Below are 121,896 nucleotides of genomic sequence, written 5' to 3'. Positions count from 1 at the left end.
TGCCCGTGTCCTTGGAGATGGCTGGGTGCAGGGAGGGGAAGGCCACATTTGTTGCAGTATTTTGTATGGAGTAATGCATTGTTTTGCATGAAGGACTCGAATACTCGTTTGCAACAGTGTCTGCAGCAGCTGTGTTTATTGCAAATTCAGTAATCTTTTATCCACACTTTTCATTTTGCAGGGTAGTTTGATGTTGAGCACGAAGTCTTCCTACAATGAGTTACTGGAGTCTGGACAAGAAAAGCTGCCTGCAGTACTGCCGGCACTTTTTAGCGGACAACGGCGTGTTTCACGGTAAGCTGCGCGTTGCCCCCCGCGGTGCCCGGCGTGCGGGGGTCGGCACCAGCCTCGCGGCTCTCGGGTCAGCCGGGGCGCCGGAGCGGGGCGCCAGGGGGCGCTGCGGCACCGCGCTCCGCGGCGGCGGTTGGGCGCGCGCGGGCGGCGGTTGGGCGGGAAGCGCCCCCCCCCCCCGCCCTCCCGCCCCGAGGTGGCCCCGGTCGTGAGGGGGACGAAGGCGGCCGTTGGGGCAAACAAGTATCACAGCGGACCCTGCCTGCCACGCCGCTCCCGCCCGCGCCGATGACACAGCTCAGGCCTTTGTGGTCGAAGGATTCTCCCCGCAGTGAAGCCGGGAGAACACACCAAAGGCATTTTGATGTAAAGTACTTTATTTTTCAGGACCTCTCTTTTATATTCTTAAACTCGCTGTATCTGTTGACAGGCGAGTGTACCTTACCCGCACGTGTTTCTCTTTGCAGGTGGCTTTAGGCCCCTCAGTGTTGGCGAAGGCTGCTGGGGTCAGGGAGTCTCAGGTCTAGCCTTGTGCCTGGCAGAGCGCCTGCAGGTGGTAATGTGCAGGAATAGCTGTCCTACTCCCAGAGTGGTTTTTCTAAGGCCCAGACCTATAAGGAGGAGTATAAACTCCTTATTCCCTTTAAAGTCAGTGATGAGAAACTCTCACATTAGGACAGAGTTGTGGTGCTATTACCAACAGCAGGATAGGATGCCTATAAACGAAAGATTGAAACACACATTTGTTTCAAAAGCAGTGCTTTTTAGGAAGCCAGAGAAGTCTGCAACTCACAGAACCATTGTAAACCAAGTGTATCCGTGTTTTAATCACTATGGTTATGTCATCACTGATGAAGCTAAAGGTTTAGTGAGAGGATAAATCATTTGTCAACTTGTGCATCTTCCTAACAAAACTCTATCCAGAGATGACCTGTTTCACATGTTGTGTTTTCTGTTGTGGCTTCCTCTTTCCCTAGAAAAGGGAAAGAAGAATACCAATAGCTTTCCAGTCTGCCTGACAACTGTGTCGTCATGTTCCTTCACCTGTATGTTACACCTGTGGCAGGCATTACTGGGAAGGTTTGCTCACTTTTTATGAAGGTATTTCCTGGAATAATCACAACAGAGCTAGGAATGTGTAACTTTGATGTGTGAGCCTGACTTTACCTTGATTAATGAATCAGCACTATGATGCAGTTGTGAAGAGCCCTAATAATAAAATAACTGGACTGTGGAGGCGTCAGACATACTTGTTTATGTTTTACCTTAATTTTTATGTGAAGAATCTAGTCAATTGTGTATCTCATGCTATTACTTATCTTAGATTTACTTACATTGTATTAAAATATCCATCAGTGGATTTCAGTTAGTGTATGTGATTGTTTTCTGAAGAGTACACTGTAGGTAGTAATACCAGATGCTGTGTTGAATAGTAAGGGTGAGTTTACTGCTGCAAAAATTTAGTGAAGGATGCAATCCCCACTGCATGAAGACTTGCAATTTAAGCAGCAAATATAACTGGAATATAGAAGGTAAAACTTAGCTCTGACTGAACACAGGAATTACAGGGTTTCAGTGAAAAAGTGGCTGAACTTGGATGAATTTTACAAATCTGTCTCCAAACAACTGTTCTGTTTCTCAAGTGAAATAGCAGCTAGTTCTTTCTCCCCAGCAATTGATGCAATACAGCTGGAGTGCTGTATGGGTGAAAGACTACTTCTCTTACAGAATTGGAGGAGTGGGAGAAGGGTGATATAAAGCAGTCCATCAGCAGTGGTTGCATCCACTCTGTTCCAGGTCAGTCGAGGCTGATTTCTTTGCTGCTGTTGAAATGCTCACCAGTACTATAGATAGAAAACCAAAAAACAGAGGTTTGCTGCCCTATGGCCAAGAAGAACTCCACCTATGAACAGAGGCAAACTGAGGAAAAATGTATTTACTACTATGATTTTTCAGGTCACTGATTTCAGTGAGATCACTTTCTTTCTGAATTACCTCTGACTTGTGGAAGGAGAGAGTTGTCTCCGAGGTGTTTTTATGCAGGTGAACTCACACTTCACTGAGTCTGAACACTTGCAGTGTTTTGATAAATGTCTGTCTATTGCAGTTCTATCCAGGCAATGATCAGCAGTTAGCTCCCTAACATGAGTGTTTAACTGGAGCAGTTATATTTTGGATGTTTATTTGCAGTCTTGCTGTTCTAGATCAAGGGAGAGAAAGGTCTGGTCCATCCTCTGTGCCTTGAAGGTGATATTTTGTAGTACAGCAGGAAAATATCTTTGTTTCTAATAGAGAGAACAATAGATCACAGTCCATTAGCATGAAGCCAGTAATGCATGAACTTAAAAGATTGGTCTGCAAAGTGATAATCCATTAAAGTACAAAACATAATTAGCAGGAATCCTAAACTTGAAAGATTTTGTGGCCTAATTTGTTTTTCATTCGTGACCAGAGAGGATTAATCTCTTTGTGCCTGTTCCCTCCCATCCTCCCCCCCCCCCCCCCCCCCGGCCAAATCCTCTGGTGTTCTGTCTCCTCAGCCTAAGCAAGACACTGCAGTTAGTTAATTCCTCTCTGTTTCTTTACAGAGAGGGAGCTAAAGTTCCTTTTGGGCAGTAACAAAGACAGGTGGCAGTTCCCATTGCCAGGATATGAAAAGATGTGTATGTTGCCAAGAGTTAGCATGCTGCTCCTGAAACTTCTGAAAGAAATTGTCTTACCATGGGACTGAGCTGATATGGATAAAAGGGAAGGCAGAGCTTTTTAGGGGTTGCCTTTTTGTTGGTATAGCTTTGGAACCTTTTTTTCCTATAGCTCCAGACAAGTGGCAGTGGTGATGCACAGGTGGGATAAATGGGAATGAGTGGTTTGGGCATTTGTTCCCTTTTGGCCTGTTCTCCCCTCCTCTGTTCAGAGACCACATGGGACTGAACTTTGGGCTTTACATGGCTAAATGAATACTGAACAACCGAACAGGGACCTACCTGAGGCCCTACTTGCCCTGGCAGGAGTAAGGAAACTCTACTTGTTTAAAATCCCCCCAAAATGCTTCTGATTCTCTTTATTAGACCTCTTGACTTGGCTTCTAGACAAGTAATCCTAACTATGCCACTGGGAAACTAGGAAAGAAAATCTAAAGTGAACTATTCTTGGGAAAGGGCTTGCTAGCAGGTAGGGTACTGTGATCTAACCCTATGTAATTTGCTGACGTTTCAGCATTTGGGTTGTATGTACCCAGCTCTACTATCTATTCTAGTTTAAACAGTGCTTTGGTGACTTTTTAAGTTATTACTGTTAATTTCATATGCTGACATTGAGAGCTTGGCTGTTCAGGGAGAAAGCTCAAAGAACTGCTGATCAGCTTATTTATGCGTATTTATGAATGCTAATATTCTGTTAACACTTAAAGAAAACAAAACGTATTTAACAAATAGCTGATTTTGTCTCGGCGGTTCTGAAAGTCTGTTTTCATGCTTATCATATTAGGATTGGTTACTTCCGAAAGAAGTCCAGAGAGGAACATAATTGGCATAAATATCAACCTTCACAGAATCAGTAAGGTTGGAAGGGACCTCTGGAGATCATCTAGTCCAATCTCCCAAAGATTTCCTGGTGCTGGTTCCACTGGGGCTTGAACCCAGGAGCTTCAGCACGTAAAGCAAATATGATAACCACTACAGTCTAGCTACATTTCCAAAATTGTTTAATTCTCTGTCAGTTTCCAATTTTACCTTTTGGCGTCTATTCCTCTAAAAAGAAAGGCTTCAGTGTCAAAAGTGCTATTGGTAGGATGTCACTCTAATTCAGTCTTGTTCATATTCTCTACACTTCATTCAGAGTGGTGGATTAACTCAGTTGTTTAGGGCATGTCTGGAATTTTCTCATTATAATACTATTTTTATTTCCTGTAATCTGGAAGAACTGTTGCACCTCAGATGCAAACTGGCCAGGTAAAAATATCCCACTGAATCCCACTATTTAAAAAGCATAGAATTATCTCTCTCCCTAGAGACATCAGGACTAGAAATTCAGGGCTGCAGAGACATAAAATACAGCATTTGCTGCTTACCTGTGTTCTTCTTTAAGCAATGCAAAAAGCCCTTCATATCTTTGTAAGACTTGCATTGCTTTAAGAACTTGAATATGTGGCATTTACTCACTTCTAGCTGAGATATTTAAACATAGGAAGCTTGTTCAGACTTTATAAATGAGGATGCTGAAACTGTTTATTGGGAGCAATTTAGACATCTAATTTTATTAGAAACCTGAAAAACATCCAAATGAGATGCCAGCACTGCATGTATGAACTGTCACAGTGTGTGGTGCCTGCATGTATATGAATGTCAAAGAACCTCATTTGGAAGACTGGCAGGGAAGACTTCTGCTCCAGTGTGGAGGCTATCAGCTGAAAGCAAGGAAAAGGTGAAAGACAAAGTACATAAGATGTGGTGACAGGAGGACAGTGCCTTGCTTGGATGATACAATAGTTGGAGGCAAATGCCATCTTTGAGTGTTGTGTAGTATGAGGAAGGTGTTTGTACTATTACGTAGAATCCAATCTGATGCAGTTCTGGTCAGCTGTATTCAAGGAAGGGGAACTCAGAAACATGCAGAGAAAGACTACAAAAGTGACAAGGAGGCTAGAGTATCGTGTAAGAGGAGACCAGATGACTCTTAAGAGGGATATGACTGCTGCTTAAAATGCCATTGTAAAGGGAGGGAAAAGGCTTATTGCAACTGATATGGAAGACTGGCACGAGAGTAAATAGATAGAATATGCGCAGAAGTACATAAATAGGCAGAAAAAAACTAACTGTTTTGAGGTGGAGGTCAGTAAGTTTTGAGACACTGTTGAAGTGTCCCATCTGTGCTCTTGCTCTAAAGTTGCAGATGTAATTAGTAGCAAGTAATACGCTGAGAAATGTGAACATGAGGCTAGAAGAAAACCTAGGCTGTCCCAACTCAATTCATATACAGTAAACAGCAAATACAAACAGCCGAATATTTCTGTTTCATTCTCCAAAATGCTGCTGAATTCATTCAGATCAGACTGCTTTCTGCCATATTTTACTGGTGCTTCGAGATGTATATGTTGCTGAGCAAGAACAAGTATTGGCACACAACTATTTGCCTTTCCACAGGGGTGTAGCAGGCTATGTTTAAATAATGACTGAACATTCATACATGTTATGCTCAAGTACTATGCACATCAAAATTGTCTAAGGATTTCTCATTATTTTCTAATTTTACTAGGAAAAGCTGCTAAGAGCTGCATTTGCAGGATATTAAAATTCTTATCTGCTTATGTCTGAAATTTCTCGTCACAGAAGTGGAGGTTGCTCCTGTGTTTTGTACTCTAGGGAGTCTTCTGCCTAGAAGCAAATATGTCAGTTTTCTTCAATAACAGCGAGATACAGTACTGTGTGCACACAGAGAAGAACAAATTGAAGACAGATCTGGGTTTAAGCTATTTTACAGTTTCTCTAGAGTAGATGAGCAATTATAATGTTCAGAATAGCCCTCGGGACTTGATGAACCTACTTTTTTTTTCTTCCTGCTACAGACAGTGCCAAAATACAAAGTACGTCATACCTCTAGGCTTGAAGGAAGATTTATTTACTTTTTTCAGGCTTTTCATATTATAAAAGTGAATTCTATTTTGTTTGTTTGCTGGCAGTAGCAATGTAGGAATGGCTATGTTATCAGACCAAACATCTGTCTACTTTGCAGACAGTGAGTTTAAAAAAAAATGAAAACATGGATAGAAACTGGCAGTATCTGGGGAAAACAAAGGATTTTTCTGAACTTGATGGTTGCAAGGGAGGTAGATAAGATGGATGATGTAGGCCATCTAATTGCCACCCCTAGTGATGTTATTGGGCAGGGCATGAAAGGAATTTAGGCAGAACCACTTGCTCTTATGCTGGAATGGGAACAGAGCTGTACCTGCAACTCATCTTTTATTTGCTAACTACCAATAAACTGCCAATTCATAGTGTAATCTGATTAAAGCAAACTCGTTCCATTGGAAATGGGTAATTACAGTGTATTGACATCTAGAATGAGAACTATAGAAGGGAAAATCATTTCGTAGGAACTTATCACATTCAAACTATAATAAATGGAAGAGGTTTGACTGCTTGATTACCTCACCTTTGAAAGAGTATGACTAGACGTACTGAACCAAAGGCCAAGTTTGTAAGTAGAAAGGTATTAAGACCATGTTATGCACATCAGTGGCTTTAAATGTCTGCCTTTTAGTGTCTTACTGAAGTAATGAATGGAGAATATTGTGTTGATAATGCTTTCTTCTTCCCCTGGGAAAATGAATGCAGCAAGGACAGGACCTTCATTCTGAAATTCAGCTTTGCCTCAGTGCTGCCCTAAATATAGATACTTCCGTTAGATCCAGGCCTTCGAATTGAATGCTCTTTGAGATAGGCCACTCAGTCATCCAGCTCATGCTAGAACTGAACAAAGAATAATTTTCAATTATTATTTTGCTATCTGATACTTTAGTGAGTTGTCTGTACCAGCCACAAGTAAACCTGCAGGGGAAACTGCTGAATGCTGGCCTGGATGATGTGTGGTTCTTGCCAGTGCTCTTAGTCTTTTGTCTCAGGAATATCCAGCTCATACTTCAAAAAGTTCTTCCAAATTATGTACTTAAATACATCAGGAGTTGAGGGAGGGGGAGAGATTTTTAGTCCAAAGCAATTGCTTATTTTGAGAAATAATCTCAAAGATTTTCCAAATGTAATGGATGCAGTTCTGTACCACACTTACCAATTGTGCACCTAGCACTTACTGCTGTTACACAACCAGTCTTCAACAGCTTCATGAGAAATTGCTTATGACATGTTTTATTAATGCTTTTTTTTCATTCTTTCCAGTTTGAGAAGCTGAGCTTTAGTGCAAGTTCTTGTAGGATTTTCTGCTTCAGTGGTCTTGAACTTGTGTTCAATGAATGGGACTAGAAAATGCATTACAGGCTGTATTTATAGAAATGCTCATTATGTTTCTTATCCAGTAAAATGGCCTGATTTAGTTATTAGAGTACAAGAGTTTGGGGGGAACAATATTAAGTCCTTACAGAATTGCACATATATGTTAGGTTTTGTTTGTTTAGTTCTTTTTTCCCCTGATGAGCAGTACTTTATAATTGGTCTGCAGAACATCCATACAAGCCCTGTGCTTAAGGCTAAGGTGCCAAAGTTGCTGGATATAGGCTACAGAATACAGTTGTCTCTCAATGCTCAACTGCAACTTTAGACACAAAGATGTGTGGCAGAGCAGGAAAAGTTAATCAAAATATAAAACAAAATACCAATTACTGCCTTATTATGTAGAGAGATACCTAGAGGTCATTCATTCTTTCTCTGAGATACCAAACGTAACTAAAAAGATATAAGGAAAAAAGGCATTAAGGAAATTATTTTAAATTACATAGATAATCAGTGTGACTAAAATGTATTAAAAAACTTTCTCTGTGCTTCATCAAATATGTAACTGCCTTTTAGAAGTCTTTATATCACTAACTGAATTTTCAGGTGGAAGAAGGAAACTTCATGCATGGGATATGTCTTAAGTAACTGTATCAGACTTTACTCAGTCTACTACTCTAATACTAGTCTAATACTGAGTATTTTTCCCCTTCCATCTTTTGAGTATTTGTTCACTGCCAGTAAACTTTTAATAAGGAGATTGTGTTACAGTTTAGATTAAAGAAAGTTACAGTCTAAGATTAAATTTAGATGATAGATATGAAGTTATTTTATTACCTTGTATTATTTTATTATGTGTTTACTGTCAGAGGTAAGAGTTCTCTAATCATTTTTTTCTCTCTCTCTCTCTGTTTTTTTTTTTTTTTTTCTCTTTAGGAGCACTAGTCTTTTCCAATTTTCAAGTACTTTGACAATGAAAAACTGTTCAGTCAGAAAATTAAAATTCTTCTGATGTTGTAGCTTCAAAACAGTAATAAGCCAGTTTTTTTGTTTGTAAATTAATATTTTGGTACAGAATTTGCACTGTCATTTTTTTTTTCACTAGGGCATCCTAAGGTACAATTTTTAGTGTTTACAAATTGGACTTCCATTTCTGATGTCTTGGCAAAGGCTAACACTTATGGCAATAAAAGTAAGTGTTCTTCTGTCATGAATATGAGTCTGGCAACTGCCCCAAAGTGTGGGCAGATTCAGATGCTGCAGAGCTGTGAGGTGGGAAGGAAATCTCCTGGAGGATTCAGAGCGTGGGCAGGGCTTCCTGGTTCTCTGGTGGAGACTGGCTACTCTGCCCTCTGGAATGAGCAACTGTTCAGCTGGTGGCTCTGGTAATATGTCTCTTTGTAAGCAGATGGGGATGGAATCACATTGCACATATAGCCCTCTCTGAGGTCTCTGCATCCTGACCAGTGTATAACAAGAAGTACGAGGCAGGATTTTTACCTTGGAATTACTACTTTGATTTATAAAGGCAGAACTTGCTACAGTGTGTATGATGGCATACGGGCATTTGCCTTTCTTTTCAAAGTAGTTTTCAGCTGTCTCTGTAGTCTAACAGACTTTAGCTGTCTAGAGCACTGGAGAAGCCTAAGTATAGTGATTCCTGTTGCTATCTTGTTCTGTTCTGTTAGTCATCCATTTTGCTGCAGTAATATCTGCTGGCTGTCTTTCTGTGGGCTTGACCCAGGTCCTTCTCCTTTGCAAGGATGAGCTGGGAGTGCTTACGTAGAACACCGCTTCCAGTGTTGAGTCCCTTCATTTCAGCTGTCTAGTGTAAAAGTTCTGAAGAGCAAGATGAACTTTAGTTATATTGAGACAAGCCATTCTGGCCCTATGGCATGATTTTCTGCACAGTACAGTCCGCAGCAGTTGCAATGTTACCTATATCTCAGCTAAAGACTCTGAGCTGAACTACAGCGTATTTTAAAGAGAAACATTGGTAACTGTCTGTAGAAGAGAAGCATCGAGAGTTTGCAGATATTACAAGAAAGCTTTAAATCCCATTCTTTTTAATGAAATGCCAGATACGTTACTCAGGCACTATCTGCTTTGTACTTTGATTTACTTACTGCCTTCTCTCTCAAAATAATTTTGGTGGTTTAATATTGGAAATCTTTTGAACAACAAAGGAAGAAAATTTCAGAATGACATTAGTCTAGGGAGATGGATTTTGAATGAATGATGCTTTTGTAGCTGGAATTGTCAAAAGCTATGAGTGAGATGAGACTTGGAGGAGGGTTAATATCATTTAGGAGATCAGCTGAAAAAAGTTGAAAGAGCAAACCTTTGGGCATGCAAGCCGTTGAAGGTCATGCAAGGAAGGGCTTATGTGGCAAAAAGTGTAGTTAGGAAAAAGAGGCATACCAGTGAGTTTAATAAGATGTTACCTTTCCTGCCAAGTCTTATCATGCATGACTGATGCATACAAAGCAGTGTTGGCTGTTGAGAATATGGACAGCTGTCTCAAAATGATCATTGATGTTTATCAAATATGTTCTGAAAATGTGCTTTTTGCCATCAGATTTATGCGATTTTGGTAGATCTTTACGTGCTCTGGCTCTGTGGAATATTCCTAGCAATAGTATTTGATTCTGTTAGAACAGTGGATGTGTACGTGGAAACAAAGCAGACTGGAAAGCCTGTACTTAAAATAAGATATAACTATGGTGTCAGATGGTATAAAGTGAGCTAGCTGCTTTTGACTTTTCCTTTTCCAGAAAGCTCTAATCAAGCTTTAATCTAATGAGTCTTCAAGGACACACCAGTTTCAGGTTTTATTGTGACTGATGGATGTAAAACCTGGCTTGTCAGGGAAGAACTGTCATGGTAACTTTTTTGAAGTTGAGTAAACCTACAAGTATTTTTCATACTGTTTGGCATATTTCTCCTGAATTATTTAGAAGTCTTCATTTATTTGCTATAATGTTCTGGCTAACACATACAGCATTTTCTAGTTTTTAAAGCAGTACAGCTTTTAAGTATTTTTGTTTTAAAAATTAGTGGGAACAATTTTAAAATTGTTTTGGTTTTTTTGACAAAGTATTGAGTAATGTATCAATTCATGATTGCACACGCATTCTTCCAGAGCATGTTAGAATATGCTTGTGTGTAGCTCCTATCATGAATAATGGAATGATAGGTAAGGAACACAGTTAGAATTTAATAACGTGTTAACCCAGTGCAGTCTGATATATCGAGGATAAACTATAGAATGCTGATAGTTTGTTTCATTTTTCTTTTACTTGCAAATATAACATACTCATTTGAATGTAAATATGTTCAAGTTACATTTGATAGCTTCAGAGTGATGTCTCCATCCAGTATAAGTAATCTTGTGAACTGAGGTATGATTTTGTTTGTTCGTGGTGTGCATCATAAAACTGCCCTGAAACTCTCCCAGAAAACTGCATGCTATGAGGCTTTTACTATTATTTTGAGGAGGAAAATAAATGGGCAATTCAATTTTTATTTTTTTTTCTTTGGTGTGTGTTCTTTGTTTTGTTTTTTATCAGAGAAGTTGAGTTTTAAAAGCAGGCTAGGACTTTTCCTCCATTCTTCTGGCTATCTGGTGAAAAATCTCCAGTATTTCCCCTGGCAGCTTCTGGAAGCTGTTGAACAATATCAAGTAATAGGTTTTTATATGTCCTCTTCCGAACTTTTGTGAGGCCACCATTTTAAGCTCAAGAAAGTATTATTTATGGAGGACTTGTAGTGTGGGTGCATATTTATTGTGCAAAAGGAGAATTGTCTCATGGTTACCACAGTGGACAGGGAGCCAAGAGCTCCAAATTGATACTGATGGTGAGATAGTCATGTAGCTATTCCCTTTCCCTCATTAAAACTGCAAATGAATGACACCTCTTTGTAGAGCATGACTTCTAAGGAATGCTGGCATCCTCAGCTGAAAGTGGTGTTAGAAGCCACTGAGAACAAAATCTGAGTTCACCTAGGAATGATCCTACAGTGGGTTTGTTCATTTTTATAGCTTGATTTTTGTGGTTGCTGGATATTGTCAGTGTATATCTTCCACTGTGCAGCAGTCTAGCATGACATGTTGACCGCAGAAAACCTTTCTATTTGTGTTAGCAATAGCTAAGAAATAATGATTCCTCAAAATGACTAAAATATATGTTAAATCCACTTGTATTTTGTCTCCCATCTAAGTTCTACAAGCATGTAAAACTGTGCTTTTTCTCCAGCCGCACTGTTTATCGTGTGGCTTTACATGCTAGCATGCACTGGGCAAGTTCTGCCCTTTGTTATGATGCTGTGACAGTGTTGCAGAGAGATGAGAATACAACTGGGAATTCCTCTGGTGCACTGATGTACAAGCTGTTGTATAAAAGCCAGTTGAGTAGTGAAACAATTTGAAAATGCAGTAAATCAAAGATGTGAAGCATTAGAGATGGAGGCTGCTTCATTCTTGCAGTGCTTGCCAGCACTGTGTCCCCTTGGGCTTCATCGTAAGTAGTGCAATTTATGTAAGTGAGTATTTCTGCCCATCGTGCCATGCTGACTGATTTCAGTAGCATTGAGTTGGCTTAAATAAGCACAGAATTTAGCCAGTAGCATAGTAGTTTTTTTATACCTACCAGGAGAGTCAGTGCTCAGTATCTCACAGGATACTGCTTGTTCTTGCAAAATTAAATGTTTGGTGATGCACAGACTAAACCCTTTGCATGTGTTGCGCTCTAACTAGCCTGATTCTGCAGAATGTGAAAACTTGGTTTTCCAGCTCAAGTTAGTGAAAGAGACAGGAGGAGATGATGGGACAGGCAAGTTTGACTCACAGAAATACTACAGCCTTTCAGTGATGCATTACTTTGAATGTATGAGAAGTGAATTCAACTTTTAAAATGTTCAGCTAAACACAAAACCAGAGGGAAAAAATGAGCGCAGTCCACAGAGGCGCTCTCCTTCCACTTCACAGAATCCTGTAGCTGCAGATGCTGGGAGTTATCCTGGAGTGAGGGTGTTTTCTTTGTCTCTTCTGCATTCAGCCTGCGTCACTCACCCTTTCTTTAACTGAAGTATGGTAATCAGTTTCTGACTAACCGCCCTAGGTGTGAGAGACATTTCCTTGTGCTTGCCTAAAGAGCTGTTCTTCACAGGCATTAGGCACACTTACTGCCTGGAGAGTTTTAATTGCTTCAGTATGCATGTATGTCTCATACCCAAAGTAGTCGCTGCTTCTGCATTCCTAGAACAGCAGCGGCACAGAGCAGATGCTTCCAGCTTTTCACTTTTGAAGAAAGTTGTCTAGTGTTATCTCTGGATTTGTATTTTCCTGTCTTGCATTTTATGGATAACAAAGATCTAATCCTTCCTCGTAAAGAACACCTTTGGCGATGTTCTCCTGCACTTTTAAGGATTGCTTTCCAAGTGTTTTATCTCTGGAGACATGAAGATTAAATTAAGACTTACCTGCATAGAGGATTTCCATTATTCTTGCTAATAATGCTTAATAGTCACGAATTTAATGGCAGACCTTGAAGTATATAAAAATTTAAGTCCAGAAAAAGGTAAGGATGTTTGGGTTTGGATTTACTATAGGAAGAGCTCATACATTTCTGGAAGTGTTTATATAAAAACATGTATGCTTCATATTTCATGATTGGCAAGCTACATATCATATTTGAGTATTATTAATATGAAAAATTATGTATACTAATGAAAGCTTCATAGGAAAACTTATTTTTGTACTGATGTAAAAGTACATTTCTCCATGGAAAACATGTGGGTTTGTAGGAGTTATTGCTACTATGACATGGGGAAACGGTACTTATGTCATTTTAAATTTATTACAAGTATTTGATTTTAAAAGTAGTCCTGATTTCTTCACTTGCACATCATTTTCCCATGCATACAGTTTTCCATGGAAAAGAGTTTCTGGTTTTCCAGTAGCACTTAAATAATGTAACATATATGCAAATTATGTGTAAAGTTTGGATCAAACAGCACTGAATGAGAAAGATAGTGTTATCAAATAGAAGGATACAAAGAAGGAAGACATCTTGAATAACTTTGTTTATAATATCTGATTTTGTTCAATTAGTCATTGATGGATGGAAAATAGTAATTAGTTTAAGCCTGTAAGTGGGCATAGAGTAAATACTACAGGGAGAGGGATGTTAAATTATTTCTGTATTATGCTTGTCATCAGTAATAATGCTAGCTTATGTGCTTTTAAAGAAAAACTTAAAAAGACAAGCCAGCTCTTTGCTAAATATCTAAATTGGATCATTCAGATGACATCTTCTAGCAATATTATTCTTACTATAATTTTCAGAAAGAAAAGTGAATTAACCTAATCTAAAATAAAGCCACCAAAAATCATAGGGATCATACTTTGAAGTATCTATTTGCCCTCTCTACTGTACTTGTATTTTGGAGGTTTCTGTTACATGCAACTTATATTACATTTTGATGCATATGGTTACGTAAAGGAGACTAGTTGTTACTCCATCTGTTTTCTGAGAAAGGGAAGGTAATAGATATGTTCCCATTTAATAATTTACAAGAGCTAGCTTTTTAGAAGGGATTTTTTCAGTAGTCCTAGCAGAAAAGCATCAAGTTTTAGTGGTTTACTCTTTTATAGCCCTTGTAACTGTATGTGTATGTATAGATATTTCATACTGAAGTATTCAGTAGATGGTGAATTTCTGTTTGAGATAGCTTTTTGGTTACTTTTCCATAGCCAAATACAATAGCAACTGGGCAACATGCATTTGTTTTAATTGTTTTTTTTGGTTTTTAATGCTCTCATTTCTCTGGGTGAAGGCAGTTAAAGGGTATAGAAGAAATGAATACAATGCAGTGTTCCTTGTATCAGATGTGCTGCATGGTGCTACTTTGTAGGGCACAGCCTCCACTGGGCTGCAGATTCATAGCTTCCCTTGCTCCAGTGACGTTGTAGTGGTGCTTGTAAGAACACTGCTGGGCTTCAGGAGTGTTGTTGTGCGCACACAAACATGGTGACAGCACTGTGTAGTCAGTCCTTCCAGAGACCCTCATGGAGGAGGTCAGTTAGGTTTTTAAATATACATGGTAGATGAGTTTGAAAAGAAAACAGCTTGCCTCTATTTAGCAGCTTAGTGTTCATCCAGAGTTGGTTCTGATTTGAGAGACAGAGGTATCTGGTTTGTATGGGATGAACAGTGGAAGTAGGAGGGAGCATTGGGCCTTTTTCCATCTTTGTCACCATAAGGGCTGAAAACATTTGTAGTTAATAAAAGAGGCTTCTCCCATACTTTCACCATGTTTATGGTGACACAAAGGGAGGCAATGAAGAATAGAGGTCACAGTTGTGTGGTACAAATGATTTATCATCATTGTTTTCCCTCTTGGATACTTTGAATGTCATGTTTTGTAAGGATTGGAGGTTTTATAGATGAGTATGTTCACAGGCTTGAATGGTGGAATAATGCTGAGAGCCTGATATTCCCCTTAACCATGCTGGTGATTACTTCAGCCTGCCAGTGTTAGTACTGATAATAACAGGATCATAGCCCTAGTACAGCTGATCCATATAAGAGTGCTTGTATACTAGCACTTGGGTAAAGTGGTAACTTTACAAGCAGGTGCTGTGCGTACATCATTAGCTTGTGGTCTGTTGCTGGTGCTTAGCAATGAGTGCTGGCAGGAAGAAGCTCACTGCCTCCCAGCAGTTTGGCTCTGAGTTCCTATGTGACTGCTGACCGCTGTGAATGGGAAGCATGTTTGTGTTTAAAGATAGCATGCCAACTTTTTCCTGCTATTGTATGGGAGAAGCTATATAGGTTTTCCCTTTGTAAATGGGTCTAGGTCTTTAGATGGCTGACCAGATGGTATTTCTTGCTGGTTATTTTCTTCTTCGCAGAACTCTAGAGTTACAATACAGTTAAGTAGAGAAAAAGCACTTAATTACATTATATTTCACTTACTGGGACCATCTCTGCCTTTAAGGCTGTAATTAGTACTTTTTGGGGGAGTCTGGAATCTTTAAATCGATCCAAACACTTATAAAATAAGAATTAAATATAAACTCTTGCATAGTAAACAGTAGATACTGGAATTAACTTCAGAAGATAAGGAACGTGCTGTACTAGGTGGATATTGAAAACATCTACCTCCCACAAAGAATGCAGGCTTCCAGAAGTTTGGTTGTAATAAATTCAAGCAAGTATTGCACCATTATGCGGGCTTGCAATAAGTTAGTATGTGCATACAGCAACTTTGAAACTTTAAAGACTCTGGATTTGTTTGATATGTTCCAAGAACCTTACTCTGAGGAAAAGAGAACTCTCAACCTGCTGGTCTAAAATGAGGGAATTGTGCCTTGTAGCTGCAGTGTAGCATTATGGAGTGATGAGTCCTTTTTCCATGATACCAGTGAGACTTCAAGGGATGTTAGAGCTAGATGTTAAACGCTGCTCATGTTCATGTTCTGCTTTTGTAGGGTAAAGGATTTGGTAAATCAGCTAGAAATTAACTTATGTTTTACTACTTAGTATTCAATTTTTAAACTTATTTAATATACTATTGTTTGAATAAATTTGTAGGACACTGTCGTAGTGTGCAATAGAAAACATGCTTGCAGTTCATTGCAAAGAACTACTTCTTTTTGAACTGATGTTGCCAAAGAAGTGTAGTGTTTTCTTACTAATCTCTGCTACTCTATTTTCTCAGTGAGTAGAACGTCCTACCAGGTGGACTATGCCCTGGTCTGTAGTTCCTAGGTAGAGAACAGAGCTTGGTAAAGTGAGCTTGTGGTGAGAAAAGTGTTGTGGTTTGGTGGTGATCATGGTGTTTGTTTGTTTTTCTCCCAGTGCTGATCTTACCTGCAAGGGGAAAATACGTGTTATTTTTCCATCTTACATTTTGAAGTAGTCATGTAAGAAGTTTGTGTCTTAGAGGACAGCCTCTTAGTATGTAGGCATTTGTTTGTACTGGTTAGTCTGCTTAGTTAACAGAACTTAAAATTTTGTGGAACTGTTTTTTAAATCTAAGTGACAGAAAACCCAGTCATAGACTCAACATTAGTTCAATGTTCAAGAAATAAACTGGCACTTCCCATTTAGGGACTTTGTTACATGTCACCAATAGAAATATCTACATTTGAGAAAACTCAAATGCATTTAAAAATGAGTATTTTATTTTCATTAATACAATTACTTTAGTGTTTTGAGATTGTTCGTTCATTGTTAGTCAACAAATGACTCACTGTCAGTGACTTGTACAATTTGGACAACTTGTGAACAGAGTAGATAAACGTGTTTCTTCAGCAAAGTGACTGTTCCTGAGGAGTGTGAATACACTGGTTCATATGAGGAATTAGTTGAACAATAGACTTCATTAATTACTTTTAAAGGTTAATTAACTCTGCCTTCAGTTCAGCTGTTTTTTCCTGTCCAATTATCTAATTGAGCCCCAGATGTGGATTTATTTGGCAGCCTACAGGGGAATCAGTGCCCTTCCACCTCAGCAGTTGCCATAACCCAGTATGACAAGTGCTTTCTAGGCCCTTTGAAGTAGATTACTCTTTCCCTCAGTTTATCTAGCAGCTACAGCTGCTCTTATGCCCTGTGGCTTATTCCTCTCACCAGTGTATGATGCTGTATAAGTGCCAAGATTGTCCTAATACATTGCCATTTTCTGAGGAATTTGTAGACAACAGAATTCCACTGTTTGTGTTGAAGCGAGATCACTTTCTTCATCTGCATGTGTCCAGTACTGGGATAGGCACAAACTCTATGAAGTGCATTCTGGTGTCATCTTCTGTTTTTGTTTTCTTTGAGAAGTTGATGGGTAAGGTTTGAGTGGCATATTTGAAAAGTTAGATAAGACCCAACACAGTATGTTGCTAGTAGAGTTGTACTTCAGTGAAATACAGAATTGTATATAAAGGATCAAGGAGACGAGATGATATTTAATGCTTTACTACAGGGAGAGAGGCTTAAACATGCTTGGTTCTCAGACTTGTGATCCTCCTTCGTGTATTTATTTTTAGAGGACAGACATGGGGTTTTGGAGGAGGAAGAATGCTTGTGGTCACCACCCTTCCTCCCCCACTGTGACATCTCTATCCAGAAACAGAACTCTTGGGATGTCTTCTAGTTTGTGAGGCTTCAAAGGAGGAGCTTCTGGCTTACCACTGCTGTGCACAGGTGACTAAACGGATCTCCTTAAAGTGTGATATTTCTGTTACTTGAGTAAAAGTGTGCCCAGCTAAGGAGAAAACCCAGAGTTTCCCTTGGAGACATGGCCAGAGACCCTCAGAGTGTTGCACTCCTTGCCTAACTTTAAGGCAGTATGAGGGTGCTGCCCAAAAAAACCAAATGCCTCTGCCCTTTTCTTGTCCTGAAACCACTGGCACTGTCACAATAGCATTTACAGAGCTGTTCATTCATCCTTGTTGGTAGGTGTAGTGGAAACTATTCTTCCTGTTCCGTTTGCTATAAGATATTGTAAACAATTGTTCTGCCCTCCCTGTAAAGGGATCCCGGGCAGTAATGAGGATTAGGATGTGGAAAGTTAAACAGTCCTTACTTAAATCTACATTTCCTTGCTCACTGTAATGGTGTGACCATCTGTTCTGACAATTGGTTGTCTATGTAGTTAAATGTTTGTGCCTTTCACTGTGGATAAAGGGCTAACTCTGTAGTCTTGATGGAAAATCTACTAGTCCTCAGTCATATCCTGGGCTGCAATGGCACCAGAGTTCTCAAAATAAGCAGTTATGATGCCATCTTCCTGAAGGAAGGAGAGAGACTAGCTATATTTCAGGGAGCAATAGCAATAATTTTTTCCAGCAAACTATTACACTGTCAGTCTCTTGTCTCTGTATTGGCAGGCAATGACTAGTTGAAAGTGTTTCTGGAAGAGACTTAAAGCTGGGGTCTAAAAGTCCTGTGACCATTCAGGACCTCAGGATGCTTCTGCAATGTAAGCTTCCAGAAGGACTGCTGAGAGGCTGAGCCTGCTGAAAGAGTTGTTTATCAGTTGTTCTGCAAAGAGCTGCTCAAATGAAAACCTGGGCTAATTTCTTGAAGATAAAAATTGTCTGAGCTAGGCTAGGCATCCTTGAGCAGAGATGGAAAACATACACTATTCATTGAATGTGGGGGCTGTGCTCTCACGTTTCAGTTGCTATACTGAAGTTAAGGTCTCAAAAGGGATCATAGCTCTGTAAATGAGGCACTGTCTTACTAAGTCATTTTCTACATTGTATAATGCTCTCTAGGAGGTAATCCCACTGTAATAATGAGACTTATGAATAAGGATCATTAATACTCTTCTAGAATTTAATTATGGTGCCAGATTTGTCCTATTTTGATCCTTCTGGTCTCTTTGCAAGGTGCCAAAATGGGGGAGCCTCAGGCTGGGGAAGGACTCTGGGTGCTACCACAGTAAGAACGATAAAGGTAACTACTAAGTACTGTCAAAGTCAATGTTAGAGAAAGTATATAGCAAAAACTTTCCACTTATGTCAAAAAAAAAAAAAAAAAAAACAAAAAACAAAAAACTTGATCTGTGTTCCTGTAGTGTAATGTCAGTGATCTCAGTATGGTAGACTGAAAGAACAGCTGCTATGAAATGTATTACACATAAACATAGCTTCTGGGGACAAGAACTAGAAGAAAGCCAATGTCACTCCAGTCTTCAAGAAGGGCAAGAAGCAGGACCCAGGGAACTATAGGCCGGTCAGCCTCACCTCCATCCCTGGAAAGGTGATGGAACAGCTCATTCTGGATGTCATCTCCAGACCTATGGAGGAAAAGAAGGTGATCAGGAGTAGCCAGCATGGATTCACCAAGGGGAACTCCTGCTTAATCAATCTGATAGCCTTCTATGATGGAATGACTGGCTGGGTAGAGGAGAGGAGAACAGTGGATGTTGTGTACCTTGACTTCAGCAAGGCTTTTGACACTGTCTCCCGTAACATCCTCCTAGAGAAGCTCTGGAAGTGTGGGTTAGACGGGTGGACAGTGAGGTGGATTGAGAACTGGCTGAAAGGCAGAGCTCAGAGGGTGGTCATCAGTGGCATGGAGTCTAGTTGGAGGCCTGTGGCTAGTGGTGTCCCCCAGGGCTCAGGACTGGGTCCCATCCTGTTCAACTTCTTCATCAATGACCTGGATGAGGGGATGGAGTGCCTCCTCAGCAAGTTTGCTGATGGTACCAAGCTGGGAGGAGTGGCTGAGACACCTGAGGGCTGTGCTGCCATTCAGAGAGACCTGGCCAGGCTGGAGGGCTGGGCAAAGAGGAACGTCCTGAGGTTCAACAAGGGCAAGTGCAGAGTCCTGCACCTAGGGAGGAATAACCCTAGGCACCAGTACAGTCTGGGGACTGACCTTCTGGAGAGCAGCTCTGCAGAGAAGAACCTGGGAGTGCTGGTGGATGACAAGTTGACCATGAGCCAGCAATGTGCCCTTGTGGCCAGGAAGGCCAATGGTATCTTGGGGTGCATTGGGAAGAGTGTTGCCAGCAGGTGGAGGGAGGTGATCCTGCCCCTCTCCTCAGCCCTGGGGAGGCCTCATCTCGAGTCCTCTATCCAGTTCTGGGCTCCCCAGTACCAGAGAGACATGGAGCTACTGGGGAGAGTCCGGTGTAGGGCTACGAGGATGATCAGAGGGCTGGAGCATCTGCCCTACGAGGAAAGGCTGTGAGAGCTGGGCCTCTTCAGTCTAGGGAAGACTGAGGGGGGATCTTATCAGTGTGTACAAGTACCTGAAGGGAGGGTGTCAAGGGGATGGGGACAAACTCTTTTCGGTTGTCCCATGTGACAAGACAAGAGGCAGTGGGCAGAAATTGAAGCACAGGAAGCTCCGCCTGACTGTGAGGGGGAATTTCTTCCCTGTGAGAGTGACAGAGCACTGGACCAGGTTGCCCAGGGAGGTTGTGGAGTCTCCTTCTCTGGAGATCTTCAAGGCCCGCCTGGATGCAACCCTGTCTAACATGCTCTAGGTGATCCTGCTGAGCTAGGGGGTTGGACTAAATGATCTCCAGAGGTCCCTTCCAACCTTATGATTCTAAGAAGTTACCACTCTCAAGCAACTTCTTTTTAGGAGGACCGCATCAGACAGTTCTTAACCTTGATAAGAATTAAAATTAGGCTGATAGGTATATATTTTTTTCCTGGCCTGAAAGCCAGATCAGATTCTCAAACTTTGTCTTTTTTTGTTGTTTGCATAGTATTTAGTGAATTCTCAAATTTACGTTATTTCTCAGATTTGATTATTTTCATTGACTGTAAGCTGTTTGCAACAACTGTTTTGAGCAGTCAGTCTGTGTTTTGTGATTTCTCTGCTTGTTTTATGACTTCTCTACTCTCCTGAGGGCTGAAATGAAATACTTGCACTGTTTTCAGGTGGCCTTTCCAAGGACTGGCAACACCAACATTTGGAATACTTGCTAATATGTCCAACTTTCTTGAAGGTTTATTGAGATTTGTGAAAGTGTAATAGATTGTCCATCTCGTTCACAGACTTTTTGCAGTGGATTTAATCAAAACAAAAGTCATCAAAACTTAAAGTAATTGTGTGAAAGGTTGAAAGAATTTCTGCAGAGCAAATACAAATCTGGCAGAATATATGAAATCTAGTTATTAGAAGCAGGCCTAATTCAGGACAGTTGATTCCCTCAGAACTCCCCCTGAGGTCTTTGTTATCCTGGGTTTGTTTGCTTGTTATGTAACAAAACAACAATCAACAATTTGATATTAGTGGTAAGCTGCATGGTATTATAGCTATTAATGCCATTTTATGGGATTTAGGTAAAACATGCTCACTGGTTGCAGGGAGAGGGAAGTAAATGGCTTTTAATGGCATTAGTGTAAAGGCAAAGTTGCAGCATATTCATGGTGAAGCAATGACTGCAAAATAGGACGATGAGAGTTCAGAAAATCTAGAGAACAGTTTTGTGGTTGCATCCAAAGCACCTTTGCTATTTAAAATACAGTAGTTTAACTGCATACTGTTCTGTAGTTTGGGGGAGGAAAAACCTTTTTTTCTTGTTTGTTTGAATATTTTTGATGATTTTTTTCTGATACAGATAGGCGTTCCCAGAAAACAGACTCCAACTTGAGATCCAGAGACCTGCTCCCAATGATGGGAGCATGTTAAGAGTTGTTCCCCTACAAAGCATCTGTGTTCCTTGGATAACAGGCTGATTTGGAGTTTGGTTTTTGGAAGATTAGAGTTTTCTAATCTGAAACTTAGTGTGGCCACTCTGACATTTAGTATTTGAAAAAAGTGAAATAAGTCACACTTACACTATTGAAAGAGCAGTTAACCCAAGGTGGTATGTAAGATGCTGTTCTGCTTGGGATACTGCAGCACAAAGTCTCATAGACGAAGTCTGTAAAAGTCCTAGCAATGCATGTGGGTGAAAAGAGCATGTGTGTGTGCAGGAGGAAGCTTTGCACACTACTCTTATCTATGGGTAATCTTCATGCTTAGATCTAATGATGAATCACCAATTCACAGAGAAGGGATTCCTGGAAACAAACACTCCTTTGAATTGTTTAATTATTACTAAATTCAAATGATTTTTCTCTTTCTCTTTTCCCTGCCTGTTAAGAGAGAAATAAACAATGTACCTGGAAAAATACACAGCCAAACCAAAATGCTCAATTCACTTGTGCAGCCAGGTAATATGAAAATATACAGGGGAGAAGAAATGATGTTAACTGTGTTAATTTCTGTGTGTTATGGTTTGTTATCTCCTAAAGCTTAATGTTGGCTTCATGCAGCTTGCTGCATATAATTCAGAAATACAGTTTACAGCCTCTCTCATAATTATACTTCTCATTGTTTGGTAGTGCTCTTTATATCTTTTGTTCTGTCAGAGAGTTGTAACGTTAAGTCCATAAAAGCATGACATGAGAATAGATTTTTCTCTTAATTGCAGTTTTAAATATTAATTAGCTAAAATATAATAGTATAATGGGGAAAATAAGGAAGAGCTAGTTTTGTGGGCAATAGATCTTTGATTTTAATACAGTGACAATCTGTTTTGCGACTTCAGTAGTGTAATCTTAATATCGTTTATAGGGGACTGTGTTCCTAAAGCTGTTAAATATATTTGCATCCTACTGTATATAATTTATTATGATTTTGCTGTCAACATTTGATCTGTTTATATATATTGCAGTTGCACAAATGGATCTTTGCAAACAAACTGGTTTTACAACTAGTCCTGAAATTGAATTCAGAACTTGGTATTTAAGGACATATGTACACTGTCTAATGGATTTCTTGAGCTATCTCACAGGACTGTAGAGGACAACTTAGGTGAAAGCAGATTCTGTTCAGTGTTTGTTGCAAAACTGGTGTAACTACAGGCCATCACTAGCAAATGTGGACGAGCATATAAGTTGAAATTTTACATATATGTACAACTATCTGCACAGGACTCACAGTGTAAAAGTATTAGGTACTTTGACTTTTTTCATTGAAATTAAGTAACACTGATAGGTATACTAATACGTATAGGTATATATGTATAGATAGCATATATGTGCACGTATGCTATGTGTATATGTATATATACCTGTATAGATGTATAGGGTAGGTATACCAATAGGTAACATGCTTCCATTTACCTGGAGTTACCTCCATATAAGTAATGAATCTTCGAAGGCAATGGAAAAAATATTTAAGTGAGATTTCCCTTTCTTAACCAATTTCAGTGGAATAAAACCCCTTTCATCTAGGACACGTGTTTCGTCAAGATTTTGCTGCAGGCTCTTGGCAATAGAGTTTTGCCACTAATGGTTAAGTAATAGCTATTATCTTGAATTTTTTTTAAAAAAGAAAATGCAGCAGTGAAAAATCCCAAAGCTGCTACTTCCCTTGCTTATTTCTAGGATTGCAGTGACTGAAATGGAATGTTGGGGAAGCTGTTCAGAAAAGGATTGCACTTGGAAAATGAAGACATAGCAAGAGTGAGCATTTAGGTGTTGGGGATAACCCTTAAAAGCCTAGATGGTGTGGTAGCTGTGGCACGCCAGAGGCGGGTATACCTATGAAACACAGCCAATGCTTGTGCTGACTAATGCAGCTGGCATTGGTCTGGTGCTGCTGAGGGAAGGTGCTTCTCTTGGCTCTGATTGTAAAGAGACCAGTGTGTTTTGTTTCGAATGAATGTGTTCTGTGGGAAGTGGAGGTTTCTCTTGTGGTTGTAATGTGCCCTGTACATCAAGGAGTGTTGCTATTTCACTTAAAATACGGATGAGCAGTGGAGGAGTTCAAATTCCATAAATATTTTTCCTCTACTATCAAGTACAGATTCTGCATGTCTTAAAGGCTTTTGTGGTAAAGCAGCCAGATGTGCGTGTTATGACTGTCACTGTTGAGAACTAAGCCAAATGAATTGCAGACTACTGAAAACCAGGGCTCTTATAGGAAATGGCTGTTGAACCTGTAAACAGAGCAGTAACTTTTTGCAGGAGACTTGCAGGGCACAGTACTAAGCTATTCCTTGGTTGTTAAAAACCTGATTGCACATGGGGATATATTAGAGCAGAGCTGGATGGAAGGTGGTGTTGGCTGATTTGTGGCGGATTAGAGTGCTTTTTGAATGTAAGGCTGTGCGTATGGTTAGTGGTCAGAGTTCCAGCTTATTGTTCCCAGGCGGCAGCTTGATTTATTCAGCTGTGAGAAGCAGTGCTTGTCAAGTAGAATAAACAGCATCTGCCAAATATGCAATATTTCAAGTAACATCTGGACTTACCTTGGGCTTGGATGGCTTTCCTTCTGGCATCAGAGATCTACCATGTAGTGGGGAGTGTGGCCACTTCCGAAAAACTGCAACCGGCACAAATGGGTTTGTATCTGGGTTAACATTTGATAAATAAGCAGTTTCTTCTGAAAAGGAGATGTGTATACTTCTAAGAATGATTATTGGAGCTTGAACTAAAAATGAAAAAATGCTATCTGAATTCAGATCTGTTCTGCTTTTAATGATTGAGGGGGAAGGAACAGACTTGTATCCTGGTAACATTAAGACACACTATAGTATGTCTGTTAAGGTGTATTCGTGCTGTCTAGGTAATAGACTGTCAAAAATAAATTAATGTAACTGAAAATATAAGTGATTTTGTAATTTCCAATGCTTCTAACTTGAAGTTAAAGCTTTAAATTTACAAACACGAACAAAAGTACTTTCTGAATTTCTAGATTAAATAACTCTTACTTTGCTCTTGTCTTGCTCTCTCTCAGCATGTTATAAGCTACATTAAGTTATAAACTAGAACCAATTTTCAGACATTGGAAAAAATGTACAGTTAGTCTTTACATTGGAAAATTATCCAATAATAGAAGCAGTGTCTTGATTTCTCAAATGCTAATATAGCTCTCAGCTGAAGAGATGCTTCACTTTCCCAATATATCTGGTTTATCTAGAGCATTAATTGCTTTTCTAGAACCAATCTTCGTATTCCAGGTTAATTTCTTTGCTAAAAGAAAGCATTCTTGAATTTCATGCTCTTCTGGAGCTTTATTCTGAATTGCCTCTGTTCAATGGCTTTATCATATTCAGATGCTAATGTGTTGTGTCCGTCTTTTGTGAATGTCTGGCTAGAGATTGAAATTAGCATGTTAGAAATAGATTTGAAAAAGATTGTTTCTTTGTGTCCTTATATTTTATGAATAATTTAAAGAAAAGGATCAAGCATTTTGTAAATGGTTGATAGAATTGAAAGCCGATGGGCCTTTGAATAGTGTCATTCCTGTAACAGTGGTCTGTTCTTTAACGTGGATTCTTTCTCTACTATTAGTAGTACAATAAGGATGATGCAATTAATTTTCTTACGCATATTCTTGTATTCTTATTTAAATAGTTGCATTCTGATGGTGTTTTCATAGACCTGGAAAAATACAGGCAGTAAAGACGGTGCTTATTTAAGTACTAGACTTATTGCAGATGGCATTTGATAAATGGAGAAAATTGAGCTACATGGCAGGAATTGAATTTCTTCTGCTTTGTTTGTGTGAAGTATTTTAATCTGTTGCATATAACTCTGCTTTGGAAGTCTGCCTGAAAAGTAAATGTGTCTCTACTAATTACAGAAGTCATATAGAAATGTTTAGGCAGTGGATACCTTGAAGAGGAACTATAAATCAAAACCAAAATGTCTTCTCTGCCCCAGCACATATTTTTGGTGCATTTAATATCTGAGTGTGGCCCATTTTCTGCTTTTCTTGCATTAAAAAAAATTGTCCTCTTCTCACTGCATTTTACTAGTGATCCTCAACAACATTTTAGTGATACAACAGTTCTTTCTCTCATGTCTGAGCTAATGAAAATTAAAGGACTTGAGTTATTTATTTTTGTAAGACTTTATTAATAACTGATATGGTTAGGCTCAGAAAAAATATATAGATTTTCTATTTCTGCAGTGAGTAGCTTGTTCCTAAACTTCTTCCTGAGCTAAATCCTGAGTGATTGCAATAAATCACTTTAATAGTGAAATAAAAACTTTAATACAGTTTGTACACCAGGTTAACTAAGCAGTTCAAATTTATGTATCCTGTTACATTCGTATAACCTTTTTCTATAGAGGGTTGTGCTGAAAAACTAGACAGTGTCTGGTTTATTAGGTGTGAACCCAAGGCATACTTGAGCTAAACTCAGTACCAAAGTGAAAGCCTTGGATCTTTTATTTGACATAAGTTTTAGGAGTTTATTTTTTTGCCTCACTTAATCTTTCTACTTTAAAGTTCTGACTTTTCCATGTTTTGCCTTGTAAAGGCTTGTCTTCCTGGTAGTTTGTGCAGTTCAATAGGATATAAGTTAAAACTGCTACAGTTAACAAGTGAATACTCTAAGTTATAATAGCATCTTTTTCTGTTACTTTTCTGGCTCAATGTAAAGCACTTCTAGATCCACCCATTCTTTTGGAATAAGTGATAAGTCAGGGGAAGGTCAGATAATTTTAAAGATGAAGTTATTGGGCTTGTGCATGTTGTGTATACATCTGTTGTGTGTTCAGAGGAGTATTATTTTTGTTTGGTCCTTTCCTTCCTCCAGATAAGAAAACAAATTGGCAAAAATGTGCTGTGTCTGATATAGCTTTTTGACGTGGCATTTGGCTTGCATACAAAAGTGGCTTTGTATGAGGGAGCTGCAGGGAAGTTGTCCAGTGATGATGGCTGCTCATCACCATGTTTGAGGAAAGCTTGGGAAGCTGCACTGGCTGAATCCAAGCAATTGCCCCTTTGGAAGGAGCAGCAGACATGTTCTTTATTTGGGATTGTGGTTGTGTTGGTCTATGCTGGAAGAAGTGCACTGGCTGTGTTTCTATCATGAAGATTCACTAAGCAGTGCCAGCACAATGCACGCTGGCATGCGGGAGCACTTGGAGTATCTTATGATGCTGTAACTGGCACTATCTGCTACTGCTTTTCCAGCCCTTCTTGAAGGGAAGGATGTGTCAGATGCTAGAGAAATGAAGCTCTCAGAGGGAAGAGTGGGAGAGTGCGTTGCTTTGTCGTTATTTTGAGAGGAGTACTGAAGAGAGGTGGTGGAAAGAAGAAAGGCAAAATAAGAAAAGACCCAGATAGTATTTGGGAGGCAGCCAGAGCGTACACAAATTATCTGGGAGGTGAATACGGAGTGATATGAAGTGAGGAGAAGCTCAGAAAGCATGATAATAATGGGAAGTAGTTTAGGAATGTAGATTATAGTCAAACTAAGAGGAAGCGTTATTGTGATCTTAGTGTTTGGGGAAAAAATGTAGGAGGGAAGATGTGAGATGAAATGGGAAAAAATGAATATATATTTTAATCAAAACAAAAAAAGTCATCTTGTCCCAGACTGGATGGATGGATGTGCTGAAAATTTGATAGTAGGATAGAGGGGATGCAAATATTTGGGGGAGGGAAGATTTGTGATTTCATTAACAGTTCTAGCAGTGTCAAAAATGCAAGATACAAACTAAAGAATTACTGAGCCCACAAGAATGGAATTCAAATCATAGTCTTCAAAATGTGAAAAGTGCTGAGTTTTAAAATTACAATAGCATGTATAATAATGCAAATATAAAAATATATTTAAGAAAGTAAGTGTGAAACAGCTGTAAACTAAAATATTTGCCTTCATTACTTTTTTGATATAAGTAGGATTTTTTTTCTCTAGGATTGTGAAGGGTTTTTCACAGATGAATTTTATTCTTTTGTGTGGAGAAGCTAGCTGAAAAGAAGAAATTCTGATTCCTCATTGCCTCTGAATGACCTTTCTTTCTTTTTCTCTCTCACCGTTATCACTTCTATCAGATGATTCTCATTGACAAGTCCAGGCACTCACATAGGTCATTAGAACTAAATAAACAACAAAAACAGCTTTCCCCTCCCCCCTTTAAGGAGAGCTGAAAAATTCAGGACTTGTAACAATGCTTTGAAAACTGGCAGGAGCACCGGACAACCTCTTCCTGTTCTTGAGAAAACTGTTCTTATTTTGCTAAATAATGAACTAAAATAAATTTTCATTTACAGGCTGCAGAAGGCTCAGTGCTTATTATGCTTCAGAGAATGGGTAAGGTTGGAAGGGACCTCTGGAGATCATCAAGTCCAACCCCCCTGCTCAAGCAGAGAAACTCTGTTAATTGAGTTTTTTCCCCCATAAACGGCGTTAGAAAGCTTTGCATTGTGTAGCTGATAGGTTGATCACTTTTAAGGGAAGAACTTGCATCTAACAGAATGGACTCTATTATAGTTTTAATGGACACTTTTCTGTACCTAAAAGTAAAAATTACAGATGTTCAGCAAAAATAGTTGGCAAGATAATTATTAATTTACATGCCACTGAATAGAAACCCTGAATGAATTCTTCCCTTACCAAAGTCTATGTACTACTTTATGTGAAGCTATTAAAAATTGATTAGATTAATCTGATGTAGTGCTGTATCCACCTCAACGCTGTATTACCCTTATTGCTGTTAGATTTGAGCACTAGCTGATGTAGATGGACCATTCTATGTAATTTATTTCTGTAAACTAGTTGACTAGCAACTCCCACTGTACAGACATGGAAAAGAGCTTAGGTGACTGGCTTAAATCTCACATCTTCAAAGGAGCTTTTCCTGACATGGAAGAGCATTTCAGAAAATAATTCCGTCCTGTTAATGTTTGTTTGTGGATGCAGAGGTAAAAAGAATGTGTCTGGAATTTACTGTCTTGCAACAGAAAGAACAATATTAGTGATTTGTTCAAGATTCTTTCAGATGATATTTTACACTAGCAACATTTAAAATTTCACTTGATGCCACTTGTGACTTCCTGTGTTACTATACTATGTATATATATAGAGAGAGAGAGAGAGAGAGAGAGTGTGTATATGTATATATTATATATATAAAGATTTGATGAATGAACATCTACAGCTCAATGAATGGCATTAGCAAGCAAACATAGTTTCTGCAGTGCCTGATAAACTAATTTGGGGTCACTATAATCTGTGGGTTCTGATGAACCAGTTGGTATCAGAGCTGTGAACGTTTTCAAAGGAAAACGTGGAAAGGATGATGAGAACATAGAAATGATCTGAGACCTAATTCTTGTTTCCTAGAATGGTGCGATTGCTACTCTAGTGAGGGTGTAAACTGAGGTGAGATCAAAACCAGGTCTTAGCAGAACGTTTGATACATCAAGTAATTGGAGTAATATCCCAGACTTCTGTAGCCAAATGCAAAATATTTGATTGAAAAATAGTGTAGGGGAAAATTAATTTTAGCATACTTGTATATTTGCACCTTTCTCTTTAAAATATTTTGGTTTGTAGTATGGTGCACATATAACCACAATGCAAACTGTTCCTCAGTTCTATGAAGTGTTAGAGCTTGCCTTTGGAGAAAAACTCAATATAGATTAATCCAGCCTTTCTGCTGTGATTTCTTCAAAAAAGAAAAAGGGAGAGAAAAATATCTGCTGTTGGAAGAAGACGTTATGAAGTACTTCAGTGCACTATCATTATCATATTGTTTTAAATCGTTATTTTTGTATATTTGCATCTCGTCTCTATGAAACTTATAAGTGAAAGCAAGAGGAAGTCTTTGTCACTCTTTGCTGAATTTGACAAGCTCTACTTTATTTTAGGATTTATTGTGATGGAAATAAGCTCCCAAGTGCTTAATGAAGCTGAACGTTATACTTGCAATGAATAGGAATGTCTTGTAAAGCCAAGTGTTATCCAAATACAGTAAAGATGTATACTTATGAAATGATAAGTTCAATTCTTTTGGTTTATTTTTTTTATTGGGTTTTACCAAATGTTCTAAAAATAACTTTATTTGCAACATCTCTTGCACAGTAATGACTAGATCCTGTCATTTAAGGTGCAAGTCGAAATTTTCATGTGGTAGGTACATGTTTAAAGGCTAGTAAATCATATTTTTTTAGCAGAATTAAAATAAATTTATTCTTTTCTGCTTTGCAGTTGAAAGATGCATGAGTGTTATGCAGTCTGGGACTCAGATGGTTAAACTGAAGAGTGGAACCAAAGGGCTAGTTCGTCTCTTCTACCTGGATGAACATAGGACCTGCATCCGATGGAGACCATCCAGAAAAAGTGAAAAGGCAAAAAGTAAATTTTTAATATTTCTTTGAATTCCTTGGGCAGTTCAGTTTAGAATGTGAGTTAGAGGGAAAATTGAACAATATTTTTGGATAAATTAAATCTTTTCAGTGCTTATTTAAAGTGTGATGTGACACTTAAAGCTTTTCATATGTGCAAGTAGAGTTTAACTACATAGTAGAAGTTTGGCATTGTGAAAGGAATGGAAATGTATTTCAGTCTGGTGTCAACATTTTGCCATGGGTTTATGTAAAGTATGAACAAACTCAAGGATGGCTTTATAACGAACTGTGCTGACCTCTTAAATGCACACAGAGTTTTAAATATAGAATCTAGAAAGGTTTTGATAAATTTCTTAAATTTAGTAAATGCAATAAATTTCTATAAATATTATTGTATGTTTAAGTTACTATATGGCATTATTTCTGTTTCTAACTGGAAATAATAGTTCTGTTCATTCAAATCAATGTTTTATTCAATAAAGCAAGGGCTAGAAATCATAGTATTGTCAGGTTAGTTAGTGACATTAGGTGTTTTTGGTCAAGTGAGTGGTAGCTAAAGGCTACTATGTTAAAAGAGCATAGCTCTTTGGAGTCACATTACCTTAACACAGCAAAAATATCCCTCTTTATACTGTGGAAAGGATGGCTGCTATGAGTGTGGTCCCTCTGGAACACTGTAATGTTACTGATAGAATGCAGTTGGCACCCAGCTACTCATGTTCCTCTTTGAATACTTTACAGTCTACTGGCTTAGCAGAGAGCGCACAGAGCTTTGCTGTAACCTTTTTGTCTCTGTAATAGTTCTGCCTTTGAGGGCAGGTTTACTGTGCACACAGTATGGCCAAAGCAAGGATAAACTTTCAAACCTCAAAGTCTCTTCTGATATGAAGATCTAATATTAAAAATACTTACTTTTTACTGTGAATAATTTGGAATCGTTCAAAAGTAGTAAGAAATTGAGTGCATATCCAAGCCATATCAGTTCTTAATTTCCCTTTTCCCTCCACAGTTGTCATTGATTCCATTTACAAAGTTGCTGAAGGACGCCAGTCTGAAATTTTCCACCGTCATGCTGAGGGGAACTTTGACCCAAGCTGTTGCTTTACTATTTATCATGGTAACCACATGGAGTCACTGGATCTGATTACCTCTAACCCAGAGGAGGCTCGCACCTGGATCACAGGACTGAAATATTTGATGGCTGGAATAAGTGATGAGGACTCCCTTGCTAAACGACAGAGAACTCACGATCAGTATCCTTTTATAAGCCTGAACTCCAGCTCCCATTTCAATATTTCTGGTTTGTGTTTTAGTAGCTTTGGTATAGGATGTCTTTTCACTTCTTGTTCAGAGACTGAAAATTTTGCTATTGATTGCGATGGAATTGTGTTACAGATTTGACATGACATTTATCTGTACAATAAAACATCAGCTGTGACTTAGACTGGATTAAACTCCTTAGAAGTCTGTGAGCATGGTCTTCTATTTTGTTAGTGAAATTTGTGTCAAAAGGTCAAAGCATTTATTTCTGGTAATCTAAATAAAAGCTAACCCCAGCATGCAGTTAGCAGGTGGTAGTTTGATCAGGCCCTACAGCACAGTGCAGTAATAGTGTCATTCTTACATAGTTGTTCCTTTCTGTGCTTTTCTTAAAAGGAAAGCCTTTGTGTGTGAGCCTGTGTGGTCTGGCTGGTTGTGTAGTTACCTTTCTATTAACAACCTGTGAAAGACTTCAGTGTCCTGACTTATTTAGGATTTTTGTCATCATCTATTTGTCCAATTGTACACTTACTCTGCTGTGAGTTGCAAAGTCCATTAGAAGACACTGTGATGTTACTGGTTGGAAATTCCAGCTTGTTAGTCTTTGTGCTGATGAAACCCTAAACTTTGAGTGTTTTTCAGTAAACTGACCAGTGATTCTTGGACATCTTCATTTCTCTTGGTCAGTATGTATCAGGTATCTATGTCTGCTTCTTAGCCTCCACTGATTTTTGAGGAGCACAAATCTTTAAAACTCAAAAGTATTGTAGTCTAGTAACAAAAGTAAACTTCTTGAAGACCATAGCTACTGAATGTTTTCCTGATATGCTTTCTTTCAATACAGTGCTATCTAGAATGTTAAACACAAAAAACTGTCTCCCTGCTAAACAAGAAAAGATTATCTTGATTATAATTGTAACCAGTCTGCTGCTACAAGGAAAGCTACAATGGTTGTTCGCAAATAATTCTCCTGGAGAATATATATACTTCAGACATTTTTAACTTCTATTTTCAGTGTTTAGTTCTGACACAAGACGGGCACAGATCTGTTTGAGGGGTATATTGCATGCTCTGTGAAAACATATGTAACTTTCTGTATTTATCTATGATTCTTCAGAGTTGCACATATCTGCTGTATGTTCCCTGCTGGTGAAGAGTCACTTCAAGTCTTGTTTGTTACCAAATGTGGCAGCTAGAAGACTGCAGACAAAATGACCTTATAACAGTTGCAGCTGGAGTCAGAATTTAGCAAAAGCCACAAAGGGATATATGTGTAAAAAGAAGGTAAAAGTTACCGGTTAGGAGATGGGGAGGTCCAAGCAGATGAAGGAGATGCAGGAAACGATATCAGAACAAACCTAGCAGTATTTAAAAACTTAGAATACATTCTAAGAGAAGAGAAGAAGCTAAAATCAGAAATGAGAGAACCAGGGGTTATTACTGTGAACCCAGGTGTAAATAATTGTCAGAAACTGGTGCCAGTTTCAAACATTTAAATGAAACTTCTGTGTTTAATGTTTCTTTCCTTTGCATTTGTTCAGTGTCACCTTGAACCCATGCAAACTTGTAGAATATCCTGTGATAGGTTGTTGTAGACATGAATGGTGTGCTATGTGAAGTTAAAAAAAAAAAAAAAAAAAAAAAAAGCAATTCTTAACAGTTGCTAGCTTGCTAGCTTTATTTGATGTCCTTTCATTCTTGTACAGGGAGAAAAAGTAAAATCCCTATCCATTTTCTCTGTGTAACTTATGATATTTATTGATGTGTTGCTGCCCTGCAGAAGGTATGGTGTAAAAGGTGAGGGCAGAGATATCGGAGAAAGTGGTGATCAGAGGAGAAGTTGTTGAGAAATAGAAGGCTTAAATACAAATGAAAATTGTAGCATAGTCCTTGAGAAATCAGAGAGATGAAAATGGTTGGGTGGTTTTTTTTGCTTGTTTGTTTGGTTTTTTGAGGCTGTTAATGGAAACCACGGGGTGGTAATGTACATGGACTGGTTTCATTGAGTCTCATTCATTCCATCCTCTTGCACTAGATTAATGACATCTCTTATACAGATGCCTGTTGAGCCTAAGTCCTGAGAGTCGTAAGTCCAGCAGCACTCAGACATAACTCCACTGAAATTGGTGGATTTAATTACACCTGATGATTCTACAGAAGAGATACACTAGCAAAAATGATTTAGTTCAGCACCAGCATGGAGAAACCATATAGATATCATCTGATCTCTGTCAACAATGAACTTATTTCACTGTATGCCCTAGTAGTTCCAGTGGAGGCGGAGAAGTCTTCATTCAAACATTTTGCCTGGGGGCACTGACTTGAAAAAGATATGTTAGTGAAGGTTATCTTGAATATTGCTCAGTTCTTCTCCAGAGCAGATGTTAAGGTGCTCTGCTAAGGAGTACATCACTACTGCCCAGCGGAGCTGGGCCCTGGATCTCCTCTTGAGTTCTAGTCTACCTTATCTGCCAAATGCTCTGCCTTCCTGCTCCCTGAAGAAATCACTCTGTTGTACCTTTCCTTTAACCTGTTTGCAGCTGGGTGAAACAGACTTTTGAGGAAGCTGACAAGAATGGAGATGGTCTGCTGAATATTGAAGAGATCCACCAGCTGATGCATAAACTAAATGTTAACTTGCCCCGCCGGAAGGTCCGACAAATGTTTCAGGTCAGTGGCCCCTAATATGTGAGATTATGGTTAGGTAGTGCCAGAGACGGTCTATTTCTGGGCAGAGCTAGAAGGAGGATCTGCGAATTGGGACTTCAAACTCTGTCCTTTCCAGCACCCCACAAGTTTTCTCCCAGTCAATGTTAAGATTACTTTTTCAGATACATTGTTTTCATGTTTGTGAATTGTGTTATCCTGTGCTGTGGTATATTAATGCACAACGAAGTTACTGTTAATTAAAATACATTTTTTTTTTACATTTACTTCATGGAAAAGTATTTAATAGACAGACTTTATTAAAGGAATTGGCTTTTTTAACCTCTTTTAGTTAGTTAAAATGAAATGTTTTATTTTTGTTGTCTGAAAATAGTTACCATTTTCAACTTGCCTTAATATTTATGGCATAGGAAGGGAAAGATAAACCAAAGACATAATCAGAAGCAAAATTACATTCTTTTAACTTTTCAAAAGTAGTGCTAGCCAAAATCTGATTTATTCCTTAAAAAAAAGAAAAAAAAAAAAGAAGAAGTAAAGAAAAAAGATGGGGGAAAGGGGCAGAGCTGGAGAACCTTGTAGGGTGAAAAGTTGTTTTGCCTGTCTGGCACAGAATCATCCTCAGAGGTATACCTCGTGGAGTATACATTACTCCCCAAGGTTCTGAAAAGTGTGGGGGCTTGCGCAGTTGTGATACAGGGGTGATTTCCTCATTTCCTCGAATTATAATTTTCACTTAGAATATGTGAAAATATATCATAAAATGATGAGATAAAATTCTGTTTGATACCAGATAGCTGGGAATTACTTTCTTCTCAGCTTACTTCCTGAGATCTGAGCTTATAGCTCGAATGACAGTAGCACTAACAAGATGTAATGAAATGCAGCTACTACAGATCCTCAGGTGTTGCTGATATTGCTGACGACGGCTGGAGAGGCAGAGAATTATGAAGCCATATACTGACAGATTTTTTTAAAAAAAACACTTCACTCTAGCTTTAAAGAAATGTCTAGGGATGAAGGAGGGAACTCAATAGCAGGCAACAGCCTTTGCATACCCAGAGGCAGCTCTTATTTTGATCTGGCAAAAAATATGTTGGTCCTGGGTTCTTTGTGTTTGGTTTACACTCAGTCTACTCACGTCATACTGCTTGGGTGACTTAGTGTCACAGCTTATCTGGGCATGCACAAATGCCCCAGGGCCTGGAGGAGCATATAATGCTCCATGTAGTAGCCAGGTTTATGAGACAGCCCAAGTCCATGTTTTGCTTCTGGAAATGGACTATGGGGCTGTTACTTCAGTTATTTGTACATACGTTTTGATGTAAAGAGCAGTTCTTGTCCTAAGACATGCTTCAAAGTTAAAGGGAATAGTTTGTGAATGAAAAGTAAAACTGGCTCCTTGGAAAGTGAAGCAGGACAGATTCATTCATTGTTTTCTATTTGATGAGCACCTCTGCTCTAGAGAAAGTGAGATTGGGCACATACTGGAGGAAGGAAGAAGTGAAAGTTAGATGAAGACTGTCCTTCTGGAGAGGAATTTTTATTTGGTGAACCAGTGAAGAGGCAAGCTAACAGACTCAAAGCCAAATCATTGCTTTTTAAAAAAAAAAAACAAAAAAACAAACAAAAAAAAAACCAAAAACCAAAACCTCCACATACAAAGCATTTTGATATGAATACAAGAATGCACCATTTTTATATTACTTTTTTCCATTGTCTGCTTAGCAAGAGTTACAGTTTTCCTGTAGTTTGGTTATGTGGAGACCTATGCAGTTTGAAAGCAGTTCTTCAGAATATATTCTCTATTTTGTAAATCTAAAGTAATCTTCTTAGGCAGATGTTCACAGTAAAAAGCCTGTATTAACATATGTTAAGTACTGTTTTCTTCTCTTCCTACCTATGACAATAAACAAAAATTGCAGTCAGAACTGGGGTTATTGGGAATACATTTGGTGTGGAACTTAACTGCTGCTGCTAAATTGTCTTCCCTACAGAGTGCTGCTGGTGGTTGGATGAGTGTTACGGTTTGACTTGACATAAATTTAAGACTATAATATTATTCTAAATATTTTTAAGTGTCTACTTCTGCTCTTGGAGGAATGTAAGAAGTAGAGTTATTGCTTCTTGCTATATTGTAATCCAGGATAACTGCAAGATATGCAAAAGTGACCGAGATTAGAATAAAGCCCAGGGCAAGCCTCTTTATGTTGGAAATAAATTCAAAGATAGATGGAGTTGAGATCTTCATGGGGAACTTGTATCTTTAGCACAGTAACGCTAAAAAATCCAGTAGATGTGATTATTCTCTTGCAGTTGTTTTAGACAGTGCCTACTAGGATTTCTGACACTGAACAGGATCTTGTAGATTATAATTTTTTAAATTTCTTTTTTTGTACGTAAGTCCTATTTTACTTTGTTCCTTGATTTCATGCATCTAGCACACTTACTTCAATGTCTTTATCTCTTAGGAAGCTGACACAGATGAGAATCAGGGAACCCTAAATTTTGAAGAGTTTTCAGTGTTTTACAAGATGATGTCCTTACGACGAGATCTCTACTTATTGCTCTTGAGCTACAGTGACAAGAAAGATCACCTTACTGTTGAAGAACTTGCACAATTCCTGAGGGTGGAACAAAAGGTATGGGAATACCACACAGTCACATATGTGTGCATGCATATAAATGAATGCTAGCAGAGGAGAAGAATTCTGTGGAAAATGTTTTGTTCCAGGGGAAAACAAGAGAATAGATGCTGGAACAAAAAAAAAAAAAAAAAAAAAAAAAAAGCCCAAAAACTTTAAATGCTTTTAAATGCTTCTAGAAAATGTTGGTGAATTTTTCGGAATCTTACTGTAGAAGAAAGGCAGAAAGGCAGCACAGGGCAGTATGGTTAATGTTTGGTAGTTTATAATGGCATTCAGGTAACACCTACACTTCTCAGTTGTATACAACTTAGGTGTGTTAGCACAGTTTAACATTGTTTTTTGGTGATGTGAGGGATGGAGGGGCGTGTGCGCAGAGCTTGTGTCTTCAGGAAAGACCTTTTCATGATTAACAGTCTTGGCAGGTACACTCTTAAAATGAATTAAGAGTAATATGTGATAAACTTTAAAGCTGTAAATATGTGCCAAAATATGAGGAGCAAATTAAACCAATTTGTGACTATCTGCAGGTGGTTTACCTGTCTGGCTTAGTTCAGTAACCTGTGCCAAAATGAATTTTTGTGATTGCATATCTGTTCATGTAAGCAAAATTGAATTCTATGATACTATTATGTATCTTATGAGTTCCCAAGTATCAATGGTAATAGTAGCAGTAATAAAAGCAACAGCTTAAATATTGACAAATATACAAAAACAGTGATATGAAAACATAGGGAGAATATGTAATACTATTTGGCTTCATATTCTTGTTTGCTATATTCTTAGTATGTTCTACTGATTCCTGTCATGGAGATGATGAGCTATATATATATATGTATATATATATGTATATATATATGTGAGCTCAGCTATAATTTTCATGCATTGATCTTGATTTGAGTATGAGGAAATAAGATTAAGCGATGTCCATTGAAATTGCTAAATTTTGTTATAAAGCAGAAGAACCTCATTTAAATGTGGCCTAAATTTCAATTAGATATTTAAGGGAAGATTACATTTGTGACGTAACACAGATGGTTATCCATTAGAAAATGAATTATTTTTAAATTCGGAATTGTTTTCTTGCTCATAGCAACTCTACTTGCAATTAAAGACACTCATGCTGCTTTTACTTACTGGCTGTGCTTGGTGTTAGGTTCCTACATTATGCCTTTTGTATTAGGAAAAAAATGTATTGTAAGGAGCTGGCATCCAGCAATTGTGGGCTACAGCATATGGGCAGAAAACCAAGCTACATGAACAGAAGTTCTTATGGATCCACACAGAAAGCAGTTGTGAGATCACAAAAGGTGGAGTTGGTATCAGTTCAGTAATACCACTTCTGCAAGCTATGAAGTTCTAAGCTGTTATGTGGCTCATCTAACTTTACCTCCATGAGCTGTTGCAGAGGTATTGCACCCATCTGGCCATGGCAATGTGTCCAGAGTTCTCAAAATTCTTCCTCTCCCACCTCTCCCCTCCCCCACTTTTTTCCCCTCTTCTACCTTCTTCCCAAATTTTATTTATGAAAGTCTATGCAACTTATACAAAGAAAACTTAACACCTATAATTTGCACTTTGGTGTGCAACCTCAGAAGCAAGCAAGAGAGATCAGATTCCGAGAACGACGCAAGCAGAGACAGTGATGAGGAATTTTAAAGTGTAAACAGCTGAAGAAACAAAATTGACTGAAAGTCAGAGATTTCCCCTGATGTACTTATGAAAACTAGCTGAACAGAAAAATCTCAAGCCATTCTGAAGTATGTTGCTTCAGCAGAAAATTTCCTGACCATCTTCCTGTCCTGTAGGGGATAACCTGCTACCAAAACTGTGCATGGGGATACTCCTCAGGAATCCCTGAATTCTAGGACTCATGTTTTTTCTGGCAATTGGTCCTTCATTGTTTGCCCAACCCACACATCCTTGCAGAGAATATTGTTGCAAAACAACCTGTAGAAAATAAACTAGCTCCCTGACCTACTTGAGCTTCCTGAGTACAAATGCTTGTTTTGTCTGCCGTCATAGGATAGTCTTGTGGTGTTCTGGGATTCTGCAGTGACTGCCCTTTCTGAGTTATCCCTAGCAAGAGGTATCAACAGGCTGTATTTTGTTACTGAATTTTCCCCCTTCTGGCCATTGTGGCAGTTCCCTGACTTGGCTGACTCCCCAGTTCTTCCCCCCTCCTCCCTTGAAACATGGAACTAATTGTTGCTAGTAACACTGTGATAATCTCAACACACAGGTTTCTCTACAGGCAATTCTGGCAATTCTACTGGTTGCAACTTTAAAGCACAAAACATTTGTGTTTTTCCCTTTCTGCTATTGCCCTAACTCAGAATTCTGAGTTGGCTACTTTTTATTTTGTTTTCTTTTTGATCAGTGCCTTCTATCTAGGTGCCCTTCAGTGGAGCACTCTTGACAGCAGCAGGAAGGTTGACACTGATGAGGAAGTGAAAGAAATCCTCTAGGGAGGATGTGTTCATGGAGATGCCGAAGTTCCCAGACACAACTGAAGAGCAGTGATATGAGAGGGCACTCTGGGAACTGTAGCAGAAAGAAAAACATGTTAAAGAGGCAGGTGTCTCTGGGCACACAGGGACACAATGAAACTACTGATGCAGCAGAAAAAATAAGTTGACTGTCCAGCCTACCTTACTCTACCTGTTCTGTCTACACCATTCCATATCCTGAATGCAGACAGTACTCTCTGCTCTAAATAGGCTGCTCAACATTGTTCAAATAAGTAAATAAATAAAAATATGACCTTCTGTAAATGAACCTCTTGGCAGCGTGTGAAGAAGCACCTTGCACTTTGCCTTGTCCCTCTTATCCTTCTCATCTCACTTTCCAATATTATCAGTGTTATAGCAGACTTACTCTTTTGCATTTTCAAAACACAGACGTGAGTGATAACAATGTCCTCAGGCAAAGTAAGACTGCTTTCAAAAGCTGATAATAGTTCAAATTGTAATGCAAGTCTAAAATGCCTTTAACCAAACATCATTTAATTTTTGCTCTCATCTAGACTGCTTGGAAGTTTGTGGACAGTCCATCAAACTCCATCTGCTATTATTCTGGCAAGGCTTTTAAATATTCTGCAGCCTGAGGGCGGAAGACTAAGGTGCTTTTTTGTGTTCTTTGGGTGTTTGTTGGTTTTGTTTTAACTTGCCGGGCTTGCTTCTTTTAAGAAGACTTTCCAATTGCCTTCACCCAAGAGCTTGTGAAACAGATTATTTCCACTTAGGTGCAGTTAAACTCACTTCATCACTACTGAAATTGTAATTATATGGCTTCAGAATAAGGGAGCAGAAAATAAGCTGCTTTACTGGAATGACTGCTGATGCTTCAGTCCTTTTAGCCACACGTGATTGTGCAAGAGGAACATCCCTGGGAGGTCTAGTCAGGTCTACATGCCTGAGAGTTGTCCCTTCATCAGTGCTGCTTCCTAATGAACCAGTATCAAAGTCTGAATTAGTCCTGCCCAGAAACCGATCCCCTGTAAAATGACAGATAGCTTCCACAGCAGGATCTCCAGCCTCTTTTTACTGACAGAGCTTGTCTCATACTTGTCTTTGGGTGACAAGCAAAATTTCAGCATTTGGCTCTATAAACATTGTTCGTGTTAGAGAGCATCTCTGCAGTTGCTGGCCACTCTGGACATGTATTATAGAGCGAATGGCCTCATTCTGTACCAGTCCCTGGAGCCCCAGAGCTGTCCTGTTTAGGGGGTTGGCCAGCTGGCAGTTGTTCCTGTTCTTCCTTTCATGTCTCTGCTGTATTCATGTCACATAAGTGCTTCTATTTCACAGTCATCTCAGAGGCCTCTGACACTTGTGCCAGTAGTTTTGTGTGGCTGCAAGACTTTGTGTTGGTGTTACAAACCTGGAATGTTTAATCTTGGTTTTCTGAGAAGAGAGGTTTTCTGTGTGCCTGTTTTGCCACCTGCTGCTTCACCATGGATCAGTTGCTCTGCAGTACGGTTCTCGTCTGTCCTGAGAAAAAGGAGCTCTTGCCTTCATCCACAGTCTGTATATGCTGCACGCTCCAGGAAAGTGCTCTGCATTGTGTAACGTGCCCTGTTGTGCTCCAGTGACAGGCACCATATGGAAATGTTAACCCCGTGCCATTTTAGTGGTACCAAACTGATGTATTCTGTGGTAGAGAGGCACTGCTGTATGCAGCCTGGGCCTCACGGTGACAGTAGGAATGCTAGCGTCACACTGAGTGGGTTACGTCTGAATCTTCGAAAATGTTCTACTGTACACTTAATTTGGTTTTTTGGAGAGGTAATCCTTCACCTTATTGACCTGTGTCTGATGTCCTTTGTAATTTCAAATGAACTGGAGTTGCATAGCCACACAGGAATAGAAGGGGCTCATATGGCAGCACTGTGTCCTGGCAGCTTTTCTCATCAGCATGGCGTGAACACGTGACTTGAAATACCTTACTAATATCAACTGGTAGAACTAGTTGTCCCTGGTCACTTTAACTGGATTGAAGAGGAAGTAATTTTACAATTACACCCTGGCAACATGTACATATTATCATATAAAGCTTTGCATTAGTTATTCAGTATGGGTTAGCAGATTTTGAGTTATAAGTCTGCTTGAGAGAATAAATTTATCCTTATTCTTTGGCCTACACTAATTATATGGTGTCACTGGAATAATTAGTATTGCAGTAAATACTGTTTTTTGTCACACCTGCGTTAGGAAATGAGCGTTAAATACACTTCTAGAAAATAAATGTTTTGAAACCACTATACCTGCTCTCTAGGATTTGGTTTTAAGGATATGTAATGAGTTGGTATATGTTATGGAAGTAAATGGCTTTTTGTATTTGATGATCTTATCTTAATTAATCTTCAACTTAGTATTAGATGAGGTCTTAGAGTGACAATGGAGGATGTGATTTGATATGGAGCATAAACTGAAAGATAGCAGGAACCAGTATCCTGAAAGGAGTAAGAAATTATGAGAATATTGATGCTGGTACATGGACCTTGAAAAGAAAGAAAGACTATGATGCATGTTAATCTCACACAAGGAAGATAAAACCAGATGATGATGCCTGGTCAATCCTTGCTGTTTTGTGCAGGAACTCTTGTTACAGCAACATAGATTCTCAATAGAAAAGCAAGCTGATTTCTTTTCGCTTTCACTCACACTTAGAAACAAAGAAGATCAGTGTAACTGGTCTATGTGATGACTTTGTATGTTACGACGTTTTTGCTTCGACAGCTTACGTTGAAGTTGGAAGAATATCCTTGCTTTGTTTGACTATTTCTGTGTTGATTTTGTCATAAGATAATTAACTGTGAGCAATTAAAGCCTAAACCATCTGTAATCTGTTCACAGAATCACAGAATAGTCGAGGTTGGAAGGGATCTCTGAAGATGTAGTCCAAGTCCCCTGTCCGAGTAGGGTCCCCTAGCACATCGCCGAGGATTGCGTCCAGATGGTTTCTGAGCATCTCTCCAAAGATGGAGACTCCAGAACCTCTCTGGGCAATTTGTTCCAATACTCAGTTATTCTCAGAGGAAAGAAGTTTTTTTTTTTTCTCACGTTCAGACAGAACTTCCTGTATTTCACTGTTGAAACTATTTGTGGGTTGCAATCCTGTACTGGAACACTTTCTCTTGGAATTGCACTTCTCTAATTTCTCTTCCCTTTTATGTCTCAACTTTTCTATTTTATATTCTTATTTCCCTTCCCATTCTTAGCTCATAGATTGCTATAGAAGAGGGCTCTCCCATTACCTTAAACTGCAGTGATCTGCAGATTCTGATGACATTGGGATTTTGGAAATTGTCTGCCCTGCTTGCAAGATTTGTGAAAATGAAAGTGACTTTTCTCTTCCCTTTCTCCTACTTCTACACTGCAGATCAAGGATAATGCTATTTCTTGCAGAAATTTGAAGGATGTTATTTTTAGAAAAATAAATTAATCCATTTAAAGACCCAACATCTTATTGGACATTCAAAGGCTGATATTCTTTAAAAGAACATATCTGCATCAAAATTAAACCTTTTAATCAGAAATATTAAAAAAGAAAAAAGTAATTCTATATCCAAGAGATTTCAGAAGCATAACTACTGACCATCTTCAATAATCTGTACATCTAAATATTTGGTCATTAGTGAAAATTATTTTTTGATATTACTTCTAACAGAAGACTAAAATTTAATAAAAACAAATTAGGAGCTGAAATAATGATCTCTCTAAAGCTAAAGTTGAAAAGCACAGATCAGTGGAATTTTCCTTAACAGATGCAGCTTTGGAGAAGATTAGATGACTTTGTTCCTAAAGCACACAAGTACCCTGTCACTCAGATATCAAGGAACCACGTGGAATAAGGAAAAAGTTAATTTTAATTTGCTTGTGCTGAAGAAGAGGCTGTTACAAATAGTGTTTGTAATCAAACAGCAACATATACTTGAGCTGGGATAATCAGTTGTTTTCCCTACTGAACTGTTCTTGTTCCCATTATCCTGTGTAATTCTAGCAGGCGTCTCATCATATCAGCTTAACTAGCAAATATAAATAAAATGTTCAGGAAAGAAAACAAGCTGAGCTATCCTTCTGTGCAAGAAATGCAGATAGAAGGGAAGAAAGATGTGAATGAAAAGACGCTCAAGGTTATGCTGTAGAACTACTTCAGGATCTCAGTATTGTCTGGTATATGGATGCTTATTAGACATGTTTTATAATAAAGTAATTTTGAATGAATTCCAAATTACTTTAAACAGATAAACTCTAAGGTAGAGTGATGCTATCTTGGATATGAAGTGGTTCTGAAATTGTGTGGCTAATGAAATACAGCCAGAGGTGGATGATTATTTAAAGCTTATGGACCTGTCAATATTTTTTTAAAAAAGAAAAAAGATACGTTTTTTCTTGTACTAGGAAAATATCTCTTTATTAAGACAAATAAAATCTATCAATGCTTTACTAGATTTTTTTTTAATATGCCTGATCTGTCAACCCTGACTTTTCAAATATACAAAGTATAGTATATATTTCTCTGTAGTATATAATCCTATTTTGTATTACCAAATAAATCTGTGTGGGGAAACTGATTTTGAAAAATCTATTGAAAGAGATCCAAATAAAATATTACATAGTTTGAATTAGCAAAATTTGTTTGGATAATTAACTAATATTTTAAGGAAACCTTTTTTGATGATGGTTAAATATTGCAGATTTTTTGTTTGATATGTAGCCTGCCCACACAGTTTGCATACATACTACAGGAGATGATTTTCACTGAGAAGTGAAGGATGAAAATGACTTGTTATGGTACTCACAGTAGCAAGGTGCTCTCCTAGTCAGATACTGAGATGCTCTTATAACAACAAATAATGTCCATGTTTAGAAAAATAAGCCCCTTCAGGATGGCACTAATGGCATGAGTTTAACTCCCAGTGCAGTCAGTGGAATCCAAACAAACATTAAATTTTCCTATTGTGGAGACTAAGCTAATGACAGGTAACCTTTTCCTGTCCAGGAGTTTCTAATCAATGATGAGACATAACAGTTCTCTGAAGCTTTTGTTCCCAGTGGTATAGTTGTGAAAACTGAGTATTCTAAAACCAGAGATTTTTCATCCATCTGCCAAAAGACTTTAAGAAAATCAGTTTATTTGTGAGTATAGAAGCTTCTGAGAGATTTTAAGTAACTAGATAAGACAACTGCTCCAATTGCTTATCCCAGAATTTTCTTGCTGGGATGAGAAGGTGAGGTTATGTCTTTGAAATTATGTCAAACACTTTCAGTTTTATTGGTCCATTGGTTGTGTGTGTTTTTTTTTTTTTTTTTTTTCTTAACAGAGATTCCATTTTGTCTCACTTTCTCCCTCCCATAGTCTTAGCTATGGTATAGCTTCTGGTATGAACTAATAATTAAGTTCTGATAAGAAGTCTTTATACTTAGGTGTAATGGAAAAAATCTATCTTAATCTACAACTTTTTTTGTGGGGGAGCACAGACTTGTAATACAAATGTTTATTTCAAACTGTGAAGCAAAGACTTGTAAATAATGATGTCTCACTGTCTACCTACCTTTGCAAACCAGCATTCCGGAAGGCAAAGCTCCAGATAAATAAACGCAAGCAGATACAGGAATTGAAAGCACCGCTCTGGAAGTGCCATCAAAATTCCAGCATTCATAGTTTCAAGTGCATGCTATAACTATAGTTAGAAGAGGATGAATGTGTGTGTAGAACATTTGGTAATGAGGAATGGTAAGCCAACAATCTTATTCTGTCTGGACTTGAATTGTTGGAGTAACTTGACAGGACCATGGGAATTTCCCCTGTGCAAATTTGATATAATTAATAGCAGATACATTGTGATCAATAGTCAATGCTTAGAAATATTCCTGCTTAAGACTTTAGTCCTGCCATGATTCATTCAGAGGAAGTTGATGCACTGTGATTAATTCCTTTGCCTGTCATTCCCTGTTTTCAAGTCAAATGTGTGGATTTGTTCTCCAGAATCGAGGGCGACTGTATGTAGAAGCCACTTAGGTCATTCATGAAATAAGCAGTGACCCCCTATCTGACCTCTTCTGGATGGAATATTAACCTCTTTAAACCAATTTTGACTCTAATTCAGATCCTTACCTAACTTAAAATTAGGTTAGCCTTTCTTATTTGCTGCTTAGCCAATTAGTGTCATCACTGATGGAACTGTCTCTTCCTGTTAGCAGACTGGAATATATATCTTATTTTAATACTTTTCCCCCCACCAACTAGAGTCGCCATATAAGTGGAACTACTCACTTTGCATCTGATACTATACATCTAACAGTTTATGCATCTAGGTTTTTTCTCCTTTGGTTATTTTTCATATTTAAGCTGTAGTATCTCAGTTGTTATGAGATGTGGTAGTCATGGCATCCCAGATCTCTCGGGAAGAGTTCTGCTCTTGACTGAATCAGGCCTTTAAAACAGATTGACTCTCTCAATCTACTTTTTAAAAAAAGATTTCTATACAGTTGAATGCTGATGCTGAAAATGCTAAACTACAGGAAATGATGGAAAGAGTGAATTAAAGATGAGACTTTTTCTTCCCCTCAAACAGTAGATATTACATAATCTGCAGCATGATTAACCTCGCTCCTGCCTTTGCCTGAAGCAGTCATGTTAACAGGGCTGACACACTTTTAAGAAAAGGAACCGCATGTACCTTTGCTTCCAGACTGCTTCAAGTGTCAGTTCAAAGAAGGTGTTTGAGCTGACTTTGGCAAAGAACGCTGAGTGCAAACAGTAAAGATGGTAATACTACAAATAAACTGCCGAAGTTGTTAAGTGTCATCATCACTGTCCTGTAATATTAGTAGAGGAGGGAAATATGCACAATCTTATGTTTTTGTTTTGGTTCTCTACAGCTTAATAGGAGGAGGGGGAGAGGAGAGAAGAAAGATGAGATGAGTGAAAAGTTGGTTCTTTAATCTTAGAGGAAATATCTATATGACATTCTGGCCCCATTAAAGTTGGTTAGGACTTCAGTTGTAGGCTACTTGAAGCTGATGATAAAATCCTCATTCTTTTCAGAAGGACTGCTGTTTTTCATTTCAGAATCTAATTATTTATCTCATAGCCTGTATGTTATAGGTAACCCTCTTGAAAGCAATGAAATCAGAGAAGTGGAAAATGTATGAAAATAAAATCAACCTCCACCAATTTTTTTTTAAAAGTAAATTGTATTAAAGACTATCGCTTCATAGCTCTACTGAGCAGTAGAGTTGAAATGAGAACTGTTCATTGTGCTTAACAGCTAATTTTTATCTTTTAAGATCAAAGGACAATTTTTAGTAGTGATCACTGTCTCTCCTATTTTTCTGCTCAAAGGTAAAATAGACAGGAGGCTTGTGGAGCACTGACAAAATCAAATCGAAATCAAATCTGGAAAGGTCCTTCAACAGTAGTTTTACTGGTGGTCTTAATTGTGTTTGATCACAAGATTTTCAACGAGACTTAAAAGCATGAAGTAGACTTCAAAAAGCTGGTCACATAGTAGAAAAAATATGTACATTAACTTTGTCATTTTTGTGCAGATGGATAATGTGACACCAGAATATTGTCTTGACATCATACAGAAGTTTGAAGTATCAGAAGAAAACAAGGAGCAAAATGTTTTGGGTATTGAAGGTAAAGTTCTTGATCTCTAAATTATTTTCATGTCTTGACCTATTGTAGTGGAGTAGAAAAGTTCTAATACCATTTTGGTGTAGATGATAGTATTTGATGACTATGGCATTACGTGAAAGGTCAATAGTCAGTAGTGGTAGGTGCATATTTGTGAGATATGGGAGAGATAAGAGAGCAGGTGGGATGAATTATCCAAATAGCAGTGTGCTATCCAAAAAAAAATATATGTATATATACTATATGGTTTATACTGTAACCTATTCTAGCTGAAGTAATAAAAGCCAAGTTTACATTCTGCTCTCTGTCTCTGTAGATCTGGAACCACTCCTATACTATCTTTTGATTTATGTTGATGTAAAATAAAAAAAATAAAGACAGTTCCATTTTCTTTGGGTTTTAGTAACTTGGTTCATCTTGTTTGCTAAAGCAATTGCAGATGGTGCATTCAGAATCCCGTTTAGCATCAAATTCCAGTCTGAGTTGTTAATTTGCTGAGAAGATGGCTGTTATGAAGCAGAACAATTTGGTAGGTTAGTTCTATAGGGAGAAAAAAGTCTTTCTCCACATAATGTAGCTGGAATATAGCCTTACAGTTCTGCAATAAGCTTGCTGGGCGACTCTGGGCAATTCACTTAAACTGAAATAAAGCAAAGTGAACAAGCTGTGATATTTAAAAAGAGTGTTTTTGAAAGCACTTATATTTCTTTAAAATATTTCTGCTTCTCCTCTTATGTTTGAGTTCCTTTCAGAATTTGTCTGACCCGCATTATCCTTTTGACATGTTTCATATTTCATGTTCTTGAAGTGGATAGTTAAGAAAACTTCCTCAGTTTGATTCTGATTAGATTTAAGGTGGTGTAAATCAGTACAATCTTCTCAGATAAGCTTGCAGCATAGAGAAAACTGTAAACTAGAGCTGAGCTGGTGAATGTGCCTGGGTCCCCATGGTATCTGTGCTGCAGCACAGTCCCTTAGGTGGCTGCTACCCTGTCCACACAGTGTCTTCAGTAGGGTCAATGTTTATTTACAGTAGAAGAGTAGCAGTAGTGTTAGAATAAGTGTCAGAAGTAAATTCAGAACAAAGCCTTCTGCTTTTAAGTCAGGATATCAGTTTGGCTCCTGGTTCTGTCCTGTGATCTGCATAAGTTGTCAAATCTCATTAATTTCAGTAGAAGTGTGCCCTTTTGTTTTGTTTTTATTGACACTGTTACTACCTTCTGAAGATTACTTCTTAACTTGGGACCTATTGGTGGTCAGTAGCAACAGAAAGTCCTGACATATGGAGAATACCAAGCCTATACTCTTGCAGGCATCACATCCCTATGTCTCTTTTCTGCTCTCCAGTATTTGAGGATTTTCCTGTTTTCTGCTCTCCAGTGTTGGAGGATTTTACTCTGACTCCTCTTACTCAGGTCAGATTTATGGTGGAACAGAATGGGATAACTCTTACCTGTTACTATCACTAGGTTCAGTGAGAGAAACGCAGTGCACATGTCAAATACTTCACAATTTGCTCAAAGTGAGGCTGATGTTCCCTCTCTCCCTCCCACCCTCCCCAGTTATATTCCCTTAAGCGAGTGACTCATCTTCCAAGGTACATTTCAGCATCCCAGGAAATGAAGGCTGATGCTGCCCAGACAACTGACCTGATTTCTCTCTTACACTGATGCTTTTCCAAGAGTCAAAAGGGGATAGGAGATATCTATTTGTGAGGGAGAAAGGAAAAGGCAAAGGTTTTCATAACAGTAATAACTTATCCTTTAGCTGTGCACTGTATTTGCCCTTAGCATCTAAGTGAAGAGAAATCATTTTTATCTCATTGAATAATTACAAGAGAGGATATTTTCATTCACCAAATTCTAACAGAGCCAATAACACCTTTCTCTGTTTTGTCTGTTGGTGGAATGGTTTTGTCTGAACTATTGGAGACAGCTTTAGCACGCTTATCTTAGTTTGTGCATTGGATTTGACATCAAGGGATTCTCCAAGGTTCAGAGAATTTTTACACATGCATTTTTGTCATCTACTCCTTGAGAGTCTGAAGAAAATATCTGATCTGAAAACAAATTGGTAGCTGGTTTATAGATCTATGGGGTTTTTTTCAGCCTTCTTATATAGCTTCTATTTGTTATTTAGATTTTATGTTTATATTCGAATTCTAGCTTCTATTTTTGCTATTCTTTGTAATTGATTTCTTAGGAATCTTTCAGCTCAGTGCCATGTTTTGCAAATACTTGTATACTTTTTGGCAAGTGTGAATGTGCTTTTCCAGATTGTATTCTCTTTTCTAATTTAAAACTCTTTCAAGATTGTGCAGAGGCAAAGGTTGGATCTCGAGAATGTATTCTTCTCAAAGTTGTCAGGACTCCCATAGGCTTCAATAAAGATTATCTTTGTTGATGCCAACTGTGGATTATGTCTATGCAGCCTCTTCAGAGCAACTTGCAAATGAAACAAGAAAGCCCCAGACAGCAGTCAACATGCTGAAAATATGAGATATTGGAAGATAAACTTGATTCAAGATTAATATGATTATGTGGTTCAACAGTTTTTGGGTGATGAATTAACACTGACAAGTGTAAGCAGGAAAAAGAAGTGTTAGAGTGCAAATTATTCATTTGATAAGATATACTACATCTGTGGAAAAACTGTTCCTCTTTGTTCAAAGGTTTCACCAATTTTATGCGCAGTCCTGCTTGTGATGTATTTAATCCACTGCATTGTGAAGTACACCAGGACATGGATCAACCCCTTTGTAATTACTTTATTGCTTCATCTCACAATACGTACCTGACAGGAGACCAGCTGCTCTCCCAGTCCAGAGTGGAGATGTATGCACGAGTACTGCAAGATGGTTGTCGATGCGTTGAAGGTAATTTTAGTGCAACTTGTTAATTGTGGGGTAAACGACAGACAGTTCTTTGAAGCTTTAGGTTTGTCACAAGATTTGTGTATTAATGCTGTTTTACTTTGGTTATCTTACTAACTTCAGTGGTAAATTCTAATAATCTAACCAGGAAATTTTAAATTGTGAATGACATTCTCAGGCAAACATTATAAATACTACTGGTTTCTCCTACCTCCTACTATGTTATCTTGCTTTTATCAGTCAGCACTAGTTTTCCTTTGTCCTGCATTTGTCTGGAACATTTTTATTACTCAAACCTAGTAAGGCTGCAGACGGGCATTCTTTTGAGGCCCTGCTGTTCAAGCAGAACAGTCCAGGTTGTTCTGCTCTGCAGTTACCCGTGTGCTGGAGGTTACCACTTCATAGGAGTGTTTCCCAATCCACACTATCCAAAATGAGCTGAGTTTGCAGAGACCTCTTCCTTGTGTAAGCTGAACGGGAAAGCAAGTGATTATATAAGCAGCTCTTGCAGCAGTTGCAAAGGGAGGATGGCAAATGTCTGGGGAGGGATAGGTGGGCAAATAATGCCTTCTGTCAGCCCACCTGTTTGCAGAATGCATTTCTGTGAACATTTTAGGAGAACTGAGAAATGTACTTTCTGTCAGCTGTGGCAGAGAAGTGTGATACAGTTATGTTAGCTGCTGGCAAAAGAAAAGGTGATGTTGGTTGTTTTTGTCTGACAATTTGGAGATCACGTTGGATACTTGTTTAAGTTCTGGATGATTTCAATAATAGCAAAGCATTAATATTTTAATTATTTTTATTTTTTGAGATTCTGGTTGGAATAAAGCTTTTTGACAAATTTAAATTCAATATTAACTGTATAATTATATCACAAAATTCACCTACAATTTGTTAGTCTAAATTTAAAAATGAATTGCATTGGAGAGAAGAATCCAAGAAAGTTGGTGACATTAGCTGGATTTTCTGCAGAACTGCTGGTTAAGAAAAGTGTTAGTGTTCAAGAACTTGGGGCAAGACACAACAAAACACGTCCAGATCATTGAAGCCACTGTCTGAATGTCATGGGATTTACAGAGCTGGTGGCTCTGAGAACTTTGGCAGGCAGTTATACCTAGTGTAGCAATCTGTATTTTCTTCTGTAGAAAAGTTCACTGAAGTGCACAGTAGTACGTTATTTTGCTTGGCCTCAAAACTACAGTAGCTTCTTTCTTATGATGTTTTTAGCTTTCTGTAGAGGTAACAGTAGTGATAAGCTTGGTGTAAATCTAGAGTGCAGTAATTCATTAGGAGAATTACCATCTTAGTCCAATCTGCGTTCGATGCGTTTGATGCTACTCTCATTAAAGTCAGTTATGAAAATATAAGTTGAATTGGAAGTGGAAAAGAAAACTCTAAATATATTATAAAATTATTTGTCTTCAGAAGCAAAAGCTGCTTTCCCAGTAGATAGCTGTAAACCTTGTGTTCTAGTAACCTTTGGAATTTTACATCACTGTTTAATATAAGGAAAAAAATAGTTTTAGGTTGCAGATCGTTCATTTAACATAAAAACCAAAACATTATATGCTGTTAGTCTTACCTATTATGCAAAGTCATGGACTGAATGAAACTTGCTGGCACCTGCATGGTAGAATAGTGTACGTGAGTTCTGTGGGCAAGCAAGATGAGCAGAAATGTATAAAATCATGAACATCTGTTAATGAGTAGGGTTTTTTGTCTTAACAGTAGATTGCTGGGATGGTCCAGATGGAGAGCCAGTAGTGCACCATGGCTATACTCTTACTTCTAAAATATTCTTCCGGGATGTGGCCGAAACTATCAATAAATACGCCTTCATCAAAAATGAGTAAGTGAAGAGTCAGTTTTGAAGCTAGTCCCGTCTCTATGTCTTATGCAGTTAATCTCATGTGCATTCCACATAGAAAGTATGTGCATTCCTTTAAATGCACTTAAAAAGTATAAAGTTGATTGTTTTCCAGTTTATTGCCCGTATAATATTTATTATTCAACTACATAAGCTCCTTCATTTTCCCATCAATCAAGTTAGAAAGTTCAGCCTGAGTTAGAAAGACTTTTCATCCATTGTAGGCTCAGTAAGATTTCTGTTTAATATAATCTCAGTCTATAATCTGTATGTATTGAACAATTTCCTGCATTGTCTACCTAGGGAAAATTCTTTATTTTGGTAGGAAAATAGAAAAGCTTTCTCATAGGTAGTATAAGGAAATACAGAAGATCCAGGGTAACATTTAGATTCTTTCTACCGCCTTTGTCTTGTTACTATATGACAAAAATTATTATGAAAACAATGGTATATTTAAGCAGTCTCAAAAAACAGAAGTGGATGTATAAAATTTTGAGTAGTTTGGAAAGGGTAAAGGGAAAATAGATTTTTACTTGAAAGAATCAAAAAAGACTCAACAGTGGTGAGGGGAACCCACACTTCAAAATTTGATGTCCTCAATTAGAAACTGCAGATGATTCTGTATTTGGTGTATAGTTAGCCTGAGGTTACTTACCATAGAATGCTGGGGCTGCCAAGAGATTAAAAAAAAGGACTGGACAAATATGTGGAAGAAATAAGTTGTTATGTACAGATGCAATGCCTCTGACTCAAAAAACTTAAGCTGAAAATTCCTGGAGCCTGGGAGAATGTTCTGGAAGGTATTGCCAAATATTTCTCCTAACGTCCTTCTGCAAAGGTTGGTCATCTTCTGAGATTTGGCTTACCTCGCTATAGGTGTTCTTATGTCCTCAAGTTTATGTTGTGTTACTTATTAAGACAAAGGCAAATCATTTGTACGGCCTCCACGAAATATTTGGAAGAGGAACAGAAGAGCTAGAAATTTCTTTAATGAATCTGATTTCAAAATGCTTTTTTCCAGGAGCACTTTGCTGGGCATTTATTGCTTATGAAGACTTCGCATGTGGCTTGCAGAGGAATGTTTTAACTTCTGTTGAGCAATCTGAAACATGGTTTATGAATTTCCCAGTTTGACGTGTCTCATAAGCAGCTGCCTGTTTCAGACTCTGGGTCTCTGTGCCCCAGTAGGATGGTGTTGGAGGAAGAGGGCAAAATTGCCAGCAAGGATTATTTAGTGCTTCATGAGAGAACTGGGATTTGGGACTTCTGTGTACAAAGTCTCTCCTTCCAAAGTGATTTTGTTTTCAGTCTCCAGAAAATGCAGAAGCAAACTATTTAAAATAGTTTATGTGGTAAGCTGTGCAGGTCTTCCCTCTCAAAACACTGTTATGATATTATCTGGGGGTTTTGTTTTAGGTTTCCAGTGATACTGTCTATTGAAAATCACTGCAGTATTCAACAACAAAAGAAGATCGCTCAGTACTTAAAGGAGATATTTGGTGACAAACTGGACTTGTCATCTGTAATCACTGGAGATTCCAAACAGCTTCCTAGCCCTCAAAATTTGAAAGGCAAAATCCTAGTGAAGGTAACTTGCTACTGGCATCATGTTCAAAATGCAATATAAGTCAGCATGTAATATTTATCATAGTTGTTTTTCTCCCTTTGGCTTTGGAGAACCTGTGTAGCAGTAGCATGAGGATCAATACAGATGCAGAGAGTGAGTTAAAATTACGAACTTTTCACAGAGACGTTGAAAAAGGATTTACCTTGGACTTGACAAGTATCCTGAGATACCTCTGTAAATGTTTTAACACACAGATGATGCTAACAGCAACATAAGGAAGTTCTTTCTGCTTGTTAAGCATCTTATTTGAGAGTCTCAAAGTCAGTTAGAGAGATGCTAATTTTTTAAATGTTAGCATTTAGTCATGAAGGAGGAAAAATGCATCTTTAGGAATAAGGGGAAATGTGATAGTTACCTGAACCACTGACATTATCAACCATTATTGACAAAGCCTTGGTACTTGCTCTTTTTTTTTAAATTTATCTGATTTATGTTATTAGTAGATATTTTCCCGTATGGTTTATATCTCTGTAGTTCTAAGCGCTGTTCTACAGTCTCTCCTTGTACTAAGTATTTTGGAATAATATAAAACTATGTCTGAAAATAATTTCTTGCATTTTCTCGGATTTCACCCCCACCTTGCTCTGAACAGCATTTCATGAAATGAAATGGTATTTTCATGGTTCATCAACTATGTTTGTGAAAGAGAGAAGAGCGTTTCAGAGGGTGGCTAAGGAGCAGCAAGGGAGAAGGCCCCTAGTATGTTGTATGCAAGATGAATAATTTGAGCCTTGTAAATGTAAACAGATAGTCTCTGAAAGGAATTTCAAAGACCAGGATGGATATAATAAGAAAGAAATGCCAGATAGGGCTTTGAGAGGATGGTTAATACAATTATAGCTTATTAGATTGTCCTCATGCATCGAAGTAAATTAGAAAGAGACAATTGCTTAAGATACCATTGCTTCCTCTACCTTCCATATCAAACTGTCTATAAAGATTCACAGTTTAGGTCTGATGTTATTCTAAACATATTTCAGTATATGATGAGAGTTGAGTCTGAATTAGAAAAATTAGTTCAAGTACTCGACTGTGATTTTGAATTTCACTGATTTTTTTTCTTTTCTTTTCTTTTTCTTTTTTTTTTTTTTTTTTGGTGTACCTGCCAGTTAAATGAGCTATGAGCATATATTATAGTCTTGGTGTTTTAGGGAGCCAAACGAAATAATACATAATTTCAGTCATGTGACAAAACACAGCAAACCACCCTAAAACATTATGTCAGTGCATAAAAGGCCAGAGGGATTTGACACTGCACGGTTCTTATAACTTCTGATCTGATTGTCTTTGAGCATCTGAGTTTAACTATAGTTTGAATCTTTGGCTAGAAGTACTGAAATCCTGTAAATAGTTACAGAATGGAATGGAGCTGAGATAACATTTTAGAATGACAGTACTATTTTCAGCTTCACGGGTTATTGTCACAATGCCCTATTTCCTATGTTTCGTTCAGTTCAAACAGCCACCTTGGAATAGATAAAATCATATTTAAGAATCAGCAGCTTGTTGAGAAGCAATCCAGTTTCCCATCTTTTTACTATTATTTTTGCTGTTTTATACATTTTCCTTTAAAAAATGAGTAGTATTGATTGATTAGCCAAATAATTTCGCTTAATAGCCCTAATTCTCTTGCTAGTATACGCGAGGAATAACTCTAGTAATATAGGTGGATTTAAACCAGTACAATGGTGCAAGCCTGAAGTGAATTTGACTCACTCATTAGTATGGCAATATTATTCATTTCAAATTGCAATCTTTAAATCAATCTTCTTCATGTCTGTAGAGACTCTCAGAGAGTGTAATCTATATCTACCTCTGTGAGTGGCAGAACAGGTAGCCTGCAAATAATCTTGTTATCAGTGATGAGTGCAGGAATGTGTAATAACACATAAGTTTGAATTTTGAGTGGTGTATGGTAAAACAAGATGCAATGGCCACAAGTTACAGCATGGGAGGTTCAAACTGGACATTAGGATAAGCTTCTTCAGCAGGAAAGGTAGTACAGCATGGGAGGAGGCTACCCAGAGCGCTGGCAGAGCGTTTGTCCCTGGAGGTTTGCAAGAATTGACTGAATAAAGCTGCAAGGCGTGCTTTGAGTGGGAGGTTGGACTGGAGACTGGCAGAGATCCCTTAGACAACATTTCTAAGGTTCTGTGACTGGAGTTTGCTATTAGCAATCATACAGAAAAATTCAGGATGAATATTTTAGTAAGAATAGCTGCTCATCTATCTTGACCTGTGTTGCTTTTCCAGAAATAGTCAATAACCTTTGTTTAACACTCAGGAACTACTCATGGAATTAAAGTGCTTCCTTTCTAATGTAGTTAAATAAAAACCATCATAGTAATGAATTAGCAACTAATTTTGGATTACTGACTATGCTCTTATATGAGCATGCAATATCAAAATAGGCTTTATTTGCTTCATGTTGATGACTACGTGCAGTGAGTTATTTGTGTCTGCATCTTCCGTTCTGATGGAGTTCCCGTAACAAAATTTTTCTCTCTCTTTTTTTTTTTTTAATATTAAGTATACCACAACAGTCTGCTGCAGGTGAGCCTGAAATATCTGGAAGTTAGCTTGAAGAAAAATCATTCGGGCACAATGGCTTGCTCCAGGGATGGGAGTTTCTGCATTATTTTATTTACTTTTTTTCTGAACTAGCTTACAGAGTTCTTTTCGGTAATAGTGATAAACTCCTTCAGGGTTTTGTTAGTGATCTTATTAAAGCAGTTAGATTCTGCTGTGGAAATCGGCCCTGACATACTGTACTTAACCTCCCAGGCCCTCCCATCTTCTAAAAACACAGAAAAGCAGAATCCTTACGACTGTTACCGCAGACACCTGTCTATTTACACATTCACATTACCTAAAATATTCCAGTGGCTACCAGAATGGGAAATTAAGAGTTTTAAGAGTTCGGTGTATAAGCTCTGGATTCTCACCTTTTTAAACTCTCAGAGTTTAGAGAACAAAGAAGCATTGCAGACTATTCCTTTGGGCTTACTTTTTTATTAATACGTGGTAACTGAACAAAAAGCTGAAATTATTTAAGAGAATATGTGATTCATAAATATTTTTAAAGTCATTTTACAAGTACAGTTTTGTGCAGCGTTCAAGTACATTGCACAGTGTGCATTCCTACAGACAGCCTAAGGTAGTTTGAGATGTTCATTTAGAAGAATGGCAGCAGTATTCGTTGCACCTCTGTAAAGAACAGGGAGAAGTCAAATTGCCAGTTGCATATAATGGTGCTTGACAAATTTTAAAAAGAAATTCTGAATTATGTATATTGTAAATGACAGCATGTTCTATTCTTTGAAATAAAGAGAAGAAACATAATGGCAGATGGGATTTGTTATTTAATAACCTTTTTTTATAAAAGGTGATACTGTTTCAATTCTGAAGGACACAGGTAATGCACAGTTATGTTGGTTGCTTTCCTCTGGAAACTTACCCAGTAATTTAGAACTAGGAAACTTGAAAAAGTACTTTTGTTTTCCTCTTTGCATTGCTTAGGAGCCAATTTGCAATGATAGTATCACCTCTGGCAACTTCATAGAAAAAGAGGATAGGAGACGTTCTTGTCTGTGATAATCTGGTTCCATGAGCCAGCTTGCTCTGAAACTCTGAAAATGAATTCTAAGCTCTGGTCGTAGTTTATATAAGGAATATTTGCGGAATGTGTTGTTTTGGCCTTTGCCCCAAATAACACTGAACAGATGTGTATTTATTGTGACTATTCTTTCCTCATTTTTAGGGTAAAAAGCTGCCATACAGTCTTGGAGAAGATGCTGACGAAGGAGAAGTTTCAGATGAGGATAGCGCTGATGAAATTGAAGATGACTGCAAGTTAAAGTTCTGCTATGTATGGGCATATACACCATTCCCAGAACTGCACAACTCTGCATTTCTTAAAAGGATATTCCATTATCCTACTTAGAATTGTCAGCAGACTAAATTTTTAATGTAGATTTCTTAAGTCAGGTCCTTAAGATATGGAAATTATGTCATTCAACAGTTAGATATGGAGTGAAATTGTTTTGAAATCCTGAATCTTTACTTTGTCACTAAAAACACATTAATAACAGCAGATATAAGTACTTGAGAAACCTACACTGAAAATGTGCCAGCCCTAAAGCATGCTACACTCTTTCACATGCAAATGTGTAGTACTGCAAGCAATGACAAGCTGATTGTTAACTATACAATTTCTAGACTAAGGTTATGAAAGGAGACATATGTATGGACAAAATCTCTGAAATTTGAAAATCAAAAGTTTTATTTTTTAATCTTTGTTTCTTTTTTTATCTGTCAGCAAAAACTGTTCTCTTTAATTTTTAACTCCTGTTCATTTTTTTTACTGTTAATTTTATTAACACTTTCTTTGCTACCAGCTGAATTGGTGTGCGATGCTAATACTCACTAGCCAGCAGGTGCTTTTCTCCAGTCAGGAAGCAGTCATATCTGCTTTCTGTGTTCAAAATTTTGATCTAGGGTGATAAAAATAGAGTAGCTCAAATTCATAAAAATAGAGTAGCTCAAATTCATATCTGCCAAGTGTAATGTTGTTTATCTCCAGTTTTGAATGTAGTCCAATGAATTTGCCCTTTTGCCAAACAGAAGTACATAAAGGTAGTTCTCATTTGCTGTTTATCATTTGCATATTGAACTTTTAATTTGTGTGCATTGTTTATGCCTGGTATTGCCAATTGCCAGTTTTCAGGATAGCTTGAGATTTGCTTTACAGATTGCAGAAGTTGCTGTCTGAACTGATTCAGAGGAAGATGATGTTCATGCCAGCTCTCCCTCTACCCTGACACTGCTAAGTGCTAGTGTCATCATAATCTTTTCAAGGATTCATGTATTTAACACAGAAGAACCAATTTCATTTTTTTCCCCTTAGGTAAACAAAACCACTTCATGTTAATGCTTCATGCTACATATATGGCTTCAATGCTACAGCCTTGCAGTAAGTGCATGAAGCCTACAGTAAAATCAATCTGATCAATGATTCAGAATATTACTTTTCTCTTAGTATTTCCTGCTACATTGAAAATATTTGCTATTAACTTTTGGGGAAGCTTGAAGACTCACAATTGCATAAGTCTTTAGAAATATAATTGGTTTTGAGTACATTTGCATACATTTTCACAGTTAAGTCCAGTGAGAAAGTATGTATCAAATGAACATAACTCTATGTTTAGAATAAAATGAGATATTTCTTAACCAGTTCTGAAAGCGACATAATGGCAATTCATTTTCACATGTTACTGTATTCTGTGCAACCCCCATGCTTTATTAACATGCCATGAACACTTCTGATGAGATGACACTTTCTTAAGCAGAAGGACCCAAGGCAAAATCTAATGCAAAACACAGTATGTCTTTTGGGACTAGAAAAGGAACACATTAGGATTGTAAAGTTGCTTTCTTCTTGAAGGCAGGACAGGTCTCACTTCTCTTAAAAGAATGAAAGGTGCATACATTTTTTATATAGGGCTTGTTTTAAAGTGCCTTAAGGGACTGTTTTGTGTTTGCATAGTCCATACTACTGTTAGTAGTAATAATTAAATATTTCCTCTTTCCTGCCTATTGGAGAAGAAATCTAATAATATTTAGATTGTCTGATATTTTTGAGGAACTATGCAAATGCAGTAGCTGAGAATTCATGCCATACCCGGAAAGAGGTCAGGGTCTTTCAAAATAAGGAGCTAATACTGGAGAGAGATTCTGGAGTGATGTAAATGGTGCACTGTGTTTTGGCAAGGCACTGTAAATTACTTGTCAGGAGGACTAAAGGAAAAAAAAAAAACAAAATTAAAATGGCAGTAAAAGTCACCAATAGAAAGATGCAGAATCAGGCAGGATTATGCAAGAAGCTCTTTCTTGTGCAGATAGAAGAAAAAGTTGGGAGCACCGTTTGGCCTGAAGCATGTATAATATTTTCTGAGGCTAGCTGAAAAATGAAGAACATGACAATCTATTTTAACCGAATTTCTTGATGCCTTTCAGAGTAATGGTGCAACTGAGCACCAGATGGAATCTTTCATAAGAACGAAACTTGAATCTCTAATAAAAGAATCCCAAATCAGGGATAAAGAAGATCCTGACAGTTTCACTGTGAGAGCACTACTAAAAGCAACTCATGAAGGTTTAAATGTTAACCTGAAACAGGTATGTGGGTTTCTTTCCCTTCGTCTGCTCTGCTAAATATTAGACAATGCAATGTGCATTGCGGATTTCTCAAATAAGAAAGCTAATGGTTTGTGAACAACTTTGAGAGTTGTTTTCATTTTCTTTAAAACGAGAACTTAGAGTTATTTCAGAAATACCTGGATTTGAATGGTCAAATGTGGAGAGTATGTTTCAATGTGTTCTAATCCACTTTATTTTCTTGTAAACCTTAAAAGTGTTTAATTCCATAAATACAGATATCGCAAGTGACTGTCAAGTGATTTGATTTGTGTCTAGGCTGTTGGGGAGAGGTCCTTTTTCTACTTACCCCTATCAAGACTCATCATGGTAATGGAAAGCATGCAGCTACCTATCTTTTTGTCTGTAATGCTGCTAACTCTGTTTTGTACAGCAGTAGTTACTAAAACACAGTATTGTGCTTTTACTGCTCTAAGCAGGGTTCTGTTTTTTTTTCGTGCCCAGACTGTTTTGTGTTCAGAATAGTAATCATTTCTTTTCCCCTTTGACATCAGACTATTATTGCAGAACAGTGAAATGGAAAATGTATTGGAATTTTGAGTACATAAATAGTTTGTACCTTGAATCTATAATTATCATATTTTCATCTTCACCAACTGTGAAGACTAGTTATGATAAATAGAGAATGAATTGCCCTGCAAGGGACATACTTACCCTGTACAGGTACGGTCTCCTTCAAGGCTGAGTACATGTAGTTTTGTTTTCTGTGTATCTTCCCACTCCGTAGGCTATATGTAGCTCTTTGCTGTCTCCTACTCTGAGATTGGACCTGTAAGATTTTTGCCTGAAGCCAGGGTTTACTACAAAAAACATATTCAGCTTGTCTGAGTGATACTTTTGAGACTTCTGGTTAAAGCTGGGTTGTGGTGGTAGGAGGATGGCAGAATCTAAAGGACAGAGCCATCTGACCTGATAAATGAGGGTGGTTTGCAGATTGTGGATTCACAGTGTGAGAACAGGCTTGGTTTATCAGTTCCACCTGGCCTTTGTGTTGTGTCCAGAAAAGTGGGATTTCAGAGCATACATTTCCAATATTAGTAGATCAATTGTGAATCATTTCAATATTATTTTGAGCTAGAATAATTACATTTGGAAAAATGAGCAAACCCTAGCTAGCATCTGCTGGGGGAGTTGTGTTTAAAGAATGCAGATTTCCATAAGTCACTCATCTTGGATAGACATTTGAGTTTACCAACTACATTTAACTGACATGAACAAAAAATATTGAAAACTAGTAATTTAGGTGCATTATCCAAATATCTTGTGTAATTGTACTGGAAAGGGATCTGTTGGGAGATTTGTTCTATTTTTTTTGTTTCTTATATATCATTTTGCATTATGTAGTCACTGATGTACCATTCATTTCACCAAAGATTTGCTGCTGCTCTCTAAAACCAACCAACCAACCATTCACAAAGCAAGCTTATGTTCTGATCTCGAGTAACTATTAAATAACTAAAAACATAACTAGCTGTTTCCACATACATGATTAATTTAGCTTGTATACCAAAACTCAACCCCAGCCTGGTCCATTATAGCTTCAGGAGTTAGTAAAAACTCTATTTTTCTGTATTACGCAGTGTCCAAAGAAGAACACAGATTCATAATCTTGTTAGGGTGGAGTTGCTACCACAGTTGATTTGAACCATTGCAAGTGGTTGGTCTCCTGGCACGTGTAACTGAGAGATAATGCACTCCAGAATGCACCTTTTCAGTGATTCCAGGTGCTTTACACTTGCTGCACAGACAGGCAGCGCTAGGGAGGTGCAGCTTTCAGTCACCAGAGGAGGACTGCTCCATCAGCAGACTGAGAGGTTCTACTGCAAGATGCTGTGTCCTAGCATAGATGTCTTCTACTCAGTGTCTGGCATGTGGGACTGGAGTGGGCTGGCCTTGCTGCTGTGAGAAGCAGCCTCCCCATGGCACACCTGTGCCCAAACAGCTCAGGCTTATCTTTTACCAGAAAAGTGTCAGCTCAACCAAAGAATAAAGATATCATATCCTTTTTGCCTTTCCATAGACATAATAGACATACCATTCCATAGTATCTGGCAGGTCAGATACTTTCTGAACTTCTAGGAAATGGAAGCTATGATTAGAAATAAATTATTGAAGAGATCACAAAAACCTCGCATGTAATTGTCTGACACTAGGCTTAATACAGTTTTGATTTGCTGTTGTCACTGTCAACTAGCTATTCACTGGTATATGAGGGAGACAAGTAGTCTATCTGCTAAGGTTTCCTTCTGCAAGTCTCCTACAGAGACTTTCAGCTTGAGCTAGGAAGAAATGTTTGAATAGGAGGTACAGAGATTATTGACCTGAGGAAACCATCTAGTGTCCTATTTATGGTAACCAAATGTGAACTCCAAGCTGCATAGTGAATAAATGGAGTTCCCTGACTTGCATTGTGAGATTCTGGAGGAATATTCTTCAGCACCTTTGGGTCTTCATTTTGCTCTTTGCAAGATGAAGGAATGTGCTTTTCTGATGGGAAAGACTAGGTGGTGCCAGGAATCATGAAACTGACGTTCAATCACATGGCTTTAAATGTGAAGCATGGACTTCAGGATGCCTGACTGAAGTCTGCATATGTCTGTTTGGAGATTTTTTTTTGTCCTCTCTTTCTTTTCATTTTTACCTTTCTATATACTTTGAAATGTTTGGGTGCTTTTTATTGTTATTTGGTAGTTTTTTTTGCATGGCTGGTTATTGTGTTGAATATTAATACTTTTAATATTTTTCCTTACTATAGGAGGATTGCTAGGTTATCAAGTGTGGAAAGCAATTTAAAAAGCCCTATAATGAGATTTTAGGTTTAAATTTGTGTTCAAAGATCATTATATTGAGTTTAGACTAGAAATTTCTTAAGGTTGATTCTTTAACCTATTGCACTCTTTCTCTGCGCAGAACCTGGACATGAAAGAAAGTGGAAAAAAATCTCATGGTCGATCATTAATGGGCAACTTTGGTAAACACAAAGTAAGTAAAATTGGAGACTCAAACTGCTATTTTATGTCTCATGGCATTTTAAATGCAGAGTATCTTTTATTGTTTGAGAGTGGCATGGTATGTAGGTGGGCAGTGAGGAAAGACTGCTTGTATCTGTTATTTGATTATATTTGGTATATTTATTGCTGTTTAGAAAAATAGTATACTACTCTGTTAACAGTACAGAGAATCCTTTAAAGACAGTTACACAGACTCGCAAAATGTTTCCTGAACAGAAAGGTCATGTTCACTAATTATGTGGAATTGCTAACTTCCTGATTACACTTGCAGCAGTTGAACAAATATAGACAAATACCTTGGCATATTCTTGTTTTCTAAAGATTTCTGTCTATACAGCTGCCAGTGTTTGGTTCATTTAGGTTTTGGTAGAGAGTTATGTATGCATTTTTCTCTTTTCTGTTCGGTTATGTATTCTGACAGGAAACATGGCTCTGATGCGAAGTTTTTTTGTTTTTTTCAAAGTTATCCTAGAAATAAGATGACTAGATACCTGTCCTCTTTACTTAACTATGGAGAAAAAAAATAAAGCACAACCCTTTTATTTCTCAAGAAATATCCTTTCCCTTAGTTTCTCATGATATTTGTGTTTTAGCAGCAGTTTTAAAAATTAGGCTTTTTTAGGAGAATTTTTTCCTGGTTTCACAGTTTTAAGGGATTTGTAATCATTATTTAACATAACTGAATGCTATTTAAAATTGATAATCTGATAGATTTGAATTGTAATAGATGTGATCACAGTTTTACCCCATTTCATGCTCTAAGCAGTACCATACAGTTTTACTGTCTTTCTCTTTGTTTTAACGAAGTGCTGTAATTGAGTAATGGAGCTGAGTTCAACACTCACAGAAAAGCACATTCTTTTCTGATCTCTTCATGGTTTTGCATATAGTATTTATACCCTTGTGTAGCTGCCAGGCAGATTGTTCACTTCACTGTTTCTTCACTGCAAGTAGAGTGGTGACTCTACTGAACCAACCTGTGTTCCTCTTCAGAGCCATCCGAATGGAAGTTGCAGCCAAAGAGGACGCACACTATGTGAGCAGCAATCTGAATGCCAGTTTAAGGAAAAATGGCAGTTACGAAATACATTACGGAAGCTTAATCTGCCCACCAGCTTATCTGCTCTGAAGCTGCCTAGGAGCCATCAAAATGTCTCTAGGCAAACAATACTAGAACCCATATCTACACTTAAATTATAAGTTTACATCAATTTAAAGTGATTATATTTCTTTCAGGGGCTTTAGCCAAGTGCGCATGTTCACAACTTTTGATTTTCAGGAAATAAAAATGTGAACAATGAGTTCTATTACAGCATGTGATGATTTCTGCAGATAACTGTTGTGCATGGTAGTGGGCATTGCACATTGTAACCTGTGCTCACTGGGAAAATAAATGCTGTGAAGTGAGATGTCACGTATAGAAGTCAGCTACTAAAAGCTACTGGATACAATGAGGGCTGGAAAGCATGTCAATAATGTGATTATTTAACTGGCTCTTCTATTTGTGTATAGCTTGTCAGAAAACCCATTCATTTCATCTCTTTTCTGAAAAAAATAAGACAGAGCGCATTTTTATTTCTCCCCCTCTTTCTTCTGCTCTTTCTTCTGCTTTTTCTTTCTGTTTTCCAGCTAAGAGATGTCTGGGAAAAATGTTTATTATTGATATTTTCACAGGTACAGAATTATCCAACCAAGGATATTGACTTGTAGATGTTTTCAGTCTAGCTCTTGTGACAACTATATCCATATATAAATTAAAAAAAAAAATGATAGAGAAGGGACAGAGAAGCAAAGGCTGACAATTCCTTTAGGTTTCCTGAAAAATCATCCACAGTCCAGACCTTCAGATTCCAACACTGAACAACACAAGTGATTTCCAGAATAGTCAACTTTATTTCAACACTGAACACAGCAAATTAGACTGTAAACTAAATTATATGCATCACTGGTGTATCACAGCAGGAGAAATGAAATCTGTACTCAATTATTATCTACCTTATGAGCAGATGAACAAGGAGTTCTCAATTATACTACCTCTTGATGAGAAGGGAATTACAGAAACTCTTTGAACTACAGTTAGTGTTACAAAATATGTAATGGTGAAATATGAGATGGTATCAAATAAGAGCTGCTTATGGAAAAAAAAGATGCTTTTACAACTTTAATCTTTTTATTGTAGCTAATAGCTTTAGTGTATGCTGTGATAAATTAGAATAATTTGATTGCTCATGTGTGTGGCTCAGAACACAATGGAAAATTTAGATGTTGGAAAATTTGCCCAGAGACTGTTTTGAACTTTGTGAAGGTATTTGTTGTTTTTTCTTATAAGTTATGTAGAAAGTGTAGGTGGAAGCAATACATTGTGCATTTAGATCTGACTGTGTATTAAAGATCTCTTGTTCGTTAAGTAGAATACTGTCCATTAGAACTTCTGCAGGATCACTGCTATTGTCATGGAGGTAGTAGAACAATGCAGATTTCTTTAGAGCTGTCCTCTTGCCTTTGCTCACCTGCATATACAGCCTGTTCATGTCAGGAGGGAGCAGAGTGAGAGAAACTGCAGAATGACTAGTGGCCTGCAAAGGACTGACTAGTCTGCAGCAACTCTTCAGGGATGGGCTTGGCTGCTGTCCAACAGATAAACCTGCTTCCAGACTCTGCAGACTTGGATTCTTAGATTCAGCAGAAGTGAAATAAGGGCACAAATGCCTTGTGCTGCCTTTTCTTCTTGGCATCTGTAGAAATGCAACGTACTGCTTGGGTTTTCTGTTGAAGAGCCCTGAGAAATCATTCCTAGGACCTGTGCTTGCACACCTGCTGCAGGGTGCCCACCCACCTGACACCTTACAGTAATGTGAAGTTATTAGACTGCCGTATAAATTGACACAGCTATGTTTGATTCTTTCCTAACAGAAAACTGTGAAGGCAAGCTCCAAATCCCAGAGTACATCTGATGATGAAGAAAGTCAGCAAAATTCTGGAAAGGAATCAGGACAGCTCCACAGGTGCACTATGGATCATGATAGTTTTACAGCTCCATTAAATCTAGTGACATGTTACTACTATTGATGTGTCTTGTTGGTTTGTCAATGATTCTGGGAAGTCTATTCTTAAGACTAGATCATTTATGAAACTGCTGTTGAGGTATGTTTTGCTGTTATTGCAGTACCCTGATATTTTGGTTATGTAGATTCTCATGGATTAGCAATTCTCAGATAGCAATTACTCCTCAGCTGAAAAGAAATATGCTAGTAATACTCTCCTAATAGAAAAACGCCAGGCTACATTTTATATGCTGTAAACAGTGCTCAGAGAAAACTTTAGGCTAAATAAGAGTACATCACAACCCAGCCAGCTTTATTACATCTGAGAATGCAGCAAACAATCATAAAAACACCATCGATAATGCATTTGTTGTCACCAAAATGTTCCTTTTTTAGATGCAGCTCAAAGCTATCTGCACTGTTTTTGTCTAGGAAAGCTATGATGCAGCTATTTCATTATTTTTTTAACAAAAAATTTTGTGTCTGTATATGTGTGGCTTAAGGTACAGGGGGGAACAGTCATCTCAGATTGCTCAGAACTCTCTGTATGAAGTTTTACTTAGGGAGGTTCCCTGTTTATTGCACCTTGCTTTTCAGTCTGAGTTGTACAGCTGTTTACTTCCTTAATGGTGAAAAGAAAGGAGACTGAATTATGCTTCAAGTATTGAAATATTCCATCTTTGTTTTATATCTTAAATGTTATACAGCAGAATGGCTCGTCGAAGAAAAACTGTGAAGCTGTGCCGAGCTCTGTCTGATCTAGTGGTATACACAAACTCAGTGGCAGCCCAGGATATAGTAGATGATGGTAAGACTGCTGGTAGAGAGTTATGTATGCATTTTTCTCTTTTCTGTTTGGTTATGTATTCTGACAGGAAACATGGCTCTGATGCGAAGTTTTTTTGTTTTTTTCAAAGTTATCCTAGAAATAAGATGACTAGATACCTGTCCTCTTTACTTAACTATGGAGAAAAAAAATAAAGCACAACCCTTTTATTTCTCAAGAAATATCCTTTCCCTTAGTTTCTCATGATATTTGTGTTTTAGCAGCAGTTTTAAAAATTAGGCTTTTTTAGGAGAATTTTTTCCTGGTTTCACAGTTTTAAGGGATTTGTAATCATTATTTAACATAACTGAATGCTATTTAAAATTGATAATCTGATAGATTTGAATTGTAATAGATGTGATCACAGCCCAGAATATTTGTAGTTGTTTCACTGAACATGTTGAAGAGGCAAAATGGAAACTGGGAGAGTTGCAGAGGAACTTATTGGAAAGATTGACAAATATACATGAACAAGGTATAGGAGATTTTGTTATTGCAGTAGAACTAAAATCTGACAGGAACTAAAGGAAGAAATAAAGAGGGGTGAAAGTACTGTGGAGAAACCAAGTCCAAGAAATAGTGCAAAAACATAATCTTATAAAGTTTCAGCTTAACTGTTCAGAGTGCTCAGGTTTTTCTATAGGGTCAGCTTTTTTTCTAAAGGCTCAGCTTTTTCTGCAGTTTCAGGTGCAGTTATGGTACTGCTGAACCCAGGTAATGGCTTGCTGCCCACCAGAAAGGAGGGCCTGCTCATCAGTGCAAGTACTGCCACCCTCTTTCATCCAGATCCTGGTGTTTTTCTGATCTTAGTCTGAGATGGGAGTGGAGAGCTGGTACAAACTGAGTTGTTCTTACTACTCCCTGTAAGTGGAGTGCTCTCTCCTAGGAAAATGTTCTAGTTATTCTCTCTCCCAGAGGGAAGAGATGATAAAAGGAAGTCTGTGTAAGAGGATAAAGCACTCAAAGAGAAGATTTTGGAATGTGAAAAGGTTACTTGACTCATATAGAGGAAGGATGAGCTTGAGGAAATATGTGAGAGAGACAGAGAGAGAGACTGCATGCTGCTATATTACAAAGACAGGAGCACAGTCAGTGCTGTGTTGAGTCCTTCTTTCCCCCAGCCATAAGCTCTTCAGTAGTATAGTTTTGACCATGACGCCATTAGCATACTTCTTTTACTCTCAGCTTCTTAGTAGCAATCTTGTTTGTGGTTTTGTAGGAGGAAAGGCTGTAACAATTAGCATGAGCTCTTGCTCTGTTTTCCAATTAAGTCTGGAAACTTAAGAATAGAACAGAGGATACTCCTTTAAGGAGAAGCTGATGCCTTTCAGATAACCAACATACAGGATTTGCACGTGACAAGACAATCTATCAGTGTAAATTTGGACTAATTCTTTTCAAATCAATCCATGTTCTCCTTGATTGATCCCCATATAGCTGAGGTCTGAGTTCAGGCCTCCACCCCCTGGGATTGCTTTGTAACTTTGTTAATTTAACAATATACACAGGATCAACAGGAAATGTGCTATCATTCAGTGAAACAAGAGCTCACCAAGCAGTGCAGCAGAAAGCTGAACAGTTTATGCTTTACAACCAGAAACAGCTTACAAGGGTATATCCATCTGCATATCGGATTGACTCCAGCAATTTCAATCCTATACCATATTGGAATGTTGGTTGCCAGTTAGGTAGGTGCTGCATGAGTATCATATTTCCCTTGTTTTTTGCTAAGTTGTTATCTTTATCAATAACACTTGAATCTTCTCGCTGAACAGTGGCACTGAACTACCAGTCTGAAGGACGCATGATGCAAATAAATGAAGCAAAATTTAGGGTAAATGGCAACTGTGGTTATGTCCTCAAACCTCAGCAAATGTGCAAAGGTAATGTCCCACAGTGCATTCATTACTGTAAGTGTCAAGGTGAAAATGTCTTTGTGATGAAGTTACCAAGACAAAAGTAAATAGGAACATGTATAGAATCTTCTCTATATTTCCATTAATACTGTAGTAACCGAGTTGGCTACTAGGATAGCCAGCTGCAAGCAAGAAGGGCAAGATACTTGGTGGACTGGGACTAAGTTTTTAGGACTTGGTCCAATGCTAAAGCAAGACAATGCTATTCTTCTGTTACCTTTGAAAGGAGTTGATTCAGTCCTCAAAACATGTTAGAACAGGAGCCTGATTTTTCAGTATTTTGGAATGAGCATCCTTCCATTTGTTTGAGGATTTTGGATCTGATTGTGTCTCTACATCTGTAAGTAATTTTTGAAATGTGACCACAAGAAGCAGTGGCATTGATTGAAAGTTAGCTGAGAAATGATAGAAGCAGTTTGAACATTTGAAGCAGGCACTGCTTCTGAAGGAAGCAGCTTACTGCACCCCAGCTGCTTGTTCTCGTTATGACTTGTACAGCTGAGAAGATCAGCGTACTAATCTGGGTTATAAGTGATGTTTTTAGAAACTGCTACTTAATACAAAAAGTTTTTCAAAGGAGTCTTAATATTGTAAAACTTTCCTACTGGATGGATCCTTACTTTCTTGTAATCATGTGAGCAAGGACCACTCAGCTCAGAGATGGTGGTAAGAAAGTAGAATGGAATCTAACAATTCATTAATAAGTCCTCTGTAGTCTAATTTACTCAATAATGTCTGAATTTTGGCTGTGTACATGTATCTTCTGCAGATCTATCCTGTGTATTTTTCTTACATTTTTTTTCTCATTCCTTGTTAATTTTTAGGTACCTTCAACCCCTACTCTGCTGATCCACTTCCTGCCAGTCCTAAAAAGCAGCTTATTCTGAAAATCATCAGTGGACAGCAGTTACCTAAGCCTCCCGACTCAATGTTAGGAGACAGAGGAGAGGTAAAATGGTCTGATACCTGCAAGTGCTTCCATGAGAGGTCCTGGAGTGATAAATCAGCCTGTGACTTTAACTTTCTCCTCATTTAAATACACCAGTAAATTTGGTCATTAAATACTACATTTTCGCATGGAGCCTGTATCCTACACATGATGTTTAGAAATTAATATGTTGTTTGTTGTTTTGGGGGTGACTTCCATTTTTTGGGGAAATTACTTATGACTGGTCGTAGCTCTTGACATTACAAACTGTACATCAACCTATAGTCCATGAAGCCACTTCCTATGATTGTGCTGCTTGAAAATTTTTGCTAAGCACAGGTTTTTGAATTCTCGTATGAATTTAAATGTGTTCTCTGAATGGGAATTTCATTAAAAATTGACCTTCATTTGGATCATTAGCTTGCTTTTAAAGTACTGTTGTTTTTTAAAAAATAGATAATAGATCCCTTTGTCGAGGTGGAAATTATTGGATTACCTGTTGACTGCTCTAAAGATCAGACAAGGGTGGTTGACGACAATGGTAAGATAATGTAGCTGACTTCCTCTTCTTAGAGTAAAATATGAAGCCATTATAAATTATTCAGTGTATATTATTACTTTCTAAACTGCAAAGCTTATTAGCCCATGAAACGAAATGATTGTCTTTTTGCTTTCTGGGCAGAATTTCTGGTGTAGGGAGATAGAAATGAGAGACAAAAGAAGAGAACTGCTCACCACAGTGTGTTTCCCCTGGATTCTACTTAGATCTCCTTTAGGCAGAAGTTCCTAGTATTTCTATATCTACAATACATTTATAATATCAAGTGAAATGAGAACACATTATATCCAAGGCAGTTTGACTACCATATCAGCCTTCATAGGAAGGAGATGAAAAAGAACTGAAATGAATAGCCTGTTCTAGCAGGAGAGGTGACCATCTCACGGGTAGATGCAATACCATGGGGAAAAATGAGAATTGTTCCTGTTCATTTTGGTCTATCTGTAGCCTGCCATAGTTCTGCAAAACAGTATCCTGCCTTGCTATCCCTGCCAGATACCCAGCCAAAATCATTTTGTTTATAAAGACTGTCCAGGAAACAAACTCTCATTTTAACTACATATATAATGGAGGTTATGAGAGATCCTAGGTCTTGATGAGCACTAGACAATGAGTGTTCCTTTGTGTATTTGGTTTGTTTGTATTTCTCTTGGCTTTTGCTATGCATCATGAAAACTGAGGCTAACATTGCTATGGCTGTTTCCCAGATTTTCTATTGTTTGTTGCACAGGGTTTAATCCTGTTTGGGAGGAAACACTCACTTTTACCATCCACATGCCTGAAATAGCTTTGGTTCGATTTCTTGTTTGGGACCATGACCCTATTGGGCGAGACTTCGTTGGACAAAGAACTCTGGCCTTTAGCAGTCTTGTGCCTGGTTAGTCCCACTTGTTTTCCTTGATTTTGAGATCTAATTGAAGGTCAAATGCCTTTGAATTTGATGTGCCAGACTAGAAATCAGAATAGGATGTACTCCTCTGTGAGACTTCATGCATGAGCTTGGATATTTCACCTAGCTTGTTAGGATAGTGTACTCACTCTTATTTCAAGGAGTTTTGGGTGGCTCTGATTTTGGAAATTTCAGCTGTTGTCTTATTTGTAACTTGGATACAGTTTATACTGAGGGGGGCTTGGAAAGCCTGTGAGGATGGAAGATAGTAGCTTTTACTGAAGACAGCAGATATTGCTGTGCATATCATGCCTTTTTTAGGCAGTTCTTGCCAGTTGTCCGTAAAATGAATACTGCTGATCAATTGCAATGCTGTTTCTTTATTTTGCTAGGTTATCGCCATGTGTATTTAGAAGGGCTCACAGAAGCATCCATATTTGTTCATATAACCATCAATGAAATCTATGGAAAGGTAGGTATACCTAGGAAGGTATATCTTTTATGAATTTTTTTGTTTTAATACTTTTGGCAAACATGGATTAAAATGCACCACAGAACCTCACAGGACTTGCGTGGTTTCTAAATGATTCTTACAGTCTAAGTATGTGGCATTTTGTAGACTGAGTCAGCTGTGCCTAACTTTCTCTGGCACTGATCAGTACTAAAGTATAAACAAATTATTCAAAACATACAGCAATGGAAAGGCATAATGTCTTATTCTCTGTTGCCCTGAACTTGATGTCTTTGTTTATGCTGTTGCCTATATAATAGATATGTGCCTGTGCTGCTAGAAATCACCATTCTCAGGGAAACAAAATATTGTTTCTTATTCATAGTGTTTTTTCTGAGGAGCACTGAGCCAGGGCATCCATGCACAGTGCACCCATGTCCAGTAGAACATTTGTCTCTCTCTGAGACGCTGTAATCACAGTGCAGACACATCTGTTAGTGTGCTCTGTAAGCAGAAGGATATATCTTGTAAAGTATGGGTTAGCTGGTTGGTTGGTTTGTTTCCTGGCAGGTAATGACCTTCAAAGCATAACACTCTCTTGTACGAGTCTTACCGTGCTTATGATGGTTGCCACCTAATAACTGTTTAACATCTAGATAAAATACATTCCTATAGGCTTAACTTTTAACTAGTTTTACTTCAGAAGTAACTGTTGAGAGCTGTAACTGTACCAGGACCTGGTATTTGACAAATTATTTTTAACTGCTAATTTGTTTTAAATCTTTCAGTGTAGTATTGCTGCTATTCTTCAAGATTATTAATTTTAAAACTTTTATAAAAATTTTAAAACAAAAGCACAGTGCCTTTTCCCCTGTATTTCTGCTTTAACTGCTTTTATGAAAGTTTACAAGAGGTCTTTTTAAGAGCGTAGGTGAAGGGAATAGTTAGTCTCCATCTTTCTCCATTCTGAATGCAGAGAATGTCTTGTCAAAACTAGCCCTGGCCACCAGCTTTCTGTCTACTCTGGAGTGCTCAAGTTGTTTCTATAGGTAGAACTGTAGCACTATGAGCACTTAAGAGAAGTTCAGTAGGACAAAGAGAGAAAATGAGCACAGATGAGACCTAGGGGCTGAGATTTGATACAGTCCAGATCCTCACTCAGCTCTGCTATCCTTATCCTCACTGAGACCATTAGGTCACTAAGTAATCTAATGATGGCAGTGTAAACCATTGAGATGTGTCTCTCATGTTGGCACTCTTGTCTCAGCACAGGGACCAGTATTTCAATGTACTCATCTGCTCTTGCCTCTGGCCAGGGAGGAAGGAGAGTGGCTAGGAGCTGGAGGGAGTGGCCATGCCTCACCCATATGTGTTCTGTGCATAGAGAGAGGCATTTGGTATTCAACATAGATTTCATCATCACAACATCCATATTAAAAGAAAAGTAGCAGTAAACAACTTGGAAAATATTTGCAATATATACATTTGCAATATATGTTGGGGGATATGTATGAAATCACATACTATTTTGATGATAGTCTGTAGGGGAGCCTGTTTGACTGTTGCTCTTGTCTTATGTGCTCTTCAAAGAAGAAATATAGTCAAGAAAGCTGAGTAGCTTCATATTAAAGATGAATGATGATGACAGCAGAAAATGAAAAAAAGATCCAGTGAGATGTGGTCTCTTCTGTATAATTTGTCCATTCTTCTAATGCTGAGTGTAATGTTGAGCTGTATTACTGTGTTTCCAAGGTATAAACAAAGGCTGAATGTACATTTGCATCCTTGTAGATGAGGATATCAGGTCAAATTTCCTTGGGAGAGGCTAACCTAAGATTAATGAATAGTTTTAAGTGATTTGCTCTGCAGGGTTATATTTTCAGCTGATGTTCTGTTACCTTATTGCTTGTATCACAGTCTTGAAAACATTAGCCGAACATATTTGCATTTTTCTTTCCCTTTCAGTGGAGCCCTTTAATCCTCAATCCCAGTTACACTATATTGCACTTTCTAGGAGCCACAAAGGTAGACGTCATTAGCATGCGCTTTGCACTTGCTGGGCACAGATTTTCAAATGGTTCCTAATCGCATGACCTGTAACTACCAAGCTACATCATTTTTCATTCAGACTCTGAAACATTTGGATATTGCTTTGATGAAGCCCATGCGTAAAATTCCAAGCTAATGTGTAGCCTGTCACTGCAGTACACTTCTTAGAGTCTTGTCATCTCTGATTAGGAGACCTCTAGAAAACCTCTCTTGTAGTAGTGGCAGGCTGCCGTCCTAATGAGGAGAAATAGACATGCATGAATTCATGGAGACCTGTGCTGATATTTCCCTGGTCAGAGTAGATGTGAATTGCTTGGTGTGAATTTTTGCTTTGCTGCGTTTTAATTTTGTCTTCGTCATTCATAGATTTTCAGAAAGCAACCCTTTTCATTGCATTCTTTATATAATAGTCTGAACTCACTTGAAACTAGTTTTTCTTGTCCTTTCAGAATAAGCAGCTGATAGGACTCAGAGGGCTGTTTAACAAGAACCCTAAGCACAATTCTGCTGAAAACAACGGGCACTATGTACGGAAGCGATCTATTGGCGATCGAATTCTCCGGCGCACAGCCAGTGCACCAGCAAAAGGTAGAAAGAAAAGTAAAATGGGTGTTCTGGAAGCTATTGAAATTAAGGACAGTGCATCTGAACCAACAGACCTGAAAGACAAAGGAGTTACAAGACGTACAACCCGGAGTTTGCAAGCACGGCCTGCTTCTATGCCAGTGGACAAATATCTTATAGGATTACCATGCACAGAAGGTGAAGCTGTTCAAGATGCCAGAGGAAAAGAAAATTCATCTGGTAAAATACTTCCAAAATTACTTTTTGAGTAGCAAATTGAAATTATATATTAAAAGGCTTGGTTCTGCAGCCTCTATGCACAAGTAATTGCTGAGTAAAATGCTTTAGACTGTAGTATTTTAACAGCTTACGTACATTTCTAAATTACTTCAAACTACTTGAGAACTGAACCCTCAAAAAGTTGGGGAATAATAATAATTTCTCCAAGGGCTCTTAAAAGGACATTTGTCAAGCTTCTTTTCATGATTTAAGAGCAATTTCAACTACCCTTCACCAATCTCTGGTTTGTTAATGTCCATTTACTCAGGAAAACATTGCTGCTGGCATTGTGTTTTTTTTTCACCTTCCTTTTTAAGGGCGGAGAAAAGCACGCAGCATGTGTTTTGGAAGCAATGTTTGTAAAGGCTGACAGACTTTGCAAACAGGGGTAAAAGGGGCAAAAGTAGATCCAGCTTTATATCTAGGAGTCTTGACTTTGTCCTTATAAAGTAATCAGATTAAATACCTTGATTATACAAAAAGGATTAGTTAGGATAAAATCTTAGTCTTGTATTGTTTATACACAAAACAATTTAATTTTTAAAATAACTTTTTTCTGAGTATCTTTAGCAGCACTAGTCTGGGTTTGGAAATACAAAACCTTGCAGTCACTCCAATGACTACAGCAAAGCTGCGTTGTGTAACGATGACCTGCCTAATATCTGATTTAATGGAGTATTTAAATAAGTCTATTAAGCTGTGAATATGATGTCTGTAATTCATTAGACCTTTTGTCTCTATCCTGAGTCTAGATCATTCAGGCTGGTGGTGGTAGTGGGTTTTGTTGATTGGTTGGTTGGTAGGCTAGTTTGACCTTGCTTTTCTTGTTTGTTTGATTTTGTTTTTTTTGTGGAGGAAAAGCATATGTGTTCATACAAGCTGTTCCCATGAGACTGAGGGTTTGGCCATGTCCTTCGATTCAGTTTGATTCTGACAGCACAAAGTTTCCAGAGTTTGTCCTCATAGGGCTCTTCCCCAGCAGGGGAGGCAGAAGAGCTGCCCATCTGTCCTTGATACAGTAGAGAGAGCACATGGAGAACTTGTCTTGGGTGGAATATGGGGGGGGGGGGGGATGACTTGTTGCTGTGCTCTAGATAGTCTCAGCTGTTTAATCAGTGGCTTTTGCTAACCATAGCAGCCAGCTGAAACTAAAATAGTTACAATGCTGTCCTGGCACAGAGAAGAATGAGTTAGTAAGCCGTCCTTTGCTCTACAGCCCCATATTTGTAGCTTTGAAGTAACAGATAATCTGGATATCACCACTTAAAAGCTGCTTAGAAGAAGCAGCAAGCAAAATTAAACAAAAATATTTCTACCACCCCGAAAAGAAACTATAGACAGGAAAAAAGATATTCCTAGTAATGAAGTTAACTCTGAAAATGCTATATTTGAAATTCAAACATTTTTTCCCAATAAGTGTATGAAGCAGATGCAGCTCAGCCATTCTTAGCAATGTATGTGATCATTTCTGACAGATTTCTTCCTAAAGATGCTGGAGACAAATGCAGAAAATTCATTTAGAAGAAATTTAAACCTTTGTCTTGGAGGTCACAAGTATTTACTGATAGCAGAAAAACCTTTGCAGAAAACATAGGCTCTGATGACATGATGTAAAAAGCTACCTCAGGAAATAAATGCTGCACCTTCTAAATGCACGAAGACTAGAACCAGACTGTTTGAGCTGGTGTAAGTAGAGCTTGCTCCATAACCCATACGGAGAAGGACATGCCACCTTAGACACTTAGAAATGAGAAGTGAAGAAGATAAAATTCCAGACAGGCCTCTTCTGTACCCAGGAGACCTTCTCCTTTCTCTGTGCTTCAGGGATATGTCTTAGTGGTAGACACAGAGAAAAGCAACCTGAGCCCTTTTCTGTGGAAGTGCTTACCTTGAATTAGAATGAGAAAAGATATGGCAGAACCTTGTGCCATGTAGGAATAGACTTGCATATTTTCAGGAAGGAAATTAAGCCTAAATATTTCAGATTGAGAGGAGACTTCAACTCTAGAGAGCAACTTGTCAGAGGACAAGTTCTTTATGGCAGAATGCAGTGAAGAATGAAGAGGGAAGGCTATCCAATAAAGACCTTTGTTGCTAATGCTATGGCTAAATTTATCTAGAGTATTAATTGGAATTACGCCAAGTGGGAAATGTGCCTTCCATTTCCTCCTCTATTCTCTTAGAAAGAAATCTACAAATCAAAGAAATTTTTATCTGTTCCATTCTTATATAGGAGCTGTGTAAATCCACTGTAGATGCACTGGAAAGCTTGAGGAACTTTTTTTTCCCCATAATTTGGAGATCAGTCCTGCATGCCGTTTTCATTAAAAATAACTCCTACTGTACCACGGACTGCTCATGCACTGTTTGTGAATGATCAGGGCTTCTCTTTTTCCCTTCTAGGGTGCCTGATTCCTAGTGAATGTTAGGAACAGTATAGCTTATGTCAAATTTACTTCTTTGGTCCTTGCTTAATTAAAAAGGTGTAAATTACCTACCAAAGCCAGGAGTGAGTCATGGAGCTAGGATTTGACATGTAAAAAGAAGCAATATAATTGGAAGAATAAAATGTGTCTAATGAATTTTTTTAATGGGATTCAAAATCTTGTTCTCATATGAATGCAGTATGTTGGTAGATCAAAAATTAAATCTCTAAACAGTAACAATTTACAATAACTATGCAAAGAACAATATGTCTGGGGTCCATCTACTTGATGCTTTTTACTCAGAGGTCTTTTAGGCATGCATCTTGTTTCAAAGTATGCTTTTTAACAGAGCTGTTTTGTTCTGTCTTTATTGCCATGCTTCTTTATAGTACAAATCTGAATAGGAACACAACTGAAGGTAATATCACATGCAAATTATGATATGGTACCTCATTAACATTATTTGCGACAAATATTACATCATGTGCTTGATGTAATAGACATTCAAAGGAAGCTTCAGTGAAGTGCCTGCAGCTCTATTTTCCCATTTATTCATACCACTCAGATAATTTCTATTAAACCTGCACAACCCCATAATTGAGTTCTGTCACAACTGTACTTAATTTTGCATTCTCCATTTGTCTGTCTAAGGACAAAATACTTGTTAATAAACACAAAACAAAATAGAGTGCAACTAATATGTTTCTTATTTCATTTAGCCAACAGTGATGCTACAAGTAAGAAGGAAGCAAACTTGAAAGAATCTGGTTTTACATATTCTGAGAAAAACACAACTACTTCTCATTTGGCATCTGTCTTTAAAAAAGAGAATCCCCAGATGGAGACTAAAACTGACCCTTCTCTAATAGCACCCCTACAGGAAAAACATGTAGCTTTTGCACATGGGGTAGCTGAAACAGATCACCTTGCAGGGTGTCAGGAAAATCATCTTTCTGGTGAAACTGTCCCTCTAATACGGGACTCTGGTTTTGAACTTGTCATAGAAAAAACAAAAGATGAAAATTGTGCAGACCATAAAAGGGAAGATGACACAAAAGTGTCTACAGAGGAGAAAATAACACTGGTGGGAACTTCCCTTTCTCAGAAAGTAGAGGATATTGAAAATCATAAATACGACATCATCAAGAAAAGCACCACAGCAGCTTTCATGCTGACAGATATTTCTTCTACCATCTGCTCTGATCTTCTTGGTTTACACTCCACTTCAACCATGCAAGACAGTGACATTTCTCGTCTTATAGACGAAGTTTCTTTAATGAATGAGAGTGAGATGGATAGCTCTGTCTCAGCACTGATTGGACAGTTTGATGCCACAAATGACCAAACTAATCTCACTGTAGTCTCAAGTCTCCATGGAGCTAGCAGCCAGACCTTCAGTGTGATGTCTGCAAATCCGCATATGCTTACTGCAGATGTTAACACTCCATGTAAGAGCAACTTGACTACCAAAAAATCCCCTTTATTCTCAACTCCAAATACTACTGTGTTCTCCAGCCCAGAGACTACTGAATATTCTGTGTGCACGATTATCCATGAGGCATCTCTTACACCAACTTCTGAATGTAATACCCACAGTGAATTAGTTTGCACAAAAAAGTTGAACAATATGGAAAATAACTTGCTGTCTTCTGCTTGTACTTCACCTCTCTCTTTGCTAAATGCAAATCCCAAAACAAAATGTGGTACAAGTTGGGAAGCCCTTGAATCTGCCGGTTCTTTTGCTTCCGATAGCCTCATCTTTGAGGATGCGCTAGTTGACCCTTCCACTTGTGAAAATTCAGAAAGCAGCAGTCTTGTAGAAGTAGATGGAGATTCTCAAGATCTGCTGGTAACTGCATGTGAATACAAAAGAGAAGATATGAGCCAGATGGCTTCCCCTTTGAAACTAAGGCAAAAGCAGGACGTCGGGCACAGTCGTGAGAGGAGCTCTGGGAATAATGCAACTGTTGAGGAGCTCTGTGTTGCTGCCCTGGATTGCTCAAATAACTTCAGGACTGCAAGGTGTCAGTTCCCTTTCCCAACATACGGAAACCTTGGCTTTTTACGTCATTATCATCAGATATCAGATATGCAAAAAGATGAAATGTATACCTCCCAGGGATCCCAACTTAATGTACACTTGCCTGGACTGAAGAATGCTTTGCCTTTCCCACCTTCTACAGTCATCAAACAGACTAGTCCTTGCAAATCCAAGAGTCTTGGTGACTTAACATCAGAGGATATTTCCTGCAATTTTGAAAGTAAGTACCAGTACATAAGTAGAAGCTTTATCACATCTGGCATGAGAGACAAGAAACTCGCTGCTATGAAGAATATGAGACCACATTCCACAGATGCTCTGACAGAACAGCTGAGAAAATTGGTGTCCCTGGACCAGGATGACAGCTGTCAAACATTGTACTCCAGGCAGATTGATGATGACTGCCCAAAGGCACTGGTCAGAAAACTGTCATCCAGAAGCCAGAGTAGAGTACGGAATATAGCCAGTCGTGCCAAGGAGAGACAGGAAGCCAGCAAGCAAAAATTTTCTAATGCAAGTAGCATAGCAGGGGTCGTTCTTCGGAACAAGCCTTCAGCATCTCCTCACACTATCAACAGGCATTCAACAGGCTCTTACATAGCCAGGTACCTAAATGGATTTGCTGGGGAAGATTCGGAAAGCCGAGGAATACCAGAGGGTGCATGTGCTGCTCTGCACTATAGGTGTGGAGATCAGCTGTATGCACATGATTCTGTTGTGCAATTGGAATCCAGTAGTGATGATAAGCCAGAAATATATTTCCTGCTGAGACTGTAGATTGTATAAATGTACATCTTCAATGTTTACAAAATATTTCATTGAAATGAAGGATTTTTAGCAAAAAACACTGTTTTGAGAATTTAAATTATTTAGAAATACAATTTTATGCTAGTGATTTGATCATGATTTAGTGTGTTCTTTACTGTCAAAGCTTATGTAAATAGAAACTGTGCTCCATTCTTAGGTATGTATTACTTTAAGTTAGAAGTTGTAAAGTGAACTAGTCTGGGGATTATTTGTGTGCAGTAAGTATTTGTAGCATTTTGTATTTGTAACGCATGTCATTTTAACAGTCAAGCACATCTGTGTTCAAGAGCAGAACATTGCAAAGAATGCAATAATATTTTTCTGTTTTCCCAAAGTCCTACTGTTTGGAGAAGAATTTTTAGTAATCACTTTTGACCTTTGTCTTGCAAATTCTACTAAGCATAGTGTTTTCTGTTCTTGGTATCTTCCTTGGAGTTAGACTACAGAGATAGAACTCATTCTCTGCCCAATGGGCAATATTCTCAGAATAAGACCCTCCATTAGTATAACTGTTTTCAGTCTGACTTGTACTAAATTGTTAGTTTTACATGTTTCCGTGTGTGAACTATGATTCTACAGCAAGCAATTTGTAGAATTAGGGTGAGTCGAAATTTGTAAGTAGTGTGTAGGTTTATCTTCCACCCACTTAATGGACTATAATGATAGTTGTCTTTTTCTGTCAACATGTTGAATGCTCATTTGGGGACAGAGTGGAATGAAAAGAAATGTGGGAATAATTCTACATTTATGAGTGGAAAACACTTCATTGCTGCACATTTTGTTATGTATTTTTGATTGTGTTTGTAGCTTCAATACAGTAGCAGAGTTGTTTTCTATATGTTTGTAATTTTACTGCTAAATTGTTGACAGTGGAATATTTAAAGCTGATGTGGTAGTGTAACTACTTGACTGTCTATCTTCACATCTTTTTCTGTGAATATTAAAAGTGAAATGAGTGAGTAATCTCCAAAATACCAGAGGCTTCCCTGTAGGGAGCAACATAGCTTTATTTTGATTTTAAGATATGCTTTGCCTTCACTGTGAGTAAGTTTTTTCTTATATGTAAACGACATGTACCTTTTACCTCTTTCTTTTGTAATGCAGAGTATTATTATTCTTGGAGATATCATTAAAATAGATTTTTAAGCACCTGGCTACGTGTTTACTGAAGCTATAGTAAATGTAATTACAGTTGAATTAATAGTAGTTGGTGACTGCAGACATCTCTCATGTCATGAGCTTACAGTAAACCTTTAGAAAGGGAAAAATTCTCTCATTCCAAGTGATGATGGTGCTTCTTAACTAGAAATTTTCAGCTGAGGTCATCGTCTTTTATGGATAAGAAGCCCTGTTTAGTGAATATCTCTGTAACTGTCTGGTCTTTCCCAGTTAGAAATGACAGAAGTATATTTACGACTTTTTTCTTCCCTTCGGGAAAAAAATTTCCTGCACTAGCATACTTTGTAGTGTCTTTGCTATTTTCAGCCTTAAGTTTACATGATAGAAATGCATTTTTTGTTAGATTTATGTTATTTATGGTCAATTTCAGAAAAAGATTATACGAAGACATTTTATTTCGTTATCTCCAATTTAGAGGGAAACAAATCAACACATATTACAAGCATAGTTAACACATAGGAATAGATGATATCCAGTAACATCGTCTATAACTGCTATTCCGTGTTGCTGTTCAGTGCCAGCCCTAGGAACCTCTCTGCTCACTGCCCTGCTGCAGTTTTTGCTGCATCTCTGTTAGCATTTGCAGCAATGGTTGTGGGCTAATCCTGCCTCAGCTCCCAGGCCGTTGGGGAAGCAGCCTGCAATGAATATTCCTAATGACCCAGTTCTGTGAAGTCAATAGAAGGGAAATACTTTTGTGGCACACGGGCACACTGCCAGGTAGAGTTCCTCGCCAATGTCCTAGACTATCTGGGCTGTCTGCATGACACCGTGCAGCTCCTGGCAGAAGTACTCGCTGGAGATGAAGGGCAATGCATCAGCATTGTGCCTAAGCCAATGTGAATGCAAAATAATAAAGCGCATTGATCTTGCATAATCATAGCAACTACATGGCAGGAGAAGGGGGATGTGTTCACACTGGGAGGTGTCTAAGTAATTTTTTGCATGGTGCTGTCTGGCATTAAAAACATACTTGTGTGATGGCACAGTAGGTCAATGTCGTTCTTTACTGCAGTTTCTTCCTAAGAAGTTACCAGAGTTGTCTGTATTATGTAGTAGAAACAGGAGTTGTGTTTCAGTAGGGGTCTCACAGATGCAACTGTCTGCTGTTTGGATCATTTAGGGGGAAACAGTGTATTTTCTAACTAAAAACCATTTTTTTCATGGAGGAACAGAACTAGATACTGGCTTCACCCATTTAAACTTTGTGTCTAAATTTCTTGCTTAATACTTGTGATACATTTGGAAGGAGTGGTCCAATCCTTTTCTATCTTTCGGAAAGTTTGGAAGCCCTGTGCCTCTGCAGTGGCAGAATTTAGGCTAGTACTTCCTGAGAAATGGATGTTTTCAGTGTTCAACTCTCAGTCTGTAGCTTATGTGCTGACTGCAGTTGCTAGAGGGGGTTTCCAAGTGTGAGAGTGAATGTGCAAAGGCTGCGATCTGCTCTGCTGAACATTGCATGTCATAGATATTCACACTATATCCAGGTACATTTATTTGTGTTAGTAGAACTTAGAAATTTTTTAGAAATAATTGCAATTAAAAATGCCTTGTAATTAAGCAAATGGTGGAATCTCAATCACAGGACACAAGAAAGCTATCTAGTCTTTACTTAAAGGATGTTTCTAGTTTTAATGCAATTTAATTTAGAGAAACTGTATAGCATATACAGGAGGTCAAAATAGATAAGTACAGTGGTCTCATTTAATTATCTAATAATATCTAAAATTGAGGGGAAGTCACAGTTCAGAGGGGAACTGCTCTTTGTGTGAAACTGATATTTGAGTAGTGAAACTGTCTTTTGGCAGAATTTCCAGGCTGAAGGAAGATCTAGCTTCGTGGTTTTTCTACTCTCGCTGAGAGATTCAAATGGCATTTTGCTTGCATCACTTCCATTTTAGTGGTATAGTATCAGTGTGTGCCAAACACAGTGCGTTAGTGGTAGAATATGCTGAGCCTTTAAGATCTTGACTGCGGATACTCAGTGTTCCAAGAACTCATTATTTAGTGCAAGTAGAAGGTGAAAAGTACTTATGTCAATTGCCTTTGACTTCTGTTCTTGAATAATCTTTAGTGCAGTTTGTGAGCCTGGACAGGGAAAACTGACAAACGCTATTTTAGATCTATGCGCAGAGCTGATGCTGTTAGCTTTTCAGTCTACAAAACCTTAATTCTGATAATTTGAAGCGAGAAATTGGTTTGGGTCCTTAAATATATGTATGCTTTCAATGCATGAAGCATGCAGGAAATCACGAATTGTGAGCATGGGAGCATTAAGATGCCAGTGTTACCAGCTGCCTCTGTGTAGCGAAGCTTGAAGATGTGATAGAGTATTTTAAAGACTGGAAGCAAGCATTCTGTTTAAAATTTGTGAATTAGAGAGGGATTTAAGTGAAAGAGGTATTACCTCTGGCTTTTATGTTTGTAATTATAGAATAAAAGACAAGTAATAACATAAAATACTGTAGAAGTCAATGATACTTTTTTGCAATTTTAATACATCCTGATTAAATTTAGTTTTTTCTATTAAAGCAAGATCACTAGGCATACTTACAAAATTACTGTTTGACTATCTCTCTTTTAATTCACTAGAAGCAGAGAGAATTTGAACCCTGGAAGGAAGAATTTGAGACCCAGAGGAGCTGAGTCTATATTGCCTTTGCAGAACAGAGAAGTGAAGAATATTGCCCAGAAGTGCCCTGCATTCTGTTTTCCTGCCAGGTGGCATAGGTTCCAGTCCAAGCCCAGTGCTGTAAGCCAGTTCCTCCTTTAATACCGGATTAGAACCTATGTCTAATTCCAGAAGCTGCTAGGGCTATTTCCATGCTTACTGTTAAGTTTTGTGATAAAGATCTTTGCAGAATTAGGAACTGTTCTGTAAGTAGATGTCAAAGATGCTTGAGATCTCAGGATAAATTTCTGTGTCTTTCCTAGATGATAGGCTATTTGTATAAACAATTTATGCATTGCTTAAAATCATCCATATTGCTACAGCTACAGCTTCCAAACAGTAGGAATCCAGGGCAAGGACAGAAGTGAAACAGAAAGTTAAACACAATATTTATCTGACAAACTACAAGCTGATACTTTTTCTGTGTGCTAAATAGAAGATTAAGATGAATCAGAGATGGACAGATATCACCATCCAGTGAAGTTGTTTGAGAGAAACTCTTTATTTTAAAGGAGCTATACTGCATTCTCTACCAGGTAATTTTCTTCCTTTTAATGAATTTTGTATCTATTTTGGAATTACTTTAGTGTCTTTAAGTTATTTATTATATAGTTACCATGTCTCAGCTTTTAATCTATTTGTTTAACTTTATGAACCTCATTTTCTTCCGTTTAATGTACATTCCTTTGGTGATGAAAGTTGTAATCAGTGTGCAATAGCTGTCTCTTGCAGGCAATGTCTCGTTTGTAAGTACTAGGCTAAATTCATCCCTAGTATAACTAAAATGTCTCCTCAAAGAAACTATACTAGATTAATTTGTCTCGTTAGGTATAAATTTTTCTTCACCTTAAAGCAATATGCTTTGGTTAAATACTACCAACTCTCTGCTGTGGAATTTTGATCCCTGGTATAGAAAACTTGAAAATATGAACATAATTATGGTGGCTATTTGTATTGTAATTTGTTCCTCCTGACTTTTTTATTTGTTGTATGAAGACCAAATTATCTAAAAGTTAAAAATAAAGAATACACTCAGGTGCTAAGGATAAGAAGTGATAGCTGAATCTGTGAGAACCTGTCACACTGCAGCCCAGCTGTCCATGGCATAGCTGGGCCTCTAGAAATCACTGGTAATGCTGTGTTCGCATCAGAAAGCAGATGCAGGAGAGTGGACTGGCTAACAGATGATGAGGCCAGGCTTACTGACCACCACAGGACAGTCTGAAATCGGTACAGTTCTGTAATTGCCTGTTTCTGGAGGAAAATGGGCAACTTCTTTGGGATGCTTTAGTGATCCAGGAAGTGTGTGCTGCCAATCCAGTGGTGATGATCCTATCAGGAAGATAGCCTGGCACATCCAGAAATATGCTATCCTAACCACTGATCCTTCCATGTCTGGAGGATGGTGTAGCCTCACCAGTGAGTATTAGTAATATGAGTCCAGATCTGGTATGACATGACAAGTCTGATCTCTGATCATGGTCTAATATGATGATACTTTCAGAATTATAGAAAACAGCTTGTCTCATTTTAAATATATTCTGCAGAAATGATTGCAGTGTTGGAGTAAATGTAAATTGAGGGTAATACACTTTAAATAGCAGAGCTAAAACCTGATGCTGGTTAGCAGGAGGAATGGCAGCTGTAAAGACCTGAGAATGGTTACTCCAATAGGCTGGTGTACTGAATAAAATTTTGAAGGACTATTTCAAGAAATCCAAACACTTTCTGGACACATCTGTCCTTAAATATTTCTGGGCATCTGTTACCTAGATTGTGAGCAGTGTTGTATAGAGCTAGGATTTTTAGATAATACAGGCATCTAGTACAGAACAGCAGTCTGCAATTTAGACATTCATCAGGCCATTCATTTTTAAGTCCTTACCCAAAATGAATAAACTCTGTATGCGCAAGGCTGCAACTTTTTGAAAATACATCTAGTGAAAACTTTTTAATTAGTGGAGAATCCATTGCAAACTTGAACTTGTTCCAATGCTTATTATTCACAGTGCTTAAACAAACATTTTTAGTCTATATTCATCTAGCTTTAGCTTCCAGCACAGGATCGTATTTTATCGATTTACTCAGTTGAAGAGTCTCTCTTACCATATTTCTTTCACATAAACATGAAGTTATAGCCTTTTCTTTGACATCTTCCTTGAATCAAACCCCTGGAGTCTTTTTAAAATTTTTTATTCGTTCCTGGAGGTCTTCTGTGAAAGCCATCAGGTTTTCAGCATCTTTCAAGAACTACACACGCCAGAACCAGTTGCAGTATGTCAGGAACAGTTATTTCAGTGGAATGCATAGAGATAATGTGATTTGCACCAGATTGAATTTATAAATATAATGTGTGAGGGCATTTGATCTTTTTGCCTGCAATATGACACTAGAAATGTCTGTTTGTTTGGAGACCCATTATGTCTACCATTTTTTTTTCCTTTTAATACTTTCTTTGTAAGGGAAATTTCTACCTTAATAAATAATTTGCATTATTTTGCCTGATTTTTATATCAATCTCTTAGGTCGAGGCTATCTGTATTGCTGCATTTACTCTTTTAAATATTGGCAAGTATTCATTTTCTTTCAGCCCAGTGCAATTTTCTAAATTATTGAGAATTCAGAAATGAACTACTGGGGCATCTGTCTCAGCCAGTTTTTTTTTTAAGCTCTCAGAGGAAGGTACCTGTTATTTTGAATGTTTTCTCTTTGCTAGTGCTTCTTCAACATCTTCTCAAGTTGCTGAACGAAATTTCATCATTTGGTAGTATGGCTATGTCTTCTGTTTTTGGGGGGTGTTTTCTTTCTTTCTTTCTTTTTTTTTTCCTAATCCAGAACACAATAATTGACTGCTGGGGAACTGACAAATAATGACTTTTATAGATAAGTCCTTTCTTGATTCCTGAACAGTCAATCAGATGGCAAGGGCCAAGATTTCTCTAGGACAGTGTGTTGGGGAGGAGGGGTAGATTGCATGCATGACTAAGTGTTGTTGGAAACTTTTGACTATGTTATTAAGATTATACATTCGCTGAAAGGAGTGATATTTATCTCTCTTGCAGAAGAGTAAGTGCGCTTTATGAAGCGAAAAGCCAGTGCACTGAGAATGATACGAGTGATAATATTTCCATTCGTTATTTTATACTCTTTTTATTTCAGAAGCTCAGACATCAGTTAGCAGGAAACAAAGCCAAACAAAGATGTTATTCACTTCAAGTTCTTCTCTCTCGAAAGAAAAAAAGCTTTTAACAGAGATTCCTAACTTCCATAGTATTTTGTTTCCTGTAATTTCAATAGCAATTGAAAATGGATTCTTTTCTTCTAAAAATTTCCTTTTCAGCTATATTCTATCCTAATTGTAAGCAGGTATAGATTAACTGAAAGAACAACTTTGTATGTTTTCTTCACTAAGGATCCCTACTTTTCTGGTATATCTTGCTATGTTTTAAAAGCAAAAATGTGTTAGGAATGCTGAAAGATGTTTTCACTCCTTCTCGTCTAATGCATACATTTATTGCCTTGCAAAAAAATCAGAGGAGGGAATAAGCAGTTATTTTAGCTCAGTAAAGGCAAATGGTTCACATCCTCACTTAGCAGACCTAAATTACTTTCTTTTTAATTTCTGAAAGACTGCATAAATTATAAATCTATTCAAGGACCTGCAGAGAGAGCAGGTAATAGCAAAAAAAAAAAAAAAAAACTATTTTTATTATGTCAGGTTTTGTTTATTCAGAAGCCAAAAAGATTTCTGGTTATCTTTATATGATTATTTGCTGGAATATTTACTGCCCCTGCTTTTAACAACAGTATAAAATATTCTATTCTGTATTCACAGAGGAACATATATTCTGATAGAAATGCACTGCAAAGAGTTGAAAAGATTTGGTAGAAAGTTTGTTTCTTCCATTCTTCCTTATTGACTAAGTTGAGTTTTTGGTTTTTATAGAATCAGATTCATCACTGATATATCAAATAGGAAATGAAACAACAGCCAAAAGAGTCATTTATATATGGACAACAAGATGGAGGGGGCATTAACTTTAAGCATTAGAATGTTTGAAACACAGAAGTAAATATATTGAACAGTGTTAGTTTTAAAGGCATTTGTTCTGGTTTACTTTACTTACTCTGCAGAATTTCTAGGCGTGCCCCTGCTTCCCCAAGTGCACCCCATGGCATAAGCAGCACAGAGGAAAACTGGGCATGCAACAGCCAATGTGAGAACAGGCAGCCAGCAGAAAACGGCATGAGGACGGGGATTCTTACATCTCGCCCTTTGCAGGATGCGGGATCAGGGTGATCACATGGCAGATCAGATTCCGGGATTTATGTGCCTGCATCATTCTTTCCAAAAACACAGTCTGAGTCTCTGTTTCTGTCCCTAGCAGTAGCGAGATATTTTACAAAACTTCTGTGTAAGCTTTAGCGCTTATATAATTATAAATCCTCCTAGTAAGAAATGCTTTTTTGTAGCCTAACATGTTTTTGTCAGGATTTTCTTCATTAATTTTCCATTCTTATCTTAAGTAATATTAAACAGTAAAAGAACAAAACATTTCATTCATAAAAAGAATAAAAAGCACTGAGAGCAGTCAGAATTCTCCCAGAAGCATGTTATGTTGGTTTTATTCTTGAACCAACTCTCATTTATATTTGTTTTGATAAGATTTTAATTCAGTTACTGTTTGCAATGAGGAAAGCTATGTTCAGGACCCTCATTCCACATGTATGAGACAGTGCGGCAAAGCGATTACACTGATTACAGATCTACTCAGACATGCAAGAACTGGAAGCAAAATTAAATTGAATTTCTATATCAGAGATTATCTTTTAAAGTCCTATATTAATCAAGACAGAAATAAGAAATGAAAATGGGCATGCCTGTGTTGGCATAGTTGAGCATGGATTTTCTTTTTCATTGTAAAGAAAAATGAGTTTCTTTCATAGCTTCTCTTGCAAGGCAGAATTTGGCAGGGTGAGGAAATACAATCAATTACTATCTGTGCAGATGTGGGGTGTAACAACTGAAGTTGATATAGTTTCTCCAAATGCATTTTAGCATGGGAGTCAGTTTTCTGACTACTTACCACAGGTCAGTCCATTTAAAGCTAATGCTGGAGATAAAAGTTGATTTAAAACATGCTCGTGGCTTTTTATACTTTGACATATCTGATCTTCAGATAGAAGCAATACTGAGTCAGGAAGATGGTAATTAATACCCTTGCATTTTTTTTTTTTTAACTTGAGGCAATGGTATTAAATTTGTAAAATGTGTGTGTAGTCTCCTTAGGGGTTAAGGATGTGTGCTCTATTTTGAGTTGATTTAAATAAATAGTAGCTATATTGACCTGTAGTATTCCACCTTTTTTCCTATAGCTTGAGAACCTAGTTATGCATAGTATTTGCATAAAATGAAGCTTTTACATTAATCAGCTCTATTTGCTAGACCTAGAAAATAATCTTGTTTTCTATTTTAGTCTGAGAGCACCTAACTGGTTTCAAAAACAATTTTTGCAGCAAACTAAATCAACAAGTTGCTGCCTAACTGTGAATGTTGCTTTACAGTGTGGAGCTGCAATACTTCTAATTACTTACATTACTTTTAAAATACATTTACTCTGGGCAGTGAAAAAAAGAAATACTTCTTGATATGAAATCTGTGATTGTGTTACTGGGTTCTTTGGAGAAGCAGTACTTGACTTGCTACCACACACGTATGAAAAATAGAAAACTAGTTTAGATTCTTTTAAACTAGAATCTGTTCACTGAAGTGTAATATGCCCCCTGGACTTGATTCCTGAACATAAGAATCTGTGCTGATTTGAGCCAAATCTTAAGGAAAGGGCAAAAAGCTGCAGCAACATCAATCATTAAGCAGGATAAGAATATAAAAGCTGAAATGGTTTACCCTGAAGGTACTGCACACTTTTCTTGGTACCTCTCACCATTTTTCATTAGCTAATAACTTCTTAGCAATTCTTAACATTCTATCTGGAGACTGCAGTTGCTGAACGCATACATTGTAGAAAGACTTGTAGTTTTTGTGTAATTCTGAGTAGTTCATTAGGCCACAGTTCAGGAGTTGCATATGTGGAAAATCCTTTTTCAAGGTAGCCAGGACATTCTCCTGTCTTATATCAGACTGGCAGCTCCAGGCTCCATGAGCCTCTAAGGTTCCTCATGGTGTTCTAGATAGGTGTTCTAGATCTTTTTCCCTTATGACTATAGAGTAGGCCAACAGGAGGAACTTGTTTTTGTCAGATAAGTAAAATGATTATTCTTTCATTTTGGAAAAAGTCTGTTACAGAATGTATCAGATTTCCTATGCAGCAGAGCATAAAGCCAGATAAATCCTATATTTGCCTTCTGGAGCCAAGTAACCAAAGCTAGTGCTTTTTTATTGTGGTCCGGATGTTGGTACTACAAACTAATGTCATATCATTTGTGTGTGGTTTGAAGTCGTTTGAATTTCAGTTCCAGATATTGCTAAAGGAGGAGTGGGAAAGGGCGAGGGCATCCTCACAACTTACCCTCACAACGCCACAGCCAAGATCCTGCCTGTGGGAGAACCCCTAAAAAGTCACCCTCAGGAAGATATTCAGGCCCTGTATAATATAATAACAACAATTCAGACAGTCTTTGGATTAGTCTAAAGATGTGCAAGCTTGCTATTAAACTCCAGTGAGTCTGGAGCTGCTTCTTATCAAAGCCGGCTATGCTGGAAAATAATGCCTGATGGAAGGATTTGAGAGACGAAAGTTCACAGGTAATTACCACTATAAATTAAGGGAGAAGGATGCAATAGTAGTAGGTAGCTAGAAAGCTTCTGTTAAGGTGCTAGAGGTTTGTTACATATCTAATGGTTTGTAATTAAGCAACTTGTAGCTAGTAGCCACTTTTCTGTGTAATAACAATATTTTGCATTTAATAGCAGAATTATTCACATCTCCAGGTTTCAAGCAAAAATAGGATAAATGAATTACTTGCTCAGGAGCTGTCTGAAAAATACTGAATTGTATAACAGATGAGATGGAGCCTTTGGATGAGACAGCTTCTTTAAAAAATGTGTCTGCTTGCTGATCTCTAGTCATCTTGGATCTGGGAAGCCAAAAGGCATTCCCTGTGTGCTATAGTAAAAGTGCATGCTTCAAAACTCTGGATGTAGACACAGACTGGACAAGTAGAAATGACATAAGTAACAGATAGCCAGATCAGCCTTTGTGGACAAAGAAAGAACAAGCGATTTGGGGAAAATTGAAGAAAAGTCTTTGTTTCTGGTAAGTATGGAGAACAAGCTTATTAGAAGACATAGATTTTTCCAGGAGCTGAACTATATGCAGCTACCTTCCTTCAGCCAATTGTTACAAGTTTGTCTATTTTTCCACTGGAAATCAATCCAGCAGATATGCTAATCTACATCTCTTGTCACTTGTATAGCTGCATCTTGATGACAACAGACTGTATAAAGCCAAATTCCATGGCAGATAAATATTTTTGTAGAGGATGTGTGATTGGATCCAGATCTTTAGGATAAAACAGAATGTAACATAATTTCTAATGAATACTTCCTTACATTTTGATGCTTTTATTGGCGTGAATTGAATTTGGCTGCTCCATCAATCAGCTATAACATTAAAAAAAACACTTAACTAAATATGCCTTTGTACAGAGTATCTGCAAAGGCAAGATGCATGTTCATCAAGCTTTTTGAGAAGAATAGATAGTACTTTGTATTATAGTAATATAATATACTGCACAGCCCACAAATGCAGAGACTGCTTCTTCTCTTGCTTAGATGTAAATGCAGTAAATGAGAGGAGAGTGGCAAAATGAAACATTCTCCGCTTGCCAGTGCGAAGAATTAAGGGTTTTGGAGGGCTTTGCATCGAGTTGATGCTGTTAGTGCAAGGAGTCAGATCCTTCTAGCTCTACCCTCTAATGTTAGCCTTCACCTGCAGAGACTATTTGGTCTCTGAAATAAAGGTTCCATGTTTTAGGATTTATCCTTTCCAGAGACAGAATAGTGTGGAAAGGCTTGAGAGAGCTCATCTGTGTTTTCCTGTACTCTGAGGATGCTAACAGATGGAAGTTTTCTTCTTGCCTGTACTTTTTAAGATCAACATTGATTTAGAGCAACAAGTTTTAATCATGACGAGCACAACAGACTAGTACACAGATTTCAAAAATAATCATAACAGTAAGCACACTTGATATTTCTATCAAATTATACTGAACTAAGCAGGATTACTTAATGTGCAAGTCTGTTGAAGCTTTTATGGCTTCCTCTGAATGTGAATTATCATTTTAAAGCTGGAATTGAAACTGAGGGCTGGAGTTGTGTGCTCCAGTACTCTTGTAAACTCCTGAGTACTAAAGAATCACTGCATAGTTGATGTTGGAAGGGACCTCTGGAGATTATCTAGTCGAACCCCCACTGCTAAAGCAGGGTTGCCCAGAACCCTGCTCAGATGGGTTTTGAATATTTCCAAGGATGGAGACTCCACAACCTCCCTGGGCAACCTGTTCCAGTGGTCAGTCAACCTCACAGAAAAAAATGTTTTTCGTCTTCATTATTTTGTGACCATATATTGTTTCAATGTTCTTCTAATGTTCCACAGTGTCTCAGTGAATTACATAAAAATTACCTGTTTTGCAGCCACAGCTCTATTGCATTCAGATAAGTGAATATTCTTATATCTGCATTATGTGCACAGTAGATGCATGATGGATCTAGAAGAGGGGAAAAGCTGGGATATTCTTACACATAAAATAACAAAGAGAGGATAGCAAGGTTCATTCTAGACCCAAAACCATGGAAGGATCCAAAAGGACTTGTGTTTAGTTATACCATTCCAGTAAAACACCAGGGAAGAATATTCTTAAAACTTTTAAAGCTCTTTTTAGACTACATTGAACATGACTCTTTTGAAAAATAGAGAAAGCACAAGTCAGGAGAAATAATTTCAGCTGTATCATCTGTCAGATTCTAGGCCTTCTGAGATCCTTTTATTTTTGGACTTGGCATTGCTACTACTTTTGAAATAGAAATCTCCACTCCTTTTGAAAACAAATGCATACTAAAACAGTTGGTATTTTTTCCTTCCCAAGAAGCAACAAATTAAGCATTTTTTTTTCTTTTTTCCTTCACTTCAAAGATTGGTCTTGTCATTTTGCTCTGAATTGCTTCTCTATGGATTTGATTCCAAATACCGATCTAGGACAGCTGAAATGTTAACAATTTTTTCTTAGTCTCGGAGAAAACAGCTGCCAATATATTCAGCTGCTGGCAAGTAGAGTATTGTCAGTCAGTCTGAAATATTAGTAAACAAGTACTTATGTTACTGGTAGCCAAGTTTAACAAGATCTCCACTTATAATCCTGTCACTTTTTGTGAAAGAATATGCCGCTGCTGTCAGATCCGTCTGGTAGATTGCACAGCCTGTGCATACAAATCACCTAATCTCTCACATGCTGAAAGATTTTGGAGACAGAAACTAACTGTAAAAGATGAAGGGAAGATCTGTTAATAAATAGTTAGAACTTGATTTAATATGATTGATAGTCTGGCTGAGAGCAGGCATTTTATTATGTTCTATGTAGTTGCAAAAAATCTGATTATTTGGCCCAAGGCAAACACAATTTGTTGTAGCCTGTATAGATCAGATGTTAGCAGCAGCTTGGTTCATTACAAAATGATATGCAAAGGAGGCAGAAGGGAGAAGTTTGCTGGGAAAAGACATGAAAGAAAAGGGTACAAAAAGGCATGAATTTAAACATCTCTTCTTTCAGAAGTAGACAAACTAATCTGATCAATTGCTGAACAAATGACTACTGCTGTGGTTACAATATGTTTTTACTGAAGCAGGGATGTGGAAAATTAACAAACATTAAAGAAATTACAAAGGACAAATCATAGACTCATAGAATCAGTAAGGTTGGAAGGGACCTGATCTGGAGATCATCTAGTCCAACCCCCCTGCTCAGCAGGGTCACCTAGAGCATGTTAGACAGGGCTGCATCCAGGCGGGCCTTGAAGATCTCCAGAGAAGGAGACTCCGCAACCTCCCTGGGCAACCTGGTCCAGTGCTCTGTCACTCTCACAGGGAAGAAATTCCCCATCACGGTCAGGCGAAGCTTCCTGTGCTTCAATTTCTGCCCATTGCCTCTTGTCCTGTCACACGGGGCAACTGAAAAGAGTTTGGCCCTGTCCCCTTCACACCCTCCCTTCAGGTACTTGTACACACTGATCAGATCCCCCCTCAGTCTGCACTTCCCCAGGCTGAAGAGGCCCAGCTCTCGCAGCCTTTCCTCGTAGGGCAGATGCTCCAGCCCTCTGATCATCCTCGTAGCCCTATGCTGGACTCTCCCCAGTAGCTCCATGTCTCTCTGGTACTGGGGAGCCCAGAACTGGATAGAGGACTCGAGATGAGGCCTCCCCAGGGCTGAGGAGAGGGGCAGGATCACCTCCCTCCACCTGCTGGCAACACTCTTCCCAATGCACCCCAAGATACCATTGGCCTTCTTGGCCACAAGGGCACATTGCTGGCTCATGGTCAACTTGTCATCCACCAGCACTCCCAGGTTCTTCTCTGCAGAGCTGCTCTCCAGAAGGTCAGTCCCCAGACTGTACTGGTGCCTAGGGTTATTCCTCCCTAGGTGCAGGACTCTGCACTTGCCCTTGCTGAACCTCAGGAGGTTCCTCTCCACCCAGCCCTCCAGCCTGGCCAGGTCTCTCTGAATGGCAGCACAGCCCTCAGGTGTCTCAGCCACTCCTCCCAGCTTGGTATCATCAGCAAACTTGCTGAGGAGTCACTCCGTCCCCTCATCCAGGTCATTGATGAAGAAGTTGAACAGGATCGGACCCAGTCCTGAGCCCTGGGGGACACCACTAGCCACAGGCCTCCAACTAGACTCCACGCCACTGATGACCACCCTCTGAGCTCTCCTTTCAGCCAGTTCTCAATCCACCTCACTGTCCACCCGTCTAACCCGCACTTCCTGAGCTTCTCTAGGAGGATGTTACGGGAGACAGTGTCAAAAGCCTTGCTGAAGTCAAGGTACACAATGTCAACTGCTCTCCTCTACCCAGCCAGTCATTCCATCATAGAAGGCTATCAGATTGATTAAGCAGGAGTTCCCCTTGGTGAATCCATGCTGGCTACTCCTGATCACCTTCTTTTCCTCCATAGGTCTGGAGATGACATCCAGAATGAGCTGTTCCATCACCTTTCTAGGGATGGAGGTGAGGCTGACCGGCCTATAGTTCCCTGGGTCCTGCTTCTTGCCCTTCTTGAAGCCTGGAGTGACATTGGCTTTCTGCCAGCGCTCAGGCACCTCTCCAGTTCTCCAGGACCTTTCAAAGATGATGGAGAGCGGCCAGGCATCAACATCTGCCAGGTCCCTCAGTGCCCATGGGTGCATCCCATCTGGGCCCATGGACTTGTGGATGTCTAGCCTGCCCAGAAGGTGCCTAACCCTATCCTCCTCAACCAAAGGAAAGTCTTCCCTTCTCCAGAGTTTCTGCCTCACGTCCAGGCTCCGGGATTCATGGGGGCTGCCCTTAGCAGTGCAGACTGAAGCAAAGAAGGCGTTCAGTAATTTTGCCTTTTCTGTATCCCTTACCACCAGGGCGCCTGCCCTATTCAGTAGCGGCCCACATTTTCCCTAGTCCTCTTGCTGCTGATGTATTTGAAGAAGCCCTTCCTATTGTCCTCGATATCCTTTGCCAGACTCGATTCCAACTGGGCCTTGGCCTTCCTTGCCGCATCTCTACATACTCTGACTGCATTCCTATAATTCTCCTAAGTAGCCTGTCCCCTCTTCCACATTCTGTGTACTTTCTTCTTCTGTCTGAATTTGGCCAGGAGCTCCTTGCTCACCCATGCAGGTCTCCTGCCCCTTATGCTGCACTTCTTGCTCATAGAGATGCACTACTGTTGAGCTTGGAGTAAGTGATGTCTGAATACTAGCCAGCTCTCCTGGACTCTCCTTCCTTCTAGAGCCTTAACCCATGAGATTCCACCCATTAGGTCTCCGAAAAGCCCGAAGTCTGCTCTCCTGAAGTCTAGGGTTGCAATTCTGCTTGTTGCCTTATTTCTTTCCTGCGGGATCCTGAACTCCACCATCTCATGGTTATATACATAAAAATATGTATATATATTTAGTTATATATTTAATCAGTTATATATATATATATAGTCAGTTATATATAAATGTATAACCCTAGTAATACTTTATTATTATTAATCACATTTCATCTAAGAGGTTGAAGAAAATTTCGTGCACGATAATATTTGAATTTCTTTGTTCTGTTCAGCAAAAACAGGAGGAGAACATCAGATTCTGATGTACTTAATGGAGGGGACTATTAAAATTGTGACCTAGTAAGAGGATTGTGTTCCTGTTCCTCTTACAAAAGAGTGAACTTCTGTAGAAAAATAGTTGGGAAATCCACAGTGGTTATCACAACATTTCAATCATCATCTTAGAGAAAAAGAAAAAAAGGGTTTGACTAATTTTAAAACTAATTCAATTTTTTTTTAAATGGATCCTACTGCTGCTTTCCTCCATAGTAATGAAGTCATCTCCTGTTGCTGTCAAACCTTTGTGCTCGCTTCCTGGATACAAACGAGCTTAACGGGCGCTCAAAGGCCACACAGGAAGGACTGGCAGTGGAATGGGATCAGCAGCCTGACAGCAGAACTGGGGTAGGACACTGACAGCATTTGCCTGGGCTTTTAAGATGGCTCTCTGAGCAACGCTAGCACGTGTATGGAACTGGGTAGAATAATTAAATAGCTGCCAAACATGTACTCATTAAACTTGAGTAAGTTGCTTGCTTAGACATTAAAGACAGATCCAACTTTGTAATTTTTGCATAGCAAATTCAAGTTATGTCAACTGTGAAACAGCAATGTCTTCACTTGCAGACATCAGTTGCGACAATCGCATATACACAAAACAGACTTGTGTCAGCAACTATATTGTGATCTAGTGCCTTTAGCAGTTTGGGTTTTTTACTTATCTGTCAGGGCAGGCCTGAATAATGCTCTTAGCTAGCATAAATTGAAATGGATCTTTTAATTTCAATAGGACTAGTTCAAAACTAAATCTATTTAATCGATCTATTTGGAATGTCAGGCTTGAAAGATTTAGTGAAGTGACATTCTCCAGAGTCAAAATTTGTTTGGATTTTCTCTTCCTTTGTCTTTGTCTGTGTCTCTATGTTGAGTTATAAAATGCTTTGTAATCTTTTTGTGTCATGAAACAGGCTATTTGGCTAAAAAATACAATTATTGAACAACTTCAATTTGATTTTAGAAAAATAATAAAGCTGTTTTTCAGTCAGATTTCCCCTTCAGCTAACAAGCATCTTGCCTGAAAAAAACACATGTGAAGACCTTGTGGTTTTTTTTCCTTTCTTTTGTGATACTTGCTTGTCCATATGGTCTCTCTGTGTGCCAGCCTTGGAATATGTTGCTTTACACTGGTGACTTCATTTTGTTGTTAATATTTAATACACTTGTTCTTCAGTAAGGATCGTATCATCTGCAGGTAATCAAAAATTACCTGCGAAAGCATTCAGCTACTGACATCAAACACCAGACACCAAATATACTTGCCTAGCTGGTATATGTGAACCTACTAGATCCTAGGGGGAAGCTTCAGGTAGCAGTTCGTCTGTATCCACCCCTGGAGGACGCATGTGTCTTTTGCTTGCCTGCACACTCCTGGATGCGGACAGAAAGAGCCAAAGAAGGGCTGAACTCAGGACAGTAGAGACAAGCCTTACATCAAACCAAGTGTGCTTACATCTTCAGGAGTTAGGGCGAGCCCACCCAGTGAGTGGGAGATTCTTCCTGTCTGATCTTCACGTCAGCTCAAGTTGAGTGAGCAAGTGATTGTGGGTGCAACTAGTCTCTGCAATGTTTTTTTTTCTTTTCGGTCTCTAAGTCAGAGACTTCTTCCTTTGTTCTTTTATAAATGAAAACAACTTCATCTGTATTGGAGCAAGCTGCAGTATGGTTTCAGCTTTCAGTGGAGTATATTTTATTTTCTGTTTGATCCATCTAATTAACAGATCACAGCTTCCCGCTCTGGTTTCAACAGAAGACTTTATTGGAGCCTTGAAATTGGGCCCTTAATTTATGTCATTTTTTGCATCTTAAAAAGTTGTGAATTTGCCTGACATATTTTACTTTACCCAAGCAGAGAAGAGGAACTGTGCTGGCTATTGCTGGTATGGGTGGGACCAGAGAGGGGGAGGCCTCTTGGAAGGCCCAGCTGTCGGGTGTCCAGATTGCTTGTGAATTTGAGTAAGGACAGCAGCGAGTGCAGAGACAGCACCTGCAAGTGGGCAGGGTTCTTGGTTGTCTGTTGCTAGTTAATGATGCTAGGATTGGTGTGAAGTTGAAGCTGTCAGGTGTATAGTTTGAGTCTGCCAAATGAAACAAACAATGTTTATCACAGCCTAGTAAGATTAGTGTATGGGAGCATAATCTACATCCTGGATTGCAACAGAAATAGGTCAAATACTAGCTCTGCTCAGGAAGGAAGAAGGTGGTGGAAAGTGTCCAATGTCACCTATTCCACCAAGGAATAATATCAGCCCAGACAGTCATGCTCTAATGGCTTTTGAGACTGGGAGTTTCTAAGCGATTTTTTTTTTTTCATTTTGAATTGGAGCATTCAAGGTAAGACTTGATTAATATTTTTCAACTTCTTTGTAACTATGGGGATTGAAGCTTTATAAAGCAAAGCAGAAGCTGTCTAGGTACAGCTGGAACTTGCTGAGCCATTTCTGTTTCTATTGGCCTCTCTTCAAATTTTTTAGCTTTCTGGACCATTAACACCCCCCCTCTCCCAAAGAAAAAACAATGTATGCAGATTATTAAGTTTCAGAGAAGTTAAAATACAGTGGAATAAACAGGAATGAATCTGCATTTGAAACAAAAGCCAACTTTTCCCCAAAGCCACTACTCTGGATATAGAAGGTAAGTGCCAACAAAATCAGGATGTACAGGGGCTCTTTCGTCAGGCAAGCACCCACTTCTTCTGCAAACAAAGGTGGGAGAACCCGTAGCTGGAGATGGTGGTAACTGAGGCAATGGGAAAAGTGGAAAATGTTCAAATGTTGCATTTGAATCCGTGAACTGTTGGGGAGGGATAGCAAAGTCTAGATCACATATCTTCCTAGGATTAAATACTATGTTACAGTGATAGGATTACAATGTGCTAAGCCCTGTTTGAAGGTAGAAACTTGAGATCGATAAATTTAGTGAAACCTGTACAAGACACTGCCTTTGTTGTGCATCTTGTGTCTTAGGTTCAGAATTTCACCCAAAGTGTTATGTACAATCTTGCTTTATCTTTCTTAGATAATCAGCTTTTATACCTTAATAATTCCCTGAGTATACACTTAAGTACTGCTTAATCAGAGAGGATAACTTACTTCCTTAGCATTTGCTTCAGAGGGTTGTAGTGTGTTTAATTTTGGGATAAAGCAAAGAGAAAAATGTTTATTATTTAGAGTAAAAGCTCAGTTTCACTAAGGTGTTTTTGAAAAAGACCAGACAACCCCTCATGACCCCCTTGAGAGATGGGAATCAGAGTAGTCCAGGAGTTTAGAAATCCGTGACAGTTGAAAGGATGGGGAGCACATAGCTGCTGTGAAATAGCCGCAAAATCTGTCCGATAAGGACAGCCCCTAGGAGTATTTCTCCTCTTAATCCTTATCTTCGTATGTCCAGCAACTGCCTCACTTTTCAGACTGCATCACTGAAAGTATAGCAGTGCCAAATATGTGCTGACCAGCAAATGAGTTGCTATGTAGTAAAGCATGTTTTACTATATTTATATAGCAAATGTGTTTTTCCTTTGAGTAGGTTCTTTGATGGTGCATAAAAAACAGGGGAGGTGTGAATATAATTTCAATGTAGAGATCTTCTTTACAGCACATTGTGGCAACAATCCTTGACTAGCTGGGCGAGGGGAATAAGGTATTAATTCATTGCTATACAGATATATGCAAAGATGCTCCAGAGATGCACTGAGGGAGACAAGACAGTATTATTTGCCTCACTGAAACCTCATTAATTTTTGATACAATGAGTTTTCACATATCAGGCAACAAAAATAATGAATATAGATGACTTTGTATAGGAATGGTTGCCCCAAGAAAAGGAGGGAAGAAATTATTTGGAAATGATCTTCAGCACCTCTACAGTGCTACAGTTCTGTAAGATTTCAGCCCATGCAGTATTCATCTATTTTAGAAAAATCTGTTACATATCAAGTTTTAGTAGCTATGAGAGAATTGTATTATTTTCCCTGAATTATACAGAATATTGAATTCTGTGATGATGTATATGTGTATGGAATAAATAAATTGCTGGTTTGTTGTAGCAGTAGAGCTAGTGCCATAAAACAGAAGTTAATAAATGATAGAACTGCTTTGACAGACTTGAGCCATGCTTACTCTACAAGCATTTTAACTATAAAGAAAGTTTTTTTTTTTTTTAATAAAGCTAGAATACCACTTGCAGTACTGTTGAGGATAAGACAGGATACTGAATTGTCTCACCAAGCAAAGCTGCCTTACTGTAAAGTTTTGACTGTGGTTAACTACAACTGAATAAAGACATGGGGCACCACTATCCCTGTATCTTCTCCTTGGGGAGCTGTCCACGTCAGTGTTTTCCAAGTGAATTCTACTGATTGAGATACTGTTGACAGAGCTACTAAAATCTTTCTTTTACTTTTACTGTATTTGTACCTCAACTGCCTCATCCTTGTTGAGAAGACACAAATTGTGTGGAAGAGCTCTCTTCACTCTGTTCTGAGAGGTGGCCAGGTGCAGGTTGGTGCTGAGTCTTGTTCCTGCTTAGGACAGGGGTATTTCCTTTTTTGAGCAGGTTAGCTAGCCAAAACTTGGAGAAGCAGGTCTAGTACCCTATTTCTGTAAGAAAGAAAAATCAGTGATGGTGCCAGGTATCTTGATGCATCTTTAGTGCAATGTCATCTCTGTAACCAGAATGCACAAAATAAATGACAAACAGTTCCTGCTCATCACTTTTTCTGCCAGTGCTCCTCCTTCAGAGGCCTTGCCAACCTCTCCCTCCAGGCTAAGCATGTGTGCTGCTCTGACTGCTTGTCTCCCTTAGTGCCGAGCTGAGCTGCATCTCACTTCCTTCCCACAAAACACCTTTCCAAAATAAAATCCCAAGCCCTCTGCTTCTGTGCAGCCTTGTCTTCGCTTTTGTTGTGGACAGACGTGTGCTTTCAGGTGGTTTATATGATGGAGATGAACTCCATCTCTGCTTTTCAGGGAAATACAATGCTGCACTAGTTCCCCTCACCTGCCCTGATACTGAGGCCCTGGATTTGCGCTCTGAATTCCTTGTGAGAAGACAGGAAAATTAACTGCAATGATGCTGTCAGGTTGTGTAAAACAGAGTGTATGGTATTTGACATCTTGTTACCTAATTAGGACTCCTAATTGCCTGAGATTTGTTCTTGACCAAGATGATGGGAAGGTCCTTGTTTACATTAATTACCCAGCTGTGGTAATTCCACAGCTTTTTTAATTCCAAAATTATAAAGAGCAATCTCAAGTGTAAGAAATTCTTCAGAATTTTACTGATGAAAGAGCAGCTTGCTGGACTTCTTTATATATTTGGCTCATCATAGCAAATGTCTGTCTTAAGAAACTTCATAAATGTGTCAGAGGATGAAGAAGTCTTATCTGACCCATCAGTGTCTGAACTTGATGTCTTCAGTGGTGACATGACTGACAATGATAAGAAACTCCCCAGGAATATGCCGTGTCTGGTGAGATAAAGCAATACTTTATGTAATGCATTGCCTGCTGCAGCTAGGAAGGACAGTGCTTCAAGCTTTATATTTTCTAAATACTGAAATATTTACAACAGTAGAAGTTTAGAGCTCCAGCATCTCCAACATGTAATAAAATCCTGACCTGTTTTCCACCAAAGTGCAATTGTATAGCCTTGGCTTAATAATATATTGCCATCTGGAATCAGGTCAAAGCAAATCCACATACATTATATAACTTGAATAGGTTTATACAAAGAGAAGGGGATATAATATCTTAAGCTTTTTAAATAAGGGATAAGTACAATACCAGGAATTTGCTAATATTATCTCACGCTAAATTTGACTAAATGCATTTCAAGTGCACTATTTAAAAATGGGGCTGTTTATTTGATGGGATCATTTGCTTTCATTTATTTGGGAGTTGTAATTGATAGGAATGCTAAGGCACTGTTACCCTGTGGTTGGATAGTATTGGGATGAGCTTGGTGGATATGTCAGGAGAAAAGGGGAAAGAGCTCTTCCTCCTAGCCAGAAAAGGAACCAGTAAATCATTTGCCAGAGTGAACAGAAATAGTCATGTGTTAAAGGCTGCCCTGTTCCTGTCAAAGTTAGTCAAGAACTCTAAAAAAGCTCCTTTTGTTATTTACTAGCCTAGAGACAATTCTTCAAGCGGTTTTATTTCTAACAGCAGGAAATTCCCTCTGATGCTCCTCTGTCCCAAACACAAAACAGTCAATACACTTAATGTCAAAATGAGCTAAGTAAGAAGCTGTCCATGCAGTGCCAGGGCTTATGTTTCTTTTGTACTCTTCAGAAAGTTACCATTCAGTTCAGATATGATTTCACACTTTTGTGTGATTCTTGTGCAATGTAAGCCTCACACTGTTGCCTCTACCGCTCCATCAAATGAAGCTGGAGTCTCTTATAAACGTGCAGATACATAGATCATATTTTACATTGATGTTTCAGCAGCACTTACAGAAGAGGAATTGAACATTGCTGGAGGTCTGTGGGGCTGGTCGAACACAGCTGTGTCACACAGCACTGTTACAGGATGCATGGGGAACACAGGTGTGCTGTGCCATGATGCCTGCGATCGCAACCGCTCCAGCCATGGAGCAGGATGCCAGTGCAGCCTGCGTGACATTTTCTGGGATAATAGTTTTAGATCTCAGTTGTGAGTGTTTTCTTATTTCATCGCTCTACTTTTAGAGTCCAGGGCATAGTATATAGAGACCAAAACTCTGATCTTATAGAGACTTACATATATATTTAACATTATGGTTTTGGAGTAAACCCATTGAAATTAATGGGGTGTGACAGGTGGCGGTGGCAGTACTGCAGTACTGTTATTTTGCAGCACTAAGTGCATTATGGAAGTTAAATAGAAATACATCAACTAAAGCTATGCTGCACATCAGCAAATCAAACAGGTCTTCTGTACACGCCTGACACATGACACCTTGCCAATTATTTGCCCCATAAGGTCAGTCGAGGCCTCGTGTGCCACATTGGCTCTGACAATGAGTGAAAGGAATAGAGTTTTCTTACCTGTTGCTGCCATAAATGCAATTCTGACAAATACTGACTAAGAATTGTTTCCATGTGATGATTAATCCATAGTCAGTCTAAGATGAGCTGGTGCCACAATAGCCCTCTTTATAGCTGGCATCTAGACAGTTGTGAGGCACAGGACAAAGGCCAAACAATTAGTTTTTTAAAATTATTTTATTCTGTGCAAGTCCTTTATGCTGCTGTTGCTATATGTACTGCCACATTTTCTGAGGTCATTGTACGATTTGCCTAAAATCTGAATTTTATGGTTCTTGCTCTCTTTGTTTTTTCCCTAAGGAGACAGTTGCTGCTGCACGTATGGGCTTTATGGACAGAATTGTTTTTTCATAGGTACTGCTGCCGCAGAGTTGTGTTAGAGAGGACAGTGGGGTAGCATGGTCTGTGACAATTCTTCGCTCCTGGGAGAAATCATAGAAGTCACATCCAAAGAAGATTAAATTAAATTTTGTGTGAAGGACGCTGTTATAGTGGATGGCCTCTGGAATCCTATTTAATGAGCACTAATTCACCTGAGCTCATTTTAAAATAACCCCCACAGAGCCATACTACAAAATCCTGCACTGACATACAGACTCTTCCTATGTTGCTGACTGAGGTACAGCACAACATTACAGGATGTGGACACCAGTCTCCATTAGATACACTAGGACCTGGGCAGTGAGGTTTGCTCTCAGAAGCTCAAGGGCAAAGGAGCTGTCAGTGCTGCAGAAAGAGCAATCAAGGAAATGATCAGTGCGTTATAGATCATTAATGTATTAATTTTACACAGTTAAGAAAGCTATATTAATATTTCAATGATGAAAGATAAAGATATGACATATGACACTGAATAGTAATTGTGTCTCAGTTTGAATCTCATATAGTATACACAGAATTTAAAGTAATTACCTACACTACAAATTCAATTAGCATTCATTTAGAAGAAAACATCTTTTGGTATTTGACAACATTTAAACTTGGAGTTACTTGTTTAGAAATAGCTAACAGGAAAAAATCAAATCCACTTAGAGAAGGTCTGAAAATTTCAGATGTATTTGGAATTAAAAAACCTCCTCTATTTTCTTATGTATATGCTAATATAAAATGAAGCATTGGAACTTTGCAATTTCCATTTTACATGAATAATTTATGTGCAAGATAGTTTAAAATATAGTATTCAAAGAACATGCCTGAATCAATTATCAGTAACATCAGTTTCTCTGGAGAGGAAAAATAAGTGAATTTGTGCTTCATTTGGGATTTCAGCATGTTCTAAACTGTAGCTGGCAGTTGGTGACACTTGTAATTATTCATCTGACATAGTGGAATATTCTGACTAACATGTTTGGTGACTGTAACCTTTGCATTAAAAAAGTTGTTGACTAGTTCAGGTATCTGCTGAACTAGCAAAGGCAGCAGTGCTCTGATAAAGAATTACACAGTAGCTCTGACGTATACCCACAAAACAAACCTCTCGTTGTCTGCCAATAATAGTACTAGTACATCAGAAGGACTCTTGCTTGCATGTGCTAAGCGCAGCTCAAATTCACACTCTCCATAGATGTTGCTTTATTTTGAATTTAAACTTCATTATATTTTTTCCTGAAAAAGACTTTTTAGAGGGGGTTTTCCTCATAAAAAAATTCTCCAAATACCTTCCTTCCCTCTTTGTCCTAGCCTTGGGGCTTATCTATGTGCCCTTGTAACTTACAGCATAATTTTAAAGCCGTTAGACCAGTAGGAAAGATAACACTCTTTATGAGGTTTAAGAATGGCTTATTTCAGTTTAGTATAAATGAAACAAGAATAAACTGCATCTGACCAAAGCCTTTTCTTGATCTAGGAATTTCTGCATACATTTTTCCAGCAATTAACTTAAACCAGAGTAATTAAAGCAGTGAATCTGTGTGTGTAAGTAAGGCCTTACAAAAAATAGTCATTGATCTTTGTATTTTGGATGAGGGTTTTATAAACCCATCAGGCTTGACTGACAAGAGAAAGCCAAATTATACTGCTTCTCTAACCTGCACCTTTCCTACCACTTTTGTTAGCATTATAGATATTTTCTTGATTGTGTATACACAGATAAAACAAAGTAGAATAATCTAGAAATAAAAATAAAAAAATGCTTTTCCTTCCCCCCCCCCCCTTTTTTGGGGGGGGAGGGGGAAGGTGTTTGTAGCAGCTTATTCAAATGTAGTTTCCTCAAAAAAAAAAAAAAAAAAAAGGTAAAAAAAAAAAAAGTTGGTTTTTCCAGGGTTTTGCTGCCTCTCTGGCTAAGATGTGGAACTCGGGAGTAGAGAAGGGCCTGGAGCTGGAAGGCTGCCGAGTGGCTAAGGAAAGGAAACGCAGGGCAGGTCCCGAGCTGAGGCAGGTCAGAAGGCAGGCTACCTGCAGCCCCTGCTCAGCAGTGAGCGAGGTAAGCCTTCAATCTGAAGCGACTAATGATTAGTAGTCTTAATAAAATTCAGTATCTGCTTGTGATGTTGCCCATTAAAAAATTGGCATTGCAATGAAAACATGCAAAATGCTAACCCTGGATATATCTCGTATGTATTATCATCTACAACGTTTACTATGAACATGCCATCAGAAGAGTCTATGTAAAATGGATTTTAAACTAGCCAACATTAACGCTAGTTAGGGCACAATTTGAGTTGTGGCATGGTTTTTCATTTCAGGTGCTTTACTAAACATGTTGATTTCTTTGAGCAACAACAGGTGAATTTTATTGTTTATTCTTTACTCCATGAAAAGACGTGGAGGGTTAAGAGAAGTGGTATAACAGAAATGTAGAGCCTGGAAACATTTTCCAGGGTAGCAGCATTGAAGAAATGTGCTGCAAAAGAGCAGTATTCCAAATGTTGATTAAACTGGGATCTTTTCTGATGTGATTATTTTAAATTTTCTGTTGTGTGTGACTGTAATATATTATCAAGGGAATGGAAAAGGAACTGTTCCTCAAGCGTTTAACAAACAAAACTCGTATTAAGTATGTATTTCTGTTTGTATGGGTGGGCAGGAGAGCGCTGGCAGACCCTGGGTGTGGGGCAGCAGCACGGCGGTGGCTTGGCCACCCAGGACTGCGTCGTGGGGTTGCCATCTGCTGGCAGCCCCCACCCCAGGCCAGCACAGCAGCGTGCACAGGGACACAGCCTTGTGAGGGCTGCTTAAACAGGGAAGAAAATTTTGTGTAGTGGGGCCTGATTCTTGTTGGACATCTTATTATGATCCCAACGGCTCAAGCTAACCCGAACAGTGCACTCAGTGTCATGAATTTTGCGTACCATGACTGAAGCAAGGGAAGAAGATGTAGTTAAGTTTGTGCCTGCTGCTTAGGGAACAGCCTCAACCGGCTGCGTTAGTCAGATTTAACTAGCAGCAAATAGTCTGTGGCTGCTCTAGAGAAGAGGAGGCTAATTGGACAGTGTTGACCTGTGTTCATTTGTGATAACAGATATGCCCTGAGGTGTAGAAGGTAAAAGAACATAGATGGCAAATTCTGGGAACACAGTCTGGAGTAAAATACATTTTCAGAAAAGAACGAACCTGCAGTAATGAGAAAGGAATAAAGTTAACGAACACCAAAATTTGTGTTTCTCTTTGGCCATGTTGCTCCTAGCTACTTAGTGATCTGGACAGTAGCAAAAGTGCTAGTGCTCAGTCATTTCTGAGTATCTTCAGGCTTATGTTCACAGCACTGTAGATTGAAAATAGTGTGGTTCTGATGCCCCACTAAATGTCATGTAATTGTAGTAAGGTTCTTCAAAATGGATAAAGACGCTCCAGAGTGAGGAAACACTCATCAGCTTTTCAGAGCCCAAGAACAATAAACACATCTTCTTTGAGAGAAGTTAAGCGAGTACAGGACATTTAGTTTCTTGAAATACTTTTTTCATTCATGCAGCTCCAGTGTCTCAGTTGACTAAGGCAACAGAACACAATCTGGATTCCTCGCAGTGCTGAAGTTCCATCGTCTGTCACCAGAGGGTAATGTAGCACTGGCGCAGGAGCTGCTGCTCTTCATGTTGCCACTTCTGTAAGGACCTAGTGTTTACAGGTACATATCTAGCACAGTAAAGCTGTTTTCATTGTTGCAAATAAGATTTTTTTAGTCTGTGCATGACAATACTGTCAAAGCTGTCAATTGTAAGAGTATACTGCTGAGTGTTTTGGAAAAGTTTATTTATAGTTGGATGAAATCTGGGTGCATTTTAATGGCTTTCAAGGCTTGCAATTTTTTTTTGGAATTAATGAGTAATTTGTTCTGGTAATTTTAAAACCACAAATGGTACAGTTCATTTCTCTGCTGACCTCAATATGTTTTGGCTTAATCAGAAGTTGTGTTCTGGCCTAAAATTTTGTCCCCTTTCACAAACTGCCAACCTTGTGCTTGCTTTTCCTAGTTTTTAGGAAAATGGAATCCTCATCCATAAGGATAAGAGCAAAGATAACCACAGAGTTTTTTGATGGGAAAGGTGGAGTTTAGGGTGCATGACTTCTGGAAACAAATACCGGGATTGGGGCTGACCTTCTGGAGAGCAGCTCTGCAGAGAAGGACCTGGGAGTGCTGGTGGATGACAAGTTGACCATGAGCCAGCAATGTGCCCTTGTGGCCAAGAAGGCCAATGGTATCTTGGGGTGCATTGGGAAGAGTGTTGCCAGCAGGTGGAGGGAGGTGATCCTGCCCCTCTGCTCAGCCCTGCTGAGGCCTCATCTCGAGTCCTCTATCCAGTTCTGGGCTCCCCAGTACCAGAGAGACATGGAGCTACTGGGGAGAGTCCAGCATAGGGCTACGAGGATGATCAGAGGGCTGGAGCATCTGCCCTAGGAGGAACGGCTGCGAGAGCTGGGCCTGTTTAGCCTGGGGAAGAGCAGACTGAGGAGGGATCTCATCAATGTGTGCAAGTACCTGAAGGGAGGGTGTGAAGGGGACGGGGCCAAACTCTTTTCAGTTGCCCCGTGTGACAGGACAAGAGGCAATGGGCAGAAATTGAAGCACAGGAAGCTCCGCCTGACCGTGAGGGGGAATTTCTTCCCTGTGAGAGTGACAGAGCACTGGACCAGGTTGCCCAGGGAGGTTGTGGAGTCTCCTTCTCTGGAGATCTTCAAGGCCCGCCTGGATGCAACCCTGTCTACCATGCTCTAGGTGACCCTGCTGAGCAGGGAGGTTGGACTAGATGATCTTCAGAGGTCCCTGCCAACCTTACTGATTCTGTGATTCTATGATTGGCTTACACTAAGTTGTATTGGGTTTTTTTGTTTGTTTTTTAATACAAGGGAAAATGTAGAACAAACCCTCTGAAAAAGTCTTTCATTTTGTTCTAAAGAGGCAGTGAAATCATCGTTCTTCATTTTACCCAATATTTACAGTTGATAAAAATTGATCAGATCAAGAAAAAAAATATTTAAATCTTAGTTAAATGCAGCATTTATAAAATCTTTCCTAATTTATGCTAATGACTTTTTTTTTCAGTTTGTGTTTTGCCATTGTGTTCCTTGCTGGCATGATCTAATGTTCTTTCAGAGGACATAGCAAGACCAAATAAAAATATTTTCAGCCTATGTATGACTTTGTTTAGCACATGAGCTGAAATCATACAAGCAAGCATTTGTTTTTGAATGCAGTATCTTCAATCAAGTAAGTTGTTTTCAACTGGGAAATTCGGAGCTGAACCAAGAACTGGAATATGCATCACAGCTGAGCAGTTCACAGTTACTGCTTTTGAGGAGTTTAAACAATGAAACAAAAATGTCATTTAATATTCAGCAGATTCCATCTCTTTGTGTAGGTACTGCCAGGGCATCGTGGCAAAGATCACGTACTTGAGAATAGTGATCCCCAGTTACTGGTCTGCTATAGTTACCTCTTGTTGGAGTGTCCCACGTTGCTCTTGGCCTCCTCCCACTGCTGCCTCCTGAGCTCATCCACACTGAAGGAAGCTTTTGCTGCCCATTTGAGTATGATATGGTACAAAAAGCTGAAAGGCTAAAGATTTAATCCTGAGTACTAAAGAAAAAATAGGAAGGCTGTTTAAACTTTACTTGAAAGAATGACCCCATTACAAACCAGGGAAAGACACAAGCAGTGAAGTTACCTGTGAAGTAACCTATTGGTTACCTATTTCCCTACCTCTGCTCTTGTGCTGCCCCAAGGAAGGGGGAAGGCCCCACTGCTGCCCCGGTGCTCGTCCTGCTCAGCCCTGGGGGTCTCTCCCAGCTTCCCAGAGTAGGAAGAGTAATATGCATTCAGTTTTATCCAGGCCAGTTAGACATTGCGAGTTCCTTATTTTAGTTTTATCTTTGCTACCATTAAATTAGTTGCTAGTCTTCAGTTTAAGAATTTGGGAAAAAAAATTCCAAAACAGTGAAAATAGCAGAGTGCCTTAATATATTGTCTTTTTGCCTGCCACCCTACATCCAGCAGATCTGAGGAGAGGAAGATTTGTTCAGACAGATATCAATGGAAGGCCAAGAGATGTAGGGTCTTGAAACACTGTTGGCTGCTTGAAGATGGGTAATTGGCAGATATTGCAATTGTACTCGGATTCTGTCTCTCTGGGTTAGCTTGTGGCTTTTGCCAGCATAATGGGGCAGAGCAAAAGGTTACAAATCTGGCATCTAGTCACTGCTGAATGCATCTTCCTGTACCCATATCGGAGTCCTCTTCCTTAGGCTGTTTGCTCTGTACAGGGAGCACTACATATTCCATTTTCTTATCAGTAGGTGACCCTGCTGAGCAGGGAGGTTGGACTAGATGATCTCCGGAGGTCCCTACCAACCTTACCGAGTCTATGATCCTATGATCCAAAGATGTGGAATGGGAATAACTGTTAACTTCATGTTTTTGGGATAGTAGAAAAATCACATAGAAAATACAGCATGATAAAGCTGGAATTTTAACTTTGGCTTAGCAGCTTGGATAGGAAGTTTCAATTCAGTGCAAATCTGACTGTGTGACACATTAAATACCTTTAAATTATGAGGGAAATGCCAATTTTTCTTCAGCTGTCACAGTAAAGACTACACCAGCAGGTTGCACTAATGTATAAATCTTACAATTCAGTCTCCAGAAGGCTGACATTTCCCAAGTCATAAATCTCATAATTTATAGTGCATATGATTGGGTTGGTTTTCCTTCCTGAACAATAATCACTGAAGGGTAAGAAAATCAGCAAAGTTTTTGTATGGAATATCTGAAGCTCGTCCTATCATTGACCCTGAGCTTAATAGCTTTGGTTGCTGGGCTATTCCTGGGAGGTGTTTAGTATCCAGCATGCCGCTAAGATCAGTGGCAGGCAAAGATGCACAGCACTTGGTAGGACAGGACTCCAGAGCTGCTTTCTGCCTCCAAATATCTGCAGTAAAGTATGTTGAGCTCTTCATTCACGTATTGCAATTCACCCCATGTGATGTGGGGCAAGACAGTTGTCAGCAATCTCAGCAGACTGTAAGAACAGGCTGGAAATCCTTTTGCGACGGTGCTTCTCATTGAGACTATAGCTGCTGAAATGGCAGCTTTGAAATCTGGTATTGCCTTGCACACTATCATTTTATAGGGCACCTTGCCTTCTAGTGGTCTAAGCTCAGTACTAAGAACTAACATCTCCAGCTGAGATAACTTTTCATAAAGTATCTGTCAGGCAGATTTATTCACAGCAATTATCCTTGTGCCAGTCAAAAAGGTATTTACCAATCACTCAGCAGCCATTGAAATGAAACCATGCAAGGACGAAAGACCCAAATCTTTACTTGACATTATTTTTACACACCAGTGGGGAACAAATTAAGAAATGAAATCACACATATAAATGTGTACATTGATAATGCCATTTCTCCAAGCGGTAATGCTCCCCATTACATTTATGGCTTTATTATTAGATGTTATTAACAGATACTTCAGTATTCAGCTGAAGTGGTGTTCTTGATCATGCCAAGAGAAATATATGTATACCATAAGCCCTAGGGAACTGTGTGGATTTGAAGTTTTAATACTACAATCTTTAGTGTCTCAATTTCATAGCTATCAAATAAGTCAACAATCAGTCTTTATTTTCATATGTAAATGTCAGCGAAAGTAATCTCTGGCAATTTTTTAAGGGAGCATCTTAAGACTAGTATGACTAATAAGAAAGGCATCTCCCTACACAAGTCTATCCATAAATATATATTTTTTGTGAATGCTGTAATCTGGTATAGACTCACATACATTAGTCTGTTGGCCTTGAGAGAGTATAGCAAAGTAATAAAATAATCCAAGACGTATAAATACAGCTTTTGATTTATTAGTAATTTTTTTTAAGGAAAATGGCTTTAAAATATGGGTTTTTTTAAAGCAAGTACTAATATTGCAAAACTATAAGGAGTATATTAGTTGGAGCATTCTTTCTGCAAAGATTAGCTGATATTCTCCACAACATCCCTCTAATCTATTATAAAGCAACGTAGCCATCCATTATTTATGTGCATCATATGGGATTTGAAAAACTGAAAGCATTCCTTTGGCAGTCTGCTTAATGCTGCATGTAGATTTTTAGATGTTAGAAGTATACCTAACAAAAATAGAAATTTGATGTTCTAATACTTGATAGCTACATGCTTGATAAAATTGCGTAGATCAAAATGTGGTCTAAACATTTTTATACATTTATTTAAACAATAAATATTGCCAATTCCCATAGGAGAATGGTCAGTATTTTTAGAAGATGTTCTGAGTGTCTTCTTTCTTGAACATCATATGATAAAGTATTCAAATTCAGTAGGAGTAGCACGAGCAGGTATATCTGTATTTGTGTTACTAAGCTGATTACATTTGCTTTCCCTGTTGTATTCCTAGCATTCCTCAGAGGGGGCTGTATTATGAAGAAATGCTGTATCTTGTGCAAAATGGAAAGAGTGCAAACTTACTGAGGTGATACCTGATTGTTTATAGCTAAATCTTCTCCCTAACTTATTGCCTAGGAAAGCAGCACTAAGTCAGGGAGAGGCCACATGAAGCTAATGAAGCTCAGCTGTTTATCTATGGCTCCGTCATAGCTGAATGGAGCAAATGCAGTGGGTTTCTACTTACTGTACTAAAGTGAGTGTACTAAAATAAGATGACGGGTGGACTGAGGGATTTGGAGATACATCAGTCTCTGAGGTTAGATTTGTGCCCACTGTTCTTAAAGCAAAGCAAATTGCCAGGAGCACACTGTGGTAGTGCATCTGTAGGCCTTGTGGCCCTGGTGTTCAGTTAGCCCACTGGAAAGCCTCAACCTTTTACAGCACTGTACAAATACATTTCTGCTAGCATTGGCTTGATTTTTCTTTTTGTTCTCTTTTGATTGGAATCTGGCTGTAACTGCTGCCGAGGCGTTCAGTCTCTGTGGCCGCTCAGCTGCTCAGATGTTGGTGCCCAAGGTGAGTCGAGAGCGGACACCACACCTGAGGCTTTTGCATGACCAGGTGCCAGCTGACACTGCAGCAGCAACAACCCCCCCATGTCTTCCAGGACAGTTTCGGTGCAGAAGCAGTTAAACGGCTTGGATAAAGATGTCATCATGTCTTTCTAACGATGGCAGGCATATACAATTCCTTTGTGTAAGTGTGGGACTAGCCAAAAGATAGGGATCAGTAGAATAATGCACTTTGTTTTTGTAATATGAGGTAGCATACTTTTGAACACAGCTAGGGACATTGTTCCTTCAAAGCCTGCACCAAAGCTTTGGCACAAAAACAATTAAACAGCCTGCAAAGGCTCTTGCCCCTCTCCGCAGCTAACTGTGTGTGCCACCTCTGGTGAACACCATGGATTTTTGAACAACTGTATTCATAACTTTCAGCCAGTGAATCCAATAGCAGCCTGTCTTTTTTCTTTCCTTTCCTTTTCTTTTCTTTTCCTTTTTTTTTCTTTTGGCAAAGTCCACATTGGTCCCAAGAAGAGAGAACTTAATATCTCCTTAAACACTAGTAGTGTTTTTCCCTTAAAATTGCTTTCTCTTCTGGAAAGACTCACAGCCGTCCTCAGTTCCTTCTTCTAATTTTGGCCCTAATTCACTTAAAACACTGAAGAAATTTCAAGTATTTAAAGTGCATTTCTAACTTTGAACAGTTAGTAGTCCTGAAGTCAACAAGACTGTTCAAAGGATTGCTTTAAGTGAGAAAAAAACGCTGAGTACCTCAATGAACTGAAGGCTAAAAAAAAAGATACTTATTCAGCATCTGTATTATGTGACTGATGCAATTAACCATCACAGTATAAATCTGAATTTTGAGCATTTCATCATCCCAGTACAAAAAAAGAGAAGAAAGCACAAATTATAATGTAATTTGAAATACAACTTTAAAATGAGGAAATTGGTTTTTTTGTGTATTCTTTCTTCAGCAGGCAAAAAAGTGGACAGTCAGTTATTTGCCATGAATCAATCTCCATGTTTTTTCTTAAGCATTGTATATTGTCCCTTTTTTATCTTTCAAAACTGTCCCCATGCTTTTTCTGGCTGACTGTGACCTATTGTAGAATTTGTCTACTGTTCATTCTTCCATTCCAGTCAATGTGTTGTTTAAATCAATGTCCATATTAAATTGTCACAGTACATTTTTATGTAGTTACAAATTTTGTATCCCTGATGCTCACACTTTAGACTTGTGGAACAAAACTTATTTTGCACTATGTTTGCAGCTAAATTAGGGTAGTAGTTATCAAAACTCTTGCAAACAGCAATGACTCTCTGTCCTTGCTTAAAGCAACTAGGCCTGGAAAGATCCCAATTTGTGAAGGTCAAATTGTCTTGTTAGGAATACATGGTTCCTGGTAGAAATTATTTCCATTAGATCAGATGTATATATATAATTAGCAGAACCACAACAGATAAGATTCTTACAGGAACAGCTATGCAGCCAATGAAGTTATTGCATCAGAGAGGTTTTTTAAAAATAAATATATTATGTAAGGAACAGAATCATATTTCTTTCTACAACAGTTTGGATCCTGTCCCAAAAAGTCTATTGTTCCATACCAAAGCTAGAAAAAGAAAGGAAAGCTCACATTTTATTCTTGTCTCTCAGAATTACGTAATACACTGAATCGTTCACGACACATAGCATAAAATGCTATATAGGCATGAGTTCTATTTTAAGAGTATACTCATTTTGGATGAGCAATAACCAAATGAAGTTTCTTTATGTAGTGCTTGGGGAAAAATGAGCATTTTTAAGGAGAATTGGCTTGCTCAAGAACGCAGAAGATTGGCAAAAGTCAGCAGTCAAACAACATATCCAGTACCAGAAAACTTCAGTATTCAAAGAACTTGCTGTTTCAGTTATTAGCATAATCATTTGATCAAAATGATCTCTAGAGACCAGTGGAAGTCCTCTAACTAGTTTGTGGAATTTTATTTCCTGAGGGGGCTAGTTGAGCCTGCATTGCAAAATACACACAGTTGTGCAGATGCGGTGAGTACTGCCACAGCCTCCAGAAAACCACCAGTGGGAAGTTCCATAATGGCTTTACAGTGAAAGTGGCAGATGTCAGAAGTTCTGCTGATGTTAAGATGATGCTAAAGCTTACGAAAAAGATGTTACCACAGAGCTGCTTTTACAGCAGGAGAGAGGAGCTTGCAGTCCCCATAAATCCTTTCCTGTCCTGTGCTCCTGTTGTAGAAAGTGTGAGTCTGATCCTTCCTTCAGATCACTCAGAGATGAATTCCCTGCCTCCAGCAGAGACTTGTATGGAGCTCATGTAAGTGGTAAGACAAAGCTCTTCATTTCTGTTGTTTCTGCAGAACTGAAAATGGTACAATAAAAAGCACTTGTTTTGAAGTATCTCATCATACATTCAGAAACAGAAGAACCTGGAAACTGAGAGTACAAACTGATTGAAGCACAGGTGGGTTTCAATATTTCTGCTAAGTACTTCCAAAATTATCTTAGGCATGTGCAAAAAGGAAATAATTTATTAATTGATGTCCTGTCATGATGTTCGGATAATACCTTGTCTCCTTCCTGGCAATAATAGTCAAGAATGTAGTGCTGGCTGTGGCTAATTTTGCAGGCTTTATGAAGAGGAAAATAAGGCTTAATAGAAAAGGTCTGAAACAAGTTTGAATTGCAAAAGGAATAGATAATAATGGATAAATGTCAGATCAAAATGACTCTTAGTATAGATAAGGACACTTCACTCTGCTCAGCTCTGTCATTTGGAGGAGTGCGACTAGATAATAGACATATGATGGAAAGGAACAGAACTGGGGGCTACGTCCCCATCGCTGCCTCTGAGGTGCAGAAATATACTTGATTGCATCATTTAATTTTTTTAAGATATTGGCAAATTGTACCTGAAAGGATGCAACAGTTGAAGTAGACAAACTAGCAATGTTTTTGCTGGAGAAAACACTGTATAATTTGTAGCAGATTTGCAGAGGTTTTTAATTTTTTTAATTTTTTCTCCCTTCAGTTCCCCAAATAAATCTGCAAGCCCCTTGAGGAATGAAAAAGAGCAAAGCTGCAGACAGTGGACAAATACCAGCATGATCATTTGAATTTTCTGATTATTTATGAAAAATAGCTGCTTTTGCAGCAGTTTCTACTTATTTTCAATAAGCTTTGTTTGGAAATGCTAGTATTACATCTTTAAACTGAGATAGTTTTGCTTGATTCAGTTTTATGGAAAACAAAAATGGTTTGTTATTATTAATAGTCAGTAAATATCTGGGAAACTCTGCTTCCCTATACTTACCCCCATGAGTCTAATGGAATATTACATATAACCTAATGTCCTTACATATAACCTTATGTCCTTAGAATTCTAGTAAATCTACTAGGATTATAGCAGTCTAAAACTGAGTATAGCTGTGATGGATCTGTTTATGTAGAACAAATGAGTGACAGAAGAAGAAATCAGAAAATAAAATAATGATCATAGATATTGATGGAAGCTTCATTATGTGATATGACTTGACCTCAGTTATTTTTCCTGTAATCACCTTAGAATTCATGCCAAAATCAAAAGTCCAAAAAAGGGAGACTGTTTACAGTACGCAATGAAACCAATCTATACAAAGCTAAATTCATCATTGATGTAAAACAACTGTCTTCAGTAAAGTTTTGCCAGAGTAGAATGCTGCTCAATCACTTTGTGTATGTTAGCATGGTTTCTAAGATACTCATCATAGCAATACAAATAATTGTATTTAAAATATTCCACTGCCATCCTTTCCCCCCCCCATTCCAGCTGAAAGTATTTTGCAGATGGATACAAATTGTGTGTAGCTTGGGGCCTGCAGTTTCCCTTCTTGTGTATTTTCCCTGTAATAATAACTGGATATTTAATTGCCTTTCATATGGGTATTTTGAAGGCCATCTCTCCCAGCTGTTTTGTAGACGCAGCATTCAATATGTGTCTGCACCCTTCTGCTCTGCCTCTGCAGTCAGCGGGCTCTGGGGGAGGGCAGGGACCTGAAAAGGACAGGGATCCCTGGAAAATAGCGCCTGTGTTGAGGACCAGAATCTCCCTTGGTAGGGACTCGGACTGGGATTGCATTTCCATTTTAACCAGTTCTAGTCTGATTTTAAAAAATTAAGATTAAATTAAAGTTCAATACTTGGGTTATGAACTTGCTTCAGAACAAGTTAGATCATGTTGATTTGAAGAGCCAACATTTTTTCTACCTTGTACTCTAGAGTCTAATTTTTGTTTAATTCCTTTTCTGCAGGCTGATACAATAGCTCTAAGAAAGATGTGATCTCCACAGCCATTGTAAAAGAGGAACCAATTCTGAAGAAAGATGATAATTGAAATTAAATTTGTTTATATAAACTTTTTCATCATTAATCAGTAAGCACATGAGAAAGGAAAAATCTTTTTTAGATCTGCACAATGTGTTTCTGAGCACTGTCTCATTTTCTGGGAGAACATGATGAATTCCTCTGAACTATGCAAACATCCAGATTAGATCACTTCAAAACATCCTGTGCACCTGTTATATGTAATGGCTTTTGATCAACAATTTGTGTTCTTCTAAATTTCAAAAACATGCAAGAATCACCATTTCACTTAATATCTACGCATGGCTCTGAAATGAGCTTGCTGAAAGTTAAGCAAAATGTCCTCCTGTGGCTGAAGAAAAGCATTTGGTTAGTGTTTTTTTGTTAATGTATGATGTGACCAGTGTGTTCCTCTAAATGTTGTGCACAGGATTTTATTTCTATAATAACCTTTGAGTGGGTTTCTCATGCTTATTGGTCAAAAACTGCAGCCAGTATCAAGCCAAGTGATCTCTATATGGAGATCCCCTTTCACGTGGTATGAGCTACTGTGCAGGTCATCTTTTTGGCACAGAGTGGGCACTAGGCTCTGTGTCCCCTCTCCCCCCACACACACATTAGAAACTGCATTTCGCAGTGATTTTTATTAACTTCCATGTATTATCTTCATGACAAAATAATTCTCAGATTATTAAGAGGAATAGCCCTTCCATAAATTTTCTTATCAACTACTCACAGAAGTACGGAAATGGTGATTGTCCACACTAACCTTTTGGAGGGAAGACACTAACTGTGTATCTGTGTTTTGCAGAATGTGACGTAACTGCTGATGCTGAGCGAATTACTAATAACATTAACAGAAATATATATGCTAGTATTACTGAACAAGACTTGGCTTGTTTTTTTGATAGGAGATGGAAGAGAGAAGACCTGGGAACTAAAAACAAGCTGGAACTCTTTCATGCTATAAATATATGGATGCCCACGAATATTACAGAAAGAAACACACAAACTTACTCTACAGTGTTTCATAGCTGTTAACAGACCATAAAGCAACTTCTGCCCTTGTCTCATTGCCCCTTTCAAAAAAATGACCCCTCTTTATTCAGCTTTCTTTAAAATAGACATGCCGCTACAGGAATAGGAAGAGGTAACCTTGAATACCTTGAACTCCTGCCTTTTAAACAATTGAATGGATATAGCCAAAAGCTGGCATCAGTGACCAAGGCAGCTGCAGCACATTCCAAATATTGCTCTATATAAAGCATCCTAAAGCTCACAAGAACAACTGCGGAGACAAACCCTAAAACCTGTCAATAAATTCAGCAGAGAGAAGAATGGCAGAGCCAGGTAAGACGAACAGTTAAATGTTAATGTAACAATGTATTCTTAAAATCCATAAATATGGGGAATGTAACATGAAAATACTCAGCTGTTTTTAAGGCACTAGTTGTTGTATGTTATGCTACATATTTTACTTTTTAGTAAAAAAGTACGATCAATTTAAAAGATAATTCTATTAAAAGTTTAAAGTAGCTTGGCTCCTCCTGCACTTCTGAATTATACATTTTGGGGTTTTTTTTGTAGTTGTGATTTTAAAATAACTTTTTCTTGATTCTTTTTTGAAGTTTTTCTCCTTCTGAGAGACTAATAAGAGGTGATTGACGGCATGGGTTAAACATGGAAAATGAGTGCGTGTCACCCATTGGCAAACATTCAGCATAAACTTGCATTGAAACACTGAAAATATTTTTCCTGAGGTTATCTTCAGATACCTTAAAAATTATAACTGCAGTTGGTCAGATGTGCCTCTAAGCTGACTAACACAAATAGACTGGTCTGTGTAAAAATGAGTTATGCTTGACAGTATTAAATATACTGTCTGCATAGCTGAAATCTGAGTGTAATGCTAGATGAACACTTAATAACTTAGGCTCAAAACCCACAAAGCTCAAGTGGCAGGGCAAAACAAAACTTTGATCTTTTTTTTTTTTTTTTTTTTTTTTATAAGCATGCTTTCACTGAAAAGGAAAACAATGTATTTTATAAAAAATGCGTTTTATATTCATTGTCACTTTCTATTTACATCACTCTTTAGAGGTTTAGATGGTAACACTGAAAGCTTCTAAAAATTCATCTCTTCCTTTTTTTGAACAGTTAATGCTGCTAGCTGAGAAGTATAATGGGATTCTACTAAATTCTGATAGAATTGGATAGCGAATGCATGCTTTTAGTTTTAATTTCCATAGATATCCATGGAAATTATACTAGTTTTGATATTCCACTATGAACTGGTACTTAACCACATGCCTCCAGAGAGGTAGAAATATTTTGCATTGGTAGGGTGTTTATCATTAATTCTGTTTTAAAAAAAAACCCAAAACATTGTGGCCACAACTGTATAGATGGACAAGGCTGGAGCCAGGGGGAGCTGGGGCGACAGCGGGCACAAGGCCCGGCAGGTAGACCTCGCCGCCTCCAGCTCCGCGGGCTGTCGGTGAGGCTCCTGCGTGCCCCCCACACAGGGACAAAATTCCTCAGTGGTTGCACCAGATGTGCTTCAGCAACACTGACGTGCCGGGACTAAGGCCTGGGACTGAATGATTTTAAATGTGAAGCAGGCACATGCCATCAACACAAAGTCCATCCATATTAGTTTTGTTATTAAATTATATTTTGGAACACCACAGTTTTTCTGGCAGAACTTATGGAACAAGAAAAAGGTTGTCAGGTGGCGATGGCAGCTGGGACTTGGGCAGCTAGAGTTTCTGACATGGAGATACGGGAGGCAATTTAATGTCACCCTCATTATCACAGAATTTGTTTCTAAAAAGCAGATGTGTATTTATTATAGTTCTAATCCCTGTGCAGTGTATTCATGAACACAGATTTATAAAGTGTATCATCATATTATTTAAACCATGGAGTCTAAATGCCTGAACCAAGCAGCCATTTTGACTTGAGCCAACTAAACCTTTTTTTTTTTTTTTTTTTTTTTTGGTTAAGAATGATCATTTTCTTGAGCAAACCCTTCATTCAATAGACCACTGTTGCTTAATTGAATGGACATATTTTAAAGGTGTTAATTTTCTCACAGCAGGACTTCTCAGTCTACTGAGTTTTTTTCTTGTAGTGGCTTTTTAATATTGCTCTCAGTGTATTTTTTACATATTAAAAAACAATGAATTGTCTACAAAACCAAGAAAATAATGCAGCTTACACAAATATGTGCATCATATATTCAGTATATATTGAGTACGCATGTGTATATTTTATATATCTTGTAGGGGCAGATACATACAAAGATAAGTAGAGGGGGTTGCTGCAAGAATTTGTGATAGACAATTTCTCTTCGAAGTGCCTGCCATAGGCACATAAAACCCCAGAAGAGACCAGGGCACCCTTTACCTCCATGCACAGAGTAAGCTTGCTGCTTCCAGGAGCAGGTAGCCCTGAAGGGTGCTGCAGGAGACAGGGGCACGTCCGTGTGGTCACACATCTCCTGCTAAGCTTCTGCTGATTAGCTGGGTGTCCAAACTGCCGTCCAAGGTGCACATGAGGAGTTCGGTGGTGTGAGTGTGCATATGTAGCTGGTATGAGATAAAATACAAAGAAAACTACTGCAAAATTCTGAGGCATTTTGGAGTAGAGGACTTAAAATTGTGAGAGCAAACTTGACAGGTTTGTGCAAGGGAAAAATTCACTTTTTTCCCTGCAAATCGCTGTATGTTTCAAGCAAGTGGGAATCTTTCTGTCCAGTACCTTGGGGCAACTCTTTTACTTGCCCTTTTGGTGCAGTTGGGATCAGACATTTCACAGGTGAAGGCAGTTCAATGAGACCATAGGCTTCATTTTGCTTGTGGAAGTTGGTAGGAGTTTTGACTGAGTAAAGGTGGCAAAACTAACTGTTTATAGTTTTGAATAAAACCTGGTAAAACCCAAACAAAAGAAGGGAGTGATGAGATGAAGTTTACTGCTGTATTTAGCCTGAATATCTATGCTTCTGTACAGTGCAGCTGAGGGATCCTTGGCTTCATTAGAGTACTTGGGATTCATGTGATGGACATTTCCCAGGCCTTCCGAGCTGCAGGAGCACAGAGCTCAGACAAGTTCATTTATTGCGTGTATAGAGGAACTCTGGTGTAGCACAGCACAAATGCTGTTAGTTTGTCAGCTGGAGCAGTCTCTGTATTTATTTTGAGACAAATCCATGTCTGAAGTAGGGAAAATGACTATAATGGAGGGAAAAGAAAGTAATTTGTAGCTAGAATGCCAACTTACATATATGTGTCACAGTAAGGTTCTTCTATTTATTCTTGCTGCCATCCAGAATTGGTCTTTTGATCTCAGTGGGCTTTGGCTCAAACCACAGAGGCAGGGGTTTGATTCCTTGGGTCTCTTTGAAAGCAATACTTACAACTGCTTCTCAACAACCCACATTTCCCTTAATATTTGCTTTCATTTGCATTCATTAAAACAGTCATTGTAATGAAAGCTCATGTTTTAGGATTTTAGCTGGCTACCTGCAGAGATTTTTTCTTTTCAAAGCGTAGTTGCTTAGATGTACTTTGGTCTTCTGCTGTTCAGCCCTCCCCAACCCCCTCTCATTCCACCTGAAGCTGAAAACAGGACAATGTGGATGCTCTAAGGCGGCTGAGAAAATCCTCTTTCTGGCTGTTGGGGTGTAAGTCCTTGCTCCACAGTGAGGGTAATGCTGACTGCCCGATTGAGACTCAGGATAGTTTTCCCCTTTGATCAAATATTGGGATCTTGGATTTTATCACCTTTTTCTGAGGCCTTGCAAATGGGTTATCTGCTCTGATGTCTCACACAGTCCATCCCCCAGCCTTGTGCATATGTCACACTTCAGTCTCTCTTGCTCAAAGCGTAAAATATAGTCTTCCAGGCAGCTGCTTTACTCTGACTAAAGTCTTGGGGTGTCTGTCCTATGACATACAGGAGATCAGAGCAAATGACCTCACGGTCATTTCTGTTCTCAAGCTATGAAACACAAGTACTCCCAGTGGCTTCCATGAAACACTATCCCTCAGAGCCAGCTGCTTGCTGCCTCATGACAAATGCTCAGCACAGTGTTCTTGCTGACCCATCAGTGCTTCCTTGCTCCTCTTATCTTACTGCATTTGAACTGGATCTCATATAACAAAACACCATATTCAGAAGACTCATTGGCAAAACTCAGCAGTGCTCTGTCAAAACTCTTCCATGTTCCCTGGTAGGATCCAGCCCTTTATTTTTAATGGGATGTTCAGAAAAAATGGCAAGCAATCATTCCCAACAGATGTAATTTTACCTTATAAAGTATCAAAGGAGTAACAATTTTTAAAGGAAATAGGTATGGAATTCCCTTGGGGCAAAAGAATACCAAAATTTCAGAGCAGGATTTTATCTTTGTGGTATTTGGTTACTTATTGTAGGTTCTTGCTTCAGGCATTGCTGTTCTATATTTTATTTGATTTATACATGCAGATTTTCTATCTATATGTTCTCTTTCCCTCTTGGTAGATTAAACATGGAATATCATGGCGAGACATGTTTGTGTTGTGTGTAGCTTTAAAAGAGTAGTGTGGAAAACCTGAAATTTTTGAGTGTCCCTGCATGGTCTGTCAACTTGATCCAAACTCTACACGGTGTTGTGACTAGTTTCAGGTTATTTATTAATCCTTTCAGAAACCAGCTTGTCTTTTAACTGCATAAGGATGTGCTTTAAAATGCTCTAATATATGGGTAACAAATATGATCTCAAAGACTGATATAACTGCTTTCTATCAAGCTTCTGCTATTTGCAGAAAACTGATAGAATGATCTTTGAAATGCTGATACTGTATAGAAGGGTATTTGTATAAAGCTCTGTTTCTGCTTCCTACATTCTTCTTGTAGAACCATCACTCTGCATAAGGCATCAGAATTTTTTATTGTCTTAGTGCTATTTATTAGCTTGTCCTAATAATAACAGACAGT

The 121,896-nt window shown here is 38.4% G+C and overlaps 2 protein-coding genes across 4 annotated transcripts in view; both read left to right on the top strand.

Moving 5' to 3' along the window:
• The first annotated feature begins 215 nt into the window (after positions 1–215).
• PLCH1 (phospholipase C eta 1) lies at positions 216–78,902 on the top strand. 3 transcript variants are annotated; one of them, XM_062582232.1, is made up of 23 exons: positions 216–294; positions 29,703–29,849; positions 30,852–31,095; positions 33,643–33,772; positions 36,238–36,408; positions 46,470–46,563; positions 49,232–49,435; positions 51,161–51,281; positions 52,716–52,887; positions 56,687–56,794; positions 58,942–59,103; positions 62,053–62,124; positions 65,067–65,158; positions 65,908–66,005; positions 67,532–67,711; positions 67,799–67,906; positions 68,764–68,888; positions 69,324–69,408; positions 70,157–70,303; positions 70,708–70,787; positions 72,732–72,791; positions 73,265–73,619; positions 76,804–78,902. In XM_062582232.1, the coding sequence occupies exons 1-23, from the start codon at positions 216–218 to the stop codon at positions 78,900–78,902; spliced, it is 5,133 nt and encodes a 1,710-aa protein (XP_062438216.1). The 3 variants fall into 3 exon arrangements, with proteins under 3 accessions (XP_062438216.1, XP_062438217.1, XP_062438214.1); XM_062582230.1 differs by lacking the exon at positions 216–294 and adding an exon at positions 24,014–24,095; XM_062582233.1 differs by lacking the exon at positions 72,732–72,791.
• A 38,352-nt stretch (positions 78,903–117,254) lies between these two features.
• Positions 117,255–121,896, top strand: part of STRIT1 (small transmembrane regulator of ion transport 1) — a 5,550-nt gene continuing 908 nt past the window's right edge. The window contains exon 1 of the mRNA XM_062582239.1: positions 117,255–117,267. Coding sequence (XP_062438223.1) covers positions 117,255–117,267 — 13 coding nt within the window. The remainder of the gene's footprint in view (positions 117,268–121,896) is intronic.

Source organism: Rhea pennata, chromosome 9 (assembly GCF_028389875.1).
Source record: "Rhea pennata isolate bPtePen1 chromosome 9, bPtePen1.pri, whole genome shotgun sequence".
Lineage (NCBI taxonomy): Eukaryota > Metazoa > Chordata > Aves > Rheiformes > Rheidae > Rhea > Rhea pennata.
This window is presented reverse-complemented; position numbering and strand designations above follow the sequence as displayed.

Coding starts and splice junctions, on each gene's coding strand:
- PLCH1 (XM_062582230.1), top strand. CDS start 24,014: ATGGCTTTCCTTCTGGCATCAGAGATCTACCATGTAGTGGGGAGTGTG. Junction 70,788..72,731: donor TCAATGAAATCTATGGAAAG/GTAGGTATACCT, acceptor TTTCCCTTTCAG/TGGAGCCCTTTAATCCTCAA. Junction 73,620..76,803: donor AGGAAAAGAAAATTCATCTG/GTAAAATACTTC, acceptor TATTTCATTTAG/CCAACAGTGATGCTACAAGT.